This window comes from Dermochelys coriacea, chromosome 27 (genome assembly GCF_009764565.3).
Source record: "Dermochelys coriacea isolate rDerCor1 chromosome 27, rDerCor1.pri.v4, whole genome shotgun sequence".
Classification (NCBI taxonomy): domain Eukaryota; kingdom Metazoa; phylum Chordata; order Testudines; family Dermochelyidae; genus Dermochelys; species Dermochelys coriacea.
The window spans coordinates 10,851,955-10,973,434 of NC_050094.1; the positions used below are offsets into that span (position 1 = coordinate 10,851,955).

At 55.6% G+C, this 121,480-nt stretch overlaps 6 protein-coding genes across 13 annotated transcripts; 4 read left to right on the forward strand and 2 right to left on the reverse strand.

The window, feature by feature from the left end:
• The first annotated feature begins 7,441 nt into the window (after positions 1 to 7,441).
• SP6 (Sp6 transcription factor) lies at positions 7,442 to 17,269 on the forward strand. The gene is made up of 2 exons (XM_038385715.2): positions 7,442 to 7,669; positions 15,564 to 17,269. Exon 2 carries the CDS (start codon positions 15,601 to 15,603, stop codon positions 16,711 to 16,713), a length of 1,113 nt encoding a protein of 370 aa, XP_038241643.1. The 5' UTR covers positions 7,442 to 7,669; positions 15,564 to 15,600; the 3' UTR covers positions 16,714 to 17,269.
• A 10,249-nt stretch (positions 17,270 to 27,518) lies between these two features.
• SCRN2 (secernin 2) lies at positions 27,519 to 34,155 on the forward strand. 7 transcript variants are annotated; one of them, XM_043503373.1, is made up of 10 exons: positions 27,519 to 27,742; positions 28,536 to 28,657; positions 29,043 to 29,221; positions 29,383 to 29,564; positions 29,862 to 30,061; positions 30,671 to 30,886; positions 31,198 to 31,363; positions 32,050 to 32,230; positions 32,579 to 32,748; positions 33,437 to 34,155. In XM_043503373.1, the coding sequence occupies exons 3-9, from the start codon at positions 29,048 to 29,050 to the stop codon at positions 32,735 to 32,737; spliced, it is 1,278 nt and encodes a 425-aa protein (XP_043359308.1). In that variant the 5' UTR covers positions 27,519 to 27,742; positions 28,536 to 28,657; positions 29,043 to 29,047; the 3' UTR covers positions 32,738 to 32,748; positions 33,437 to 34,155. The 7 variants fall into 7 exon arrangements, with proteins under 7 accessions (XP_043359308.1, XP_043359309.1, XP_038241773.1 ...); XM_038385846.2 differs by having other exon boundaries at positions 27,599 to 27,742; positions 33,498 to 34,155; XM_043503376.1 differs by having other exon boundaries at positions 27,599 to 27,742; positions 32,579 to 32,744.
• On the reverse strand, positions 29,980 to 41,440 carry LRRC46 (leucine rich repeat containing 46; the record flags this gene model as incomplete). Its single annotated transcript, XM_043503378.1, has 8 exons — positions 29,980 to 34,617; positions 34,988 to 35,103; positions 36,367 to 36,436; positions 38,046 to 38,155; positions 38,693 to 38,739; positions 40,388 to 40,496; positions 40,977 to 41,079; positions 41,350 to 41,440. Coding segments are annotated over 8 exons (1,023 nt in total), but the record flags the coding sequence as incomplete, so codon positions are not given.
• Positions 41,441 to 42,257: 817 nt separating this feature from the next.
• Positions 42,258 to 51,196, forward strand: MRPL10 (mitochondrial ribosomal protein L10). Its single transcript, XM_038385987.2, has 5 exons — positions 42,258 to 42,369; positions 45,201 to 45,367; positions 46,493 to 46,657; positions 47,665 to 47,809; positions 49,000 to 51,196. Exons 1-5 carry the CDS (start codon positions 42,327 to 42,329, stop codon positions 49,269 to 49,271), a joined length of 792 nt encoding a protein of 263 aa, XP_038241915.1. The 5' UTR covers positions 42,258 to 42,326; the 3' UTR covers positions 49,272 to 51,196.
• A 5,453-nt stretch (positions 51,197 to 56,649) lies between these two features.
• On the forward strand, positions 56,650 to 79,084 carry OSBPL7 (oxysterol binding protein like 7). 2 transcript variants are annotated; one of them, XM_038385896.2, is made up of 23 exons: positions 56,650 to 56,867; positions 65,172 to 65,346; positions 65,921 to 66,043; positions 66,690 to 66,743; positions 67,078 to 67,191; positions 67,380 to 67,502; positions 67,700 to 67,826; positions 68,024 to 68,127; positions 68,725 to 68,817; positions 69,180 to 69,309; positions 69,750 to 69,874; positions 70,449 to 70,556; positions 70,886 to 71,017; positions 72,387 to 72,468; positions 72,974 to 73,290; positions 73,749 to 73,886; positions 74,289 to 74,352; positions 74,912 to 74,990; positions 75,100 to 75,244; positions 75,840 to 75,984; positions 76,864 to 76,990; positions 77,173 to 77,295; positions 77,758 to 79,084. In XM_038385896.2, exons 2-23 carry the CDS (start codon positions 65,248 to 65,250, stop codon positions 77,864 to 77,866), a joined length of 2,661 nt encoding a protein of 886 aa, XP_038241824.1. In that variant the 5' UTR covers positions 56,650 to 56,867; positions 65,172 to 65,247; the 3' UTR covers positions 77,867 to 79,084. The 2 variants fall into 2 exon arrangements, with proteins under 2 accessions (XP_038241824.1, XP_038241825.1); XM_038385897.2 differs by having other exon boundaries at positions 72,977 to 73,290.
• Positions 79,085 to 82,489: 3,405 nt separating this feature from the next.
• TBX21 (T-box transcription factor 21) lies at positions 82,490 to 115,652 on the reverse strand. Its single transcript, XM_038385655.2, has 6 exons — positions 114,981 to 115,652; positions 86,561 to 86,715; positions 85,307 to 85,428; positions 84,541 to 84,699; positions 84,058 to 84,119; positions 82,490 to 83,337 (listed from the first exon to the last, which is right to left on the reverse strand). Exons 1-6 carry the CDS (start codon positions 115,562 to 115,564, stop codon positions 82,689 to 82,691), a joined length of 1,731 nt encoding a protein of 576 aa, XP_038241583.1. The 5' UTR covers positions 115,565 to 115,652; the 3' UTR covers positions 82,490 to 82,688.
• Between the last annotated feature and the right edge of the window lie 5,828 nt (positions 115,653 to 121,480).

Genomic DNA, 121,480 nt, shown 5'->3' on the forward strand with positions numbered 1-121,480 from the left:
GTGGATCCCCCTTACTCAGGGTCAAGCTGGCTTTCAGGAGCAGAGCTGGCCATAAATCAGGCTCCGAGAGGCCCAGGGATAGCGAGTGGTGGGAGCATGGATGTCCTGGGTCCAAGAGAGTTGGGGATGCGGATAGGGAGAGCGGGGAGCAGGGACATCTGGGGATGATGAATGCAGGGATCAGGGACGTCCGAGGTCTGAGAGGGCCGGGTTTGGCGAGTGTGAAGAACAGAGACACTGCTACTCTGTGGAAAGATCCCACTTCAACTTGTCTTGTCTCTGCTGGTAGCTCCATGAATCTGGCTTTGCCTCTGACCCCGTCCTCCAGGTGAGCTGAAGAAGCCTTTGGGGCACCACCCTGACCCAGCGGGGCTCGCTCTCGGCCCTGCAGTGAACGGCAGGAAAGGAACCTGCTGCCTCAGCACATGGGAGAGATTAAAGGAATTTGCCTCTCGCCTTGTAATTTATGCAAATGGGCTCTGTAATTAGCTGTAATTTCAAGGCACTGCTCGATGTCTCGGCAAGGAAATGCCCCCACGTTGATTCTCCCTCATTAACATTATTTACTCCAGCTGGGTGGCCCTGGCAGGCTCTGAGTGCTAGGGATGGGAGAGCAACTCTGAACCCATCTCTTCCCAGTGACTCCTGAAAAAGCTCCCAGGCTGGGAGCAGGGGTATCCTCATGCTGATTGCTAGTCACTGGGCTGCACTGATCCCTGGTGCAGACCCTCTGGCTGCAAGGTTGGCATTTGCCTGTGGCGTGGAGTAGTAGTGAAAGCAAAAGACACCGGGTCTGCAAACCATCATCTCCCTGGTTCCAGTGTTGCCAAGGATGACTCAGCCATTCCTGCCTCTGAACTAGAGGAGCTGAATCCCTTGCTCTGAGCACTGGTTACGAGCCACTGCTCCGCCCCAGAGGTGGCTGCATTTCAGTAGCGCTGCATGGGCACAGTTCATGAAATGCTGTTTTATTTGGATTGGGGTGGCCCCTGGGGGAGTCTGTCAGGGGCCAGGATCCCACGGTGCTAAGTACTGGATAAACGCAGCGCAAAAAGACGGCCCCTGCCCCGGAGAGTTTACAATCTACGCAAGTTTCCAGAAGGCGATCGCCACTTGCTTCTCCACTGTCCGTGCAGCTCTCATTTGGGTGTCCCTGCACTGGAAGGCTGGCGGAACCAGGAATGCAGCCTTTCACATCCAAAAGTTCACTTCTCGTCATCCCACACCCGTATTACGATGCGATCCCATCAGTCAGTGCCTGTTCTTCGGGCCCAGAAGCAGCACTCCTCTGTCAGCAGCTGCTCTGTGAACTCCATCAACAACCTTGAATTGTTCTTCACTCTGTCCCTTAGCAAAGTTTCCTCAGATAAATCATCATGTTCCCCTCGCATTGGCGTGATGCGTCCTGCCAGGCCGCAAATACAGAATAGAGGGCGGACTCCTGTGCTCTGTTCACAGCTCCGGAAGGGGGTTCAAGCAATGGACTGGGGGGTTTAGGACTCCTGGGTTCTGTTTCCCACTTTGCCATAGATTCCTTGTGTGACCTTGAGCAAGCCCCTTTTTGGCTCTGTGCCTCAGTTTCCCCACCCGAAAAAGGTCATCATGACTAGAACCGGACAGGAACCCGGATTTTCCGTTTTGTGGAAAATTCCATGATTTCAAATATTTTGCTGTTCCAAAATGGATCGACCCCCTCCTCCAAATTTCCCACGCAATGAAATTCTGAAAAAAAAAAATAAAAAATCTCCTTTTGGATTGACGGAAATGTTTCGTTTCGGTCAAGCTGAAACATTTTGATCGGTTTCCAACCTTTTAAAATGATTTTAAATGTATGTTTATATGAACAACCCAGGCATTTCATTTCCCAAAGAGAACTGAGACCTCCCACAGTGCAAATGTTGAGGTGGGATTTTGCTTTGACTGGGGCGGGGGGGGCGGCTTTTTTAATGAAATTTTGTTGAAATCCACTCTCGTGGCTCAAAACGTTTTGATTGAGACTAAAAAGGCCTTTTTCATCAAAACAATGACAAACTTCCAGCCAGGTCTGCTCCTGAGCCTTCCCCCCGCAGTGATCCATTGTTATGGCGCGTCTACACGGCAATGGGAGGTGGAATTGTGGCACGGGAAGACGCCCCCATTCCAGCTTTGGTCTAGCTGGTAAGGCTGAAAATAGCAGTGGTGTGCACCACAAACCCACGCAGAACCCTGGCTACGTTCTGGCATTCCAAGCCCGTGCTGCCGTGTCTTCCCTGGTATTGGTACCTGAGTAAGCTAGGTCAAGGCAAGCGTGGGTCTGTGGGATTCCTCACACCTGTGCCCTGGCCCGTGCCAAGTGCCATGATGCTGCTGGCAGGGAGGGACTCATCTACCAGCACAGATTGGAGCCAGTTTCTGAGCCCTATTCCCCTCCGGCGAGAGGAAGACCTTCCCCCACTCCACCCCACCACCCTCTCCAGGGAGCGGAAGCCCCCACAGCTGCTCCCTCGAGGTGCAATCCTCTTTCCTGTGGGATTGCTGAGCTCCTTGGAGCTGTTCCCGGCCAGGCCAGAGCTTCCGGGATTAAACTAAAAGCTCCTCCTCAAAGGATTTGGCAAGCGCAGGGGCCTCTCCTCCTCCCTGAGACTGTCTCTCAACACCACAAGCTGGGATCCCGCACCTGGCCCACAACACTCTGCCCTGCACCTCCCCAGAGCAGCAAGTCCTGCATGGATGGGAAACTCTCTGGAGTCTCTATAGGGTGCTGCTCTAGATATAAACAATCCTGAGGGGAGGGCACGGATGGCATTAGGAATACCTATCCCTCTCTTGCTTTGGGGTCTCATGGGCTAAGCAGGGTTCAGTGTTTGGATGGGAGAGGCCTGTGGAACTCCCAGCTGCTGGACAGGATGAACCTACAGATGACACTCTTCTCACTGCTACTGAATGCAAAAATCTAGCCCAGGTTCCTGGGGTGCATATTTTGTGTGAGACCTAAAACTGAGCCCCTGCAAAAGCGGGGATATTCAATCCTGATGTGGGTATTTGCTTCTGCCTTTGTGCATTCCCCAGTTGGGCTCCATTGGAGCTGGGACCCTTCGGAGCCGCCCATCCGAAACTGCGACCGTGTGTTGCAAGTGCAGCTGTTACAGCTGGTGTGCGTCACTCCAGGAGGGGCTGCATTTCAGCGAGTGGGGAAGCGATTCTTGTACACTCCTTGAGATGAAAGGCATTTTAGAAACGCAAGGGATTAGGAGAAGGCGGCGAGTGCTCCTTTCCAGAGCCTGACTAATCCCTTCTACAGGCCATGTAATTTAGGGTCTGAAATTCAACCTTGATACCTTCACACACCTTCGCCACTGGACAGCCCCACACACCTTCAGCGATGCGTGACACATGGCCACGCCTAGTCCCCATCACATCCAGGGCACTTAATGAACGCTGTTCCCTTGCTTCAGCTACCCAGGTAGTCAAGAATTAAACTGGGGGCTGAAACTGAAACCAGGAGACAACATGCCAGATTGGGATCTGAGATCCATGTAAATCTGGGAAACTCCCAGGGGATTAACGTGGCATAAGAGTCAAAGCAGCCCTATATTTCCTACTTGCACTTGATGTTGTTATTTATATTATAGTAGGGCTTAAAGCCTCCAGCCAAGGCTGGGACCCAGTTGTGCTAGCAGGAGACATTCATTGCCCCAAAGAGTCCAAATAGACAAGGGATGGGAGTGGGAGAGAGTGACTTGCTCATGATTGTCCACTGGCAGAGCTGGGAAGAGAACCCAGGAGTCCTAAATCCCAGCCCAGTGGGCCATACAGCTAGAGGAGAATAGCCCCTAGCGAGGTATGGTAAACAAATTCCCCATTTTCAGCATCAGGAACAGCACAGTGAAAGGGTTAATCCTGAAATTCCCCTCCATGCAGGAACAGAGTGACCCCTGGGCCAGGTCCGAGTACCAGCCTGAGCCTTGCCTGGCTTTGGATGGGACAGTTGCCCGCTGCCTGTCCTTTCCCATTACTGACACATCTCAGGGGGTTCCACAGAGCGGCTGGGCCTCCTGGCTGCAGATCTGTCACCAGTTCACAGGAATCGACACTTTCATCTTCCCATGGCGTTCCCTGGGAACCATCTTTTTCATGTTAGAAGCCAGCGCTGGGTTACGTACGTGGGAGGAGAACACCAAGGTCTGGTGCTTCTGGGATGCATGAAAGGGCTTGATTCCTAGCTACAGATCCACACCAGAGCCTATCCCCGCAGCAGGGGGATTTCCAGAACATCAAGAGTTATTGATGCAGGAGTTTAGGATTTATTAGACTGCAAGATCTTTGGGGCAGGGGCTGTGTGCAGGGCTGACGAAAGGAGGGAATGGGGTGGACAATTGTACTGGGCCCCTGAGCTCAGAGCTCCCCCACCCCCAAATCTGTAGCGTCTGTGTAAATAAAGTGAAATGGGAGAGGATGGGGCCCCAGCAAACTGGATGTATTGGGGCCCCAAATTTCTCTCTACAGGCCTGGCTCTGTGTGTGTGTGTGTGAGAGAGAGAGAGAGAGAGAGAGAGACTGGAAGGGACCTTGAGAAGTCATCTAGTCTGGTCCCCTGCACTCATGGCAGAACTAAATGTTATCTAGACCAGAGGTGGGCAAACTATCCAGCCGGCGGGACCGTCCTGCCCGGCCCTTGAGCTCCCAGCTGGGGAGGCTAGCCTCCGGCCCCTCCCCTGCTGTCTCCTCTCCCCTCGCAGCCTCAGCCCACCACACTGCCAGTGCTCTGAGCAGCATGGTAAGGGGGTGGGGAGCAGGGGGGTTGGATAAGGGGCAGGGGGTCCCGGGAGGGAGCAGTCAGGGGACAAGGAGCAGGGGAGTTGGATGGGTTGGGGGTTCGGGAGGGCCGTAAGGGGACGGAGAACAGGGCAGGTTGGATAGGCGTGGGAGTCCCGGGGGGCCAGTCAGGGGGTGGATGGGGGCAGGGCAGTCAGGGGACAGGGAGCAGGCAGGTTGAATAGGGGGTGAGGTTCCGGGGGACGGTTAGGGGCGGGGGGTCCCAGGAGGGGGTGGTCAGGGGACAAGGAGAAGGGGCATTGGATGGGTCGGGGGTTCTGCAGGGGGGCTGTCAGGGGATGGAGAACAGGGGGGGTTGGATAGGCGTGGGAGTCCCAGGGGGCCAGTCGGGGGTTGGGGGGTGGTTAGGGGGCGGGGCTGTTAGGAGACAGGGAGCAGGAGGGATTGGATGGGGGTGGGGTCCCGGGGAGTGGTTAGGGGCGGGAAGTAGGAGGAGGCGGATAGGGGGCAGGGGCCAGGCTGTTTGGGGGGGCACAGCCTTCTCTACCCGGCCCTCCACACAGTTTTGCAACCCCAATGTGGCCCTCGGGCCAAAAAGTTTGCCTACCCCTGTTCTAGACTGAGCTTTTAGATGCTACTCAGCAGAAATATTAAAGATGAATTGGTGCTATCTGTCTCAGCGTGCTCGGCACTTCAGAGTACAAACAGAAGGCCATGGTGATGGTCCCTGCTACAAAGCGCCCCCAGTCTATTGGTCTAATGAGAGACACGCTCTGTTTGTATTCCATAAAGACAGGATGCTCTGGGCAGCTCGGAGGTAGGCTGGAGGAGTCAAGTCGACCCTCCATTAATAGGAAGTCATAAAAACATAAGAACGGCCGTAGTGGGTCAGACCAAAGGTCCATCTAGCCCAGTCTCCTGTCTGCAGACAGTGGCCAATGCCAGGTGCCCCAGAGGGAATGAACAGACCAGGGAATCATCAAGTGATCCATCCCCTGTCATCCATTCTAGCAAACAGAGGCTAGGGACACCATCCCGGGCACATCCTGGCAAATAGCCATTGATGGACCTGTCCTCCAGGAACTTATCTAGTTCTTTTTTAACCCTGTTATAGTCTGGTTACAGTCTGCTCTCTGCCCTCTAGTGCTCTTCCTCCCGAAGTGGATGGTCCCGGTGATCAAAGAGGTCTTTTCCAGCCCAGCTGCCAGTGCTCGCCATCCTTAAACAGGGACATGCGGAGAGGAAAGCAGGGACATGGCTGTTCATTCTATTGACGTGCACCTGCTGGTGGGCCCGGTCTGACAGATTCACAGAGTTTCAGGCCAGAAGGGACCATTAGGTCATTGAGTCTGATCTCGTGTATAGCACAGGCCAGACAACTTCACCCACTTACTCCTGCCTGGAGCCCTGTGAGTGTTTGACAAGCACTCAAGGAAGTCAATGGAAAGACCCCACTGACCTCCGTGAGCTTTGATCAGGGCCCAGGAACAGTCTTTGGAGGGGCAGGGTAGGGAATGGCCAATATTCCTGACCACAGAGACTTGTCCCTTCTAAATCAGGACACCTGATGTGCAGGTGCCTCTCACTGCTATGACCCACAAACAGCCAATACGGCCCCCTTGGTGAGATGTATCCCAACCAAGGGCAGCAGCTCTTTGCATTGCATCTACCGCCAGTGGGTTCTGCAGGAGATGGGAGGAGGGTTGGTGAAAGGACAGGGTGTGCGCCCTTGTATTCAAATGGAAACGTCCCTCTGTGTCAAACTCAATCAACAAAGTTCAGAGAGGGAAGAGGGCTCTCCAGTTCGCAGTGCCCTCCCGTGACCTCCAGGTGACCCAGAGCAGGGTTTGGAATGGGGTCAGCTGTGTTTTGCTTTGGGGCTTTCTCCAGAATCTGCCAGGAATGTCAGTAGCTGTCAGGCCTGCACCATCGGCCTAATCTAGCCATCTGATCTCACCTAGCTACCTCTTCTACTTGATCTCTCAGATCTCTTTCTGTTGTGTCTTACCTATCTATTCTCATGTACTCATTTATCTGTCTGGCCCCATGCACACCTATCTAGCTATCCATCCCCACGCACCCACATCTATCTAATCATCACCTAATCTATCTATCCTTTACACTGGTCCCTCTTCTTTGCATCCATCCATCCATCTATCTATCCCCATGCACCCACACCTATCTAGCCCCATGCAGAACTGCCTATCCATCCGCATCCACATCCATCCATCCATCTGTCCCTTCCCTGTCTCTCTTTTTACAGGTGTGCTGAGTAGGCTGCAGTGCCAACAGAAAGGGCTGGGTCCCTGCTACTAAGCACTAGCTGTCTACTAGACACAGAGGCATAGAGGGGCCCGGGGCATCCAGTGGCCACCCCTCCAGAGGTGCTAAGAATCAGGCCTGACTCTAGTTCCCACCCCAAGCGCCCTAGAGCCGGCGGGTTCCGCTGGGTCCGGCTGGGGTGTGTGGCCAGAGCAGGTGTTCGCCGCCCTGCCCGCGATCGGGCCCGTGGAGCGAGCTGGGAGCGAGCCCAGCGCTGGGGCCGGTCTCTCCCCTATAACCACCCTGCGTGTGGGCTGCCGGCCGGCCGGAGCCGGGTGTCAGCGGCGCCGGCCCTGCCGGGAAGGGTTAAAAGCCGCCGGGGCAGGTAGGTGGGCGGAGCCGGGCCGGGCCGGGCCGGGAGGGAAGCGGAGCAGAGCCGAGCCGAGCTGAGCAGAGCAGAGCGCGGCGGTGAGTCCGGGCGCCTCCGCTCCGCTCACCTGCGCTCGCTCGCTCCGCACGGGCTGCGGGGACCGGCTGTGGCCAGCGGCCGAGGGGCTCTGCCCGAGGGGCGGGCGAACGGACGGGCCGGGCGCCCCGATGAGGACGGCTCCGCGGGGAGATCGCGGCACCCCCGGGCCCCGCTGAACCCGCAGGTAGCTGGACTTCGTGGGTCGGCCCCGGGGCGCGCTCCCCACGGATGCTAACGCGGGTGGGCGGGGGGTGCAGCGGTCCGCGGCGCTGGCACTTGGGGGGCAGCGGCCCCTGGCGGGGAGCGATCCCGGCCCCCGAGCAGGCGTGGTCCAGGGGCGTTCAGCGCCCCCGGGAGCCGGGTGAGGAGAGGCCTCGGGACCGGCCCCTTCCTTCTCCTGTCGTGGGGCACCTGCTGCTGAAGCCCCGGTCCCGGGAGTTGCTGCTTTCCTGGCTCGCTCGAGCGGGGGGTGGGAGAAGGGGCTCGGGGCCCCCGGCTGAGCCCCCGCCCTGCACACGGAGGTAGCTACGCCAGGGCAGCCCCGCAATGCACAGGGGGCCGGGGTGCAACGTGGGGTTTGCTGGAGAGTGAGTCGCTCCTGGGGGGGGGGTGGATCTGGAGTTGTACAGCTGGAGTGGGACAAACTCCCCCAGGCCAGGCAGGGCCTCCGAGGGCCTCTCCTCTCCTCTCTGGAAGCTAAGGGGGCATTACTGGGGCTCAGGGTGTCCTGCTGGGGCTGGCTGGTATTAACTCAATCCAGCCTCCGGTGTGAGCTGGCAGGATTGGGCCCAATCCAGCCCCCCCACCACACACACACGCACACTGAAGATTGTGGTTGACTTCAGTGAGGGCTGGATCGGACCCCTGGCCTGGATGGATGGAAGGGGAGATGGTCGTGGCTCCCTGACACCCCCATCTTCAAAGCCGGTCACCTGCAGCTTGTTGTTGGTTTCTTGCCTCGTGCGAAGTGCTCTGCCCTCAGGACAGGCAGCCAAGAATTGCCCAGTTCCAGTCCCAGCCCAGGCGAGGCGCTGCTCTGTGCCTCAGTTTCCCCACTTGTATAATGGTGCTCGTGCCTCTTAGACTTTCCTCGGGGGGTGCAGGGGAGGAGGCTTGAGGGGTTTATTAGCAGAGCTGGTCAGGAATTTGTCAACACTTTTTTTTTTTTTTTCCCCCTTCTGGAAACTGTTGACCTGTCAAAGCCCAAAGTGCTCACCGGACCTGGCTGGTTTTGATGAATTTCCTGTGTTTGAAAACCGATTTGGAGGTTTAATTTTTGGAAATGCTGGTGTTTTCTGAATGAACCCGCTCCTGGCTTTGGCTCAAAGAGAGTTTATTTCAAAAATTTGTGCTAAGTTAGAGTCATCTATATAAAGCTGAAATTGAAACCAAACTTTCCAAAATGACTGACCTGCCGTGCGTGTTCACAAAAAGTGTCAAGATTTCAACGTTTTGTTCTGACTGGGGATGGGGGGGGAAAATGTTTCTAACTCTCCTGGGGTAAGAAGACTGGTCCCCTCCCTGCCCCACTGATTAGTCTGTACCGCGCACTGGGGACATGAAGCCAGGATCAGAGGCCATGTGTTAGTGACCTGGCCAGGAGCGGCTGCAGGGAGTGGGGGCTTTGCTTTGTTTACCAAGGGTAGAACTGGAAAGAGGGTCTGATTTCCCCGCAGTGTCAATCCGGAATGACTCCCGGGAAATCGGGGGGATTATTCCGCCTCTGCGTGTGTCACTGAGGTGACAAGTTGCCCCCAGGTGTGACATCCACCATCCTAGAGAGAGCTGGTACAGGAAGAGTCCTGGCTTTGCCTTATGCCTGCACTGGGTCCTTGGCATGGGAATTACACCGCTTCCCTGTGTCACCCAAACCCCCTTATGCTGAAACTGGCCACACCGAGTCCAACCTGGTCCTAAGTGAGATTGGGCCCTTTCGGGGCTTCTTAAGCAGTTTTACCATGCAGCACTCCACCTGGCTTTGATGGCCCCTGTGTTCAGTTCTCCCCCAGACGCTGCTACCCTTTGGCATTAACTGGAGCCCTGTGCTGGCAGGGCCTCTGGATCCCGGCAGGAGCCATCCCTGGGGGACGCAGCATTTGTTTCCTATTGATGGAGGCTGTATGTATGTTTGCAACTTACCAGGGAGTGGGAGGGGTGTAGGAGCCTGTCTGAGTCCTGCAGGAAAGAGCCATTGAATTGCACATTTTACCAGGGAGGGAGGCCAGGGTGGGTCCTGCAGGGCTGGGCACTGAGCCCTCCGAGGGGCTGCTTGGCCAAATCTGTTTATGCCATGTGGGAAGGGACCCTGGCCCATGACTCCAAGTGGAGAGGGCACCACATCTGTTCCTGCCCCCAACTGCTGGCCAGATGGCTGCTCTGGGGTTAAGTAGGCTTGGCAAGGGAGTCCAGCGGTTGTTTGTAGGCCTTCTCCTGAGAGACACCACATGCCCTCAAGCAGCTATTGATGTCAGAGAGACCTGAGGGCCCTCAGCACCACTCAGGATGGGGCTTGGGGCAACCCAGTGGTTGAAGTGTTCAGTGCTGGGGCGGCATCTTCTTTCTCTCCTGATTTCCCCCAACCATGATGTTAACCCTTTACGCCCCCTTCCCCATCAGCAGCTGGACCTGCTCAGTTCTGTGGAAGCCAGCCTAGATCATGTCAGCATCCTGGGCACCTTCCCAGCCGGCTCCTTGGTTGGTTCCTTCCCCCCACCTTTGCTTTTTCTAGGCATTGTTGCCTCCCCATCCCTCGTGGTGGAAGGTCCATGGAGCCTTTGTCCAGGAGATCAGCTTCACCCAAGCAAGCTAAACCCTGCTTTGTAGGACCCTGTCTGGCCTCAACCGTGCTGACTGCAGCTTCTGGGCCTGGCTGTAGTTAGCAGGGCTGTAGTGCAGTTTCCCTGTCCATGTTGGACTGGATGGGTGGGGTGGGAAGAGTTACTCTTTAAGCCACTCTGCAGGCAAGGATCATGTGCTGGGGCCCCACCCTCTCATGAGACCCGGTCAGAGGTTGGGGTTGTGATTTTTGTTGGGTGCGGACATACAGTCACCCTATGCTGTAAGTGTGTTTCAAACCTGGTCCAGAGCCCTAGCACGGTCAGCGTCATGGAGCCTTTGGGTAAGGAGCTAAAGATGGCATTGGAGCAATGCCCTCTGGGAGGGCATCCCACACCCAGCTCCAACTCCTCCCCAAAATGTGGGGGAAAGAATGTTCTTCGGGTTAAGGCTGATGGAGAATTGGACTCACTTCTGAACCTCTAGTCAGTTTCTGAAGCTGAAACAAAAATAACTTCAGGCTTTGGGCCTGTCCCCATCTCACTGTTTGTAAAATAATTGCTCTCCCCCTCTCCTGTTGGGATGAGAGAGACCCACACAAACTAAGAGGGGAAATTGACTAGCCAGGGGGAAGCCATGAAACTGACTCGACAGAAAGTTAAAAAGGCTGTAAACAAACAAGGGAAAAACCAGAGCAATGTATTTTCTCCTCTGATCTCTGTCACATCATCTGCTCCGATGGCCCTGATGGTCCCCCACCGGGGAGTGAGTGCTATAAATCCTTCTCTGTGCCAATCCCCAGACACTATCCAACTATTTCAGCCCCCTAGCTGTAGAGGCCTGTCTCTTTAGTTCTGGCTCTAGTAGATCCTGCTTCTAGCTCGGGAGGTCACTGGTTCAATCCCTAGTGTTTTGGCCAGCTCTCACATAAGCACATTTGCCCCCCCCCGGGCATTACTTATAAAAACGGGGGTGGGGGAAAGCTTTCCCATGGTGTGATTTGTTTGTTTTGTTGAGTTTGGGTGTCCCTATTAACACTACTGCGGGTCCTTTTGGTGAGAGGATCTGTGGGGGACAATGCATGAGACAGGGGATAGAAAACTCCCATCCTCTGTGCTGGTGATATGGGGAAAGTTCAGGACGCTAGTAGTGACCATTTCTGGAGCTGCACCGTTCTTGATCTCTTTACTTCTGGGGCTGGCGCACACATCCTCTTTCCAGGACACCTTCTCTTTGTGTGTCTGTGGATTTTTCTCCATGCTTTCCTGCTGTCAGGGCTGTCTTTGCCCTATTCCCTCACCCCCACCCCTACCCCTCCATGTCATCTTATGTGCAAATCAGCATGTATTTGTCCGCAACAATACAGGGCAGGGTAGGGGGAAGTGGGGAGAGCAGTGTGTTAGGCCGAGAAGGGGAGAGAGTAAGGTGAATGGACCTTTTGGTTTCCCTTGGTTCTGTCTAAATGGAGTCAGGATTTTTCCAGCATCCCATGGCCTGAGGGTGAGGAAGCAACTTTGCAGAAAGGAGTCTCCTGTGCAGTGCTGGACTGTCTGGATTGGCTCTCCAGCGAATGGTCATTAACTGGAAGATGAGGAAGGTTCTGGGGGGGCCCGGGAGTGTGCATGTGGGTGGGACGAATGGAGAGCTGCCAAGTGGGGGAGCGAGATGGGGTACAGGTTACCAAGACCAAGCAAGACTCCTGGGGGCAGGAGACAATTGGAGCAAAGCAAGGGCTGTGCCCCAAGGAAGAGGCTGGGTACTGCTCCTGGTGGAAACTTGGGGGTGGGGAGCTAGTCCTGGCAGGTGGATTTCGACATTGGGGTGGGGCGCCTCGCCCCAATGGGGTTTCTGCAGCTCGGCAGGGTGAGTCACCAGCTGGGATCCTGAGAAACAAATGGGGATCCCGTGGGACCCAACGCAGGCCCTGAACCCTGATCTCAGCTGCTGTGGAGCAGGGCAGGGCTGGCTGGTGCCTCCAGCCCCGGGACAGTCAGATAGGCCCTGAGCAAGCTGGTGAAAGGGGAGCTGACGTGGTTACAGGGAAGATGGGATTCCTGCCCCCCTATCATCTGGGGCAGTGGGAGCTGTAGGTTCTGTGTTGCAGTGGCTGCCCCGGGGCAGCGAATGGTGCTGTGTGGGCACTGGCTGCAGTTTAACAATCCTCTCGATTCCCAGTTGACTTTCCAGATCCTGATGAATTTCAGGGCACTGGCTGCCCAGAGATCTGCCCATGGGATGTTAAACTGACCCCTTAACTCCCTGGTGCCACCATCAGGAACCCAGGCTCCTGCTAGTTACCCTGGCACTGTTGTCCAGGTGGACCTCAGGCTGTCTTCTGCGTCACTGCTGCAGCCCCCACTCTGCTAGTGCAGTGGGGAAGAGAGAGGGAACTCACCCGGCGGGGAAGGGTGTTGGGTGAGGGGGGCGGAGTTCAGTGGTTTGGGGATGGTGACAAGCAGCAACCTCTGGTGAAGGGTTCTAAACCACTGCACAGATCTCTCCTGACCGGCACCCGGATGGCCCACGCCCACGGCTGTTGAGTGCTGAAGGACCGCTGGTGCCAGAGCAAAGGCCACCGGCCCGCCTCGTGTGAGAGGATGGACGGCCCAATGGTTAGGGCATTGGCCTAGAGGTTGGGAGACCCTGGTTCACTTCTCTGCTCTGGGGCAGGCTTCCTGTGCAGGCAAGTCACTAAATCTCTCTGTCCCGCAATTGCCCCTCACAGGGGTGTTCTCGGGATAAATGTGTTGGACTGTGAAATGCTCCCATCGTACAGTGGCCAGATAAGTATGTGAGATAGAGAGCTGAGGCCTGTGAAATGCCCATGGGCTTGATGCAGCGCTCATGCCAATATTGCTACGCTGGCGTAGGGCTGCATGGAGTTAGGTTGGTGCTGGAGAACAGCTGAGCTCCAGGTTGGACCAACCCAGTGGAACTGTCCCCTAGAAAAAAAGAAAAGGAGGACTTGTGGCACCTTAGAGACTCTCAAATGTATTTGAGCCTAAGCTTTCGTGAGCTACAGCTCACTTCATCGGATGCATTCGGTGGAAAATACACCGTATTTCCCATACATAGTTTCCCATACACTGTATTTTCCACTGAATGCATCCGATGAAGTGAGCTGTAGCTCACGAAAGCTTAGGCTCAAATAAATTTGTGAGTCTCTAAGGAGCTACAAGTCCTCCTGTTCTTTTTTGTGAATACAGCCTCACACGGCTGCTGCTCTGAAACCTGTCCCCTAGAAGGAGCTGGTGTCCCTCCCTCCCTGGGATGAGCTGTACGGAAGGGAAAGGGAGGAGGCCATGCCCCGAGATTAAAGTCACTGCCCTGTATATTCTGCAGCAAAGGGTAACCTACATTCTGGCAGCCTCCTTGTGAGTGATGCAATGCAGTGATGTTCTGTTCTGTGGGACAGCTGAGCTCCTTTTTACATCTACTGCTAACCCGGCATCATCCCAGTGCCTTTAGCACTTCCCCATCGCCCCTTTGCTGCACATCACAACCCGGCAGCAGGGGCAGCGCTCAGAAGCTTCAAAAGACAGAGCCAGGACCACTTGAGCTACGAAGACCCATGGCAGTATTGGGTCTATGGCACACGGCTGAGCAATTCTGATAGCCATCCAGCAGGGTCAATGGGCCAGGTGGTGATTGTTCACACTTCAGTCAGGGACTCGGCCCTCCCCCATAAGAGGGTGGGGGCCTCGTCTGCCTGGGGAGACCCCAGCATTTGTACCCTGAGTGATGGAGCCTCGCTGGCCGACGCTTGCCGTTTCAGGGCTAGTCACAAGGGTCAGTGAGGAATCCCCTCTGCTTTTCCTTGTGCACGGCACTGCACGACTTGCCAGCTGCCTTATGGAGGGCGGGGATGGGGGCAAGGTTTGGCTTGCTTTGGATTGGCTGCTGTCCCAGGCAGGATAACTCGATGGGCCAACTCCTAGGGATGATCCATACCTGACCGACCAGCTCCTGTGTTCTTAAGCGCCACTCCCGCGGGGATGGGCCCAACGACCCAAGCAGTGCCGCAGGCCTGTTCCGGGGCCCTCTATGGAGCCATGCGAACAAGGCTATAAATATCCCATCGGGTTTCCCCCACACCCCTGCCACCCCAGGCCCAGCTCAGAGGTGCTCCAGAACGCAGCCGGAGCCTCTTCCATCCAGCAGCGCAGACAATCAGACTGTAATTACTGTAATCCACCTTCCAGAAGCTGCCTATTAGAGGGGCCTGTCTCTGAGGGCCTTTCAGAAACAGACACTAAACTATACTTTAAATCTGCACACACACACCCCTTTTTAGGAGCCTCTAAAATACCTTCAAAAACACCCTGGCCATCTGGATGGTGCACAGAGCCACTAGGGGAAGATGCAGAGCTGAGATGCTGTTCAGGATCATACAGGGCTGGGCAGCTCGGGGGCTCTGTGGACAGAGGGGAGCTGTAAAGGGATGGGGAGCAGCATCTGATCTATCCTCCAGGGTGTCTGGCGCTTCCGGATCCTTAGCGCCACCTGCCGTGTGTTTCACAGCCAGAGCCCATTGAAATCAACCTGAGCCTTTCCACTGACTCCAACAGGATGATGAGGGTGAGGGTGAAAGGCTCATGTTCTGTCCTGTCCACCTCTCCTTCCCTGATTCAATGACCCAACTAGACAGCCTCCCAGCTGGAGGGCATCAGCCCTTGGGGCTAGGGTCGGGGGCAAGGGATGGGGACTCAGGAGATCTGGGTTCTATTCCTAGCTCTGCCACTGGCTTTCGGTAAGTCACTACCCTTCTCTTTGCCTCAGTTGCCCCATCTGTAAAATGGGGATAATGATACAGACCGTTGCGATCTACTGATTGAAAAGCTCTCTAGACAAGTGCCTTAGGCTGTAAGCTCCTTGGGATAAGAACCATCTTTTATGGTCTGTGTTTGTACCGTGCCTAGCGCCACACAGTCCGGAGCTCCTAGGGGCTATGGGAATACAAATAATGGTGTCCTCTGTCCGGTTGCTGGGAGGTTGGTGGCGCAGCCATATGAAAAAGGAGCAGTCTCTGGGCCAGATTCATCCTGGATGCAAATCCACTGAAATCAGTGGGGTTACATTTGGATGCATTTGGCATCCTGTGCCGAGCTCGGTGGAGAGAGGGGCTTAGCAGGATCCCAGCCCCTGGTGAAACAATGACCTGGCCCAGACCCATCTCTGGCTCCATGGTTGAAGGGAAACTAGGGCCAGTTTCTAGGGAAGGCAGCAAAGGGCTAATTGCGTGGGAGAGGAACTGTGACTCCTGTCTCAGACCCCTTCCTTTCCTTCTCTCTCTCCCACTCCAGGTCTGCCGGAGCTGCGGCCCCACTCTGGAGTCCGGCAATGCTCACGGCCGTCTGCGGCTCTCTTGCCAATCAGCGGTCAGAGACACCGCGCGCTGCTTCCCCGCACTTGGACCTGCAGCCCCTGCAGCCCTACCAGCCCCACGCCAGCTCCGAGGCGGGTGGCCACTTCCCCTCCCCTCTCCAGTCCACGGAGCTCCAGCACCTGCCCTTGGTGTGCCCCGGGGTGGAGTTCACGGCCGCCCCCAGCTACGATCTGCATGGCTCTTCGAGGCTAGACCTGGATGGTGACAGCCTGCTGGCCCCCGGCACGTACTCCAAGCTCCTGCAGCCGCCTCCCGAAATGGCCCACCCCTACGAGCCCTGGTTCAGGCCCTCGCACCCCGGCAACGCCGCCGAGGATGGCGGCGTGAATCCCTGGTGGGACCTCCATGCCGGATCCAGCTGGATGGAGCTGCCGCCGGGTCAAGGCGGCCTCCAAGCTCCTGGCCCCGCGGGCGGACTCCAGCCGGTGCTGGGGGGGTACGGCTCCGCTGAGCACCAGCTCTGTGGCCCACCACACCACCTCCTGCCCTCGGCCCAGCACCTGATGGGCCAGGAAGGGCCGAAGCTGCTCGCCTCGTCTCCGGAGCCGCACGTTCTCGAGCAGGCTGTGGACGGTACCGCCAGGGCAAAGAGCTCGAGGCGATCGGTGCCCCGGAGCGCCGGGCAGGCAGCGTGCCGCTGCCCGAACTGCCAGGAGGCCGAGAGGGTGGGGCCGTGCCCAGACGGGGCCAAGAAGAAGCATCTGCACAACTGCCACATCCCCGGCTGCGGCAAGGCCTACGCCAAGACCTCCCACCTGAAAGCCCACCTGCGCTGGCACAGCGGGGACCGGCCCTTCGTCTGCAACTGGCTCTTCTGCGGCAAGCGCTTCACCCGCTCCGACGAGCTGCAGCGGCACCTCCAGACCCACACGGGGACCAAGAGGTTCACCTGTCCCGTGTGCAGCCGGGTCTTCGTGAGGAGCGACCACCTCGGCAAGCACATGAAGACGCACGAGGGGGCCAAAGAGGGAGCAGAGGGGGAGGGCAAAGGTGGGGCAGACCCTCCGGGGAAAGGCAAGAGGGAGCCCGAGGCCAGCAGCTCCAGCCCCGTGACCCAGCCCAACTGAGCCTCTCCCCCTCCGAGACGCCCCCCCTCCACTCTCCATCACCACAGGATGGACGCTCCCTCCCTGACGCCGGGTCTCCCTTTGCAGGGCCGCGCTTTGGGCCGTGGCCCCTGAGCCGGGGCATACGTGGCGATGTCCTCTGAGCAAGAAGCTATTTATTCTGTAGGAGGGAAGTATGCAATCTCGGTGCGTGGGGCACAGGGCCTCTCCTCCCACGGGGGGCTGGGAGGGTCCGGGCCAGGGGTTGGTCTCCAAATCGGAAGAGGGACGACATTAAGGGGTTAAGGGCTGGGACCTTTTTTTGAAGGATCTGAGTTGAGGCATTGTGCCAAGGGGGTGGGGGTAGGGGGCAGGAGGAGGGGGTGCCCCCATGCAAAGCAGTGGGGGGAGAGATGTCTCTGGCAGAGGCTGAGACCTGGCCCCAAGCCCTGGGTCCAGACCCTCCCCGCTGAGCAGCAAAATCTGAATCTGGAGAACTGGGCTCTGGGCTCAGCTGGTAGAGCAGGCAGGCAAGATGCTGTAACCAAGGGTGGTTTTAGGTCTCTTCTCCCCCCCCCCCCCAGCAGACTCCCCCATCCACTGCCTTTCCCCTCCCCCACACAATCACCTCCTCCCCTTCCCCGCCCGAGCATTTTTTCCTCTTCTCCCCCCCACCCCCTCCCCCGAACTCCTCTTCCAGCCCCACCCCGCTGCACACTCTGCACTCCACCCTGCAAAATGACCCTCCTGGCCCGATCCCCTTTGCTCCCTGACGCCCTCCCTGGGAAGCTCCCAGAAGCCGGCTCCTACCCTGGGGGGGTTTCGCTCATCTGGGTGGTGGAAGCTTCCCCGCTTGCGCGGGGATCCTCCTGCCCTCCCCCTGGTTTGTGTTGCTACGACTTCTGGCACGAGGGAGGCTGTTTGGAAGGAACATCAAGCGGGACCCGGAGCAGCGAGGGCCCTTCTCTCTCGGCCGCAGCTGTCTAGACACTTCTGGGGCCAAAAGGGGACAGCGGGTTGGGAAAGGCTAGTTTTCAAACAGCTCACCCCAAAGGGAACCCCCTGGAGAGGGGGAGCAGAGGGGTTCACTGCTCTTCCTCCTCCCGTACACCCCCTTTGTCCCCCATTTCCCCCCCCCAGCAGAGGAACAGACCCCCGCCGTTACTCAGGACACGTATGAGCTGGGATCGGCCCTTAGAATCCCAGCCATGAAGCTGCAGTGGGGCAGAGCCATGGGTCTTTACTGACCCGGCGCAGTTTGTCCCTGCCCAGTGCTACCCCAAGGTGGGGGTGGGGGGAAGTGGAGCTGCCCCCCCCAGGTGTTCATGGGAGGTTGAGCAGCTACTGAGTTGTGGACTCGGGCGGCAGGCCCCTGAGTGGGGTTCAATTGAGCTGCCCAGCTCATGCAGTTTAGGGGATGAGGTGGTCCCGGGGGGGAACGCGTCAGCGTCAGGGGCATTGTGCTTGCTTGGCTCTAGGTGCAGGGGTGAATCCCCCCCACACCCATAGTAGCTCAGCCTCTTCTGTCTCACCGCCATCCATTAGAAGGCCCCATGTTTACCCATTACGGCCCCGCTCCCAGCTTTCCGTCCCTGCAGCCAGTGTTATGATCCTCCAAAGGGACAGGGGTTCCCACCCTGCGTCAGCCCAAGCAGTGGAGGCCCTGGACGTTCAGGCCCTCGTGAGTCTGCCCCAGGGGGTTCCCGGCTCTGCCACGTGACCTCTACCCCCTCCTGCTTTTGGCTGCACGGGGAGGACCCAGAGGACAATCTTCCCCGGGTGGGGTGCGTGAATCCAATCAAGGCTGATGCCCGGGGACAGGGGCCGAACCGCAGGGAAGAGATCCTTCTTGTGGTGGGAACCCACTTGCGCCACGGGGACTGGGGTGTGCGGGGGAGAAACCCCGCGATGAGCCACCCGGGCGTGGGGAGTGGCGCTCTGAGGCAGGGGGGAAGCCTCAGGGGGGGGCTGCGTCGAGGCTGCTGGGCGAGTTGTGCAACGTGCTGGCCTTTGTACGATTGCCAAACGTGTGCAGCTGCTCCTTTCCCACGCCCACCCCTCTCCCATCCGTCCGTCCGTCACCCACTCTTCCCCCGGGGGAGGTGAGCCTAGCCTTGGAAAGCCAGTGGAGCCGGCAGCAGCCAGATTCCGATCCTATGGCCCAATCGGGCCGGGCCAGGCAGGGAGGGAGGGGAACGTCAAACCACCCTCTCCCTGAGCAGCCGGGCTGGGTGGGTCTTGTTTTGCACTGGAAGCTGAATCCAGGCAGCTCGGAGCCTGATCCCATGCTCTGCATCCAGCTATATTTATTGAATGCCTAGATTATCAATTGGGCCGTGGAAGCTGATGGGTTGGGAAACATCCCTAGAAATCCCCCCCCCCTGCTTTTTCGTTAAACTGGTTTAAAAATCAACAGTTTATCTCGAAGGAAACTTTTTTTTCTCTCTCTCTCTCTCGATCCTACCCCCCCCCCTTTTTTTTTAAATGAAGTAGTTATTTCATCTAATTGTTTTCCTAAATGTCGGCAGAACCCTCAAGCAAGTAAGATGGGATCTTCTGCCAGTGTAAATGTAACTGGGCTTCTGTTGGTAGATTGGGGGAGAGGTTTTAAGCTACAGCTACCTCTACATCCAAAATTCTGGGGGCCAGATCCTCAGCTGGCGTCTTGCAGCTCCCCTCCATTGAGTGCACTGATTGACACCAAGAATCTGGCCTGGGGATTTTTCGCAGCTGATATCGTGGTTCGGCCCATTATTAAAATGTGGGGTAATTTGCCAGATTCAGAGTGGAGTTTGGAGACCAAGAAGCCTCTAACTTCCAGAGTGTTTGGAGTTTGGAGGAAGTTCAGGCCCATCTCCGGGTATGAGCCGAGCTCTTTATTTTAGACTGTTTTATTAATTATTATTTTATTAATATTATTATTAATAAGGTGAAACCAGGCTTTGCCAGTTGGGGAGGATGGAAGCTTAGAGGCTAAGCTTGTTTAATGTCAGGTTTCAGAGTAGCAGCCATGTTAGTCTGTATTCGCAAAAAGAAAAGGAGTACTTGTGGCACCTTAGAGACTAACAAATGTATTTGAGCGTAAGCTTTCATGAGCTACAGATGCATCCGATGAAGTGAGCTGTAGCTCACGAAAGCTTATGCTCAAATAAATTTGTTAGTCTCTAAGGTGCCACAAGTCCTCCTTTTCTTCTTGTTTAATGTGCATCTTTGGTGGGCCAGTTGGCTGGCTGTCCCCAGTACTGGTCTCAAAAGCCAGTTGCTCGTCTCTGGTCCTATCTGGGCTGGGATCTGAACTGTGCTTGCTGCAGACAGGTTTTGTTAAAGGGTTGAGGAGTTCTGAGACCTCTCATGGGTAGCTGAGGGCAAAGAGCCTAAATATGTTTCAAGTTTGAGTCTTGTTGGGATGACTCGTGAGTAAAGGCTGCAGGACTGGACCTCCATTCTCTAGCACAGTTTCCTTGACTGGTGTCAAGGACCTTTTCCCTCTCTGACGTCTGTCCATGTGGCTGGCTTCGTCGGAGTCCCAGTGCACCCACTGTCTCTTTCAAAGGATAATATTGTTTTTTTCAGATTCTTCTCCATTTGCATTTTTACCCTCTCAGGAAACTGATGACAAAAACAACTGGGACACCAAACTAATTCAGACCAAATGTCACAAGTGTAGAAATCAAGATTCATCTGCCACAAATAAAATTCTCCTATTAATTGACTGATTACCAGATACAATAGAGAGCGGAAAAGATGGACAGCTGCCTCCCTGTGTGAAAAAACAGGCCTGGTTTATCCCTGGTTTAACTTCAGAGATACAGCTGGCTCCTGATGTATTTAAATTTCCCTCCTTGTAAATTTCAGTGGGAGATTTTTTTTTTTAAATCACTTTCTAGATGGAGGAAGAAATTGACAGCTAGTTATATTCATCACTGAAAATCCAAAACCTTCTAACCTTAACTAGAGTCTATCCCTGTCCATGCTGGTAACAAGGAGACTGTGCTAGATTCTTGCTAATAACTAGGCAAATTAGGTTGGTTATTTATGCAGCTAAACCAGTGTGGGTTTAGATCCAGACTCAGTGTATCCTATCCCCAGTATCAGGAGTTGGAGCTGGGAGAAGTAGGGTTTGCATCAATGATTCTAGTTTGGTCCATCTCTGGTAAACCAAAGCCCTGCTGAACTTTGAGCAAGTCTGTATGTGGATCCAAACTTTGCCTCTTAGGTCATGTCTATAAAAGGACATTCAGGAAAGTAGTTAATTTGGATTAACGAAAGGTGTGAATTTAAAGTGCATCAGTTAAACATGAATGAAGCTCAATCAAATTAATTCTGAATAAGGCCATCCACACAGAGGTTTAATGCAGTTGAACTAATCCACTTTAAAAGTTAATTCAGATTAGTTTTCCTGAATGTCCCAGTGAAGACAAATCCTCAGGCCCCTGGTCTCTGGGCTTGATCCATCTTCCAGTGAAGCTGATGGGAGTTGGGCTGGGTGACCTGACCACTTTGTTAGCAGTGACCACAGTTTAAACATGCTTATGGCTACAGGTTTCCATCCTGGAGCAGATGTGGGGCATCCCCTGGGAGCTCTGAAGCAGTGCTGTCTGATCTCTCCCTCCTGCGCCCCACAAATAGGTCCTGAGAACACAAGGATCATTGGGAGTTGGGGTAGATTCCTTGGCATCTGGGCTCAACTCGTCACATCTGGCCTGCCTCCTCCATAGATATTGGGCAAAATCACTGTTCCCCTAATAGAAGTGCTCCTGCCTGGTTTCTGCAGGTGAAGGCACTGGAGTGGCTGGGGGTGATCCCGCTTTTTAAAGTAGAGATCTGAATTGGTTCCTGGATCCAAAGAGCCACGTATAGGATAGGTCTGTGCCAGCCTTCTGCTGTTCCAGAGTGGCTGAACAGTTTGGAAGGGAAACCAGTGGAAGCAGGGGATTTAGGCAGCCACCCCGCCACCTCGTTCCCTGCAGCTAGGATGGCTCGGAACCCAGCTCCTCCCATCAGGCCTTTGATTTATCGGGCAATGAAGGCTGTAAAACTGGTTGGGGAGAGACTGCTCGCTAGGTTCCCCACCCGCCCCAGCCAACCCGGCCTGCTGCATGGCGGGAATTTCAGGAGGGGCTTGCCGGTGCTCTGCTCCAAAATTAGCTAGTCCAAGCGTCTCCTAGCCCACTGTCTCCCTGCAAGGGGACTGCCCAGGTGAGGAACATACAGGCCTGAAATACCAAGCCAGCTGGGGTGGTGCTGTTGAACCTTGTGTGTCAGGGCATAAGCTGATCCCCAGCTGGGTGGTCGTGGGGGAATTACTCTTCCCCTGGGGAGCAGAATCACATAGGTAGATACAGCACAGGAGCATGTGACAGCAGACATGGCTGGAGGTGGGGTAACAGAACAGACGGGCTTGCTGATCTGAACCACTGGGGGCAGGATGCTGGGCTGGGTGAGCATGTTGGTTTGATCCAGGGGATACCAGGCTACAGAGACTATTTGGCTTGATTCAGGGAGTGGGGATACCAGGCTAGATGGGCCACTAGTTAGATCTGAAGTGGTAATGAGGTGGGGATACTGTATTGCAGGGATAGTCAATAGCTGGACTGCAGGTCAAATCCAGCCTCCGTCCAGATGCTTTTTGAATGGACCCCTGTTATTTACTTATCATTATCATTACTGTTTTGTTTGGTTATTGTCTCTGGAGTCTAGACCTTGACTAGACCTTGACCAAGAAATTTGGACCTTAACAAAAAAGAATTGACTACCCCTTTCTTTTGGATGGGTCCATTGGTCTGATCAGCGAGGCAGGGAGACTCGGATAGATGAGCTGTTGCAGATGGAGTTGGCTAGGAGATCCGGTGTGGCAGGGATACCGGGATAGATGGGCTATTGGCTAGATGTGATGTGGTCGAAAGATGGGGATGCTGTACTAGCTGGTTCCATTGGTCTGATCAGGGAGATGGGGCCCCTGGGCTAGATAGGCCATTAGCCAGGTCCTGTGTGGGAGGAGATGAGACACCAGACCAGCTGGCTCATTGGTTCATTCCCGTGTGGAGGTCCACACATAGGATACAAGGATGGAATTGGCGACAAATGACACTCCGCTGCCTTGAACCGGCTCCTGGGAGGTGGCAGGAAGGTTTTGCTGACTTCCAGTGTCTGATGTGGGGCATGGGAGACAGGAGAGGCTGCTGCCCAGCCACCCATGGTCGGTTTGGCTAGGGGAGCAGTTGGCTGCTAGTGACCCTGGGTACTGGGCTGCTTTCCTGTCCTCCGCCCCCAAGCTGTTACCGTAGGAGCCCCACAGAGGAAACCATGTAGGATCCTTCGCTGCTATGAATTGACCTGGGGTGATGGCTTGTGGGTTTGTGTTTTGTACCATGTCAGGGTTCCCACCCCACTCTGAACTCTAGGGACAGATGTCGGGACCCACATGAAAGACCCCCCCCCAAGTTTATTTCTACCAGCTTAGGTTAAAAACTTCCCCCAAGGCACAAATCCTTCCTTGTCCTTGGATGGGTACTGCTGCCAGCACCAAGTGAGTTAGACAAAGATTCAGGAAAAGGACCACTTGGAGTTCCTGGTTCCCTAAAATATCCCCAAGTCCCTTCACCCTCTTTCCTGGGGAGGCTTGAGAATTATATTCCAACCAAATAGGTAAACCAGATTCTTAAACAGAACTTTATTATAGAGGGGAAAAAAGTAAAAGAAGCACCTCTGTAAAATCAGGATACAAGGTAACTTTACAGGGTAATCCAATTCAAAACACAGAGGATTCCCCTCTAGGCAAAACTTTAAAGTTACAAATAACGGGGATAAAGCTCCCTCTTAGCACAGGGAAAATTCAAAAGCTAAAGCAAAAGATAATCTAACACTTTTCCTGCTTTACTTACAATTTTTTGTAATCCTAGATCTTATTTCAGGCAAGGTTTTAAGAGATGGTTTTTCCTGCCCCTGGTCCCTCTCTGGCTCCGAGAGAACCCACACAAAGAGAAAAAGCAAAAATCTTCCCCCACAGATTTGAAAGTATCTTCTCCCCTTATTGGTCCTTTTGGTCAGGTGCCAACCAGGTTATTTGAGCTTCTTAACCCTTTAGAGGTAAAGGAGGGATTTTATGCTACCCTTAACTGAATGTTTATGACATACCATAATAAAGTTGTGTTTTCCACATGCTGAGCTGTGGTCTCTATCTCTGCTGAGTTTGATACGCCCGCTGTGTCCAGCTTAAAGCACCTGCAACAAAGAGGGGGCTCCGACCACCCAAATACTGCCTGCCCCCCAAGTAACTATTGTTCTGATCCCCTCACCCGTATTGTATTTTTAGGCCATGAGCCATGTTTGTCTGTCCCCCCCCACTCCTCCCAAGGAATGTCATTGACTTCAGTGTGCCTTCCCGTGTGGATCTGCAAAAATACAATGACAATGCCAACACGCTGCAGGAGGGGGAAAAGGGGAGCCCTTCTATTGCATATCCCTTGGGCCTGCTGTTAGAGGAGCAGGACTGGGGCCACTAAGCCAGAGGGTCTTCTCCAAATGCCCCCCCTGCTGTCTCCAGTGCTGTCCGCAGCCAGTAGGAGCCACAGGCTATCCCGCCCTTGCCCTTCATCCCCTTTCAAGAAGGGACATGTCAGATGAGCGCTCAGCCTTTTCCCACAACTATTCCACACAGTTTGTCATCTGGCAGTGGTAGGAGGGATTGCTCACCGTTGCCAAACAGGACTTGGCTTCATAGCCTGGGACGAGCATGATGAAAGGGGACGTTTCACATCCAAACGTCAGCCACCGAAATACTCCTTCGCTGCCATCAGCCACGCCGGGCAAATTGACTCAAGCTGCTCCCTGCAGGCTGATTGGCTTTGATAGGCTCCCACTCCTGTGGGTCAGCTTCTAGGCCTTACAGCTATTTGTCTGATGTTCTTATCCATGTTACCTTAGCATCCCCAGGCACTAACCAAAATTGGGATCCCACTGCGCTGGGTCCTGTGCAGTCACACAGATGCAGTCTCTGCCCTAGAGAGCAGACAGAGGAAGGGGAGGGAGGGAAACTGAGGCACAAAGGAAGGGACTAGCCCAAGGTCACACAGCAGTCAGTGGCGGAGCTGGGAACAGAGCCCAGGTTCTGTGCCCTAGCCCTTTTACACCTTTCTTTGGCAGAGAGCAACCTGGTCAGTTTGTCTTGGCTGTTTCCTAAAAGCCTATTAAAAAAATTATCCACCAACTAGGTTTTAGCCCTAGCTGATGTTAAGAGACTCGCTTTCAGATACATCCAAGGGGTGCCAGTCAAACCCATGGCCACTTCTTGGTATGTTCTATCCCTGGTACCTGCCCTTGCTGTTTCTGCCTCCTTCAGACAATAAGCTCAGAGACTGTTTTTTCCCTATAGGTTTGTACAGCACCGCACAGAATGGGACCCCAGTCATCTTAGTAGTTGTATTACAGTAACACCTAGTGGCCCCAGCTGAGCTCAAGGCCCCATGGTGCTGGGCACTGTACAAAGACGTAGTAGAGACAGTTCTTGCCCCAAAGAGTTTACAATCCACATAGACAAGAAGTGAGAAGCTTTATTATCCCCATTTCACAGGCAGTAAACTGAGACACGGAACAAGTAAGTCTCAGATCCTCAAAGGTACTGAAGATCCTAACGTACTTTTGAGGAGATGGGCCTAAGTGGCTGGGCCATTCTGTGTCAGAGCCTAGTACTGAACCAAGGTCTCCTGGGCCCATAGCCCTGAGCGACCCTTTCTCTCAATAATCTGGATTGGAGCCTCCTATCAGTGATAATCATCGTGTCTCTAGAAGAATAAATCAGCCTCGCAAAGTTCAGTTTACCTTGGGCAAGTCCTGTCTGACAGCCACACAAAGTCTCTTTAGTGACCTGTCCCACTTTTGGCACCCTCATGCCGAGTCAATTTTGTGCATGGGCTGGCAAATTTTGGTGATGGTTTTGCCAGCCTGGAATAAATATTATTTTTGCTGAGCCCTAGTAACAATCTTGATTTTCATCCTGAAGGATCTCAATGTGCTTTAGACACAGGGTTCATTTTACCCACCATGCAGCCGCTTCTGGGGTGGAATGCTGCAGCTGGTTTAACAGCACACAGCAACACCATACTGCAATAACCAATTGAAATAGCAGGGGAGAATTTAAAGAGGTAGAATGTAATTACCCTGGGTGTAATTTGGCAAGGACAATGGGGTTACAATGCCCCACCTCCTGTAAAAATGACAACGATTAGTGAAGTCCTTTGCTTTACGTATGCTCCAAGAGAGACAGTTCCATGCGCAGCCAGAGACAGAAGCTATTGTACAATGTAATTCTGGAAACATTTTTTCCCCCTCCTAGCCGAAGATTTCCAAATGCGAGCAGGGAGGAGGAAGGGGGAGTCTGCACATGGAACGGCCTGTCTGGGCATGGCTCAGGCATTTCCTCGCTAGATCCCACTATTTCTACAGCTGAGTCTTCTTTCCCTTGACTCTTCAGATGGGGGCTCCAGCCAGGACAGCTGGCCTCACCAACCCCAGCAGCCGCAGCCCAGCCAAAGCCTGGGTGACTCCCAGAGTGTCCCTAGTCCCCATAAGATTGGGGAGGGGGGTAGCAGGAAGCAGGTCGCCCACCCCCAGATCCCCTTTGACCTGGCAGGTCATGGACCCCCAGGGCAGATCTGGCTGACTCCTACATCTCTCTATTGGCCCATTGCAACATTAAAGATGCTTTGGATAAATCAAGACTGACCAACGTGTTGTGACCCCCAGAGAGTGGGGAGGTGGGAGCCTGGGGCCGTGTCCCTGAACTGTAGATTGCAGCCCCCTTTCCCTCATTACCCACAAGATGGGTCTAGAGGAGGCCTGAGCAGAGATTGTGCCATCTCTCCCTCACACACCCCTTCCCCAAGGCAGAACCACTCGGCGATTCCACAGCTGGGCCCTGCGTGGGGCTAGGCCTGCTGCATTGACCTCAAAGGGGGCCAGCAATCAGGGAGCAGCCTTGTCTCCCGCTGCAGCCCTGGCTGGCGTTTCCGGCCTAGGACGCAGAGCTGATGCCGGAGGGAACCCAAGCCTGGCAGAACCGGTCCACGAGCTGGGGACCCTGGGATGAAGCCACAGGAGCACGTGCAGGGAGTCGGCCAGGGAGCAAGTGACTCCAACTCTCCGGGGAGTGTCTCTCTCACTTTCTCCACCCTCTCTCCTCCTCGCCCTCTTGTTTGTCATCCTCTGGCCACTTTCCTGCCTTCCCTGGGCCCCGGTCAGGCCTGCCGTAGGAGGGCGCCGTTCCCATCCGGTCTCCAAGCGGATCCGGGAGGGATTTCACCCAGGGTGTGTGTTACAAAGCAGGTGTCAGCCAGCTAGGAAGTGGGTGTGACAAGCGAGTGTAACTTGCACGCACCGATCTGGGGCATGCATGACGCGTGCGACCGACCCCGGAGAGGTGGTGGGGGGGAGCGAAAGGGGTGGGACAGGAAAAGCGAATGACACAAGGGAGTAAGAGAAAACAGATCTCTCTGGCAGGTGCAACTGCCCTGACCTCGCAAAGGCAAAAGGAGGAGTTGGTTGGAAAATAGATTTAAGCTAAGAGAGGCCATCCCTGCCCTGTTAGCTGGGGACCCCCATTCAGTTCATGAGGGTGTTAGCTAGGGGACCCCATTCAGTCCTAAATGGGAATATTAGCGCGGGGACCCCCATTCAGTCCATGAGGATGTTAGCTAGGGGACCCTGCATTCAGTCCATGGGGGGGGGATGTTAGGGGAATCCCAGCCAGTCCAGAGGCGGGAGCGGCTGATCCGGACCAGGAGGAGCAGAGCTGGCTCGGGTGCACAAACGCCTCCTAGCAGTGCGGTTAGTTCCAGCTCCGGGCCGGGCCGGCCCAGCCCGGGGTGACTCCTGGTGTGTCCCTGGTTCAAGTCCCGCACGGGGAGAGCAGGAAACGGCGCCGCTCCCCCAGCTCCGTCCCGCTCCTGCCTTAGCAGCCTCCGGCCACAGGGCGCCGCCGCTGCCAGCTCCGAGCCGCGGAAGGTCCCGGCGGCGGGGGGCGCAGACCCCGGAGCGGAGGCAGGCCGGACAGGTGCGGAGACCCCCACCCCAGCCCCGTGCAATGCGGGCGTGGGGGGGGGGGTGCGGGGAGACCCACCCCCCAGGCCCGTGCAATGCGGGCGTGGGGGAGGGGGTGCGGGGAGACCCACCCCCCAGGCCCGTGCAATGCGGGCGTCGGGGAGGGGGTGCGGGGAGACCCACCCCCCAGGCCCGTGCAATGCGGGCGTCGGGGAGGGGGTGCGGGGAGACCTCTAGGTCTGTCACCGTGCATGTGGGGGGGGTGCGGGGAGCCCCCTTAGGCCCGTGCAATGCGGGCCTGGGGGGTCGGGGGTAAGAGAGAAAAGGAGCAGGGGGGGAGGGCTGCAGAGAGGGAGACACGGCTGAGCGATGGGCATGCTGGGGCCAGTGGGCCCTGCTGTCCCTGGGCTTGGATCTGGCTGGGGGGGGAGGCCCCCAGTGCATCTCTGCTCTGACGGTTTAATCTGAAATGTCTTTAATCCCAGTCAAAATAGCCTTTGTTTTTTGGTCCCGGCCGGCCTGGATTCAGCCAGTCTGCCTGAGGGCCTCTCCCCTCCAGCCCCCGTTGGCAAAGGGCGGCCGGGGGTGGGGGGGGTCCCAGCAGGGCTGTGATGGGGGCAGCTCCACGCAGGGGATCAAATCCCCTTTCGCAGCTGAGCGTGGGAGAAGCTCGCTCGTCCGCAGGCCTGTTGGGCTGAGCTCCTGGACCCCCGTCCCTGGGAGCTGGGATGTTTTGTGCCTCCCTCATGTCTGCAACAGGGACCCCGAACTTTCCTTCTAATCCTCAGCCGGTGTTTCCTTTCCAGAGCCGTGGAGGAATAAACCGCCCAGGCCTCTCCGCTGGGTTCAGCTCCTCTAACCACAGGACCCCCTGGCCCAAGGTCCCGGGGGGGGGGGGGTGTTGGCCGGACTCGGGGTCCAGTTGCGAGTGAGTTCTGCAGCTGGGGGTGTCTTACAGTCGGCTGTTGTGGCGCCCGCGGGGCTGGAGGGGGTGACCCAGCTCATGGGGACATGACGTCATCCGGGGCAGGAGAAGTCCCCAGCCGCCCTGAGCGCGGCTGGCCTGTTCACGGGCGCTCGCCCGCCCTGGGCCAGCGCATCGCAGGGGAATTCCCGGCCGGAGCAGGTGGCTTTGGAATCAGTGCGAGGCGGCTGGGTGGGTGAGCAGGGTAGGGGATGCCCCGGGACTCCCCCGTGACGGGTGCCAATGGCTCCCAGCCGCTGGCCGGCTCCAGCGTGGGGCAAGGGAGACCCGCTTGAGAAGCGGGTGAGACTGGGTGACCCCGACTCGTCTTGTCTCTTCCTCTTCCCAGCTAGGATGGCTGAGCAGAACCGCCCTGCGCCCTCCTCCTGCGATTGCTTCGTCGCTCTCCCTCCCGCCACCGCCTCCCGGGCCGTGATCTTTGGCAAAAATTCAGACCGGCCTAGAGATGAGGTCCAGGAAGTCATCTATCTCCCTGCTGCAACCTATGCAAGGGGGGCAAAGCTCAAGGTGAGCGGACCATATGCCAGAGTGTGGGGGGGTGGAGCTTGGGACCCAGTTTGGGGCAGAAAAGACGGGGATCTGAGCCCCTGTATTAAGGAGAGGAGCCCCCTTTCTTGACGGTCCACAACCCAGTCACCTGTGCTTTCTTCCCCCTGCCCTGCTTCTAGTGTACGTACGTCGAGGTCGAGCAGGCAGAGAGGACCCACGCAGTGATCCTGAGCCGCCCGGCCTGGCTGTGGGGCGCTGAGATGGGAGCCAATGAGCACGGCGTCTGCATTGGGAATGAAGGGGTGTGGACCAAGGAGCCTGTTGGGGAGGAGGAGGCCCTGCTGGGCATGGACTTGGTCAGGTGAGAGTTGCTGGGCGGGCGCGGGAGACCGGTGTTATGTGGTGTCGCCGCCCCCCGATTAGCTGGATGTGTTGAGTCCAACCCCCTCTGTTGGGCTGTGATCTGATATTTTGAGCTGCCCGGCTCAGTCCTGGGGCAGCCACCTGCTGCCCACACTTGTTTGCCTCCCTCTCACACCCCGGCAGTTCTCTGGATGTGCTGGGGCGATCCTCTGGGCTTGTGCCTGGAAAGGGGCAGAGCGCAGATCCATGGCTCCCCCCACAAACTCCCTCTTCAAAGCTGCTTTGTTTGCCGCAGGCTGGGTTTGGAGAGGGGCAGCTCGGCTCATGAAGCCCTGCAGGCCATCACGGCTTTGCTGGAGCGCTACGGCCAGGGCGGCAGCTGCAAGGAAGAGCCGACCCCTTTCGTTTATCACAACACCTTCCTGCTGGCGGACCGGAGCGAAGCCTGGGTGCTGGAGACAGCCGGCCGGTACTGGGCAGCCCAGAGGATCCGAGGTGAGCAGTGTGCATATCCGGGGTGGCAGAAGTCCTGGACATCCTGGAAGTGGGGGTGTCAGGGAGCTCTGTTATTGCAGTCCCAGCTGGAGGGGCTGTGGGGGAGCAGCTAGTCCAGCCTCAGCAGGGATAGTGTCTGCACAGGGATGGATGGAAGGAAAGTTCTACTGGGAGACGATCTGGGGTGTAGGGGCCTGGACAGCTCAGATAAATGTGGGGCCTTTCACCTCTTGCTGACCAGTCCTCGTCCAGCCGAGGCTGCTGGTTACCAAACTTTGTTCCCATCTGCTGCTGCTTTGGCGGCCTGTGTGATGAGTTTGGTGGGTCTCAACCCAGTTCGCCTCACAGCTACCCCCAGCCCCCTTGTTTGTGACGCCAGCAAAAAGGTCAAGGATTGAGTGGGCCACGGCGACATGACTCTTGTTTTATTCTCATGCCTCGAGAGGTGTCTCTCTGGGTCGGGCGGTTTCCTGGACGCTTGCCCTACTCCTGCCTGTGCTGATGGGTGGATAGAGGTGTCAGGTCTTGGGAAGGGCCCGGGCTGGGAGCCCTCATGGCTACTATCCCACCAATACAGTCCCTCTTCACCAAAGCCACGTCTTGTTGCAGAAGGGACCCGGAATATCTCCAACCAGCTGAGCATCGGCACGGATATCACCGCCGAGCACACGGGGCTGAGGCGCCATGCCCAGAGCCAGGGCTGGTGGAGCGGGGATGGGGAGTTCAGCTTCAGCAAGGTCTTCTCTCTGACCCACCAGCCCGTGCGGATGGAGGCGGCCAAGGCCCGATTCTGCGCTGGCAAGGAGCTACTGCAGCAGCATGCAGGTGGGTGCGGGGGATGAGGCTGTGCCAGCGTGGTGCCTCATCCCATTACCATCCATGGGAAGGATCAAAGCCAGTCTCCTGGTGCTCAGTGTCATCCCATCAATGGGATGGGAGCAGTTGGTTGGCAGTGGCAGCATCTAGCAATCAGGAGAGGCGTCTCTCTGGGTCATCCAGCAACCACTTGGTCTCATCTCATTGGCCACAGATATGGTGACCTAACCTGCTGCTGGTCGATGGAAAGCATGAACCAGTCCCCCACCCAGTGGTTACTTGCCCATTGATCTTCCATCTCTTCCCCCCGGTGTTGCTAGGCTGCATCACGGTGGAGACCATCATGGACATCCTGCGGGACAAGGCCAGTGGGATCTGTGTGGACTCGGAGGGCTTCCGCACCACGGGGAGCATGGTGTCCATCCTCCCCCAGGACTCCACCTTGCCCTGCGTGCATTTCTTCACAGCCACGCCCGACCCCTCCAGGTTAGTACCAGTGCTGCCCAAGGGGCCCGCTGTGCTTGGAAAGCCCCTGGCTCCGGGCTGTCGGAGGAGGCTGGGAGAAGACTGTGTGAAAATTAAACAGACCTGTTGTTTCTAAGGTGCTGAGGGTCCTCAGCCACCAGCAACTTCCCCAAGGATGCTTGGCCCGTGGCAGGATCAGGATCTTTGTTTGCACATTAACATCATGAGAGCCTTTGAACCAGGAGCCCTTTCCGTCCTGTTTAGCCCTTTGCCCGGCAGCAGCGAAACCATCTGCCGATGTCCGAGAGGGATCCCGGGCAGAGACTGACCTGGGATTGGTTCAGTGAGAAGCCAGGGCTCCACCCTGAGAGTGCTCAGAGCACGGGAAGTCACTTGGAGCTCAGGGATCGAGACTTAAATGGGGAACCCGACAGCGTCCCAGCCGAGTCATCTACGCTATCCTAATAGCATCCGGCCCCATTGCCCTGGGGCGCCCCCAGCTTAGCTGCAGAGCAGACTTTTGGGTCGAACCCTGGCAGTGCTACAATCCTGCTGTTCGCTTCCCCTGTGGGCATGAGCTGGTCAGGAGGCAGATCCCTGGCAACCTCTGGCCGAAACCCACTTTGCCAGGGTACGTCTCAGCAAGGATGTTGTGGGGCTGCAGAGACACCCCTAACAGTCTCTGCCCCCATCTCCTGCCTGGGCAGGTCCATATTCAAGCCCTTCATCTTCGTCGCCAATGTGACTCCGGTCCCAAAGGCAATGTCTCCGAGCTTTGGTGACAAGGACCCCGTCCAGAAGGTCCCTCGATTCCAGAGCAGAGTTGATCGGAGACATGAGCTCTACCAGGCACATCAAGCAGCACTGGATCGCATGGAAACTAGCCAGGTAACTGAATGCCCTGGGCTCGTACCCTGGGGTTCTGCTTCCCTCTCAAATGCTGAGCGGGGCTCCTGATGGCCTCGCCTGGCGCTAACTGCCCATCACCCCAGCCCTGGGAGTGTTCCCGGGAGCTCTAGGGTTTTCTCCTGGGAGCCAGCTGGGCTGCAGAGCTCCCAGCTGTACAGTGGGAGGATTGCGGTTGGCCTGTCTGAGATTAGCGGGGTGTTTCTGGGAGGTGGAGTGGATGGAGTTAGACTCTGGACTCACTCAGGATCGAGACCATCCCCATGAGCAGTGGCTTAGGCTGTACGTGTCCCTTACATCTCTCTCTTCTCCACTGACCCTGTTCCGCAGGAGCAAGGCCAGAAGCTCCAGCAGACCATGCAGGATCTGGAGAGGCAGGGCCTGGAGGCCATGAAGGAAATCCTGGCCGGCGGTATCACCCTTGACCCGGAGGAGCTGGCTGACCTCTTGTTTGATTGTGTGGACACGGAAATCAAGTTCTACAAATAAGCCTGAGGCTGGTGGGTTTCAGGGTGGGTGGGCAGGGGAAGGAGAAAGATGCTGCAGAGTTCATAGATTGTGGGCTGCACCCCTCTGGGCTTTGTTGGGGGGACCCCTCTATTTTGCCTTGTGCTCCCTGACTGCATGTCCGTTTTGGGGTATAGTCTGCACTGGCTGCCCCCCTTGCCTCTGTGCTCATTAACATCCCTGTCAAAGGCAGAGCCGCTCTGGGCCGCAGCCTGGAATGAAAAGGAGCAAAGGCTCCTGGGAAACAGTGTGGCATTGCCCCATGGCCCAGTATCCACATGAAAGGCACAACGTTGTGGTCTAATACCTGTCCCTAAGGGCAGGGTCTGCGTGCCACGGACTGGGAGAGTGTCAGCCTGGAACAGCCCCATTTATGGGATCGGGGAAGCACGTCACAGAGGGGTTACATTGATCAGTCACTGGGATCTCGTTGGCCTCCTCTTGGGAACCTGAAGCTCCTTCATCCTTAACAGAGATATATGGCCAATAGAGATTACAGGGTCCACCATGCAACATAACTGGGTTGTTCAAAGCAAGGCAGAGCATTGCATTCTGGGACTTGGGATCTTCTTATGCTGCACCATCATAAAAAAGGAGAATAGGCGTGGCTGAGCCATGGTCCACCTTGTGGCCACCCCCGGCCGCTGGTGAAAGGACACCCTCCCTCTTGGATTGTTTCAGAGCCCTGCCTGGCTTACCGTGTCTGGAGATTGCTTGCTTCTTTCCCCTGCTTTCCTTTCAGCATGGAGCATTTCAAAGGAACAGAAGAACCTTAATTCCTGCTGCTGCTGCCCCGTCTGCTCCAATTCTGATTCTTAACCTCACATCCGATCGCTGACATTCTCTCCAGCTGCGTTAACTGGACTGGAAGTGGCTTTTCACCACCGGGATTATTGCTCTGGCATGGTGCCCTTTCTGGACCCTCCGCCTGGCATTTCCCAGCCTGTAGCTGTGGACAGCCCTCCCCTGGAATGGACGCCTGCCACTCCTTTCAACTTGCATGAGTTGTCACTCCCATGAAGAGTCCAGAACTTCAGCGGAGGGTTCAGTAGCTTGAACAGGCCAGGTGTCCTGAGCCAGACTCCGTGGGACTGGGAGGGGGAGAGCCTCAGCTAGCTAGATGGAGCTGAATTTTGGTGGCTGGGTTACCAGGGCCCACCTTGCTTCTTCCTAAGAGGAAACACTGCCTAATGGTTAGAGCACAGGACAGCTGGGTTCTCTCAGACTCACCTAGGGACCTCGTTCGGGTCACTTTCCATAGCAAGGGGATGATCCCCACCTACCTGGCCTGTACAGAGCTGGGATGCTGTGCAGGGCTAACCCCACCCCCGCCAGGGAGCGCAGGACAGAAGCCCACAGGCAGACAGACTGAGGTGGAATAAAGAGGTTTTACGTTTCAATCGCAAACGCCACTGTGCTGTTTTGTCGGGGCCGGCCCAGTCAGTCCCCTGTGCGCCTTTGCAGCGGGGGCTGGCTGGGCGTCAGTCATTTTTTTGCTGCTCTGGCTGCAGTTTTAACTGTGGTGGAAGCTTCCCCTTTCAGGGGCTTGAGGCGGGCCCCGCTCCCGCGCTTGCTCTGCCCGCCAGTGCGTGGGGTGCCAGACCTCGTAGAGCCTCCTGACTTGGGTTTGGGGTGCGGCTCAAGCAGCCCAGGGGCTGGTGATCTCCCTCCTGCAGCTCCCTCCTCTGCTGGGCTAGGTGCCAGGTGGCCCTCCCAGCTTCCTGGGCACAGATGTCCTGGCAGCTGCATCAGTCTCTGGCGCTCTGTGAGCTCCTCCAGCCGGGCCTGGTGTTCGCTCAGCGCCTCCTGCATCCTCCTCTGTGAGCGGCCAGCCAGCTCCTGGTGGAGACCTGTAAAGAACTCTGCGTGGGGGAGAGGCGGAAAAGTTAGAGCAAATCCCCCTCTGCAGCCAGCGGACCAGCACATGGGGCAGGGTCATTAAACTGGCTCCTGTATGTTACTGCACAGCGGTGTGGTGGTGATAGGGGACCATGGTGTGTCTAGCCCTCAGCTAGGATCCTGCAAAGTGCTGCAGAGTGGAGGGGTTTTCCCCATCTTTGGAAGGTGAGGACTGTCAGATCAGCCCCTTTCACCAGCACCGATATTCATGCACACAGCCCAACCCTGTTGTCATACCCGTGCAAATCCAGGGGCAGGTGACTTCATCTAGATTTACCCATGTGTACCAAGAGCAGAATCCGGTCATATGGCTGACAGCAGCAGCTTGATCACCTTTGTCTGCACAGAAAGGACCAGTCAGCTCAGGGACATCATCATCTTCCTCAGCGTCACTGTCATCAGAAGCTCCCTCCTCTTCCTCCTCCTCCACTGGGTCAGGGTCCCTCCAGCTGGGGATAAGCTGGGTGTCCAATTTTATGAGACTGGGCAAGGCCCTGAGCAACAACTCTCTGGAAAGGCCAAAACAATATTGTGCCTTCCATCCCCGAGGATGCCACAGTGCTTTGACCACACCCACACACTGGCTCATGTGAAGCGTTGCTGCAATGCAGCTACCTCTGGGGTGGAACACAGCAGCGAACAGGGATAACTCCATATAAAAGGTTTGGGCAGAAAGTGACAATTCTGCTATCCAGTTGAAATTGCAGATGGGGGAAGAATTTAGGGAGGCCAAAGGGAATGACTTCAAGTTGGCATTTAGGGAGGACACCTGTTTAACATCCTGGGCTCTTGCAAAATATGCCAAGGGGTCTTTAGTGACCTGGAGAGGGTAAGATGGAGATTTATCGCCCCGTCCCCCCCAGCACCACTGTAAGGCACTGGGTCAGAACTCACAGGGGAAATAATGTGCCACCACCTCCCCCAGCTCTGACAGGGGAGCTGCTACAGGGGGCAGGCCTCACTAGCTGACCACCACTGGGTGCGGGGAAGCCTTTAAAGATCTCAACTTGCTGGAAGGCAGAGCAGCCAACGAGTGCACAGTGGCACAAACCAAACAAAAGGGAGGAGCGTTAACTCAGACAAGCATAACCTGGGGCTGTAAATATAAATGCAGGGCAGGGTGAGGCAAGGGTCAAACGACCTCAGAGCCCAGGGCAGGAAGAGACTATTTGCATTTTGATAGAAACACAAAAATGACACAACAATAAGCCAACAGAAAACAACTCATGGAAGGAAGGAGCCGCTCGCCAACTGTCGCCACTCAATCCCTGGGCTTGTTCGCTATCTCCCTTGCCCCTGCATCTCAGTATAGGGGGAGCCCTTTGGGGGCACAGTCCTGCCCTCAACTCGGAGCACTGTGGCCCACATGCTTCAAGTATTTAGGCTCCAGACTTCCACTGATTTCAGTGGCAGTTTGGAGCCTAAATAGCTTAGTGGATCTGGGCCTATCTAAATAACCCCACTCCTTGCGATGCTTAAGTGTATTCTTAGAGGGTCTCCCGTTGAAGGTATACAGCTAGCCTGACCCTGTTTAGCAACCCCCAGCTTGCACTGGAGACAGTTGTATAAGAGAAGCAGGATTAGGTGTTTGGGTCCAGATCCTCAAAGGTATTTAGGTGCCTAACTCCCACTGGGTTTATCTTTGAGGAGCTGGGCTTTAGTTCTCACCCATGAGACTCAAAGGAAGGGAGATTTCGTGCACTCGCTCTCACCTGTAGCCATTTTGGCTGGTGCATCTGTTTCCTGAAAAGTTCAGGATGCGGAGGCTCCAGGGCAGCTCATCTGCACAGACCAAAGGGAAGAAAGAAGGTGAGGTAGCAAATCTGAGCTCTGGCTGCTAAGTAAGCGGATGAGCTGTTAGGTTGCAGGTCCAATGAAACTCTCCACCCCTCTCTGCTCTGGAGGTCTCTGAACCCTCACAATACCCCTTGGAGGTAGGGGAGTATCAATCCCCTTTCACCACGGGGGAAACTGGGGCACACCGGTGACTTTCTCAAAAATCACACAGCCATTGTGTAATAGAACCCAGGAGTCCTGATTCCCAGTATCCTGCTGCTACATTGTTAAGCTTTAAAAACCCAGGTTCCCTTGCTCATTTCTCCCTGCCACAAACTAGAGGCCAATCTGCACGTGCTTTTCCCACATTGGTGCATATTACTAGAGGCCTGCTCTGGACGGCAGAGATACATTGTAGGAGAACATTTCTGCCCAGAGAGTGTTTCGTTCCACACTTTGCCCTGGGAACACCCTGATGGATTTGTCATTAATCTGCGTGTTGCTTTGTTTTTGAAAAGCGGAGCGCATGGGAAATGACTATTGTGCCTAAGAGTTAGATAGACACACTCCCGGCCATGGCCGTCTCTTCTCTGCTTCCTGCCCAAATGAAACTGAAAAGAAACTTTAAGCTCGCTCAGATTCAGCAAAGTATGTGCTCAGGTTCGTTGAAGTCGACGGGACTGAAAAACACATGCCTTGGTGCTCTGCTGCGTCAGACCTTTAACGAGGCCACAAAACGTAAACGAGGCCCTGGAGTTCATGGGAAAAGGTGACAGCCCTATTGGGCTGTAGCTTAGAAACCCGGCCAAGGTTAGGCGACGTCATAGGACTGTTGGAGCGTGATGTGGCATGTTAGCTGGATTCACAACAGCATAAAGAACTCCTTCCCTCGAACAGACACTTCTTGCTTTTTAAAGAAGCTGCTCTTTCGGCAGGAGACACGTGCGGCATGTGCTATTCCCGCGTCAGGGTGGTATCACTGCTCTTGTTGTTGTCATGTGTGGTGCACAAAAGAGGGAGTCAACCGAAGGCAAGAGAATGGCTGCTGCTCTCACAGAGGAGGCAAATATTCATCAAACGGAAAAGAGACTCGTTAGGGAAAGAAATGGGAGCGTGGTCTAGTGATTAAAGCAGGGCACTTGAGACCGGAACTCCTGGGTCCTATTCTCAAGTCAGGGAAGGACAGTAGTCTAGTGGTTAGTGTAGGGCACTGGTAAGCAGAACTCCTGGATCCTATTCCCAAGTCTGGAAGGGAGAGTGCATTAGTGGTTAGAGCAGGGCAGCAGTAATCAGGACTCCTGGGTCCGATACCCCGATCTGCCATGGACTCACTGTGTGACCTCAAGAAAGTGGCTTTCAGTGCCTTGTAAATGGTGATATGATCTGACTGTTCCAGCACACAGGGTGGGAGTCGTAGTTTATTCCTGCTTTGGCATCCTTGGCTGGACAAGGCTAGGGACGTGCCCAGTTATCAATAATGGCAACATTCCACGAGGGGTCCACCCTCAAAGCATGTTAAAAGCAATGAGGAATAAGCAGGAGGAGGCATGGAAGAGCAGCCAACTGCGTTTTTCCGAGCCTGTCCAACGGAGGCTGCTGCCTGCACCACTCCTACCAGGGTCCAGTGTCTCGATCCAGTTCTGCGACAGGTCCAGGAACTGCAGGTGCTGCAGGTCCTGGAGGTTCTCCACTGCACGGATGCGGTTTCCAGCCAGCGAGAGGAACCTGCAGGGCAGGAGGAGTGGGGGTGGAAGGAGCTGTGTCAGTGAATGCAAAGGGGAACCACAGAGGCTGGGGACTTCCGCAGCAGGGACTTTATCTGATCAAACCTGCATTGTGCTCTTGTGCGAAGCGAGATAGAGCTTGTGCTGATCTCAAAGGACCTGCTCCAATTCCCGCTGAGTCAATGGCAAAACCGCCATTGCCTTCAGTGGGAATGAAAGGAGGTCAAAGGGCAGACACAGTCGTGTCTCTAAAGAAGAAGCATTTAGTTTGGATTTGTGCCTGAAAATTTAAAACCAAAGGGCAAAGTCCTGTGTGCCAGAGAACCAGGGCCAAGTTCTTAGGGTTAAACTGCCATGAGGCTGCTGATGTCACTAACTACACCCAATCCTCACTCCCCCCTGAGGAAAAGCCTGTGTTATCGTCTGATTGCCACGCCCGAGTTTGGGAAATTCACCCCCCACTAAAGCTGCAGTGCAACAGCTGCTGTTTACACATGCTCTCTGTACAGCTTATCATGTCATTAAGAGCCCTACTTACCGGAGGTTGGGAAGGCAGCTGAGATTCTCAATGGTCTCAATTTGGTTCTGAAAAATGAAAGGATTTCTTGACTAAATGAAGACGAACAATGGCACTTCAAGTGTTCACAACGCTGAACAAATATTAACTAGGCCTCGGGGCTCCCCGGGCAGTTAGCTGGGCAAGTATTATTTTGCAGATGAGGGAAACAGAGGTAGTGAGAGACTTGTCCAAGGTCACAAAACAAATAAGGGGCAAGGCTGAGATTATAACACAGAACTCCCCGAATCTTAGTCCTGCGCTGGCTGTTCCACAGGGAACAGTTCCAAAAGCATCTTAGATTTATAAGGGTCGGGATGGGGGGAAAGAATAACTTGCCAAAAATCAGACCATGGGAGCAGACTCTCCAATCAGGACGATGAGGCGTGAAACACACACGTGGGGTGGCTGAGCGTTAATCGGGTTAGATTTGCCCAGCTTCCCAAACAAGGAACCTTTACATAGGGATCACTCAGCCCCTGCAAGCCTTTACGCACATGTGCAGCTTTCCTCAGGGAGGTAGCTCAGCTGAGTTCCATAAGACACATGTAAGAGTTTCAGGTGCCAATTTGCAGGATCAGAGTCTAAGGGTATGTCTACACCTAAACTGCCACAGCAGCTGATCGTTGTAGTGTTTCAGTGTAGACACTGCCACACTCCACCACCCTGAGAGGAAGCTAAGTTGATAGAAGAATTCTTCCGTCGACCTAGCACTGTCTACACCAGGGATTAGGTCGGCATAGCTACATCTCACAAGGGGTTGATTTCTCACATCTCTGAGAGACGAAGCTATAGCGATGTAAGTTACCAGTGCAAACCAGCCCCAAGACCCCAATCCTGCAATCAGAGCTGCACAAATGGACCCCAAAATCAATGGGCTCTGTAACGGGGCAGCACGCAGGGATCCCATTGCAGGCATGGGGCCTATACATGTACATGACCTTAGCCAGATTTGCCAGATGGCTGAAGGCAGAGCACCACTCTGTTATTTATTAATCCAAAGGGAGCTCTTTTAAAGGTCAAAGATTGTAAGATTTTTAAAACCTGAAATGTTCTTGTTATCGGGGTAACTTAGATGGTTAAATTCCTGATTCTTCTTCTGTAGCTTAGATCATCGAAAGGAAAATAATTAAAGATCAGATTTGCTTTTCCTTGGTTTTAAGTCATTTGTTTATTTTTTGTGTCTCACTTGTCTCTCAGAGTGGAAGGCCCCTAGTCATTGTGACTTTTGTTAATTGTGTCTGTCTGGATATATTCACTTCTGGCTTTCAAGCCCTGACACAAGGCTGTGATGGTTAGGTGGCTGTTGCTATAGGGAAATGTTTAAATCAAAACACAAAACCATGTTCAGTGATTTTTTTTTTATTATTTCATAAACTTTTCTATTAATAGTACATATTTAAAAAAATAAAATCTGGGCCTAACACACCTGCCATTGTCTCTGTTTCTCACCCTCGGGGTGTCCCTCCCCAACACACAGCATTCTCAAGCAATTGCTTGCCAAAGGAAAGAGTCTGATCTTATTTCAAAGCCAAACTATGATCTTGCTTACAGTGGAATTTACTGTGATGTGCAAAGAGAGTTTGGCTGCTGTGAAAAACCAGAGCTGATCTCCAGGGGGTGCTATCTCCCAGCCTAAGAGACAGATCAGGTTAAAGAGCATGCTAAGTGCTTTACCTGTTGCAGGTAGAGATTGCGGACCTCTCTCAGACCCTGCAGGTTGCTGATAGCGCAAATGTTCTCCCTGTCCAAGCGGATGGTGAGCAGAGACGCCAAGGCTTTGGATCTACAGAGAAAGGCGTTCAGAATAATTTTGTGTAGCCAAATTGCGGGTGTTGCTGGAATCCAAGAGCAAAGGCGATCCTTCCGAGAGCCCCTTCACAATGAAGGATCGCAGACTGCTGGGAGAGCAATGTTCAGTTCCCTATAATAAAGCTACAACTTTATTTTAACCTGCTGGGTCGTGGCAGGAGCAAAGCAACCAGATGCGCTTAGTAATTAGGGTGATCTCCCATTACTGTGTGTGTCTCAAGTCACTACCTCTGTGCCTCCGTTTCCCCATCTGTAAAATGGGGATAATAATGCTGACATCCTTCGAAAAATCCTTTCCGACCTACTGATGAAAAGTGCTATGTAAAAGCTAGGGAGTATCATTCCATCTCCCTTCCCATCTGCTAGGTACTAGGGTGCCCACCCATCCCTCATTTTAAGGGACTCCCCTTCTTTGATCCCTCATATCCCATTTCAGCAGCGATCAGACACTCACATGCTCTCTGGGGTCTCTTTTTCTGCGGGGCAGGACAGGTTCCTCCCAGCGATGAGAGAGTTGGTGATGCTCCTCCCTTCCCCTGCTGGGCTCTGCTGAAGGTCTGGAAGCAAACACAGGGATTCACATTCACTTGGGGCCCCTGATCCTGCTCTCAGCAATGTCAATGGGAGTTTGGCCTTGGACTGCATTGGGAGCAGCCCTTGGTTAAACATGGTGAAAAACTCCTGACCATGCTATATATGGCAGGGGGGGTTCCACCCTGACACCCCCCCCCATCTGCACCCCTGCATGCAACCTCCTCTCACCCACAACCCCTCCAGGGCAACGGTGCTCTACTGCAATGGGAGATCCCATTGCACGGACCACTCACCCCTGGGTCTGGCCTCCGGTGGGTTCGCCAGCCTGGAGAGGGAGGGGACACGAGGCCCCTGTACCCCAGTCCCCACCTCAGCAGGCCACAGTCATAGAAATGGGGATGGTGGGGAGGCACTGCTCAGGGTCACTCTGCCGCTCTCTGTGATGGCAGAGCTGTGGGGACAGGGCCTGAGACAGGAGCCACCAGGAAGGGGCTGGGGAGTATAGCCTGGGCCGGGGGGGATCCCCGGGACGGGCCTGGGGGGGATCCCCAGGAAGGGGCGGGGGGGGCAGAGCCTGGGTCGGGGGATCCCCAGGAAGGGGCTGGGGGGGCAGAGCCTGGGCTGGGGGGGATCCCCGGGACGGGGCTGGGGGGCAGAGCCTGGGCCGGGGGGGGATCCCCGGGACGGGGCGGGGTAGAGCCTAGGCCAGAGGGGGGGATCCCTGGGAAGGGGCGGGGGGTGGGCAGAGCCTCGGCCGGGGGAGATCCCCAGGACGGGCCTGGGGGGGCAGAGCCTGGGCTGGGGGGGGGATCCCAGGGAAGGGGCTGGAGGGATGCCCGGGAAGGGGGGGGGCAGAGCCTGGGCCGGGGGGGCAGAGTTGGGGGCTCCCCGGGAAGGGGTGGGGGGGCAGAGCCTGGGCCGGGGGGGCAGAGTTGGGGGCTCCCCGGGAAGGGCGGGGGGGGCAGAGCCTGGCCCGGGGGGGCAGAGTTGGGGGCTCCCCGGGAAGGGCGGGGGGGGCAGAGCCTGGCCCGGGGGGGCAGAGTTGGGGGCTCCCCGGGAAGGGCCGGGCAGGTGGCGGGGGATGCGCGCAGCGCGTGCCCGTTGCTAGGAGACAGGCGCTTCCGGGGGCCCCCAGGGGCGGGCGGGCTCCCCCTGCCGGCCTGGGGGGCGCTGGCAGCCTCGCGCGCCGGGCCCCTTGAACTCCCCCCGCCCAGCGCGTGGGGCGGTCCTCCAGCTTCCCACAACCCCCCTCGGCTTCTTCCCGGCTAAGATGGCGGCGGCGGCTTTGTGCTGCCGGGGGCCCTGCAGGACGGGTAAGGACCCTCCCCTCGGGCCCGCCGACCCCAGCAACTGCCCCCGGCCACAGAGACCCGCCCACCCCTCTGACAGCCCCTGTCCTAGTAGGGTCCCCCCACGTCTGAACCCTCCCCCAGAGATCTCCCACCCCGACACCCCCAGCAGGGCCCCCTCCCCCTTTGAACCCCCCCAGAGATCTGACACCCCCAGAGACCCCCAACAGGGCCCCCCTCCCCCTCTGAACCCCCCAGAGATCCGACACCCCCAGAGACCCCCCAGCAGGGCCCCCCTCCCCCTCTGAACCCCCCATAGATCCGACACCCCCAGAGGCCCCCCAGCAGGGCCCCCCTCCCCCTCTGAACCCCCCAGAGATCTGATACCCCCAGCAGGGCCCCCCTCCCCCTCTGAACCCCCCATAGATCCGACACCCCCAGAGACCCCTAGCAGGGCCCCCCTCCCCCTCTGAACCCCCCATAGATCCGACACCCCCAGAGACCCCCCAGCAGGGCCCCCCTCCCCCTCTGAACCCCCCAGAGATCTGATACCCCCAGCAGGGCCCCCCTCCCCCTCTGAACCCCCCATAGATCCGACACCCCCAGAGACCCCCCAGCAGGGCCCCCCTCCCCCTCTGACCCCCCCATAGATCCGACACCCCCAGAGACCCCCAGCAGGGCCCCCTCCCCCTCTGAACCCCCCAGAGATCTGACACCCCCAGAGACCCCCCAGCAGGGCCCCCCTCCCCCTCTGAACCCCCCATAGATCCGACACCCCCAGCAGGGCCCCCCTCCCCCTCTGAACCCCCCAGAGATCTGACACCCCCAGCAGGGGTCCTCTCCCCCTCTGAACCCCCCATAGATCCGACACCCCCAGAGACCCCTAGCAGGGCCCCCCTCCCCCTCTGAACCCCCCATAGATCCGACACCCCCAGAGACCCCCAGCAGGGCCCCCCTCCCCCTCTGACCCCCCCATAGATCCGACACCCCCAGAGACCCCCAGCAGGGCCCCCTCCCCCTCTGAACCCCCCAGAGATCTGACACCCCCAGCAGGGGCCCTCTCCCCCTCTGAACCCCCCATAGATCCGACACCCCCAGAGACCCCTAGCAGGGCCCCCCTCCCCCTCTGAACCCCCCATAGATCCGACACCCCCAGAGACCCCCAGCAGGGGCCCCCTCCCCCCTCTGAAGCCCCCCATAGATCCGAGATCCCCAGCAGGGCCCCCCTCTGAACCCCCCCATAGATCCGACACCCTCAGAGACCCCCAGCAGGGTCCCCCTCCCCCTCTGAGCCCCCCCAGAGATCTGACACCCCCAGAAGGGCTCCCCTCCCCCCTCTGAACCCCCCAGAGATCTGACACCCCCAGAGACCCCCAGCAGGGCTCCCCTCCCCCTCTCAACCCCCCCATAGATCCGACACTCCCAGAGACCCTCAGCAGGGCTCCCTTCCCCCCTCTGAACCCCCCCATAGATCTGACACCCCCAGAGACCCCCAGCAGGGCTCCTCTCCCCCCTCTGAACTCCCCAGAGATCTGACACCCCCAGAGACCACCAGCAGGGGCCCCCTCCCCCCTCTGAACCCCCCAGAGTTCCAAGACCCCCAGCAGGGCCCCTCCCCCCTGAACCCTCCAGAGATTCCCCCACCCCTAGCATGGCCCCCCTCCCTCCTCTGAACCCCCCCAGACATCCGACACCCCCAGAGACTCCCAGCAGGGCCCCTCTCCCCCCTCTGAAGCCCCCCAGAGATTCTCACACCCTGACAACCCCAGAGACCCCCAACAGGGCCCTCCACCCCCCTCTGTGCCTCCCCAGAGATTCTCCCACCCCTGACACCCCCAACAGGCCCCCACTTTTCTCTGAACCTCCCCCAGAGATTCCCCCATCCCTGATGCCCCACAGCAGGGCCCCCCTCCCCTCTGAACCCCTCAGAGATCCCCACCCCTTGACCCCCACAGCATCACCCCACCTCTCTGAAGCCCTATCCCTAGTATTGCCCCCCCACCCTGTTGAACAGCCCCTCCTGCCCGAGAGATTCCCCCATCTCTCTGGACCCCCCCCAGCTTTGCTCCTCACCCTTTTGACAGCCCCAGAGACCCCCAGCATCACCTCTATCTTTCTGAACCCCCATCCCTAGCATTTCCCCAGTAACTCCCCTCACTCCTCTGACAACCCCCTCCCCACAAGCTCCAGTGACTGTTCCCACCTATGGGGGACTCTCTGTATCCCAGTAGCCCTCATGCAGTTACAGCCTTGTAGATTTGGGGAGAGCCTGCACCTGATGAGTTGCTGGGATAGAGATGAGTCTGAGCTGATCTCTTTGCCCGCCCCCCTCCTCCTTTCCTCCCCCCTGTAAAATCCAGGTTTCAGAGTAGCAGCCGTGTTAGTCTGTATTTGCAAAAAGAAAAGGAGGACTTGTGGCACCTTAGAGACTAACAAATTTATTTGAGCATAAGCTTTCGTGAGCTTCCGATGAAGTGAGCTGTAGCTCACGAAAGCTTATGCTCAAATAAATTTGTTAGTCTCTAAGGTGCCACAAGTCCTCCTTTTCTTTCTGTAAATCCAAACACACCAAACTTGGCATTTCACAGTTATTGCTGCAGTAGGTCCTGATCTTCCAAACCTCATATGACCCCTGCACACTTCCCTGCCCCAAATTTCTGACCTGGGTCAGAACTTTGCATCTTGGGCTGGTCAGTCACTGAAACGCCCCTGCAGTCTGTAGTGGCAGGGCCAGGCTGAACTTATCCCTTATGGGGGTCCTATTAAACATCCCAGGTCACGGTCCAACTTGGGATCAAAGGCCCAGGAGCTGAGGTGCATTTAACTACATCGTTCTTTTTTCTTCCCTGCACCAGGCTGGCTGCCCACCCTGCAGATTGTCCGCCATGCCAAGTCAGTCACTCGTCACTGGAAAGCGATGCACTTTGAGCGGCAGAAACTGATGGCGGTGACGGAATACATGGCTCCCAAACCGGCCATCCCAGAGAAGTGCACCACTCCCTACGTCAAAGCAATCAAGGAGGTAAGCGCTGAGCACGGGGCTGAAGCACTTGTACTGCGAGCAGTTCTGGTCTTGCACAGAAACCTTGTAGATTTAGCCTGTGTCTACGCTGTGCCTGGGAGCAAGTCTCTCAGCTCAGGCTGAGACACTAGGTCGTTGGGCCCACCTGGGCGTGCTAAAAATAGATGCGTAGATGATGCTTTGACATTGCGTCTCAAGTCCACAGTGCCCCCAGGCTTGAGACCCCAAGCCCCAGCCTTCGTAGCTTTTTAGCATCCTAGCTTGAACCCTGCTAACCCAAGTCTCTGGCCCCGGGCTGGGAGGCTTGCTCCCAGATGCAGGGTAGACGCACCCTTACAGGTGCTGGGGGATTCGTGACTCTAGGAAACCTTCTCAGGTTATGGTTGGATTTCCCTTTCTTATCCTTGCTGCTGTTGGGTCTGGACTTTCCTTTTGTTGCTCTGTTGTTGTTTTTCCATCAGCCTCTTGAGTGATAGGTCTCACTCAAAGCCTCTATCTCCCATATTTCTCAGCATTTCTAGATCCCTTTGGCTTTAAGGTCTGATCGGTCCTTCCACTCGCTGCGTGCCTGATTCATCAGTGGTGCTGGGTATCCCAATCACATCTGCTGAAGCATGTATGAGCCGGAGATGTTTGGCATCTGTCAGATCAGGCCTATGCCCATGCTGTGTCTCCGGAGCTGGCCTCTTCAGCCTTTGTATTCTGCTCTTTCCCGTCTTGGCTCTTCATTTGTGAAGGACCCAATCCAGCTCCTCGCTAAGTTAACGGCCTGTTGATGTCAGTGGCTGCAGGATTAGACCCCTAATTCACGTGGTACTATGGGGCTAGTAGCTAAAATAGGGAGTCAGGATTCCTTGGTTCTATTCCTGGCCCTGCCAATCGCTCTGTGTGTGACCACGGGCCAGTCCCTGAATCTCTGTCTCTCAGTTCTCCCATTTGTAAACTGGGGATGGTGCCCACATCTGTGAAGCACTTTGAGGTTCTTGGATGACTGGAGCTCTCTAAAGGCAGAGTTCTTCTGCTTAACTGCTCTCTCTGTGCAGGCTTCAGGTGGCCCCCAGGTTTCCCCCGATCTAGGCTTTGACAGTTGTGCATAAAAAAGACGGCTCTCTCTCTCTCTCCCAGGAGAATGGCTACGCAAAGCTGTTACACCGGCAAGTGACGGAGACGTTCCAGGACAGTAAAATGATCGCTGTGTGTCAGTACAACTTTACGCCCAGCGAGGAAATGCTGCTCATGAAACACCGACTCAGGAAGCATAACATTCATGTCAAATTCTTCCCTAATGAGGTACAGTTGGAGCTGCCTGGCAGCTAAATCCAACGTGGCAGGCTGCTCCTATTGGAGCAAGGTTTAGTTCTTAAAGGGTTGTGGCAAAGCCAGTGCGTGATTGTGCTCCTAGACTGCCAAAAAAGGGGGGGAGTGAAGGTTATTGTGCGCCCTTTGTTGTGTTTTCTGGATTTGTTACATGTATTAAAAAAAGACCCTCATCTGGAGTTAAGTGCTGTCTACATCAAAGCACCAGATGGGCTAAGATAGTGGAGGTTGGCTTCTAGGGCAAATGAATGGTTGGCCAAAAAAAGAACCTTGCATTGTCCTGACAATCGGTGTGCTCTGGCACACCACTAGAAGGAGCGTGTTCCACAGGGACCTTGCACCAGAATGCCTTGCCCACAGCTCAACATCTAGCTTGGCTCTCTTGATGTTTCATAGGGAGTGGGGAGATCTGAGGCAGCTGGGTCCCAAACCATGGAGGGCTTTGGACTGGTTCCCACCTGCTTTTGAATGCAGTTGTTTTCAAGTGCAGTGCACTGCACACAAGTATAACATGCTCATTCTGGCCTTCCCCACTAAATAGTCTTCTGCATTTCAGCGCTAGGTGAGGCTTCTAAGCAGCCATCAGCACACGATCTCTTCATTCACTTGCTGGAGGATGTAAGCTTTCCCTCCTCGGCCTCTTTCTGGAACACCGGGTGCGTTAAACACACTGCCATGTAAGGGACTATGAGCACTGCAGAGGGAATGTCAGAAAAACATCTGGCTACTGGGGAACTGATGGTGCTGGCCACTTGGTCTAAATGAATCCAATTTCAAGGTGGTTTTGTGCTGAAAATTCTGGTTAAAGGGTGTCTGGAATCTGCTGGTCGCAGATCTCGAAGATGGCCCAGGTCTGTTCTCATCTGGGCAGATAAATGGCCTAATTTGAATATGGAGCTCCTGAAACGACTGTCCCTGTGGTGCTTTGAAGATGGCTTCAGCCTTTTTGTGATAAATTAACTGAGATCTCTCTCTTTCAGATCATGAGAGCCTACCTTTCAGTATCCAAATACAAGAACCTCCTTCCTCTCTTTGTGGGCTGCAGTCTCATGTTAGTGAGCCCAGAAATCAAGGTGAAGGAAATGTTGCGAATCCTGAAGTACGTGCCACAGATAAACCTCCTAGGTAAGGAGTCTCCCTCAATCAGGCCAATCTGTTGGATCAACCTGCTTGGAGAGCATCAGATATTGTTACTTATATTACAGGGGTGTCTTAAGGTGCTAACTGATGTTAGGGCCCTTTTGCGGCAGGTGCTGTACATACACTTAGTGAGAGGCAGCTCCTGCCTCAGAGTTTATGATCAAAAGAGAAAAGGTGGGTGGAGTAAACAGACCGAAGGAAAACCATGGCATCACTCTGAGTAAACTACTACTGCCAGGGCTGGCAATAAACCCTGTGTCCCGCCTGGTAGTTCAGTGCCCTGTCCAGTGGCCCACACGACCTCTCGATGCATCTGCGAGGGGAAAGTTTCTGTCTCTAGGTGGTTGGCCTGGGTATCTTTGGCACAGTTGCTTTGCCCTCTGTCCCCAGCAGGTGCAAGAGGGGTTTGTGTTAACTCAGTCCACTGGCGGCCCGGTTGGTGCAGCTCCCTGATGGCAGAAGGCTGGAGGGAATTGCTCCTTGGGTCTCATGGACCCATGACTGTACAAAGAGGTCTCTGCAGAAGAGAACAACTTTGAACCAGGTTTGCAAACAGCGACACTGAAATATGCTTAGCTGGGCATGTGGGGCTGTTTACTGGACAGCTGAAGAGGCTGGAGGGCTTTAGGTCACTGGTTGAAATTCAGTCCAGGATGGGAGCGATCCAAAGCCCTGACCATCTCATGACTGCAAGGGGGATGAATTGGTCTGAGTGCAGGTGCTCACATCACATTAGCATGCCCCCTCCCGCCTTTGTTGGCAGAGTTGGAGACCAGGATCACGCTCCCCTTGAAGTGACCCCCTTCAAGTCAGGTCTGAGTCACTTTGGCAGGGAAGCTCGCACTACTGCTACCTGTTCTTTTCTAGGTCCTGTCTACTGAAATGAGCATAGGGCTAGGAGCCAGGAACTCCCTGGTTCTTTTCCTGACTTTGTCACTGATTTGCTGCCAGACCTCAAGCAAATCATATCGCCTTTTCCTTTCCCCCTCTGCAAAGAAGGCAACACGGTCTCCAGGGTTGTAAATCCAGCAGCTGTCACCAGCATTAAACTCCCATAACCAAGCACCTTCATCACACACCCATGGAAAATAAAAGATCCCTGGCTCTCTTTCCAGCTTTTGCATTGTAGCCTGTATCTTGCACTCAGCTGTGTTTGCTCCTCTCTTGTCTTTCAGGTGCCTGTATTGACAACACCATTCTAAGCAACCAGGGGGTCATAAACTACTCCAAGCTGCCTGATATGGAAATCATCCAGGGGCAAATGGTGGGCACTCTTTCTCTCCTGGCATCCCAGACATGTGCTCTCCTGCATCACAGCCCTGTGCACCTCACGGCTTTGCTGGACCAGTACATCAAAGAGCAAAGTGGTGGAGCTGGGGAGACTGATGGGAAGGCCGGGGAAAGCCAGGCTGAGTTGGGACCTGCCAAGAATTCTGCGGGCCTTTGATGCCAGCTCCTTGGCACCCTGTGTATTAACCACATCCTGTACATAGAGGCTTATAGCAGGGAGCCTGTTCCTGCCAGATTTCATCTCAGGTGGGAGGGGATTAGTGGGGGAGGCCAATTGCCTGTCTAAGCCAACAACAGAATTAGCAGGAAAAAGATCCTAGAGGACTAACCTATCAGACTGGTGCTAATGCAATGTGCTACTGTTTGGGGGAGGAGTCTGCTGTGTTTGGGGGTGGAGTCTGCAAGGTGGGTCCAGTCCCCACCTTTCTCAGCCTGGACATGCGAAGCTATTCTTCCCTCCACTTTCTGTAACGCCCCCTCTCGTCAGTTGGTAATGCCACTGATGGATCATCCCGAGTCTTCCTCAGTGGGAAGGATTGTTCTTTGATGTGGGGAGTGGACACTGTTTGTAGTAGCGCATGCTTTCCAACCATCACCAATTCAGCTTTGAGAATCACTTGCTTCGGGGGACCAGAAAGCACATGGGGAAATTCAGAGTCCCTCTCTCAATTAGGGGAACAGAAAGGCAGCCACCTCTAGGGTGGAAGGCACCAACTGTTTAACAACACACAGTAACACTCCTCTACAGTTTTAAGACAGGAAGTGAAGAAGACACTCAAACAGCAGGACACAGAATGGAGGGATATGCCTTCACTGCTGGAAAGTGTAATTCCCAGTGCAGGCAGATGTACACATGTTAGCTCTGCTTAAACTCCCCCCTAAAAATAGCACTGGGTCCGCTGTGGCTCGAGCTAGGCACATGTGTATAGTCTCACCCAACTCCCTTGGTTGTACTCAAGTGGCTAGTCTGTGCAGCTGTGGCCACACTGCTATTTTTAGGTGCTAGTTTGAGCAGAGCTCGTGAACGTATGTCTGCCCCATCAGGGTATTGTATCTCCCAGCTGCTGTGTCGACGTCCCCTTCGTGGTTAACCCTAGAGCAGGATGGACATTTTCTATGGAGACATTTTTGCTGATGGAAAATGGCTTTTATTTTTTTTTTTTTTGCAAAACAGAATTTCTCAGGGGAGGAAGGGGGCATCTGTTCTTGTTAAACTGTGAAAGATTTTGGAGTCTTCAGTTAAATCCTGAAAATATTTTAAGACCAATCTTATTTGTGTTGGAAACATTTTACTGAGGAGGAAAAAAATGGAAAGGAAAGGTGCTCGGCTTTAGCTAACAGCTCTGTTCTTTCAGATGGGGCCCAACGATAGAGAGCTTGACTATCATGGTTATTTTCCTCTGATGGGCTGCCCCTGTCTGTCCTCCCCCGGGGTGAACCTCGTGCTTCTCTCTCAGCTGTGCTTCAGTCCAGCACAGAAGTGCTACAGCCCAATGCCTTCCTAAGAGCAATGGCAGGCGCCCTGCCCCACATGCCCGCGGGATGTTAGCAAAATAGCGTTCATAGTGTAGTCAAGTGGCAGCCAATCTATCCTTTTCGCTGCTGTTTGCAGGGTCTGGGTAGCAATGGGGAATTGAAGATGTGGAGGCAGATTGTAGCCCTGATGTAAATGGAACTAACACCACTGACGTGAGTGGACTTGTGCCTAGCTTAAGCAGGGCTGCAGATGGCATAAATCTACAGGCTTGCTGTGGAAAAGGCTTTGTCCTAACATTGTCAACGCTGCCAATTAAATTGTTATTGGCGTGGGCACCCGATTTTTTTTTTTTTTTCCCTGATAGCTTTGGCCGCAAAGTTGTGTGGACTGGAGCCAGGCAGTAGCAGTGACAATACTGCCTGTGCCACCTCCAAAGATGGAAAAACTCTCTGAAAGCAGGTTTCGGCTTGAGCGTTAACAGGAGCCTGTAGACAGCTTCTTCGTCTGTTGTATTGAACTGAGCTTTGCAAAGCATCAAGGCCTGGCCCCAGCCTGGCTGTGGGAGTGAAATGGGAGGACTCATTAATAAACACTGTTTTCTAGAATGTCTGGGCTGCGGGAGTCTTTGTCTGAGGCTTTGCTCTTAGGATTTTTACAAAGCTGTTCCCCTTCCTCTCCCTTTGACTCTTTTGCTGGCTTCCCTTCCAGCTGCAGTATGACCCACTTGGTGTTGGTGCCACAGGACGCTGGTCTGAAGCCTTCTTTAGGCAGAGCACAGAGACCTCCCTGATACTCAGCCCAGCCCAGCGCAGGTAGGGAGGAGGAAGTCCAGTTTCTTTACCAACTCAGTCAGCCTCTGCTGAGTCTCCAGGCACAGGGAATCCTTCTCCTGGCAGATGAAGCCTGGATGGCAGAGCATCTCATAGGTCTCCTGGGAGATTAAAGAGCAACATCTGGTCTTAACCTGAGCTTTTCCTGCGCTCTGAGATGCACTAAACTCTCTGGATGTCAGGTGGTGATCTCAGTGATTACATAGATTCATAGATACTAAGGTCAGAAGGGACCATTCTGAGCATCTAGTCCGACCTCCTGCACAGCGCAGGCCACAGAATCTCACCCACCCGCTCCTACGAAAAACCTCACCTATGTCTGAGCTATTGAAATCCTTAAATCATGGTTCAAAGACTTCAAGGAGCAGAGAAGCCTCCCTCAAGTCAACCATGCCCCATGCTACAGAGGAAGGCGAAAAACCTCCAGGGCCTCTCCAATCTGCCCTGGAGGAAAATTCCTTCCTGACCCCAAATATGGCAATCAGCTAAACCCTGAGCATATGGGCAAGATTCACCAGCCAGATACTACAGAAAATTCTTTCCTGGGTAACTCAGATCCCATCCATCTAATATCCCATCTCAGGGGATTAGTCCTATTTACCCTGAATATTTAAAGATCAATTACTTACCAAAATCCCATTATCCCATCATACCATCTCCTCCATAAACTCATCAAGTAGAATCTTAAAACCAGATAGATCTTTTGACTCCACTGCTTCCCTTGGGAGGCTATTCCAAAACTTCACTCCTCTGATGGTTAAAAACCTTCATCTGATTTCAAGTCTAAACTTCCTGGTGGCCAGTTTATACCCATTTGTTCTTGTGTCCACATTGGTGCTGAGTTTAAATAATTCCTCTCCTGTATTTATCCCTCTGATATATTTATAGAGAGCAATCATATCTCCCCTCAACCTTCTTTTAGTTAGGCTAAACAAGCCAAGCTCCTTAAGTCTCCTTTCATAAGACAAGTTTTCCATTCCTCGGATCATCCTAGTAGCCCTTCTCTGTACCTGCTCCAGTCTGAATTCATCCTTTTTAAACATGGGAGACCAGAACTGCACACAGTATTCTAGGTGAGGTCTCACCAGTGCCTTGTATAATGGTACTAATACCTCCTTATCCCTACTGGAAATGCCTCTCCTGATGCATCCCAAAACCGCATTAGCTTTTTTCACAGCCATATCACATTGGCAGCTCATAGTCATCCTATGATCAACCAATACTCCAAGGTCCTTCTCCTCTTCCATTACTTCTAATTGATGCGTCCCCAACTTATAACTAAAATTCTTGTTATTAATCCCTAAATGCATAACCTTACACTTCACTATTAAATTTCATCCTATTACTATTACTCCAGTTTACAAGGTCATCCAGATCCTCCTGTATAATATCCCGATCCTTCTCTGAATTGGCAATACCTCCCAGCTTTGTATCATCTGCAAACTTTATTAGCACACTCCCACTTTTTGTGCCAAGGTCAGTAATAAAAAGATTAAATAAGATTGGTCCCAAAACCGATCCCTGAGGAACGCCACTGGTAACCTCCCTCCAACCTGACAGTTCTCCTTTCAGTAGGACCCGTTGCAGTCTCCCCTTTAACCAATTCCTTATCCACTTTTTGATGTTCATATTGATCCCCATCTTCTCCAATTTAACTAATTCCCCATGTGGCACAGTATCAAATGCCTTACTGAAATCTAGGTAAATTAGATCCACTGCATTTCCTTTATCTAAAAAATCTGTTACTTTTTCAAAAAAGGAGATTAGGTTGGTTTGGCACGATCTACCTTTTGTAAAACCATGTTGTATTTTGTCCCATTTACCATTGACTTCAATGTCCTTAACTAATTTCTCCTTCAAAATTTTTTCCAGGACCTTGCATACTACAGATGTCAAACTAACTGGCCTGTAGTTACCCGAATCACTTTTTTTCCTTTCTTAAAAATAGGACCTATATTAGCAATTCTTCATGCATCAGTGCCTCTTGCAATCTGTCCAGTAAATGGGTTCAGTTCTAGCTTTAGTGAGTGAAGGAGGGTAGTAGTCTTTGGACTTCTCCAGCACCTTCCATCCAAGGATCTCAAGCCCCTTTACCACTATGAAAGATGGCAGGAGATTGTTGTCTGCTGGGGAAACAGAGGCACAGCTGGGGCGTGACCTGCTCCCAGACACGGGGATTTCTACTCAGCAGTGGCCTGTGCATGTGGAGTGTTGTCTTTCTGCTTCCCACCAACACTGATGTCAGAGTTATACTTAGGGTAACAGGATGTGGCAGAGCCTGGAACAGAACCCAGCTCTCTGCCTCCACTTCCTGCCTGACAACCGCACGGCCATCCTTTTGCCTGAAAGGGAGCTGCTACATCTTCTCACAGGGGTACCTGAATATGCTCTCTGGGGCCTGTAGACCTGTGCGTCTCCCAGGCTGCTTCAGGCTCACTCCCTTTGTTATCGCTTGTAGCATAAATCACTTGATATCCCTGAGCCTCAGCATTGCTGTAGGAGTCTGGGAGGGCCGATTCCTTCGCGACTCACGGCTCTGGGTCCCGGATACGGGACCCAAGTCCAAGCAAGTGTGATGCTCTCCTGATTAGCAATAGGGAGCCTGATTGCCCCTGGTGACCTTGGCAGGGTAGGGAAATGCTGCTGCTGGGACAGGAGATCAAAGGGGGCTGGCAGTGACAGCTCTGTCCCAAGCACAGTGAACTCATGAGGCAGCCCGGTCCCCTTCTCAAGGTGGGCGAATGTCTGTTTCATGCCTTTGCTCTGCTTGGCAGCCAGGAAAGAACAGTGTGTGCTGCTAATGACCCTTTTGGTTGATTGTAGAACACACTGTAGACCATTTCCCACCCCCTCTCCCACTCATCTGATATAGCCATGAAAGATCCTACTGGATGGCATGTGATCGGTAAACATCAGCAGTGGCATTGCATTTTCAGATTGTTCAGTGGGTGCCCCACTGCTACAACTGTGTGTGGGGGAGAGAAAGAAAATACTTGTCACAAGGCACCGAAGTGGAAATTCTTCCACCATTGGGCTTAGCACATGGTGTTTTCTGCTGATGCTCCCATTGCAAATGGACTGGATTTTTTCCTCCGCAATACCTGAGTGATAACAGCTCTGAAATCTGCACTGGGGGGCGGGGGGGGGGAAGGTTTTGTTCTTAAAAGGGTGTTTTGTTTATAAAAAAAAAAGGTCAATTTATGTTTATTTTGATGAAAACAGGGAACAGAGAGAGCTGCTGGAAGCAGGGGTTGGTTTTAGCCATTGGATCAGCAACATTCCTCATTCTCCATCCTCCTTTATGCCCCTGCAATTTAGTTCCTTCCGGTGGCTTTTTGGACTCTGTATCTCTACACTTGCAGCTGTGTCCCTGCTGTGCTTTCCTACTCCCTTCCGGAGACAGCTGACGATATTAACTCTGATCTCCGAAATGCAGCGGGCTTGGGTCCTGTCTCCCTGGAGGAACCAATCTTCTCTCCACTTTACTTTGTGCTGCTCTAGCATTTGAGATAAGGGTGAACATTTTCCGAGCTTTTTGGCAGAAAAGTGGGGTTTCAGCTCCATAAAAAGCGTTTTTTTTCCTTCCCATGGAAAAGTTTGTTTTTTGGCACAAGATTGAAATCTGAAATATTTTGGGCAAAATCCAAAATATTTAAATTATGAAAAGCTGCCCCCATGCCTCATGGGAGTTGTAGTTCAAGTGCCTCACACTCCCATTCTCTGTCAGTTGAGCTTCCTGGCTGGATTGCATCTCCCATGATGCACTCCCACGAGGGGAGATAGTGATGCATCATGGGAGACCCAGCCTATAGAGGTGAATGAGAAACTACAACTCCCATGAGGCACTGCAGCACCATTTCAAAAGAGAAACATTTTGGTTTTTGGTCAGCCTATGTCAGTTTGATTTTTGGCCCCAAACTTGAAATTATTGGCTGTCTTTGAGGTCAGCAGGGGGCTCTCCAGCCAGGAGTCCCTAGAGTTAAACAGCTGAGCATTGTCAGCGTGCAGGACTTTGACTCTGGAACTATTGTGTCAGTGGGAGAAGCAAGAGGGTGCAGGACTATGTGGTTAAAGCACTAAAGTGGAAGTCGATGCCTGTCTCTGCCATGGTTTTCTGTGGCCTTGGGGAAGTCACTTGACATCTGAGCCTCAATTCCCACTGTGTAAAATTGACAGAGGTTTGAGAGAGAGAGAGAGAGAGAGAGTGTGTTATCCTTCCCAATTCCTACCCCACGGGGGTATTAGGAGGCTATGTTAATCGAGGGACAATCTGAAACTGTGATGAGGGTGACCAGCATGACAAGTCCAAAAGGGACACAGCCTCTGTGCAGATAGAGTGCCAGCCTGGCTCACCTCTAGCGAGGTCCTTCTCATGATCTGGCCAACTCTTCTGTGGCTATGTCCCTTGCTGGTGATCTTAAGCCACTGAAGCTTGTGGTGCCCATGTGGTCACCAGCCCTGCAGTGGCCTTCCTTGGCAAATGCCCTTTGTTCTTGCATGCTAATAACACGTCTCTATCAAGGCAGCCACTCAAACTGAACCAGTGTTGATGGAGGTGGTTGGTGGGGTCAGCCACAACGATCCTGTTTGCTGATCTTGTCCTGCCAATTAATATGGAGCAACCGACAAGGCCTTCTGTTCATCCCTTGTGACGCCTTAGAGACTAACGCATTAATTTGGGCTTCAGAGTAGCAGCCGTGTTAGTCTGTATTCGCAAAAAGAAAAGGAGGACTTGTGGCACTTTAGAGACGAACACATTTATTTGAGCATAAGCTTTGGTGAGCTACAGCTCACTTCATCGGCTGCCTTCCTAAAACCCACTTCACCAGATGCCCAAATAAATGTGTTCGTCTCTAAGGTGCCACAAGGCCTCCTCTTTCTTTTTGCTGATACAGACTAACACGGCTGCCCCTCTGAAACCCAGGTGACAGCCTGGTTTGGGGTCCAGGCTGTTGAGCTGGTACTGCCCCGAGCGGCGGCGAGTGTGGGTCCGCCCTGGTGAGCTGGTCCTGGCCCAGAGGTGACGGGGTTTGGGTGGGCTCCCCCTTGACCCCACGTTGCCCCAGGTGCGGGTTTGGGCCGGGTCTGGTGGCGTCTCTGCAGCGGTCCCCGCTCCTGCAGGGGCGCTCAGCCGAGAGACCTCCCCGCCCGGCCCGGGCAGCGGCGGCTCAGAGGACAGGACCCTGCCCGGGCAGGCTGCACCGGGCGGGGGCTGGGCCGAGCCCGTTCCGCCCCAACGCCTCTCTCCCGAGTCCTCCACGGAGCAGGGGGGCAGAGCCGAGCCGAGCCGCGCCAGGAGCCAGCGGGGATTAGGGGCGAGGGACCCGCGGCCGCTTTCTTCCGTGTTCCGGCTTCCTGCCGCCAGCCGCGGCGGTGCGGGGCAGGGATGCGGCCGGGCGCAGGCGGCGGGGCCGGTGCGGGGCTGGGGATGGCCCCGCACGTCTAGGTAAGGGGCCGGCCGCGCCGCCCCCCCCCCCGGCTGGGGTTCAGCAGCTGCCCAGGCTCGGGGCTGGGGGGCTGGGCACCGGGGGGGGGGTCTGTCTGTCTGTCTTTGTCCGTCCCACCGCCTGGCCGCTCCAGGGAGGGGCTCTGGGGGTCTGGTCCCGGCTCTGGGGGTGCAATAGGCTAGGTGCGGGTAGCGCCTGGCCGCCCCCGTCCCGGAGCAGGGACCCCGGTGTGCTGGGCGCTGTCCCCGGTGAGGGCAGCCGGGGACCGGCAGCCAGGACGCCTGGGTTCAGTTCCTGGTTCTGCCACTCACTGGCTGAATGCTCGTGGGAAAGTCACTTCTACCCCCCCCCCCTCGCCGCCTCATTTCCCCCATCTGTAAACTGGGGTAGTGACACTGGCTGAAGTGCCCTAAAGGAGGATTAGACGGTGCTTTGAAAATGCAAAGGGTCATTGCTTAGCCGTTTTAGTGGGCCGGGGCGTTGCCCTGCTGGCCAGCCCAAGTGTAATTGTGATTGCATTCTGCCTCCTTACATTCCTGCCCCAGTTTCACTTGGGTACAGCCTTCTCCTTCCCTTCCTGTCCTAAAACTGGTTTCAGACTAGCAGCCCTGTTAGTCTGTATTCGCAAAAAGAAAAGGAGGACTTGTGGCACCTTAGAGACTAACAAATTTATTTGAGCATAAGCTTTCGTGAGCTAATGCATCCGATGAAGTGAGCTGTAGCTCACGAAAGCTTATGCTCAAATAAATTTGTTAGTCTCTAAGGTGCCACAAGTACTCCTTTTCTTTTTGGCCTAAAACTGTGGCTCAGTGTGGCAGTAGAGCAGCCGCTGCGTTCCACCCCAGAAGCTGCTGCATTTCAGAGTGCCTGGGTGAAGCGACGCTCAGACGCTTCCTTTGGGCGCATTCGCAAAGCCCTCTGGGATGAAAAGCACCGTAGACATCTCGGGTATTTTTAGCAGCGGCGGTGGGTGACACCCGAGCGGGTACGCAGATCTGATAGGTAGCGTTGAGGCGGCAGGCATGGCGGATATTTACAGTGAGTGGAGGGAGATGGGGCCTCCCCGTGGAGCACGCCTCGTCAAGTTTATTCACACATGCCTTTGTGGCTGTTTGTGTGACTGTAGCACCCAGAGCCGCGTTGTGCTGGGTGCTGTCCAAACCCAGGCTAAGAGACAGTCCTGGCCTTGAGGGGCTGATAGATTGGAACGACAAGGCAGCATGGGGGGCCAGATTTTCAGAATAGCTCAGGGCCAGCGCTCAGCACTCGCAATCCGGGCCTTCAGCACCCACTTGGCAAATCTGATCTGTGCCTAATCCCGGAACCAAAGTCCTAGGTCTAGTCTCGAGTTGTCAGGTTCAGACTCATTTTGGTGGGTCTCTATATAAAGCAACTCCTAAGGGACCTTTCCATGCCCCCGCTGCCCTTAAACCCTTTCCAGCTCCTCCCTCATCTTTGCCCACCCCCAATACAGCACCTGTTTCCTGACTCCAGCACCCCTTCCCTCCACCTGTACAGAGCCAGACACTCCGGGCTTTGTGGCCTGTGGTAACCACTCCCCCATAAACCGAGAGACAGTAAAATCAATGGGGCACATCTTCAATGGGGGAGGGCAGTTGGGTTCAGGCTGGCGTTTGGGGGTGGCTGTCAGATCAGGTGGCATCATGGCTGGCACAGGCCTTAAGGCTATCACTGGGGTGCTTGCTGCGTAATCCTGCCTTCACACACCGTAGCTGTGCCAGTCTCTAGGGCTCCATTCACAGATTATCAGGTCACCCAAGGTAGGAGGGTAAAGAAGGGGATCTGCCCTCATGAGCTGCCTGCATAGGAAGTGGGTCGCTGCTGGCCACGGGCAGGAAATGCTGAGGAAGCAGAATGGGTTGGGGTAGTTGGGAGGATGGAGGTTGCACTCTGAACCCGGCTGCCTGGCAGCTCCCAGATAATTAGCTGTCAAGGGGAAGTTGCACTTGTCGTTGGAAGAGAAGCCAAAATAACTCTTAGCGGGTTTTTGTCCACCCGGCGTAAGAGTGACGCTGGGCCCTTCTCCAGCATTTTCTACTCGGGGATCTCAAAGTGCTTCATGTGTGTTGGGGAGTTAAGACTCAAAATCCCATCTGAGGTGGGTCAGTATCGTTATCCCGATGGGGGAAACTGAGGCATAGGGGGATGGGAGTGACTTGCCTGGGGTGAGACAGTTGGGTTAGTGGCAAAGCTGGGAGTAGCACCTAATAGTCGTGGTTCCAAGACACCCCTGCTCTAATCACTAAACACACTCTCCTTCCAGAGATGGGATTAGAACCCAGGAGTTCCTTGGGCCCTCTGCTCTAAGCACTAGACCCCAGTGCTTCCCAGAGCCAGGACTGGCACCCAGGAGTCTTGGATCCCAGTCTCCTGCTCTAACCATTAGACTCACTGCCTGAGACTTCTGAACTTTTTAGCCTCTCATCTGAATTTAGACAATGGGTGGGTGTTTGTCTATATAATTATTATTTGCATTATCAAAACACCAAAGAGCCCTAGTCAGGGACCAGGACCCTGCTGAGCCAGTCGCTGTGCTATATATGTATTTACTCTCCTTTTGATGTTTCACATGGTAGATCACATTTAAAAAAAGTAATTTAGTGAAAAGAAATTTGCTCAGAAAATGTCAGTTTCCCTCCAGTTTGAGTTGCATCTGGGTTTGTGATCAGAGTGTGCTGGATCTGGGTGACTGAGATTTCAGCTGGTATAAAAGCTGGAGAAAATGAGAATGTTGTCAGGAGATATTTTGGGGTGTGTGTGTGGGGGAAGGTAGGTGTTGGCCCCCCTGATGCCCCTACCCTCTGTTTGGGAGACTCAGCTGTTGACTTCAATGGGAGTCAGGGACTGCTGGGCTCTGTTCCCAGCTCTGCCACTGACTTGCTATGGGACCCTGGGGAAGTCACAGCCCTGCTCCATGCCTCAGTTTCCCTTCCCACCCTTGTCTATTCAGCCCATGAGCTCTGTGGGGCAGGGACTGCTTCTTATTATGTGCAGGTGCTGCAAACAGACCCTGACCCACGTCTTGGGCTGCTTCCCAGCATTGAACTGAAAGTGGCGAGAGGAGGTTGTGCGGAGTGGAGGAGTGAAGAGTGGTGGGCCAGGAGAGATGGCAAGGAGGGGTGGAGGTCTGGGGCCATGGCAGCTCTCTGTGTGAGGCGGAGGGGGCAGCAGGCAATCGCGGGGGGCTGGGCTGTGCCTGGCATTCCAGCTGGTGCTTCCCAGGGCTGGGAGGTGGAGGGGGTTGGCTGATGTGGGTGTCAAGGATGATCGGAGGGGAACGGTCAGAGGAGGTAGAACGCAGTGTCCTGGAGAGATGGCTGAGAGGCCCTGGCCTGGGCTTGGAGCTGCTGGAGGAGGCAGGATCCCAGGGTGGGTGGAGAGTTTGGCCCTAGGTCCTCAGAAGTGTTGGAGGGACCTGTTCAGTCCATCCAGCAAGTCCCCGTCCCCATCCTCCCCAAGGGGGCGTTTGTGGCACCCACCGTGTGGTCCGGGGCACGCACTTGCTGCCTTTGTTTCCTTCCTACTCCCCATTGTGGGCTTATTCTGGGGGAGATTTGGAACCCTGTCTTCAGCTTTCCTCGAGGGCAGCGCACGCTGCAGGGGTTGCAGCAGGGGGCTTTGAGTTAGGACTCCTGGGTTACTTTCCCGACTTTGGGAGGGGACAGCGGTAGAGCTGGGAGTCAGGACACCTGGGTTCTGTTTCAGCTCTGGGAAGGACGTATTGTGTGTAGTGGCTCATGCCGGGGGACAAGAATCAGGACCCTGGATTCTGTTTCTAACTCCCCCACCGCCCACTTGCTCTGTGATCTTGGGCAGGTCGCTTCCCGGCTCTGTGCCTCAGTTTCCTTCCCCCCCATCTATAGTATATTCCCCAGATCGCTGCGTGCAAACGGTATAAACACAGAGGCCTATGAGCTGATGGGGAAGCTGGGAAAGGCCCAGTGCTGAAAGAGTTAAACCTTCCTGAGGCTTGTGAATGACCCGGTTGTCATAGCATCAGGAACAGGCAAGGTGTAGAACCCTGTTAAGCTCCCGCCCACGCAACCCCCCTCGGCAGAAATACAAAGTTTTGTTTGCCAAGGGAGGGTGCAAAGGAGAAGGACAGGGAGGGCCAGGTGCTGAGATTCCCCTCCCCCACCACATTCCCTCAATGTCACCGCACCTGCTTCCTTCTCAGGTCCCCGCTTGGCTTCCCCGGGGTTGTTAGCAGGGATCCTGCCAGCTGCCGGGAGCCCTGGGTCATGGCTTCCTGGGGAGCGGGAGCATGATGGGGAGAAGCAGATGGCAGATTCCTAGCTCTCCGGTGAGTGGAGACACCTGCCGTCCTCTTCTGAGGATGAGGGGTGAGGAGGCAGAGACATGGGGAACGGGGGATGTCAGTGATGGATGGACAGTCAACCTATGGAACTCGCTGCCAGGGGATGTTGTGAAGGCCAAAACTAGAACGGGGCTCAAAAAAGAATGAGATCTGTTCATGGAGGATGAGTCCATCAGTGGCCATTAGTCAAGATGGGTAGGGGACGCAACCCCATGCTCTGGGAGTCCCATAGCCTCTGACTGCCAGAAGCTGGGACTGGACGACGGGGTGGATCGCTCGATAATTGCCCTGTTCTGTGTGCTCCCTCTGAAGCACCTGGCATTGGCCACTGTCGGAAGTGGGCTCAATGGCCGTTCCTACGGACCTGTACGCTCGTGCGCGGCATCGCACCCTGTCATTTCATACGGCCAGAAGGGGCTATTCCATCGTCTAGTCTTACCCTCCGTACAGCTACAGGCCATTAATGTTCCTCCTGTATTAAATCCAAAGACTTCAGCTTGAGGAAAGCATTTCAATCCTCAGGAGACTAACCTGGCTAGGCAGAGATTGCGGGGCCTCTACAGGGTTGGTCGCAGGGTTTGTGCTGGCTGTGCCCAAGGCCCCTGCCGTGGCAGGGAGTTGATCAGGTGTGATATGCCGAGATGATCCCAGCAGGAGCCCAGTGCCCTGTGCTGCAGAGGAAGGAGAATTCACCCAATGAGGTCCCTGCCAATCTGCTCGGGCTGGGGGTGTGTGCGGGAAATCCCATACAAACCCCAAATCTGGCAACCAGTCTGACCCTGAGCAAGTCAGCGGGACACGCCAGCCGGGCAGCGAAGACAGGGTCACTGGCCACCTCTGATCCTCCTTCAGAGGCAGGCTCTTAATCAATCTGGATGCTTTTCCTCTGTTGTTAACCCATTGTAGACCACCTGGTCAGTCTATCTTGCTGTGAGAATTATGTATCGAAGGAGGAAATGAAGCCACGAATTCCCACAGCCATGGCTCTTTTGGGTAATGTTAATTTGGCTCCTGAACCCCTGAGGTCTGAGTATCGCTGCTCTAGACACTTGTGTCCTGCCTCGTGGGGAGGGGAGAGGCAGAGGAGACGAAAGCTCTTGGCCTGAAAAGGGGGGTGGGAGGGGAGAGAGACAATGCCCAGATCGGACCCGCACTGGGGCGTCCTCTCCCGCTTGCCCACAAACCCCTCTTGTCTTCTGCTTGCTCCCTGGGCTCGTCCACCGTCTGCACAAGCCCCTCTCCTGTTCAGCCCTGAAGTGTGTGTGTGGGAGAGAGTTCGCCCTCTAGTTGCCAGGCCCATGGCTTGGGGGGGAAGGAACTTGTGACTGCTCTCCCTATGGCGGGCTATTGCAAGGGGACGTCCAGGGTTCAAATCCTGGCTCTCCAAGGTGGCCATATATTGTTACGTGATCCTTGGTCCCTCTACCAGCTGACGACTCCTGACGGGCTGTGGATGAGCTGGGACGAGTGGATGCTTTGCAAGCGGTGCAGAGTCCCTCCTACCACGGGCAGGTCGGGACGGGGGATGATAGAATCCACGTTTCTCCCCAGTCTGGCCAATCCCTAGTGCCTAGGATTGGAGTTTGCCTGCCTAGCGCCCCCAGCAGTGGATGAGGGCACCTAGTTTGCTTATGAGAATGTGCTATGGGATTGTGTCAAAAGCCCTATTAAAACCAGGCTATATCAGATCTACTGCTTCACCCATGCCTAACCCAGTAACCTTGTCAAAGAAGGAAATTAGGTTGGTTTGGCATGATTTGTTCTTGACAAATCCATGCTGGCTAGTCCTTATTACCCTGTTATCCTCAAGATGCTCACAAACTGATTTGTTTGCTCCAGTATCAAGTTGGACTGATGGGTCTATAATTCCCCAGGTCCTCTTTATTACCCCTTTTAACGATAGGTCCTGTGTTTGCCCTCTCTAATCCTCTGGGACCTTACCTGTCCTCCTCGAGTTCGCAAAGATATTTGCTCACACTTCCAAGCTTGTTTCAGCTAGTTCCTTAAGTAGCGTGGTGTGAATTTCATCAGGCTCTGCTGACTCAAATACATCTAATTTACCTAAATCTTCTTTAACCTGTTCTTTCCTTCTTCTGGCTTGAGTTCCTTCCCCCTTGTTAATGTTAATTGTGTTAAGCATCTGGTCAGAATTAATCTTTGTAGTGAAGACTGAAGTAAAATAGGTATTAAACACCTCCTCCTTCTTGATGTCAACATCCATTATTAGCTTCCCTTCCCTGCTAAGGAGAGGACCTACACTTTCTTTTGTCTTTCTCTTGCTCCTAATGTATTTATAGAACTTCTTCTTCTTGTCTTTTATGCTTCTAGCTAAGTGTAACTCACCTTGTGCCTTTGCACCTGGGCCATTCCTTTATATTCATCCTTAGCAATGTGTCCACATCCTACTAGGCTGTAGATCCTACTAAAGAGGAGGGGATAGAAGCTGATCCTACTCTTTGTAGGATTCCCTTTTTGATTTTCAGGTCATTAAAGAGTTCCAGATGGATTCCTACTGGCCTCTCACTATTCTGACTCTCTTTCCTTTGCACCAGGATATTTGCAGAGCTTTGTGCATCCCGGGGCCTGCTGGGTATTCTCCACAGTGGTCTCCACTAGTTAGAAGAGCCTCCAGTGATGGCACTTCCACTCCATGCCTCCTACCATGGAGACACTTCCATAAGCTAACAGCATCTCCCTGAGGCAGCTACCCCTAGCCCTGGTGCTCCTTTGCTATGCTGCAGCTTACAGATGGTGTGCCAAGCAGATGCAGCTTCTCAAGAGCCTTCTGTATCGCGGTGAGATCTCTTAGGGCTGTGGAATAGTCTGCCAAGGGAAGTGGGGGAAGCTTTGTCCCCAGGGACCCTTAAAGCTAGACAGGACAGAGGGACAGGAAAATGTGTTATCAGGAACAAGCCTGCCGGGACCGAAAGGGTCTCTTCTTTGTCCAACTCCAGTGATTCGACGTCCCAACGGAGAGCGAAGCCCCCGGAGCTCTCGCTTGCGTTTCTGAGCAAAAAAGAAAAGCCGAAGGGCCGGAACCTCAGCAACTGTAAATCTGCCTCTGTGGCACTGTTTTGATTTACTCCAGCTGGGGATCTGGCCCCACGAATGCAGTCAGGTGACACTGCACGTACCCCTGAGCTGAGCGGATCAGAGCTGGCTTGGCCACACAGCCCATATCAAGTACTGTCTGGATCTGGTGGTCTCCATGGGAATAAGCTGGCTTTTAGCCCAAAGCCAGCCTTGGAAAGGCTCCTGCTTGCAAAATAAAAGTCCTGGGGGGCTGTAGGGGCGATCGTTGTTCATGCGGGACGTGCGAGGTAAAGATCTGTGTACAGTGGGGTACGTGCTTCCCTGGCCAGAGGTCCAGAGTTCTCACTTCTTAGCAAGATGAGACTGAGGCAGAAGGGAAGGCGCCGGGGTCTGCCCCTGACTGGCTAAACTCTGAAGGCGAGATCCTGCATCTGTTTTAGCTTCCATTCTACGGAGCCCTATGCGATCGGGATGAGAAATTTGCAAATAGCCCCTTGTCCGTGGAGGTGTTAGAGATCCTGTTTTTCATAGGAGTGGGTGGGTGACATTCTGTGGCCTGCGCTGTGCAGGAGGTCGGACTAGATGATCAGAGTGGTCCCTTCTGACCTTAGAATCTATGAATCTATGAATCCTGTGGCCCTTCTTGTAATTGCCAGGGTGTTTGCTCCAGCGTCCAGGCCAAATTCCAGAACTGGACTGGAACAGAAGGGGGCTGCGGGCCGGGAGCGAGGAGCATCGGTAGAGCTGAGCTGAGTTCGAGGGCTGGATTAGCAGGGGGGGCTGCGAGTTGGGATCGAGATGTCTGCTCCCCCACCCCGAACCTGCTGTCATTCTCATGGGAGCCGCAGCTCCAGGAAGCGGGTCACAATGTCGCCGCAGCGCCACCGCTCCCAGGCCATAACAAGCTGGGGTTTGGTTTCTCTCCCCGCAGGAGGGCTCCGAGCTGGAGATGAAGGTGGTGGCCTGACCCTGAGGGCCGTCCTGTTGATGAGAGGGAGCCCCCAGCCATGGGCAGCCACGAGAAAGAGCCGGCCTCCCCCCGGAGGGCGCCGGCGCCGTCCAGGTCCAACAGCATCGTGTCTTCCAAGCATAGCAACGCTCACCAGGTCCGGCATCTCCCCTCCCTCTCGCCAATGCTCCCAACAGACCCTCCCCTGCCCCCGGGACCAGAGCTAAGCCGGGGGAGCCTCCTCTCCAGAAATCCCTGGCAGGGGGGACGGGCAAGAGGAGGGCTGGAGACCTCACCCCAGAACCGGCTACCTGGCCCCCAAAAAGCGGGGCCAGCCAGAGAGGAGGCCTGTTTGCACCAGGGGTCTGACGCCACCCATCAGTGACTTGGGAGCCAGGGATGTTCTCCTGGGCCCATGTTGCATTAAGCTGGAGCAAAGGCAGGGACCAGGAAGAGGTCCGACGGGGAACCCAGCCCCCTGCTGTCCCCACCCGCAGTACGGCACGGCCCTTTCCTAGTGCCGAATGGCGCTGGTGCCCCCACAGCCCTGGGCAGTGTGTGTGCGAGACAGAGAGAGATCATGGTCCATCACGCCAAGGAACGCGCGTCCCAGGGCACTAAGGGAGTAGCGCAAGGGTTGCTATAAGACTTGTTACCTCCCTCGGCGCCCGGGGGTGGGCAGCGTTGGGGCCTGTCCGTTCCCAATCAGACCCACCACCCGTGTGCTGCAGGGCTCCGAGTGCTGGGAGGTGGTGGACGAGCCCCGGGGCAGGATCGGGCCCAGCCAGGAGCTGGAGCGGCACGAGGGCTACCTGCTGAAGAAGAGGAAGTGGCCCCTGAAGGGCTGGCACAAGGTGAGAAGGCAAAGGGGCAGGGATAGAAAACCACCCCCCTTCCACAACCCGGCACCCCGCTGTCACATCACTGTCTCCTTGCAGTGCAGCTGGGGGACTGAAGGGAAACTCGGGGCATTGCCCCAGCAGGGGGCGCTCTTCCCCACGCCGGCGCTGATCGAATGCCCCAGCGAGGCCCTGCCTGCGTCATGACAGAGCCCAGGGATGGGGGGTATCTGGCTAACGCTGGGGCGTTTGTTGACTCTGACTTCCTTGGTCAACTCCCAGCTTGGGTGGTTACATTCTGCCTCCAGGGGATTTCCCCCTGCAGCTTCACGATCCTCCTTCACTTCCTGTCCTAAACTGCCAAGCCTTGTTAAATAGCTTCCAGCCCAGGCCTGGCTGCCTTTCGCGGCTCTGTAAGCCATCCGTGTGCAGTGTGGCTGTTAATTGGGTCCTGCACTCCACCCCAGAGGTGGCTGCATTTCAGTGCTGGTGGAAGCGATTCCTGGATGTCATTTGGAAGGTGTTTTGGCATCCTCTAGGTGCCTTGAATCCAGCGCGTGAGCGGGGCTCCTGGGGGCAGATCATGCTGCCCTCTGCCCCCGGCGTCCCCGCCCTCTCCTCCCTCCTTCAGCCTCGTTTCCTTCTCCTCTTCCTCCTGCAGAGATACTTCGTGCTGGAAGAGGGGATCCTGAAATACGCCACCACGCGCCAGGATGTGAGTACGGCACAGGTCTGGGTGCCTGTCCTGGCCTCTGGGCAATCACGGGGCTGGCCGGGGGCCAGGATCAGTCTGCCTGGGGGAGGGGTGCTGGAGCCGGCTTGCTAGGACCCTATGGATCGCACCCCCATTTCACCACCATCCTCCTGCCTCAAGTGGGACTGGTTAGGAAGGGGTCTGTCACTGGGGATCTTTCTTCCCCTGATGCAGGTGGGGTGAGGTGGGCGGGGCGGTGCACTGAGACGCGGGGGTGGAATCCCACGTGCCCGGGCACTGTCCGGTGCCCACTCGTGCCCCAGCTGACCCGGGCCTGCAACCCTGCCCCTTCCAGGTCCTCAAGGGAAAGCTGCACGGCTCCATCGACGTCTGTCTGTCCGTCATGTCCATCAACAAGAAAGCGCAGCGCGTGGACCTGGACACGGAGGAGAACATTTACCACCTCAAGGTCCCGGAGCTCAGCCTGGGCACAGGGAGAGCAGGAGGGGGAGAGAGGAGTCGGGATGGGGAGAGCGGGAGGGGGTGGTGGGTCGGGGGAGGCCGGGGCTATGGAGTGGGGAGGTCTATGCGGGGTGGGTTGTGACACACTGTCCCATCTGCCTCCCCCCAACTCTCTGGGATCTCCCCCTCCTGCAGATCAAATCCCAAGAGCTCTTTAACAGCTGGGTGGACAAGCTGTGTTCCCACCGCCGCACGGAGAAGCCCAAGTGCCCTGCACCCGTGGGGGCCCCGGCCGGGCGAGTCCTGCCCCCCGCCCAGGTGAGTGCTGCCCATCCGCTTTGGGAACATGGGATGGGACTGGGGGCTCCCATCTGTGGGGTGCGTATGAGGGTGGGGTGGTCATGGGAGACTCTGCCCCTTTGGGAGATGGAACCCAGGTGTCCGGGCCTCGCCCTTCCCCTATGGACAGAGTCTTCCCTTGGGGGCTCCCCAATCCCTACCCCTGTCTCCCCCAGGGCTACGGCTCCTGGAACCACGTCCTGCCGTCGGACACCGCCCCGGCCCTGTCCGCGCTGAGCAGCCCCCAGGACAAGGTGAACGCCTGGCTGAAAGACAGCGAGGGACTGGATCGGTGCTCGGCAGGTGAGAGGGGCGGGAAGGCTGTGGCTGGGGTGTGGAATTGGGGGGCTGTGACACCCGACCTGAAGGGCCCTTTAGGTGCCCCGTCCCCCTTCCCCGAGCGATGGGGGCGGGGAGTGTGGCACTCACCTGTTCTCGTTCACTGTGGCTGCTTCCCTGTTTCTCTCTGTACCTGGCCCCCGTCTTCCCACTCATCTCAGAGCTCTCCGAGTGCCAGGGGAAGCTGCAGGAGCTGAACAAGATGCTCCAGAGCCTGGAGACCCTGCACCGCATCCCGTCCGCGCCCCTCATCTCCAACAGCCAGGTGACTGGGGGTGGTGTGAGGGCTGGAATGGGGGGGTGGGCGGAGGATGGATCCTTCCTATGGGGTGGTGCTGGCTCTCTAGGGATACCCTGCAGGGCAGCCGGGGGCAGTGCTGAGATCAGTGTCCGTATTGCTGAGAGTGGAGAAGACCCCAGATCACAAAGGGGAGCCCAGGGGAGGGATCGTGCCCTGAATCCATGGTGATGGGCTCTACGCAGGGTCCGAGGTGCAAAGCCATCCACATGGATGGCATGAGTCTGAGCTTCCCATGGGCTGTTGGCAGCGAGTGGGGCACGGCAGGGCAGTGGGGACGCCGATTCACTAGCCAGGTGCAGCATGGTTGTTAATTGGGCCCTGTGCTTCACCCTAGAGGTGGCTGCATTTCACACTCAGCGAGCGATCCCTGCGTGCTGCTGGCTGTTAACTGGGCCCCGTGCTTCACCCCAGAGGTGGCTGCATTTCACACTCAGTGAGCAATCTCAGTGCACCATTGGCTATGGCATACAGCCCCGTCACCTGAGTCTGCCCCTCGGCCCCCCCATCCATAGTTCCTTTCCCTCTTGCCAGGGGGGGTCTCACGCTCTCTCTTGGTTACAGACCTCAGCAGCTGCAGAGAGACCCAAAAAGGGGAAGCGAACCACCAGGATCTGGTGCACCCAGAGCTTTGCCAAAGACGACACCATCGGCAGGGTGAGCGGGGCTGTGCTTTGTGGGAGGGAGGGCCTTACTGATTCGACTTTCCCCAGACCCATGCCATGCTGGGTTCGAAGGGTAGAGGGAGGCTGGAGCTGATCATAGGAGAGGGAGGCCCCTGGCAAATGAGGGGGCTGGAGGAGGCCACAGCATAAGACCCCCAAGGTGTGACCTCGAGAGCCCAGATCTCATGCGGAGCAGAGTCGGGGCTTTCAGGGAGATCCCCACGCAAGCCAGATTCCCCGCAGAAGCGCGGCCTAGTGGCTGGAGTGGGAGGGGGGGTGTCTCTGAGAACGGCACAAAGCCCCTTGCGAGCGGTCAGAAATCAGGCTGACGTATGAAAGGGGGTGCGCCCACAGGTGGGCCGCCTGCACGGCTCCGTCCCCAACCTCTCGCGCTACCTGGAGTCGAGCCAGAGCCAGCCAGCCTTCAGCCTCCCCCCGGAGTACAGCCAGCTGCAGCGGAGCTTCTGGATCCTGGCCCAGAAAGGTGGGATGGGTTGGGAGTGGGGAGCAGGGTCAGCCGTGGGGACAGGACATGGGGCCTGCTGCTCTGAGGGCACAAGCTGCTTTGCTTGTGAGCAAAAGGACCCAGCCCGTCGGATCGCCGCTGTCCGGGGACAAGCGCAAAGCGCTTTACCTGGTCCAGCCACTGGGGGGAGACAAAGCTCCCTCCACGGGGGAGGGGAGGGATAGCTCAGTGGTTTGCGCACTGGCCTGCTAAACCCAGGGTTGTGAGTTCAGTCCTTGAGGGAGCCATTTAGGGATCTGGGGCAAAAATTGGGGATTGGTCCTGCTTTGAGCAGGGGGTGGGACTAGATGACCTTCTGAGGTCCCTTCCAACCCTGATATTCTATGATTCTATGAAAGCTCAGCGCTGGGTGAATGTGGGGGACAGCCTGACCTTGTCCCCCCCGCCCCTGTCTCTAGTGCACGGGTCCCTCAGCAGCGTGGTGGCCGTGCTGACCGTGGAGAGGAATCGCCTCCAGGAGATGCGGCGGGCGCTGGATTTGCAACGCCGGGCGGGCAGCGCCAGGAACGCAGCCGTGGCTGGGGTAAGGCCCCAGGTGCGCGTGGCCAGGGAGCCGTGGGCCGATCCCAGCTTTGCCCGCGGGCTGCCGGCATCCTGGCCCCCTGGATGGGTCATGAGCGGGGAACTGAACCCAGCCGCTCTGCTTGAGCTGACGGACGAGGCCCGGGGAAACAGCAGCCTCGCCTTGCCCGCTGCAGCCACTAGAGGGAGACAAGACTGGAGTGGGAGTCCCCGGGAGGGGCGATCCTGCGCTCCCGCTCCACCTCCCCCAGGCACCTGTCAGCATGGATGTCCCGCTAGCTAGTGAGACGGAGAAGCTCCGAGTCCTGGGTTCGAATCCCGCCCGGGGCTGTAGCGATTGGAAGTATGGACCATTGGGTGGCTCTCTGCAAGGCCTGGATGGGTTATGGAGTGTCGGCAGGGCGGCCCTGGGGGGGGAAGGCTACACTGTGCCACCCGTGATCAGCAGAGCCCTGCAGGGCAAGTAGGAGGCGCCCCGGAGGCCAGGCCATCGCGAATGGGGGGAGAGAGGAAGGAAGGGACGTGCTCCCAGGAGCAGCCCCCCCACAGCGTTCCCTTGTCTCCTCCCGGCCCAGGCTCCCTCGCAAAACCCGGACCATGCGGAGCATCTGCAGCGTTTCCACTCCCTCTCCATCTCCTCTGACATCATGCTGGACTCGTTCACCTCGCTCCACCCAGACGAGGTCAGGAGCCCTTGGGGACGGGGAGGGAGGGGAGTGAACAAGAGGCGGGAGGGGCCGTGCCTGTGGGTCGCTGCTGGGGGCCATCGATGGAGGCGTGCAGCACTGAATCGACCTGCAGATGGCTGTCCAGTCCCCGGGGTGGGGGTCTCTCCCAGTCGGGCCTGGGTCCAGCGCTGCCCCTTCTAGCTTGTCCTGCTGCTCCTGGCTCCCTGGGGGAGGTCAAACCTGCCCCTGCCGTGGGGGGCCTAGGCCCCCCAGGTGCCCCCTGGCATAGCCCCTGCCCTGTCAGTGAAGGGTTACAGTGACCGTCCCCTTCTGCCCCCTCACAGCCTGACGCCCACCTGGCCAAGGGGCAGGAGCAGCAGCTGTCCAACCGCAGCATCGTCTCGCTCTCCGACTCGCACACCGAGTTCTTCGACGCCTGCGAGGTCTTCCTGTCCGCCAGCTCCTCCGAGAATGAGGTGAGGGGTGGGGCTGGGGGGGATCCCCGCTGCAGGGCTGTCCTGCGCCTGATCCCAGGCCCAGGTTGTGTCAGGTGTCTTATCGGTTCCCTCGGGGGTCCTGTCAGTAGGTCCAGGGGTTTCAGCGGGGTCGACACACCAACGCTGATGTGGGGGGGCTGGCTGACAGAGGTGGTCCTGGATCAGTTATACGTGGCACAGGTCTGAGCAGTGAGACACCCACATCTGTCCATGCAAACGCACACACATGTACCTGTGTGCACAGACCTGCCCCACCACGTCACTTGTGCGCACAGCCGTGCCCACCTCCGCACACGCACAGACACACAACAGCCATCGTGGACGCGGGCACACACAGCTCTCCCCACACGTGCATAGGTGTCTCCTGACAACAGCCACACAAGGACACACGTCCACACATGCGTGCACACACAAGGTGCCAGCGTGGCCGTCAGCGTCACAAAGTTTAGACATCCCGAATGGCCCTGGGGGCGGGGCTAAGAGAAGGGGGAGGGACTAGGGAAAGTGGGTGGGGCTAGAGGAAGCAATCCCATGCAAACGCCCTGGGCCGGCTTTGTTTGCCGCTTTCCTTTCCTTGGCTGGGTTTGGGTTTTGTCGCACTCATTTGGCCTCTCTCTGTTCTCTCTCTTCCGTCCTCCTTTCTGCCCTGGCCAGCCGCTGGCTGAGAAGCCCCTTCCCCCCCAGCCCCCCAAATCATCCTCATGAGCTTTTATTTGTGTCTCGTGTAGACGCGACCTTGGTGCATTAGAACCATTATCCCTAGAAACCACCCTCCAGCTCCCACTCTCTGCCTCTCCCCCACCCCCCACTTCTCCCCCTTTAAAACTCCTCTCTGCTACCCCCCCCGAAACCCCCACCCAGATCCTGGGTCTTCCGCGACTGAACCCCCAGCTCCCAGATAAGCCCCCTTCCTAGATTCTAGCCACCTCCCTGCCTGCGTCTAGTGGGGGGGGCGCAGGGCCCAGAGCCTAGACAGCCCCCTCCTGCCCTGTCTGTGCTTTGGGGCAGGGGGATTCTGGCTCCCAGGGGCTTAAGTTGAACCAGGCTCCCAAATTTGGAGTCGGGTAGCAGCCACATGCAGCCGGGGGCCAGTACACGGCCCTCTTTTTCCCCCCCCCAATTCCCCGGAGCCTGGGGGCTGCTCCCCAGCCGGCTCCGAGGGTGGGGGATTTTGCCCCACCGGCTCTAGGGGGAGCGGGGGTGTTTGTGCTTTAACCCTCCCTCCCATCCACACAGCCCTTGGCCTCCCCACACCCCCCCAAGGCTCCCCACCCCCACCCCAGCTCCCTGCACCAGTTCCAGTCCCGTCATTGCCAACCCGGCCTCTGTGACCTTTCTGCCCCTCCAGGCCTCGGACGACGAGTCCTGCCTCAGCGAGGCCACCAACAGCCTCTCCGACGAGGCCGGGGGGGACGGGCGCTTCCAGAGAGGTATGGGGGGGGGGCGGATCACCAGGGGTTGGGAGAGGTGCTGGATGATGTGAGGGGCATTGGGGAGGGGGAGATGTTGGAGGGGCTGGTGGCTGGGGGGAGGTTAGGGGATGATGGCTGGGGGGAGGGGGACAGGCTGGGGGCCGATGGCTGGGGGGAAGGGAAGGGGACAGGCTGGGGGGGCCGATGGCTGGGGGCAGGTTAGGGGGTGATGGCTGGGGGGAGGGAGACAAGCGGGGGGCCGATGGTTGGGGGGGTGTTGGCTGGGGGAAGGTTCGGGGGAGCGGGAGAAGCTGGGGGCAACAGCTGAGGGAGGGGGACGGGCTGGGGGGGACACATGGCTGCGAGGAGGGGGCCAGGCTGGGGGCCTGACGGCTAGGGGGACAAGCTGGGGGTGGTGGCTGGGGGGAGGGGAAGGGGACAGGCTGGGGGGGCTGATGGCTGTGGGGAGGGGGGCCGATGGCGGGGGGGGAGGGCCCAGGTGACTGTCCCCCTCCGCCCCCAGCAGGCCGAAGCCTGGCGGACGGCGGGCCTGCGCCCCGCACGTCCGAGATGGGCGGGGGGGCCCTGCCGGCGCCCCCGCCCGTGCTGGCGCCCACGAGGCTCCCGCGCCGGAGCTGCCTGCCGGCCCCCAGCGTCCCCGCCGGCGACGTCAGCCTGTGGAACATCCTGCGTAACAACGTGGGCAAGGACCTGTCCAAGGTGTCCATGCCGGTGCAGCTCAACGAGCCGCTCAACACCCTGCAGCGGCTCTGCGAGGAGCTGGAGTACAGCGGGCTGCTGGACGCCGCCAGCCGCTGCGCCGACCCCTGCGAGCGCCTGGTACGGCCCCCCCCCCCGCCTCTCATCTTCCCCCCAAGCCCTCTGCCCCACTCTCACCGGAACAGACCCGTTCTCGGGGGTCCCTTCTTCGGGCCTAGCCTGTCGCTGGGGGGTTCCTGGGAAGAGGGAAAAGCCGCACAGTGCTGGCCGGTTGGCCACGTTCCTTCCTGTCCCCTCCGGCTTGGGCCCTGAAGCATGAGGGTCGAAGGCCCCGGGCGGCTCCTTCCGCAGCCATTTGTCCTCATTCCTAGAAAGGTCTAATCCATTCGCCCTGCAGCGGGGAGTTCCACCCATTCATAGCCCTTACCGCATGGTCCCACCTCCACTACGTGAGTGGAACACGTCTCTCCCCGTAGCTGCCCCTCCACCCTCAGCCCTGCTCACAGCACCACCTGCCCTGGAGCATGGGCGTTACGGCCAGATATGGACCAAGCCCCAGTGACTCTCTTCCCCCCCAGGTCTGCATCGCTGCCTTTGCTGTCTCTGCCTACGCCTCCACCTATTACCGTGCGGGCAGCAAACCCTTTAACCCCGTCCTGGGCGAGACGTACGAGTGCGTTCGGCTGGACAAAGGCTTCCGCTTCATCAGCGAGCAAGTACGAAGCCGGCTGGCCAGGCTGGGGCGGGCGGGACACAAGGACATGAGTCAGCCACTGTAACAACCTGACTGTGGATGTGACACTCCTGCCCTCTCCTGGGCGGAATCCAAACTGCCTGCTGCGTGTGTCGTGAGCACCGTACTGCTCGCAGCTGGTGGGGATTCGCCTGGCGCTAGTTTGTCTCTCTCCCCCAAGAAGAACACCTGGGGCACAGAGGACAGGTGTCCGTAGCTGAGAACGGAGATGGGGGGTGGGGGCTATAGAGGAGAGAGAGCTCTCATGCAGCAGGTGGGGGGCTTGCATCTTCCCCCAGCCCCAGCTCTCCAGGCAGAGGACACAGAAGTGTGACGCTGGCCTGGGTGGGGCATGGCTCTTCCTTTCTCTCCCCAATGCCTGCAGGTTTGCCACCACCCGCCCATCTCCGCCTGCCATGCAGAGTCAGAGAACTTCATCTTCTGGCAAGGTGAGAACCCGGGGATCAGAGCTGGGTCAGAACCACCCCGGCAGCGGGATTCCCTGCCCTCTGTGCTCAGGGACGCGGGACCAGGGGCTGGGTCAGAACAGTCTGGAAAGCGGGATTCCCTGCCCTCTGTGCTCAGGGCTTGGGACTAGGGGCTGGGTCAGAACCGCTCCAGTAACGGGATTCCCTGCCCTCTGTGCTCAGGGACTCAGGACCAGGGGCTGGGTCGGGACCAAGGGCTGGGTCAGAACCGCCCGGACAGCGGGATTCCCTGCCCTCTGTGCTCAGGGATGCGGGTCCAGGGACTGGGTCGGGACCAGGGGGTGGGTCAGAACCGCCCCAGCAGCGGGATTCCCTGCCCTCTGTGCTAGGGACACGGGACCCGTGGCTGGATCAGAACCGCCCGGACAGCGGGATTCCCTGCCCTGTGTGCTAGGGACGCGGGACCAGGGGCTGGGAGTGGGTCAGAGCCAGGTGGGAGGAGTGCTCCTCTGTGCTCAGGAGCACGGGGTTGGGTCAGCACCGCCCTGAGCGCGCTCCCGTCTCTCTCTGCTCCCTCCAGACATGAAATGGAAAAATAAATTCTGGGGCAAGTCCCTGGAGATCATCCCCATGGGGACCGTGAACGTCAAGCTGCCCAGGTGAGTGACTCCCGGGGCTGGCGAGCCCCTTCCCTGGGCCCCTGCCCACCCCCACAGTGCCGGGCCCCTGCCCCCCAGCGCCCTGTAACTGTCTCTCTCGCTGGCCAAGGTTCGGGGACCACTTCGAGTGGAACAAGGTGACGTCCTGTATCCACAACATCCTGAGCGGCCAGCGCTGGATTGAGCACTACGGCGAGGTCCTGATCCGCAACACCAGGGACAGCACCTGTCACTGCAAGATCACCTTTGGCAAGGTGGGGGGGCCGGCCCCACAGCCCCCCTCGGCCTCCAGCCCCCTGCCCCATAGAGCGGGGCTGCCCCCTCGGCCCCCGGCCTTCCCTCCAGCCTCCTGCTCCATAGGGCGGAGCTGGCCCCCACGTCCTCCCTCTGCCCCCATGTCCTCCCTCGGCCCCCACAGCCTCCCTCAGCCCCCCGCCTTCCCTCCAGCCTCCCACCCCACAGAGCGGGGCCAGGCTCCACATCCTCCCTCTGCCCCCCGCCTTCCCTCCAGCCTCCCACCCGATAGAGCGGGGCCAGCCCCCACATCCTCCCTCTGCTCCCCACCTTCCCTCCAACCTCCCACCCCACAGAGCGGGGGCCGGGCCCCATAGCCTCCCTCGGCCCCCACACCTTTAGGGGTGGGTCAGACCCCCCTTCCCTCCACCACTCACCCCCTTTTAGCTCCTGCCCCATCTTTTCTTTGCTCTCAGCCTCCCCGTTTCCTTCCCTCCCCGCCCTGTTCACTCCTTCTTTCCCCCCGCCTGGCATTTCTTCCCCTCCTCCCTTCTCTCTCCCCCTCGTCCCCCAACCCATGTCTCTCCCCCCCTAACCCCTCCCCTCCTCCGGCAGGCCCGCTACTGGGGCTCCAGCGTCAACGAGGTGCAGGGAGCGGTGCTGAGCCATGGGGGGCAGGTCATCCACCGGCTCTTCGGCAAGTGGCACGAGGGGCTGTACCGCGGCACGCCCCCGGCTGGCCAGTGCCTCTGGAAACCCAGTAAGAACCGGGGGCTTCTTCCTGGAGGGATCGGCCTTCTATAGGGGACGGGATAACCGCCCCCTGAAGGGACAGACCTCCCATCCCATAGGGTCTGGCCCTCCATAGGGGACTGGGAAACCACCCCCCACAGACCTCCCACCCCATAGGGGCTGTCCCTCCATAGCGGACTGGATAACCACCCCCTGCAGCAACAGACCTCCCCACTCCATAGAAATCGGCCCTCCATAGGAGATGAGATAACTGCCCCCTACAGCGACAACCTCCCATCCCATAGGAATTGGCCCTCCATTGGGGACTGGATAACCACCCCCTCCAGGGAGAGTCGCCCCCCACCCCATAGGGATCGGCCTTCTCTAAGGGATTGGGACATCACACCTAGAAAAGGAGTACTTGTGGCACCTTAGAGACTAACAAATTTATTAGAGCATAAGCTTTCGTGAGCTACAGCTCATGAGCTGTAGCTCACGAAAGCTTATGCTCTAATAAATTTGTTAGTCTCTAAGGTGCCACAAGTACTCCTTTTCTTTTTGCGAATACAGACTAACACGGCTGCTACTCTGAAACCGGACATCACACCTATAGCTTTGGCCTCCTTTGGGGGACGGGTGGCAGAGGTGCTGGCCCCTGCAGGGTCAGCACCTCCAAGGGGACCTGTGGGCAATAGCCCTGCACCCCATTACCCTTGTTGCACATGAGATTTGGGGGGCCCAGGCAGGAACCCCAGTCTGGGCTGTGAGTGAAGCGTCCCGGCTCCCAGCCTCACACCCCATCCTGATCTGCCGGTCTATCCTCGGCGGGGGGAGAGGTGCTATCTGAGGATAGGGGGTTGGAGTGGGAGGGGTGCTCAAGGCGGCTCTGTGTCACCCCCCCGCGCAGACCCCATGCCCCGAGAGCACGAGAAGAACTACGGCTTCACGCAGTTCGCCCTGGAGCTGAACGAGCTGACGCCAGAGCTCAAGCGTTCCCTGCCCTCCACGGACACGCGGCTGCGTCCCGACCAGCGGTGAGTGCGCCGGGGGTGGGGTCCCCCCCTCTCTAAGGCAGCCCCATCTTCTGACCCGGTGGGGTCTCGCTGGCTCAGTCCTTGCACATCTCCTAGGGGAGGGGGGACATGGTAGAGGGGATGGAGCTGAGACCCCACAGCTCATTGCAGGTGTGATTTCCCCCCTCCCCACCCACACACAGGTACCTGGAGGAAGGCAACGTGCAGGCGGCAGAATCCCAGAAGCGCCGGATCGAGCAGCTGCAGAGAGACCGGCGCAGGGTGATGGAGGAGAACAGCATCTCCCACCAGGCCCGTTTCTTCAGGTACCGGCTCCCTGCCCGGCCGCGCATGTGAGCCACCTGCCTGCCCCGCTCGGAGGAGGGGACCCCAGGGCCCGCGTGTGGGTCCCCAGGGGGCTAGGCGCTGCTCTGGGGTGTTGTGGGACCACCCACCCCCCCGGGTCCTGGCTCATGCCAAAGCCACAATGTGGTTGCAGGAAACTGGAGCAGGAGAGGGGGCTCCGGTTTGGGAGGGGCCTTGGGACTCAGAAATGGTGTATGGGGGGGGAAGCAGAGGAGCCCCTGGGATATTTTGGGATATTTGCGGGGGGGGCGGGGAGCGAGTTGGGGTTCGGGCCTGGACACTGGGCCCAGGTTAGTCGCAAGGCCTGGTCCGCAGTTGTCTGCCCGGCTCTCTGGGGTGCCCCCGGGGGCTGAGTCCTGCCCCGGTGCGGCCAGGACCCCCTACACCTGACCACGTCCTTCCCCCTCCCCTCTCCTTGGCAGGCGGCAAACGGACCCCGGCGGCAAGGAGTCTTGGGCCAGCAACGACACCTATTGGAAGCTGCGGACGGAGCCCGGCTACGCCAGCCTAGACAGTGCCGTGCTGTGGTAGCAGCGGGCGTCCCGGGGGCCACCCTGCCCAGCTCTCTGTGCCCCTGCGCCCCCACCCCCCCGCTGGACAGGTACAAGGAGGGCAGGGCACTGGATCCCGGCTGCCCCCTCTGGGCTCCGCTGGGACGTTCACCCGAGTGCCTCAGCAGTGCCCCCCGGTGGACAGGGTGAAGATGCCGCGTGTGAAAGATGTCCTGGCCCTTCCCGGGTCCGCCCAGCGCCCAGCCCAGCCCCATCGCTGCTGTCTGCTGGCCGGACAGCCTGCACCCCGCCGGCACCTCATGGACGGTGGGGGGTGCCAACCCCATGCACTTAGTTCTGCCTTCCCCCCCCCACGGGGGGCACCATGATGGGGGGGGTTGGGGGGAAGCTTTTATTTTTCAAATTCTTTGTATTAATTTAAACATACCTGTACACAGAGGGGCCTGAATTCGGATCCCAGCTCAGCCCCGGGGTGGGGTGAACAGCGGCAGATGGGAGTGTCTGCACAGGAGATGGGAGAATCCAGGAGAGGAACTGAGCCAGCTGTGTTACCTGATGGTTGGCCCCAGGACTCCTGGGTTCCATTCCCAGCTCCAGGATGGGAGTGGAGGCTGGTGGTTAGAGCAGAGGAGCTTTGGGAGCCAGGACTCCTGGGTTCAGTTCCTGGCTCGCCCAGGGCCTGTACGGATGGGTGAGGGGCGTCCCCAGCTGGGAGCGAGGCGGGATGCGGGCGTTAATGACTGTAGGGCCCTCAGAGCCCCCCTCTATTCCGAGGATGGCGTGTTTGCCGCAGGGGAGATGGGAGTTGTTCCCCTTGGGGCCCCCAAATCTGCTCAGGGCCTAAGCCAGCCCTTTTCTCTCCCTTTTTTGGGGGGCTAGGGGGTGCAGGGTCAGAAAGCACCCCGTGGGCTCCGATGCTTGTGGGGAGGCGGTCCTGGGCTGGAGCGCTCCGGTCAGTTACCCGCAGGGGGCACCGTGGAGCACCACCTTCCCACACCCTCACCCGCCAGCATGGGAGGCAGGAATCCCCCATGTGGCTTGGGGTCGGCCTGCAGGTGGGCAGACCCCGCCCCCTCCCTCTAGGCACGGTCATGCTGGGTTTGGCCTTTTGTTGGATCAAACCTTCCATGCCTCTAATAAAGGATCCCGAAGAGCTTGAGTGCAGTGTCTCCTTCACCATCACTCCCCCACCCCCACCTTTCCTCTCTCCCAACTTGTTGGGGGAGGGTCTTCCTCTCTGCAAACCAGGTCCCCTCCAGCCCACCCATGGGCTCCTACAGGCTTCTTTCCTTCCTGCGACACAGTGGTTTCAGACACTCCTTATCTAGGGCAGGAGGCTTCATTCATTCATGTGGCCTAGGGGTTAGAGCTGACAGTCAGGACTCCTGGGTTCTGGTCCCAGCTGTGAGAGGAGAGTGGGGGCCAGGGGTTAGTTGTGGGCAGGGGTGGTAGTCAAAGTGAGGTCTCCTGGGTTCTGTTCCCCATTTTGCTTCTGGATGCAAGTCGCTTGTCTCTGCCTCAGTTTCCTCACCAGGCTGGCTAGAGCTAATTCACTGGTGTAAAGTGCTTGGAAAGCCCCAGCTGGAAGGTGCTGGAGCCAGGCAGGGCTCCTGGTGCACACGCAGCAGGGAATGGCGTGTTGCACGGCCCCCGTCAGTGAATGAGCACAAGGGTTTGGGGACAGGTGAGTTGCTGGCACCCTGAGGATGGGGCCAGGCCTGCTGAACAGCTTGGTGCTGTGTGGGGTGTGCCTCCCCCCAAGGCTGCTGCCTGTAACCACAATGGAGCCTGTCCATCCTGGGAGGGGTGCAGGCTCCCTGCCCGGCTCTGAGCAGTGATCAGCTTGCTCCACACAGGTGGGTGCCTCCTAAAGCGCTGGGCTCGCTCCCCGTCCCGCCGTCACATCCCTCGATTCACTCGCTCACCTGCACATCGCACGCTCGCACCCGCTCAGCGGCAGGCCCTGAACAGCCAGCCCCACCCACAGGTGCTCAGGGATCGACACCTATGCTCAGCTACCTACATTCGTACCAACCCTCCACACACACTAGTGCAGGTGCTCACCCCCTCACATGATGCAGGTGCCTGCTCAGGGCATCCCTAGGCATCCATGTGCCCATCTCAAGCACGGCTGGGGTTGCACATGGTCACAGCCAGCCAGGCAGTTGCACCCCGCCCCCCCCCCCCACCGTCATACACATGAACCCCCCCGTGCACGCGCACACACAGAGATGGCTGTGTGTGTCTCTCCCACGTGCTCCCTACACATCAGCTGCACAGTGAACTACATGCTCTGTGCACACGCTTGTGCGTGCACGCGCACACACACACACACACACACACACAGCCTCTGTATGCAGTCAGGTACTCAGCAGACTTACGGCTGGCGTGGCACCTGGTCCCATCTATCCAGGTGCACCCCCCCCCATCCGGCTCTGTACAAAGGCCCCCCTCCTGAGAGCAAGGTGTGTCTGTGTCACTGCGACTCACACACACACACACAGTGCGGTAGCCACAGCTTTACAGTTTATTTAAAGAAATTCTTAAGCCAAAAAACAAAAAAAAAACCCACGGAGAACCGGTAGAACCTGTACATGTTTCAATAAATATGTTCAAAAGTAAAGATTTTTCTTAAAAAAAAACCAAACCACTCCCCCAGCCACAACCCTCCTCCCCCCCCGCTTCCCCCTAGCACAGATCCGCACTTGGCAGAGTGTAAACAGGTTGGGTGAGCGAGGCAGGGCTGGTGCTGGCCCATGCCCGCAATGGGGGGCAGCCCAGAGCGGCAGGCTGTGCCCGCTTCTAACAGGCTGGCACCTGCCTCTGATTGTCTGGCTGAATAAATCCACCTCCAGTGTTCCCAGGCTCGAGGCTTCAAATATTACCTGTCCAGGGGCATGCCCCAACGGGGGTGGGGGGGCAAGAAAACCAACATTTAACGTGTACCTAAAACCCCCCCCAAATCGTTAGGTGCGCAGCCGAGTGGTGGAGGGTTTCGTGGGACAGGATCACTGCTGAGTGCGCACTGGAGAGCAGAGCCCCCTCCAGGCGCTGGGGTGCAAAGGGGGGCTGGTTTGTGCCTGGCAGAGCCCAGCGGCTGCGGGAATTGCCTGGCTGCACTCGTGCGCTGGACACGGGGATGAGCCGCGTGGAGGGAGCATCATTCTGCCCTGTCCCCCGCATGCTCTGAACTGCTGCAAGAGCTATGAATATTTCCGGCTGGCGCCCGCCCCCCCACCATGGCTTTGCACAGCAAGGCTGTAGTTGGCCATGCGGGGTAGGGTGGGCTGCAGCACCCATCTGCCCCCTGCAGGCCCAACAGTTTGGGTGGAGTGAGGGGTAGGGGAGCCAGCGGCGCTCGGAGCTGAACAACCCAGGCTGGCGCCCTGCTTTCTGACCTGGCTAACCTGCTCGAGGCCATGACACTTTACTTGAATGGGGCACCTTTACTGCCAACTACCGCCCCCCCGGCTCCCCCAAGGAGCCGCTCAGACAGTCCCCAAAACTGCCCCTGGCAGGCCCCCGTCCAAGGAGCACCACGGTCAGGGCACCAGCAGTGGGCCTGATGGGCAGAGACATAAGTCCAGGACTTTTGTAGCTGCCACAAACCCAAACCCATAAGCACAGGGGCTGGCTACAGCCGAGGGATGGGACAGGGATTGGGTGGGGGGGGGGGGTGTGAAAGGCAACACCCCTCCCCTCCCCGCAGTGCATGGCAGCAGTGGGACAGGCCCGTGATGCCAGGTTGGTGCTGAGAGGAGGGGGTGAGTTGCCCCCAGCAGGGCTCAGGGGGTCTCAGCAGGTGTGTGTGTGTGTGGGGTGGGGCTGCCCTCCACCTGTCAGCTGGGAATGCCCCTGGGTGCCTCATCCAGTTGGCTACATTGCCAGGGGCATTGAAGGCCTGCCCCCCACCTTGCATGGCTGGGTCGGGGCGCCCGTGGGGCCCTGCCTGCTCTGCCCCGTGAGCCCAGCGATGAGGTGAAGACACAAAGACCCAGGTCAGACGGGGAGGGGGCTGAGGGCTCTTATGTTAGGGGCAGCCTGACAAATCGCGGGGGGGGGGGGGGGGGAAGGAAGGGGGGCAGAGCCTACCAGGCTCCAGGGCCCGTCAGGCAGGGCCCCCACTTTGCTTTAGCTGCTCCCCTGAGCTGAGGACCGGGGAGCGGGGAGGGGCGGGTGTCGGGGGGGGGGGGAATGTGCCCCTGTGCCCAGCCCACCAGGGCCTGGGGAGGGCAAGACAGGTGCTCATCAGTGATACGCAGGGTCCGGCCAGAGCTGCAGCCTCGGCTGGTCTCCGGCTAGCGGCAGCTTTTGCAGCTTCCTGCTCCTTGCTGGCTGCAGGGTCGCTGCATTATTGGTGCATTGGCTGGGGGGGGAAGGCTGCAGGGGTATGGGGTGGGGGGTGCCCTTGTGCATGACTGGGGCATGGGTCTGTGTGTAAACGCCCATGGGTGTGAGCACCCCTGTGGCCGCCCCCTCGCCCCGCGTGTGCGCCAGCCCGCGCGTGCCAGAGGGCGTTTGCACGCGTTCCGATGCACGAACGCGGGCCAGCCGGGACCCAGCCTGGCACACTCACCATGTTCGTGCACACACTCGCCCCCCCCGCCAACAACCTGTAACATTTGTGGGGGCAGGGCTTGAACGGGGCAACTGTGCGGGGGGGGGGGGGTTAAGAGACGCTTCACCCCCCCCCACCTTCACCTCCTCCGCTGCGCCTGTCTGCACACTCACCCCCGCCCTCGTCACACCCTTTCCCTGGGGACACCCGATATGATTTGGGGGGGGGGGCGCGGAACCTCTAGCCCCACAGCACCAGGAAAACGCTCCCTCCCCACCCCCCCTCAGTTGCCGTAGAAGCCGTAGTAGCCGGGGTCGGCGCCCCCCTCCTTGTCGTACAGGTCCCCGTTGCGGGCGGGGGGCGAGCTCTCGGCGCTCGAGGCGTAGGGCGACACCCGGCGCCGCTTGCACTCCGCCTCGAACAGGCCCGAGTCCGAGGAGTCCACCGACTTGACCGAGGCCGGCTCGGGCCAGCCCTCCGCGTCCTTCCCCTTCTCCTCGCCGCCGGGCGGGGGCCTGACATCCCGCACGGGCCGGAACCAGCCGAGCGCCCCGGGGCCGGGCTTGGCGGGCGGCTGCCAGGCGGCGGGGGGCGAGCCGAAGGGGTGGGGCTCCTGGTAGTAGGGCAGCGTGGCATGGGGCGAGGCCGGCAGGGGGAAGGCCTTCACGCCGAAGGGCATGTACTTGTTCCCGCTGTAGGTGCCCTCGTAGGCGCCGTAATCCAGGGGGGCGGCGGGGGGCTGCTGGGAGGCAAAGTACCAGCGGGGCGGTTCCTTGGGTTGCAGGGGCTCCCCGTTGTAGTAGCGGCTCTGGGGCAGTGGGTACTGCTCGTGCAGGAAGGACGGGAAGCGGCTGCCGGGCAGGAGCTGCTGGCAACTGGTGGTGTCGGGCGGGGACGGGGTCACGCGGTCGCCCTCTGCCGTCGTGTACATCCTGGGGGGGGGACAAACACAAGGGGGGGGGTCAGACGGGGTAGAGAGGGAGCTGGACAGCTGGCACGGTGGGGGGCCCCTGATGCCTCAGGTTGGACTCCGGCCCCGGCTGGCTTCAGCTGTGCTCCGGTAACTGAGCTGAGTTGGGGGGGGGGGGGGGGGGTCTCAGCCCCGCTCCTGGCCGGGCATCCCTGCCCGTCGCCATCCCTTCCCCCGGCTGGCAGAGACACCCGGCCTCGGCGGGTGAGCGACAACGGTCCCTCTAATTTTTTCCACCCATGCGCGGAATAAATGTCCCTACGTGCACCACTGTCGCCGTCCTGCGGGGATGTGCGCCACCCCGAGAAACAAAAAAAACCCAGACAGAATCTGTTGAAAAAGTTCCCGGAGGGATCATTACTCCGGCCAGGACACGTTAGGCATTTTCGAACTCACTACTCAAAGAATCAAAGTTCAGTGTAAGAGAGAAATAAAAACTACGAAGTGCACAGCCCGGTCAAAACACTAACATTGCACTTTGAAAGAATAAAATTTCAGAGAACATACGTGCATTGCAGGAAGTCCCAAGAAGAAACAACAAAAACACATGCGTTGGGAGGTGACGCCTGGCAGTGACCCATTGACAGATGGTGCATCAAGGCACCCCTGCCCTCTGGCTGGGCCAGCCCGGCGGGGCGATGGGGAGCAAGCCAGTGGGCGGGCAGGACGGGGGGATACTCACGAGTCAAAGTTGTCCCGGAAGCCCTTGGCAAAGGGGTTGTGGTCGATTTTCAGCTGCGTGATCTAGGACAACACAGGAGAGAGTCTGGGTACGCAGTTGCACTGCGTGAGTGGGGCGGCACGGGGCGGGGGGGGCAGAGGGGAAGGAGGGAGAGTCGGGGGGGGGAAGAAGCCGGGATTCAGGGCAGCCCCCATCTTCCTAGTGCTCCCCCATCTGTCCCCCCAACCCTATGACACCCCCCACCCCATTGCTCCCACCACGGGTACTGATCCACCTTTTCCCAGACACCCGCCCTCTGCTCTTCCCAGCATGAGGCAGGAGCCGGGCCATGGGGTGCGGCTGTGACGGTCCAGTCCCCACCCAACTGCACCGTGGGCGGCCTCAGACCTATCCTTCTCCTTGGCACAGCACCCCCTAGTGGCTGCCCCCGGATGTCCAAGGGGGTTGCCGTGGCCCAGGGAGGCGTGGGGGCCCCGTACTCACGTCGGCGTTCTGGTAGGCCGTGACGGCGATGAACTGCGTCTCCGGGAAGATGAAGGTCTGGGTGTTGCTGGAGGGGTAGGCCTCGTCCCCTTCCCCCTCCTTCACCTCCGTCACGTGCAGCCGTGGTTGGTACTTGTGCAGTGACTGCAGCACGATCATCTGCAGAGAGCAGGGCACGGGAGTGTCACGGGAGAGGCGCTTGGAGCAGGGGGCGCGGTGCCCATAAGGGCTGCTCTGCAGCTGGGAGGGGGGCACATTGGGGCAATCCGTGTTAGGGTGATCCCCACTGTTCTGCGGGTCAATCTATGGGGGAGACCATGGCAGGCTTATCCTGACTGAAGGTACCATGGCCCTGGGGATAAGCCAGTGAGGGAACATCCATGGGATTCATAGCTTTAGATCAATATCATGTGGCAGGCAGTTCCACAGGCTAACTATTGGGCAAAAGGCAGTTCCTTCAGCTGGAAGGAAGGCGACAGAAAGAATGGAACAGAGAATGCACCAGGGGACTTGGGAGTGAGCCCCACGCCACGGAGACGTGGATGGTGAGGAATAGGTAGTGTCTGGAGGGTCCAGAAGCTGGAGGGCAGCGCTCGTGCCAGAGACAATGCAGATAGGCTGGTGGGTCTCTATGTAGTACACTGTAGGAGGGCAGGGTGGGTATATGGGTGACGGGGACGGGCGTCTGGTCTGTGCCCTGCAATGGGGGACGTTACCCAGGTGAGGGGGACAGGCTTCTGGCCTGTGCCATGGGGGGGGGGGTTACCTGTGTGATGTTATTGGATGCCCCCTTGTTATTGGTGAGCTTGAGTTTTCCAAACGAGACCTCCTGGCGCATCCAGTGGGCCCCGGTGTTGGGCGAGTCGGGGTGGATGTACAGCCGGTTACCTGCCAGAACAGCCCCCTGCTGAGTGCCGGGCCACTGCCACGGGCCTACCAGCCGCTCCCTGCACCCACGGCCTCTGGGCCAGCCCTCCCCCCCGCCACCAGCCAGCGCCCCCTCCCGGCTCAGGGCTTGGAGAAGCACCTGGGACCAGCTTCTCCACCCAGCCAGCCACAGGGCGGGGGGTAAGTCCCCCCTCATCCAGCCCAGGCCGGGAAGTGCCGGCTGGGTAGGCAGGGGGCAGAGAGGTGAAATAACACATCGGTTATTTGGGGTGCTGTGCCGGCCAGGGAGCCACTGCACCATCCCGGCTGCCCACAAGAGGGCGATCTGGCTCCTGGGAATGCCGCGAGCGCTGGGGAGGGGAGCGGAGGGGAAGGGGGGCAGCCGGTGCTGGAGGGATGGGGTGGGGACAAGAAAGGAAGGGGAGGGGTTGCCTGCTGCTCCGGGATCCAGCAACGGGGAGAGATCGGCTGGTGGGCTGCTCCCGGACCCTGCGGCGCCAGGGGAGTTTGGGGTTGGGGTGAATTGCAGACCCTGGCTCCCCACTCCCGTTTGGAGAAACACAGATCCAGCTCCGCCCCGCCCCCCCCCCGGGGGGAAAAGGCAGCCCTGAGATGCTGGCCATTGCTGCTTGAAATCTTAACCCTCACCCCCCAATCAGGAACCAGCTGTCAGGTCACAGCGAGTCCCCTCCCCTTCTGCCCCCCAACACAGCTTCCATAGCAGGTGCCACTCTTGAGAATGGTTTCAGAGTAGCAGCCGTGTTAGTCTGTATTCGCAAAAAGAAAAGGAGGACTTGTGGCACCTTAGAGACTAACACATTTATTAGAGCATAAGCTTTCGTGAGCTACAGCTCTGAGCTGTACACAAGTACTCCTTTTCTTTCTACTCTTGAGAATGGGGCAGAAGCTCCTGGCTACCCTGTCCCAGCCTCTCCCAGCAGGGGGCGCGGTCGGTGAGGGTGCAGAAGCAGTGGCTGGGGCGGGCACCTGGCTCTCCCAGCAGGGGGCGCTGCAGGGGAGGGTGCAGGAGAACCCTAGAGACAGTGGCAAGCCCCGACCACTCCCCTGTACCCAACGCCCTGGTTCCTCAGCCCCATGAATGAGATAACTGGCCTGGATCGCTCCTTCCTACCTGGCATGTTCCCCTCGGCCTTGCCGCACTGGACCCACTTCCCGCCTTGGTACCTCCAGTGGTGTTGATCCACTAGGACGATGTCCACACAGACCCTGTAGTGAGCCACGGGGTCCAGCCCGGAGAGGTTGAAGCTGAGAAATGGGAACATCCGCCTGGAGAGGGGACACAAACACAACCCAGCGTGTTACACTGGAGGGGACGCCCCCTGGGTCCCCAAATCACACAGCAACACCCCCCCTCCCCCACTTCCCCATGGCAGAGTATCCTTCTGCCATTGAAATCCCGTAGAGTCTGGCCACGCAGCGGGGAAAGATCCCCCGAGGAGGGAGCTGGCTCGCGGAGGTGAGCTGGGACCCAGGTGGGATCCCAGCCCGAAGCAGGACGGAGTTGCCCTGAGGATGTATCCGTGGGATATGGGCTGGAGGAATGTGATGGCAACAAGGGGGATCGACGTGCAGTGGCCTGGATTGTCCTCATGCTATTATTTATTATGGTAGCGCTGAGAGGCCCCAACAGAGACTAGGGCCCTGTTGTGCCAGGCGCTGTACAAAGACACAGCGAGGCAGTCCCCGCCCCAAAGAGATCACTGATTAGACAAGACACATACAGGGTGGGAGGGGAAACTGAGGCACAGTGAGACGTGACCAGCCCCAGGTCAGTGGTAGAGCTAGGAGTAGAATCCAGGTCTCCCAATTCCCAGCTCAGCATGGAGCAGGTGCCTTGGTTACCCTTCAGCCAGCCCCATTAGGTTACCCTGTAACTACACGCCCCTAGACAAGGCCAACGTCCGGCTGGTTTCCCTGCCCAGGCAGCTGGAATGCCCCATTAATTCCTGAGCACTGGGGGGCCCCCAGGGGTATCAAACTGGAGAGATTGGGAGAGGGTTGGGGGCAGAGATTGCAGGAGAGCCTGAGGGAGAAGAGGAGCTGATGGCCATTAACCATTCCTGGTATTGCAGCAGAGACCAGTCAGGATCAGGATCCACGTGTGAACATACAAAGATGCGTTCCCTGCCTCGGAGAGGTGGGCACAGGGAGGGATTGAGGGAAATGGGGGGACTGGAGGAGAGAGGGGAAGCTGTGGGGTGGCTATAAAAAGCAGGGGGAAGAAGCAGTAGAGAACGGAGACGGGAGGGGAGACAATGGGGTGGGGGGTGAGGGTTGAAGCAACCCGCCCCCCCCCCCAGCACTGAGCTGGATTATTTCCCAGCTCTTCCAATTCTGGTTCCAAAGCCAGCCCAGCCAGCTGGTTCTGATCCCAGCCCCTGCCCCCCCACCCCAGCCCCATGCCTCCTATCAGGGCAGATTTAGCCACTTGGCCCTGTTTAGAACCCAGCAACTTGTCAGCTGACTGTGACAGGTGGCAGCTCGGTTCTGAATCCCATGCCCAAGCCCTGGCCCCCCCTTCCCTTTGCCCCTCCTCCTCACTTTTCCGGTTCAGAAACTGACACCGTTTCTATTCTCAGCCCATCGCCAGGCCAGGGAAGGGCGGAGGAGCAGGAGAGAGGGAGGCAGGGAGCGAAAAGGGGAATGGAGAGCAATGGCAGAGGACAGCCGGGAGGGGGGGAAGAGGAAAGAGGCAGGATCGGGTGGGGCTCACACGTCAATTGCAAATCCCTATTTCAACCCCTCTGGTTAGTGGCCTCCCCCTTCGTCAGAGCAAGAAGTGGGGGTCCGAGAAAGGCAGCTGGGAAATAGGGGACACTGTCTCCCCACTGCACGGAGGGCCCTGGCCTGGTAGGATCTGGGGAGACCAATGCAACAAACCACATCCACACACGCCTAACAGCCGCCAGCGAGGATCGAACTCAGGACCTTCAAACATCCCGGCCTCTACTGTTGAAGCCCGGGGTTAGGGAGCAGGTGGTTGTAGACACCAGGGCTGGCCACAAGAGGGAGACATGACCACACATGTAAGGGATGCCTTGAGGGAGTGTGAGCATGGCCCCCTCTAGTGGCCAGCTTTAGGGACTGCAACAGGCTGCTATTCCCTGCTGAGACCCAAGTCCTCTTGAACCGCCGTGGCGGCTTTGGTTCTCAAGGCTGCAGGTTCGCTCCAGGCGGACGTAGGAACAGCCCTACTGGGTCAGAGCAAGGGTCCATCTAGCCCAGTGGCCTGTCTTCCCACAGCGGCCAGTGCCAGGTGCTTCAGAGGGACGACACGTGGCTCAGGCCCCTTATCCCAAGGGCGGCAGCCAGGACCAGAGAGGAAACACAAAAGCCGCTGCAAAGGTTGTACTGTTTTGCAGCCCCCTTTAGGAGATGCTGCCCAGTGACTTTGTGCTTTCTAACCCCCCTCTCCCCGCAACTCTTGCTTCAAACACATTTCAATGAAAAGAGGTTTTGTTTGGCACTTTCAGCGAGTTCAGTGCAGGGTGCGAACTGCAGAGGCAGCTGGGGGACGACACTGACAGGAGGAAGAAAACGAAACTGGCCAGGCTCCCAAAACGGAGCCAAGGAGCACCCAGCACCAGCAGGTTTTAGAGGCCTGATCCTCAGTGGGCATACACTGGCATAGCGTCATCCAAATCCGTGGTGGATTAATTATTGGTAATTATGATGCATGCCCAGATCCTGCTGTCACCCACCCTGGTGTATAGCTGGAGTGTTGCATTTATGCCAGATTTACACTGGTGTAAATAAGAGCATCAGAGTTAGCTTGACAGCGGCTAGTTAAAGATGCATGTTCGTGCCAGGCCCCTCTCGGGCTTACGCTGGATTTACACACTGACACATGCCGGATTAGCACGAGAGTAGGCAGGCTCAGAATCAGGCCCACTCATGCTGATGTAAATTGGGAGCAGCAATGCAGCCCTTCTGACCCGATTCCAGCCTTGCCAATGCCAACCATTCAAAAGTCGTCACGCAGCCCCCCTCCTCCCACAATCACGTAAAAATCTTGAAATTAATTTTTTAAAAAAATAGATGGTCTTTCTATTTGCCTTCTGGATTTTGAGCCTGGGGGGAGGGAGGGGCCTTTACGACTTCAAGCTTCTCTCTGCCACCACGATGGCTGGAAACTTACTGTTCTTTTGTTTTAAATGGAAGCCAAGAGTCTCACATCATCACTAGACTCCCGGAGCTGGGACTTTCAGAACAACCAAAATCAGGAGCAAATTGCCAGAGCAAAAATGCCTGAGCTGCCAAGCCTGGGATTCTGATCTGAATCCCCCTGGGAGGACTCAGGAGTGAGTCTGCTGCTGTAAGGGGGAGCGAAGTAAGCTCTTGGGGCCAGAGACCATTATTCTATTCTGTTCGTAGCTAGCGTCATGGGGGCCTGGTCCATAGTTCCTATGTGCTACCACAGTATAGAACTAATCATAAGACTAAGAGCAGAATTTAATCCCCCTCCAGTCCTGCTCATATTCCTGGTGAAGCCAGGAGCGGAGGACCACGGGACGCAAGCTGTTGTCAGTTACACCAGTGTAAAATCTCCTCCCCTGCTGGTTTAACTGGGCAATGGACTGGGCTACCCAGAGAAGACCTGGCTGGGGCAAGGCTGGCCCAGGTTCTCTCACCAAAGCTCCCACGATCTGTCAATCACGTACGACACCCTCCGTACCCCCAGTCCCGAACATGGAGGGGACGGTGTAGGAGACAGCAGAGAGGAGAGCGTGTGAATATTTCACTAGCTAGTGAATAAAAGACGGGCCAAGAGCGGGGAGCCAGTAGGGTCCTGGCCACAGCCCTGGGTAAAATGCCTGCCCGTGCTGAACTGGCTGACCCGATGGCTTGCAAAGCGCCAGGCTCCAGGGACAGGGTGAAGCAGACGTCACCAGAGCCCAGGCTGGCAAGGACGCTGGGCCTCACGGCAGCTCCCCACAGCCCAGCCTACTGGGTCTTGGGGCCCCACGCAGACGCGGTGCAGCCGTGGTGTGCATGGACAGACAGACCCCCCCCACAGGAGAGTGACACACTCAGCTGCACCTCTGTTGTGTAAGACAGACAAGATGAGGGAGGGAACAGCTTTTAGAGGACCTCTGGGGAGCCTGAAAGCTCGTCTCTCTCACCAACAGAAGCTGGCCCAGTAAAGATACCACCTCACCCACCTTGTCTCGCTACTATCCTGGGGCCAGCCCAGCAGACACCCTGTGGTATGCACACAAACACACACACACGCTCTGACCCCCTCCCATACAATCAAACACGCACAATTGTAACCCATTCAGCACCTATAGCTTCTATGCACAAGCACACACACGGCATAGTGACACACACTGAGAGCCCCCCTGGAGGGTGTATGCACAATCTGGCACGCACATATACACGTCCACGGATATGCACACCTGTGACACTCACACAACGCCCCGACTGTGCACGCACACAGATTCACACGTGCGCCGTTCCCTGGGCACACTCACGGATGCGCACAATCGGTCACTGCCACAGTCCCCGGTAATCGGCTGCATGAGCACATGAAGACACACGCGCTGAGCCACATTCAGGCAGATGCGCGGTCCCCATGGGGCGCCGCTCTTGAAACATTAACGGCCCCCTTGAAATAGTCATCCCCGACGCTCTCTACCGGAGGCCGCGCGCAGGGCCAGGGGGCACTTTGGGACCCAGTGCCGGGCTCCCTGAATCCTGGCTGAGAGCTGGGAGGGGGGCAGGGAATCAGGGGATGGGGGGGCGCAATGTGGATTCAGTGGGAGCCCTGAGGTGGGGGCAGAGGGAGCCCTGCCAGAACCAGACCCGCTGGAACCGCTCTGTTCGCAGGGGGAGGCCAGGGCAGCTCCCTCCTGCCCTGCAGGCTCCATTCCACCTGCCAAGCCCGGCTTTCTCCCCATCATTTCAGGGATCTCCTCCCTCTCTGCGTTCCCCTCTTCCTCCCCCTCCCGCCACTGCTCTCTCTTCCTTTCTCTCTCTCTTTCCTCTGCTTCTCTCGGTCTTTCTCACTTCCTTCCTTCCTCCCCTCCCCTCCCCACGCTTGCTACAGCACATGATGCTCAAAGCCGACAGGCCAAGTCATCGCGGCGCGGCCCCCATCCCTGGCGTGGGAGGGGGATGCCGGGCGGAACCAGGAGGGGCTTTGAGCCTTCGGGCTCTGGGTTTCCTTGAAGCGCCGGCGTTTCTGATAAAGCAGGGCCCGGGGCGGAGTGATCTCAGGGCCGGGGGCGACCTGGCAGGAGCAGGGCCCCGCTTCTCAGAAACGACTTTGGAAAGCCCAGCCCAGGCTGGGCTCCTAGGGCCAGGCTGGACCTGGCGGGGGGCCAGGACCCTCCCCTCCTTCTGCATGGAAATTCTCCTCCCCACTGTTCAAAGACCGGCCCTGGGGTGTCCCAGGGAGTCGTGGGAAGCAAATATCTTTCAGAGGACACTTCTGCCTGCTTTCACCCTTGGTTACCTCCCGGAGACCCTCATCCCAGGTTTCCTCTTCTGTACTACTGACTAGTGGGGGCACCTCTGAGCACCCTGCCTGCCCCGTGCCTTGTCTAATCTGCCCCATCCCCCTAGCCTGCCCCATGCCCAATGTCTAACCTGCCCCCAGCTTGCCTCATGCCCCCAGCCTGTGCCCAAGCCCAGCCGTGGGTTGGCACCAAGGCTCAGCAGCAGAGCTGGGGGTATGGGGAGCCCAGGGCTGGGATAGCGGGGGTTCAGGGTGGTGGAGCATCTGCAAAGGGGAGAAGGAAGTTGGTACAGCCCCCCTGCCCACCGCACATGGGCATCTGTAATGCTCCTCATCTGGGTCCAGACCATGTTCCCTCTCCCCTGCCAACCCTTCTGCGGCCAAGATCTTCACAGCTTGAACTAAAACCCTGGATCCAAAGCATCCTGAAAATCTGGGGCTGTTCAAATGCTGACCCCTGATCTGGGCCGGGAGGCTGCAACCAGCCCCAATCCAGAATTGCCCCAAACCAGACCCACTGCCCCGCTTTCAGCCAGGCATCTCCCGCGACACATCCATTCTCCTCCTGCAGCTGAGTCTGCCCCACGCAGCAGGAGGTTCCTTCCCCATGGGAGCGTAGGTTTTATTTCAGCTCCGAGGTATCGGAGAGCGAGAAGAGGGCTGGGTTGGTGGCATCCCTCCTGCACTGGGATATTTATACTGCGTGGTGCCGACTCCTTGCCATGGTGACTTGCTGCAGACCAGGGCGGTTGGGGGCTGGGGTAGGTGCAGGCGGGGAGGGATACACTCAGCTGAGCGGCTGCCTCGGGTCTTAAGATCTTTGGTGCCCCCAACTTTCACAGACCCGAGCAGGCTGGATCCTGAGCAGAGTTCAATGGAGCTCCCCCCAGCTGGGAATCCATTCGCAGGAGCTCAGCGAGGCATTAGGAGGTTATGCCGGTTTCCTGCCAGCTTTCCTTGCTCGATTAGGCAAACGAATTTCCCAAACGTTTGCCCTGAGCTCCCCTGGGCCTGGAGAGCATGAGAGGTTTGCTGCTCTCCAGGAAGGTCTGCTCCCAGAGCGCCGGGATCTCCCCCGAATAATTGCATCAGAGACGTGATCTTCGTGCCGAGGGAACAAGCCCTCACCGGGTGTGGTTTCTGCCTCCCGATGCCGCTGGATTTGTGGTGGCACAGAGGAGCCTGAGGATGCCGTTTACATGGCTGCGTCAGCAACGTATTGCCCCATATGCTTATGGGGCAGGTGGGGCTGGGGTGTCTCAGGCCTGGTCTTGGTGCCACTAAACTGGTCACGTCCCATGGAAGCCGGAGCAGGCCCCGAGTTGAATCCAACGTGGAGTCAAAAGCAGCACCTATGCATTGAAATGAAGCCACTTCTGGAGTGGAGCATGTCAGTGGCCAAACAGCTCGCAGCAGCGGGGAGACCCCTGCCTCAGAGAAAGCCCCCCCTGGAGTGGAATTTCACGCCAGCATCTTTGTGCTCCGTCGCTCCTGATTGACAGCAGGGAGAGGGGAATCAGGCCCCCAGTTTTAATCCAGTGCTTAGGGTTAGGCCCTCTCTCTCTCTCTGTGTCCCAGGCTTTTGGGTCCCAGGGCATTTAAGTGCCTCTGTAAGTTTATATAACCTCCCCACACATAGTATCTGAACACCCAAGGATAGGGTGGTGGGAGGGAAATCAAGCCCCTTAATTATACACCCTCCCATTAAGGCTCCTGAAACCCATTAATGAAGCCTCACAAAGTCCTGCCCCAAGAGGTGGGTATCATTTTACCCATGGGGAAACTGAGGCAAGGAGGCCTGGCTATGGCAAAGCTGGGAGTAGAATCCAGGCATCCTGCCCGCTCAGTCCCTATGTGCTAACCACTGGGCTACAGCAGACTTGGGGCTTTTGGAAGGCCAATGCTGCCCTCATTTCGGGGGGTGAGGGGGGAGAATTTCTTGCCCCCCACTGGCGCATCGCTATGATCCCCGACGGGCATCTCCGCTGCCTCTCAAATCACATTAACGGCAGCCCCTAATTGATGGGCTGGGCCCCCCGTATCGTCCCCAGTCGATTTGGGACAGAGATAATCATCTCTGTTTGGCTTTCACATGCGAGGGTAAGAGCCTTGGATGGAGCACGGGGTGGAGACAGACAGGGGAACTCTTTGGACTGGATCAGTTAGGGCTTAGCCGCTCGACTACATGTCCAGGATCTTCTCAGAGAGCTAGCTCACAACGCCACCCTCATTTCTGCCGGTACATCTACATGTACTGCAATCACATCTCTGACTGCAGTGTACCCAGACCTCCTTTGAATAGCCCAGGCTTCCAGCAACATAGAAATGAAGGGCCGGATCCTCCGAAGACTTCAATGGAGTGACGCCAACGAACCCCAGCTGAGCTTTGACGGGAGACATCAGCATTCCTGGCTCCATGATCATTTCGACGTCTGACTTTCACAGTCACCGGTTTGCACCAGCCAGGGATCTGACCCGTTAGATTACAGGCAAACCGGTTCATTGCTCTTTTGTTGCACAGTCAACGGATGTCCAATCAGTGCAAGCTACACTGCTTTGAAACTTACACCAGTTTCCCAGCCCCTATACACAGGGGGCCTGATCTTGGTTGCATGGGTGACAGTAAGGAGTTATGACAGGTTTCAGAGTAGCAGCTGTGTTAGTCTGTATCCGCAAAAAGAACAGGAGTACTTGTGGTACCTTAGAGACTAACAAATTTATTTGAGCATAAGCTTTCGTAAGCTACAGCTCACTTCATCGGATGCATGCAGTAAGGAGTAAGTATCAGAGGGGTAGCCGTGTTAGTCTGGATCTGTAAAAATAAGGAGTAACTCCACTTTGTATTTGTACAGGGCCTAGGGCAATGGGGTCCTGATCTTGCCTGGATTTTCTAGGCGCTACTTTAATACAAATAAATCATAATACTGTAATGATAGAAGTTAATAAAGTACAGGTAGGAGCTGAAGAGAAACAGTCAAGCAAAAGTGTCCCATTCAATTACATCACATGAAGGCAGACAACTAAATATTGACAATTTTGATAAGTGCTTGTCTATAAATGCAAGAAGTTTAAATACTAAAGATGGGTGAACTTGAGTGCCTGGTATTAAATAGGAGATTGATAGAATAGGCATCCACAGAAACTTGGTGGACTGATGATAATCAGTGGGTAATACCAGGGTACAAAATGTGTAGGAATGACAAAGTAGGTCATGCTGGTAGAAGAGTGGCACTATATGTGAAAGAAAAAAAAGAGTCAAATATAGCAAAAGTCTTAAATGAATCAAACTACATCATAGAATCGCTATGGATATAAATTCCATGCTCAGATAATATGAATATAGCAGTAGGGATATACCACTGGCCACCTGACCAGGATGGCGATAGTGACTGTGAAATGCTCCGGGAGATTAGAGAGGCTAAAAAAACAGAAACCCCAATAATGATGGGGGATTACAACTATCCGCATACTGACTGGGAACATGTCATCTCAGGAAGAAATGCAGAAATAAAAATCTCTAGACACATTAATGGCTGCTTCTTGGAGTAGCTAGTCCTTGCACCCATAGGGGGAGAGACAATTCTTGATTTAGTCCTAACTGGTCCAAGAAGTGACTATAGCTGAACTGCTCAGTAATAGCGACCGCCATGTAATTAAATTTAACATCCTTAGGGGGAGGGGAAGTACCAGAGAAAATCACCACAGCAGCATTTAACTTCAAAAAGGGGAACTACACAAAAATGAGGAGCTCAGTTAAACAGAAATTGCAAGGTACAGTCACAAGGGTGAAATGCCTGCAAATTGCATGGAAACTTTTTTAAAAACACCATAAGAGATGCTCAAACTATATATGCCCCAAATATATAATAAAATAATAATAATAATAACAATCATGAAAGGGACCAAAAATATGCCACCATGGTAAACCGAATTAAAGAGATGCTTAGAGATAAAAAGACATGTTTTAAAAATTGGAAGTCAAATCCTACTGAGGAAAACAGAAAAGAACATACTCTGGCAAGTCAAGTGTAAAAATATAATTAGGCAGGCCAGAAAAGAATTTGAAGAGCAACTAGCAAAAGACACACAAAAATTTTGCTGTTAGTTTTAAAGTATATCAGAAGCAGGACACCTGCCAAAGAATCAATGGGGTCCACTGGTTGATTGAGGTGCTACAGGATCACTCTAGTTAGACAAGACCATTCCGGAGAAATTAAATGAACTTTTTGCATCGGTCTTCACTGCAGAGGATGTGAGGGAAATTCCCACACCAGAGACATTCTTTTTACGCAACAAATCTGAGAAACGGTTCCAGAATGAGGTGTCAATAGAGGAGGTTTTGGAACAAATTGATAAATTAAATGGTAATAAGTCACCAGGACTAGATGACATTCATCCAACAGTTCTGAAGGAACTCAAATATGAAACTGCAGAACTACTAACTGTGGTATGTTTCAGAGTAGCAGCCGTGTTAGTCTGTATTCACAAAAAGAAAAGGAGGACTTGTGGCACCTTAGAGACTAACAAATTTATTTGAGCATAAGCTTTCGTGAGCTACAGCTCATCCGAGTAGATCACAAAAGCTTATGCTCTAATAAATTTGTTAGTCTCTAAGGTGCAACAAGTACTCCTTTTCTTTTAACTGTGGTATGTAACTTATCACGTAAATCAACCTCAGTACCAGATGACTGGTATTCAGCAAATGTAACGTCCATTTTTTAAAAAGGGTCCAGAGGTAATCCTGGCAATTACAGACTAGTAAGCCTGACTTCAGTACCAGGAAAATTGATGGAAACTATAGTAAAGAACAGAATGATCATACATATAGATAAACATGATATGTTAGGGAAGGGAAAACATACCTCACCAATCTATTAGAATTCTTTGAGGGTATCAATTAACATGTGGACAAGGATGATCCAGTGGATATAGTGTACTTGGACTTTCAGAAAGCTTTTGACAAGGCCCCTCAGCAAAGGCTCTTAAGCGAAGTAGGCAATCATGGGATAAGAGGGAAGATCCTCTTCTAGATCAGTAACCGGTTAAAAGATAGGAAACAAAGAGCAGGAACAAACGGGTTTCACAGTGGAGAGAGGTAAATAGCAGGGTCCCCCAAGGATCTGTATTGGAACTAGTGCTGTTCAACACATTCATAAGTGGTCTGGAAAAAGGGGTATGGAATGAGATGGCCAAATTTCAGATGATACAAAAGTACTCAAGACAGCTAAGTCGAAAGCTGACTGCAAAGAGTTACAACAGGATCTCACAAAACTGGGTGACTGGGCAACAAAATGGCAAATGAAATTCGGTGTTGATAAACACAAAATAATGCACATTGAAAACATAATCCCAACTATGCATGCAAAATGATGGGGTCTAAATTAGTTGTTACCATTCAAGAAAGAGATCTTGGAGTCACTGTGGATCGTTCTCTGAAAACATCTGCTCAATGAGCAGCAGCAGTCCAAAAAGCAAACAGAATGTTAGGAACCATTAGGAAAGGGATAGATACTAAGACAGAAAATATCATGATGTCACTATACAGATCTATGGTACACCCACACCTTGAGTACTGCGTGCAGCTCTGGTCACTTCATCTCACAAAAGATGTATTAGAATTGGAAAAAGTACAGAGGCGGGCAACAAAAATGATGAGGGGGATGGAAGAGCTTCCGTATGAGGATAGACTAAAACCACTGGGACTGTTCAGCTTTGAAAAGGGACGACTAAGGAGGGATATGATAGAGATATATAAAATCATGACTGGGCTGGAGAAAGGGAATAGGGAAGTTTTATTTACCTCTTTACATAACACAAGAACCAGGGGTCACCCTATAAAATTAATAGGCAGCAGGTTTAACACAAACATAGAGAAGTATTTCTTCACACAACGCACAGTCAACCTGTGGAACTCATTGCCAGGGGATGTGGTGAAGTCCAAGACAATAACTGGGTTCAAAAAAAAAAAAAAAAGTTAGATAAGTTCCTGGAGGACAGGTCCATCAATGGCGATTAGCCAGGATGATCAGGGACACAGCCCCATGCTCTGGGTGTCCCTAATCCTCTGAGTGCCAGAAGCTAGGACTGGATGACAGGGATGGATCACTCGATCATTGCCCTCTTCTGTTTGTTTCCTTTGAAGCGTCTGGCACCGGCCACTGTCAGAATGCAGGACAGTAGGCTAGATGGACCATTGGTCTGACCCAGCATGGCCATTCTTCTGTTCTAATAGTCAGTGGGTTACAGGGCTCAATTCTCCTCCCACTTAACCCAGGTTCACACTGGTGTAACTCAGCTGACCTCATTGGCTTTACTCTGGATGAACACCAGTGGGAGTGCACAGAGCATCAGGCCCCTCAGCATGCAAATTGGTGTGAGATCACAGTTGCTTCCCCCGTTGCTTAGGTCATGGTTGACTCTAGCCCACTGGGGCTGGCGGAAATGTGTCCCAGCTGCAGGCTGTTTCCATGGGCACGTGGAATCGTTCCCCATGACCACACCCCCAGGTACAACCCTCCTCACTCATTCCACCTCACGCCGACAGCAGTAGTGCAGTGTCAGGGAGTCGCTCCCCGTGGGCCCTGCAGCTTTTCAAACTTCCTCCTGGGGCTGATGGTTTGGTTGTTTTTCCACTGAGCTTCTCTTTTGCTTTTTTAATTGCACATCGGGGCGGCAGCAAACAGAGCGTAACAGACCACACACACACACACACACAAACTACCACCTCCCATTGGCACTGACCGACGATGCCGCCGAACAATTTGGTGAAACTGACACAAGCTGTGAACGGTTCTCACTTGCGCGTTTTGGCCCCGAGACTTTCAGCTGAAAATTTTCGCCCACCTCTAATGAAAACCCTCTTCCGGCCGGATCCTCAGCTGGTGTCTATCGACCTAATGCTACTGACGTCAGAGGGGCTTCGCTGATTTACAGCAGCTGGGGAGCCGGGCTGCGGAAGGAAGACGCTGGGCCGGATTCTGCGCCACATCACGGCGGCGGAACAGAGAGCCAGCCCAGTCGGCTCGATCGTTCAACGTGCTTCTCCTAACCCAGATACCGCAGGTGAAGCAACATCGGGGATTGTCCCCAGCTACAGAGCGCTGGCTGGCCAATCTAAGGCACATGGATTGGTGTGACCAAGCTGTTCTTAAAGGTTGTGTTCTTTTAAACAACTGTGCGGAATTTCCTGAACACACTGATTTCAGCAGGTTTCCACCCCTTCCCCTTATCTTTCCTTTGAGGATCTTAAAGCACTTTGCAAAAACCAATGTATGAAAGCTCACAATCTCCCCCCAGGAGGTGGGCCATCCCCATTTAAAGATGGAGAAACTGAAGCGTGGTGTCTTGGCCCCAAGATCACAGAGAAAGAGCTGGGGATAGAACCCAGGAGTCCTGCCTCAGGCCTCTCACGCCGACCACAGCCGGAAATAGAATCCGCCCTCCGGCCTGTCTGTGACCACCAGCCCCCCCAGCCCAAGGAATAGAAGCCAGGAGTCCCATGTTGTGGGTCTCCCCTGCTCTCACCACTAGACCACATGAGCATGTCCACAAACAAAAATTCCTTCTTCCCTTCACAGAAGGGTGACCACCCGGAGGGGATCACATGGAACACCGGTGGAGGCAGGGGATACACACGCAGAGCTGTGCCAGGCAGAGAACATCTGCAAAGCTCTCGCCAAACCAGTGCGGCACCAGGACCCACCCTCTGGCTGAGGGTTCAAATGTAACACACGTCTCCCAGCCGAGCCACAGTCTGAGCGGCCGACCTCAGCCTGGCTTGGTCAGTAACAGCTCAGGGAGGGGGGGGAGGAGCTGGAGTGCTGTGGCAGGGAGTTTACAAGGGCATAGATTCTGTTCAGACCAGACCACCTGTTTCCTCCCTTGTAAGGAACGCCAGCGACAGCCCTGGAGTCCCACTGAGTTACCTCAGTTGAGTTCCTGGATCCCTTGGAGTTTAAGAAGCCCTAGCAGGATCTGTCTAGTATCTGCTCGTTGCTACGCATTACAGGGCCTGATATCGCTGGTAACCTCCCCACATGCACACGCTTCACTGATTTCAGTGGGAGGTTTGGCCCTGATGGATTTATTGGTAGTAAAGTAATAAGGCATTGTGGGCATGAGCGATAAAATCCAATCCCAGGGTAGGATCCAAATGTGTCCAAGGCTGGTTGGGATTAAAGGGGAGAAATCTGGGGGGGGGATCTCTAAAAACAACTCAAGAATGTTCTCAAATTGGGCAGCCCAAACTGGAGTCAATCCATAGTCGATGCCACAGCATCCAGCACGGATCCCTGAGCCCTTTACAGACTGATAGAAAAAGATTCCCCTTACCCACCATTGGAATGCAACCACCTCTGCGGGGGGAGCTCAGCAGCTGTGTAAGGGTTTGATCCAAAGCCAATGGAAATAGTTCAACAGGCCATAATAGCACCCAATAATGCTGCACAGTGGTTTCGGATAGGAAGCGAAGTGCCACAGAGCTTGAAGAAATGTTTGCTCATACAGCCAGATGGGCCGTTTTTAAATTCTGGAGCAGAGCAGAGGGGAGATTTTAGGTGGTTTTAGACCATTTTTTTTTAAGCACTAGTTAAAAATAATCCGCTGGTCTGGTGACATTGTGGGAGATGTTAGAGGCAGGTTTTCTCCCCACAGGGTTGGCTGGGGCCTTATGCAAACGTGTGCGCTTGAAAGCAGAAACTCGGTCTCTGATTTTTAAACTCAATGGTCCAGACTCTCATCTGGTGGAAACGAACGCAACTCCACTGGTTTCAAAGAAGCCACAGCGATTTACACGCAGTGAGAACTTGGCTCCTGTTTGATAGCGTTTTCTATCCACTTTCCGCTGGTGTAAATGGAGGGCTGGGGGAACCTGCCCCACACTCCCTACTGAAGTCAATAGAGTTAGGATAAATCTGGAGTATTGCCGTAGTGAGCCAGGATGGCTATTTTAACCTAGGCCTTTCCTATTTATATGTCTCCTCCTGCATGTGGCTGCATCTAGACTGCTGGATTGCCCCATCCCTGTGCACTGTGTCAGCAGGGGACGCGGCAGGATCAGGCCCCCCCCCCCCCACGGATTGACTCAGCAGGAGACACGACGGTTGCCTGATGGTGCGAGACTCTGAGTTCTTCGCCTGCCTAGCGCAAAGTCAGATTCTTAGGTGACAGCCGTCCCGCCTCAGGGCACGACTCCAGTACCAGCCCTTGGGGACCGGGCTGTGATGAGCTACCGAAAGCAACAGGAAGCAATTGCTGAAGTTAAATCTAAACATTCCTGACAGCCACGTGGCCCTGCCCTGCATGTAACGCAATGAGCTAGTGCAGAGGTGGGCGAACTACGACTCGCGGGCCACATCCGGACCGCGGGACCACCCTGCCCAGCCCCTGAGCTCCCGGCCGGGGAGGCTAGCTCCCCGGCCCCTCCCTCAGCAGCTACGCCGCCGCGCACGACTTGTGCCTGCCCACCTCCCACGCTTTCCAATAAGATAAGGGGCAGAAGGTCCCGGGGGGGTGGTCAGGGAACAGGGTGGTTGGATGGGGCGGAGGTTCTGGGAGGGGGGGCAGTCAGGGAACAGGGAGTGGGGGGTTGGATGGGTCAGGGGCTCGGGGGGGGGGCTGTCAGGGGGCAAGGGTGTGGATAGGGGTCGGGGTAGTCAGGGGACAAGGAGCGGGGCAGGGGTTGGATGGGGGGTGGTCCCAGGAGGGGTGGTTAGGAAAGGGAGGTCCCGGGAGGGGGCTGTCAGGGGACAAGGAGCAGGGGGGTTGGATGGGACAGGAGTTCTGAGGGGGGCAGGAAGTGGGAGGGGGCGGATAGGGGGCGGGGGCCAGCCTGTTTGGGGAGGCACAGCCTTCCCTACGCAGCCCTCCATACAGTTTTGCAACCCCAACGTGGCCCTCCGGCCAAAAAGTTTGCCCACCCCGATCTAATGGCTAAAGCGCTACCTGGCGATTCTGCAGATGTGGGTTCTAATCCCCTTCCTGGCAACAAGGCTTGGGCAAACCATTATTCTGAGGCTTTATTTCCCCTCTTGTCTATTTATGCTCCATGCTCTTTTAGGGCTGAGCACAAGGAGGCCTCTTTGGAGCGAGGCTGGCACGAGAACGTCTCATCTATGTTTCAGGCTCTCTTCTAGCAAGGGAGATTCTCCTTTAGCTCAGAACCACTGGCGGATCTGCCAGGCCACTCCACATGGCCATAGGACGCAGCGCGGCCTTGCCTGTGAAATCCTACTTGACCTCCTGTTTGTTACACTAGAATACAGGTTCCGGGCCCTTGTTTGCTGCATATGAATGTAACCCAACCAAGCACGTCGCTCTCTGCCCCATATAGCGGGACTGAACCCCATGGTGGTCCAGGAGGCACCTGCAAACGGCTGGTGGCCTAAGTCGGACAACAGAGACTCGGGCTTTTCTATCGAGGGGGTCGATCCCAGCTGCTGAAAAACCTTCCAGGGGTATGGGAGGGTAAAATACCCCGTGTCCTCACCAGGGCCCCACCCAGAGAGAATTCCCTTGTTTTCCCGCAGCATGGCCGCAGGGGTGTGGAGAAGCCTGACCCCTAGTGGGTGCCCTTGAGGGATGCAACCTAACAGTGTCTCCTCCCAGCCCCTATTGAGAGCAGTTCCTATTTATTTGCGGCCGGTCCCTATGGCAATGGATGAACTGCATCAGTGAGGACCGGCCTGGAGAAAGAAGAAGAGCTAAAGGAAATCTCCGGAGAGATGAGAACTTCTCACAGAGACCCTGGGAGCTGGGCGGGGGTCGGATCTTGCCCCAGCTCCAGCTGCCTCTGTGGCCCAATTCCGATCTCATGGCACCGGCTGGCCCCAATTCAGTGCAGCACGTGCTTCACGTTAAACACACACCTTGTCATTACGCTCTCTTCCGGCCTGGCTCCATTTGGAGGAGGGGGCTCTTCCCCTCACCTGCCATGGGGTGATTCCGGCTCCTGAAAACTTTCTGGTCAGAGACTCCTCTGGAGAAACTCCTCTCCTGTTCTTGGACCTTCTTCCCAGCCTTCACCCACCCCCTCCCATCCCTGGTGCCTCCTCTTCCTCCCAAAACACAGTTGTCTGCCCCTCCCCGTCTGCACCCCAGTCTGGGGAGCTAGGAGCCAACTCCCTGAATCCGCAGGCTTTTCACACCCCACAAGGGCAGACCTTGTGGTCACAAGGCTTTTAATCCCAGAGGTGTCAGAAGATCAGGCCAAATCCAGATCCCAGAGCACATGAGCAGGGGGAGGGGGCCTGGGAGCCATTCACCCCTCATTAAACATGTCTTTCACCTTGCTCCTGAACCTCTTCCTTCATCAGCTCCGTCTCCACCTCAGCTCATCTGAGCGGGAACCTTCCTTCCCTTGTGGCCACTTGGCCCTGACCCTCTTGGAAATGGATTCCCAACTCAGGACTGGTCTCCGCTGCATTACCCCAGAGCACAGTCCCACCCTACATGGCTGTAGGACCTCCACCTCCCCCAGCGGTGGTAGCATGGTCGACAGAAGCATCCCTCCCAAGCCCAGCCATATCTACACCAGAGGCTAGGTCAGCTGAGCTCTCGGGGGTGTGAATTTTTCACACCCAAGAGCCATGGCTATGTTGATGGAGATTTTTAGGGTCGTCCAGACTGCCGCTGCCCCAGTGGAAATCGGGTATGGCCCCCCCATCTTCAATGGATGCAGAGTTCCAATCTCCTCCCTCCAAGATCGGGAACAGCGCCACTGATTTTGAAAGACTAAATTTCCCACCCCCTCACTTATCCACTGGCTCCGGATTTAGGCCGGTGTCGCTGAGATCAGACTCTGGCCCTTCAATGCAGTGATGTCCACTGCCACTCTCAGAGTTGGGGTTGATTCCCCCCCGGCTCCAAATCCCTCCACCCCTGACTTCTCTCTCTCTCCATGCAAGACCCCAGCCCTGGCCAAACCCCAACACCTGCTTCCTCCACTCCTGCCCTGGTGCCTCTGGCAGAAACTCCGTGATCGTGTGGACCTTCCTCCACCACGATGCCATCCTCTCCTCCCTCATGCCCTCTCCCTACCAAGCAACCTTGCCTCTCCAACCCAGCCGATTCCCATGCCCCCAATCCCAGCTGTTTGGACTCCCTCCTCAAACCATCCCCCTGTCCTAACCCTTCCACTTCTCCCGCTTCATAGGATCTCCCCATTTTCTCCCTGCCAGCCAGGCCCCAAAACACAGCCCTCTTTCCAGACCCTCCCATCCAGGCTAGGTCTAAATCTTGCCAATTCTTTCAGCAGAACCTCTCTAAGGGCTAGTCTATGCTGGAAGTGCTGCAGAGCTCTCCCGCCGGCATCATAAAACCAGCCTCCGCGAGAGGCAGCAGCTCTGTTGTCGGGAGACGCTTTCCTGCCGGCACAGCGCTGTTCACACCCATGCAACTTACGTCGCACAAGGGGATGGCTTATTCACGGACCCCTGAGCAGCGTAAGTTACAGCGCCATAAGTGGTAGTGTACACCCGGCCTGGTTTACACCACATAACCACGTCAATCAGGGGTGTGAAAAATCCACACCCCGAGTGAGGCAGTTATACCGACCTAATCCCCCGTGTAGACGGCGCTGGGTTGACGGGAGGGCTTCTCCCCCGACTCTCAGGGAGGTGGATTGACAACGCTGACAGGAGAAGCCACGGCCTGGCCTCTCCATCCGTGCAGCTAAAACTCTCACCATCTCGTGGTCCCGACCAATGCAGTCTTGCCCTGTGCCGCCCCATTCAGACTGCTGCTGCTAAGAACATCATTGGTCACCCCACCACTCTCTCTGGATCTCTCCCCTGGCTCCCCCTTTCTCCAGCACTTCAAACGCGAGCGATTTGCCTTCACTTTCAATGCTTATCAACTCCCCGCAGGGGGTGCCAGCCCCACTTGTTACATTTTCAACAAGCCCCTCTGTGCTCTCTCCCCTCTAAACATCCCCAATCCCACCTCCATGGCCATCTTCCTGGTGGCCTTTACTCTGCTAATGAAGTGGAATTTTGTTCTCCTGCAATTCCCTCAACTCTCTCCTTTGCCTTGATCCTACAAAAAAACGGCGTGGCAGCTGGTGCCGGTCCCGGCCCCAGCCCATTGTTCCCTCATACCCCCCCATCTGCATCCAGCCGCTGTCTCTTGGACCATCTTTTTGTTCTGTGTTGGTGAAGCACCTGGCACAATGGGGCTCTGATCCTCCGTGGGGGCTCTGCCACCTCCCATCCCCCGGAGGCTATCGTCCTACAAACACCATCCAGCCCTCGTCTCAGCTGAGGCCTCTGGACGCTACAACCACTGGTGTAAATCAAAGCAGCTTCATTGATTTCCACAGAGCTAGGCCGATTTACACCAGCTGGGGATCTGGCCCAGATGACAATAGATTCCCTAAACCAGAATGAACCAGAGTGGATTAAAGGGACTGGACCGGGTTTAAATTATTGGCAGCACTTCGGGGCTGGGTTTGGGGATGTGCCACCCGGCGCTGATTTGGATCATGTACTGGGCGGGGGGGAGAATGAGGGGGTTGGGGAAGGAGCATGTGCGCTGGAGATAAAAGTCCCACTGCGCTGTAATGTTGCATTAGCATCAGCAGGAGCTATGAGCGTGCAGGGACCGGCCCCCCGTTCTCAGCGTCTTCTGCTTTTCCCTAAGGGGATCGGAGCAGGGTCAGGGGGAAAAAAAAATTAACTGGCCCTGAGAACTGAGCATCTTCTGGCAACTGAGTCACAGCTCAGCCCACCTTCCGCCTTGCTGGGAGGCGGGGGCGGGTTAGTGTGCAGGAGGGACCCCATGTGGACGCGCCTCGGGGAAGAGGCAGAGAGATTGTCATGCAGCGGACACCTCCGAGAGAAGCCCCCCTGGATCCAGCTCATGAGAATGTCCCGACACCTCAAAAGGACGGACAGGCCGGCTCATAGAGCACAAGAGGGGGAGTTTGGAACGTGGCCTCTCTTCTTGTGGATCCCAATCTCACCCCAACTTCAGTGGGAATTCTGGGGGCAGGAGGAGGCTCAGCCAGGTGATAAGGCTCATTCTCCTCCTTAGATCTCATCCATGTTATAACTAACATGCTAAGGGCCAGATCCTCAGCTGGTGTAAATCCACTGACTTCAGAGCAAGGCTTATTTACACCTCACCCACTGGGGAGCTGGCCTTCAGGCCATGTGGTTCCCTCCCCCCATACCAGTCTGCTACTGAAAAAGAAAATCATCCGTCATGCTGGGGCGCCAGCCAGCCATGTGATTTCTGCTTGGTCAGAGCAGCCCACGGGTCCTGGGCCAGAGCTATGTCCTTGCCCCCCATGTTCACGCAAGACCATACTGCTGTCAAGCTTCTGGGAACAGGGGTCCATCCCCTCCTCTGATCAGAGACCACCTTCGAGATCCAGATTACCAGCACTGGGGCTTCCCTTTTCTTTTAGCTTCTTTCCTCCCGTGGAAGGAGAATTTTTGTTTGTTTTCCAGCTAGGTCTGAGCCCAAACCTTCCTCTCCGAAGAGTCCCAAGCTTTGGGGCAGACCAGATCCCATCCCCCGTATATAGTTTAAATGCTTGCTTGCCAGGACATCACTGTGTTCATTCACTATTCGTCATGTAGCAGCAACTAGGCACCCTAGTGATGGACCAGGACCCCCTCACTGCTAGGCGCTGTACAAACACAGACCCAAAAGATGGTCCCTGCCTCCTACAGCTTACGATTGATGGGCTCATACTCATTTTAAAGTCATTGTCCTAAAAATTCTCCAGTGGGCCCCAGAGGGAGGGCTCCATAAAACAAATATAATAAATAAAAACCTATCTGTGAAACAAAGGCAGGATCCAGCTCATGTTCTGTTCCACCAGTTCTCATGGGTAGGGTGGGTTGGCTTCTTTGTGGGAAGAGGAGTTGCCCGAAGTTCAGTGTAAATAAAAAATTTTAATACAAGAATGAGAGGACTCAAAAATGGTTCTTTTGTGACTGAAGGGACACAATGCTGGGAGGCCTCAATTCAGCAAAGCACTTGAGCACCTGCTTAAAGTTAAGCGGCCGCTTTGAAGTCGCCTTGAGCTGAAGATCTCTGCTGAATCAAAGCCCTCACCAGGACAACACATAGTGCAGTAAAGGCAGGCACAATCAGCACTGTAAGAAACTGGCATCACCAGAGCAGACCAGACCCCGGATCCAATTCGTCAGGCTCAGAGACCCAATCTACACGGCCATCAGAGGTGTGATTGCAGCGCATGACCACACCCGAGTTCACTTGGATCTTAGGCAGCAACAGCAGTGAAGCTGCACAGACTAGCCACCCAAGGGTCCCGAGGGAGTTTGTACAGCCCGCACTGCTCCGATCTCAAAGATAGCTGGATTAAAGCTAACTCAGGTGTGTCTCCATATGCTGTTATCACACCTCTGACCGCTGAATGGCCAATGAAGATGCAAGAAACCCACACAATAATTTAGGCAGGGCTCTGCTAATATGGTGATGGGTGCTATGGGGAAAGAGTGAAGAAGAAATTGAGCAGGTTATTCAATATCTATTTCCAGTGTTTAATGAGCCCTTAAATACGAAGAATTTAAAGCACTTACACTACGTTTAGCCTACCTAACAAACTGTAGGCATTCGCCGGGTTGTTAGTTTTGCCGTTATTGCATTGATCTCACCACGCTTCGCTGTCTGTACGACAAGCAACTACAGAAACATTCCCATAAACGGGCCAGGTTATCTGCTGAGCATAAGTGGCACAGCTGCATGGACCGCCATGGAGAGAAGTCAATTTACGCCAGCTCAGAATCTCGCCCAGCTGTACCGGCCCCCGAAACATTTATAAATATATTTCAGATTTAAGCAAGTTTCGGGCGCGTGGGGGTTTTGATGTGGTTGGAATTTTAATCTGTTACTGTGCAGGGGACCGTTTTATCTCTGGCGGCAAATATCATGTAGAACATCGAAAGAGGAATGCTTTAAGACCCTACATTCTAGCATCTGCCTGAGGATTGATATATAGAAAAAACCCTGGTTTAAGCAACCAGCAAGGACCGGCCACCTCTTGGAAGCCAGGGCCATATTGTCTCAGTATCAAGGTAGTGCCTTGGGGATGCACTACACAGATTTTGTACTGATACCACTATGTCAGTTACGGGGCTGGTTTTTTTTAATTGATCAAGTTATACCAGTACATGCCCTGACCTCTGCCCCCCACCCCCGACACTGGCATCCCATATGGAACTTGTTATACTGGTATAAAGCACCTTTCTATTGGTATAACTGCATCTGCACTAGGGGGCTTGTATGTATTTAACTACACTGCTTTTGCGTTTAGACTGCCCTTGAGGTGTCAAACAGATCTGTGCTCCATTGTGCTAGGCACTATACAAACGCATACAGTCCCTTCCCCAAAGAGCTTGGTTTTCAGAAGGGGTGAAATCCTGGCCTTACTGCTGTCAATGAGTGTTCTGCCGTTGATTTCAATTGAGACAAGCTGTCACCTCATCAATTTTAAAATGTCACATTTGATTTCAAGTGTTGCTGCAGCCGTGGTGGGCTCTCTAATATCCTTGGACAAGGTAGGTGAGGTAGTATCTTTGATCAGACCAGCTTCTGGTGGTGAGAAGGACAAGCTTTCAAGATTCGTAGAGCTGAAGAAGAGCTGTGTGTCTGTGGAGCTGAAAAGTGTGTCTCTTTCACCAATGGAAGTTGGTCCAATAAAAGATATTACCCTCCCTCACCATGTCTCTCTAACATCTGATTTAAAAACAAACTAATATTGTTACAAGCAACCTCTAAGGTTGATGAGGTTAATGAGCGGAAGTGGAGAGAGGGGAAAAAAACAAAACATTTTTCTATACGTTTTTCCACATTGTTTACTTTGTACATTTGATAGCACTCTGTGTCTTGTCAGTTTCACCATTTCCTCTGTTATAGTCAATTTCATAGTTTTCCCCTATAGAGTCAATTTCCCCTGATTGTTGGTGTGAGTCTTTACACACATTACAGGGGAAAGAAAATCTCTCTCTCCCCATCCCTCTCTACCTATACACAAGAAAACACGATTGTAAAATACGGTAGGGGGACTCCAGGGTAGGGGTAGGATCTGAAACCACTTTTAAATTATTTTATTTAATTGGACTGGTTTGAGTTGATGGGGGTCTCTCTAAGCAGAACATTCCTGCTTTGATTTTGGTAGGGAATTCTGCTTAAAAATTGACAGCACAACACCATGGGGGTGACGGAGCTACTCTGAGGGCTTGTCTACACTTAAAACGCCTCAGCTATGCCGGACAGGAGATGGGAGGGATTCTCCCAGAGGTGTGGGTAATCCACCTCCCCGAGAGGCAGTAGCTAAGTCAACTGAAGAATTCTTTCATTGATCTAGTGCTGTCTACATGGACACTTCGATTGACTCAGCATGGTACAAGGCTAGGGAATATATGAGCAAGTAACAATGTATTGCAACCTAGACCCAGCTCCCTGAGCAGCTTAGCTGAGTTGATCTAATTTGTAGGCCAGACCTGACATACAGATGAGGACCTGATGCATAGCTTTTACTAAAGGTCAAGCTAAATTGTACTGGGAAGTTTGGGTTTACTTTAAAAGTGCTTGCTTAGGAAAGGAGGTGGCTTATCGCCGCTACTTCTGTAATAAACATGATTCCTCAAGGGGGCGGGGGGGGGGCTCTGTCTAGGTTGCAATATATTGTTACTTGCTCATACATTCCCTAGCCTTGCACCACGCTATCATACCGCTATGCTAAGCACAGGGTGGAGACCACAGGAGTGTGGTTCTGACACAGAAGTGGGAGGAGTGGGCTGGGGTGAGGGCCATGGCTCGCTGCTAAGGATAGAAGATGGAAGGATCCGGGGCGGTGATGAGTCGTGAAGCAGTGACACAGGGAACACGGTGGTAAGTGGGTGCGAGTGGAAGATTATGTAGGTGCTCTGGTGGAAGGATATTTCGGGCCAACTTCAGAAGTGAGTAAGTCTGTCCAGAGGGAGTTGGAGTCCTCTAGCCTGCCTTGCATATCAGTCAGTCAGTCAGTCTAAGGGAATCTAAGAGCACCTAAGCCACCCACGCATAGGCCTTGCATCTGAATCTGCCCTGTTACCAGGAATGTCCTAGTGATTTGGGTGGAAGGGTCCAGGATAGAGGGGTGGGTGCAAGCGTGTGGAAATCAGTAGCATGGTGCTGAGGTGGGGCTCCCATGGGGGGCCTTATTTACAAACACAGAGCCACAAAGCCTTGTGGCGGGTGTGTATGTGTTTCAGGTTCACAGTGGGGTCAGCACTTAATGCGCGTAAAATTTGCACCAGCTGACGATCTGATTTTCCCACTCCGCAAAGCATCCTCCCGCCATCTTGCCTGCTGGAGGAATGAGCTTTAGAAGGGGATAGTCCAGGGTTCTAACCCTAGGTCTGCCGAGTCCCTGTCTGGTTGGGACAGCACCAACTTCCTGGTCTGTAAAATGGGGATGAGTCTACAGTCCCCACCGCACTGCTATGAGGACTTCTCTCATAATGGACCAGCTTCACAACAGCTAAGTTTGATCGTTAATGGGTTTGCTGAACCCCAACCTCCCGCCCCCCAAGCCCCTTTTCCATCTCCTGAGCACACCACAGAACACAGCCCCCCTTGCTCCCTCTGGTTAAAAAACCCCCGCCGTGGAGGGGCGGCGGGTGGGCTGCTGATTTCCTGAGTCGACTTGTCTCCCAATGAAAAGCCTGCCGCTGAGTCTGAGCTGATGAAAGGGCGCAGAGCCACAATAACCACGGCCATGCAAGAGTCAGGGAGGGATCGTCAAAACGAGATGCTGCTGCTCACCTCCCCCAACCCCAGCTCGCTAACACCAACAAGGGAAAGAAAAGCTCTTTGCAGAGTAACATTGCACCAGGCAAGCCCGGCTGACTTCAGTGGCGTGTGCGCCCCATTTTACACTGGGGGAGTGAATCAGGTCTATTGATTCCAAGGAGAGTTTAGCCTCAGGGCCAGTCTATCTTTGGATTTACTTTGCACCGGGCCTGTGCATCCATGCAAGTTGGTGCTTACTCCAGTGCAACCCACCCTGGTAAACTGTACTAGTGTAAGTGCAGTTTTGCACCATCACATTAGGAGGGTTGCACTGGTGCCCCTGCCTCCGGGGAGTTACGTCAACATAAGTTTTTCCAGTTTAGACAAGCCCACAGCAAATAAAACTAAGGAAGGGGTCTCCAGCTTTGGCTGTCAGATTGCAGTTGTGTTCTCATGCGGTAGAGCACACTGTAGAAGTAACAGGGACTGTCTCACGCCCTGTGGAAGGATGGGTCTGGCACCAGATTTGTCCCAGACGCCTGTTGAAAAGAAAATTACTGCAGCGATGGGTCAACCCATGCTGGCAACACTCCAAGGAGCCGGGTTTGGGACAGAGGCCAGGTTCCCTCAAAGGTATTTAGGCACCTAACTCTCGCTGATTTCAACAGGCATCTAAACATCGAGGCCTGATCCATGTTCAATGAAACCATGGCTCCAGCAGATGCCAGATCAGCCCCTTGAACTGTAGTGTGTGTGAGCAAGAGACAGATGGGTCCAAATGATTTCCCAGAGCACCTGCTGCCAGTGGGGTGCAGCTGCTCCAGCACTTTCACCTTCCAACACACACAGTTCCTGTGGGCCATTCGGAGATGATTTAAGTATCTTCCAAAAGTGAAGGAGATAACTGGTAAGCACCCCAATTCAGGGTGAGCGCACACACACTCTCTGCAGGAGTTACCCCAAATTCAGCGGTCTTAGTCAATGTAAGACCATGAGTGCAGAATACTGTAGCGCTTTCTCATAAGGGCATGACCTGCCTCGGCAGAAGTCTGCATTCAAAGACAGCCACACTCCATGCCCAGCCTGACTTGTTTCATGGTTGTATTTGGGCAACAGCTGATTTCAAGGAGCAGCCCGTGGGACACTCAGGTTGGATCCACGGGGAACCCCACAAATTCAAGCCTAGCTGAGTGACTGTCATGAAACACCAAGCAGATCCCTCTCTTCCTCCCCAAAATTCGTAGCGCTGGGGAGGTAATGGGCTTCCCTTCACTCTAAAACCCCAGTGGAACCTGATTCTTTGCTATTCAGATTGCAATCAGCCCAATGGTGGGTGGATCTCAATTTGGCAGTATCCAGATGAAAGGGGCCTGACTTTCAGTCAGCACAGAGCCAACCCCAGCTCCAAGAGAATGAAGCCCCCTTTCAAGGGTCGCAAGTGAGGCACACAAAATCTTTAGCCGCTTTCGAAAATCCTGGTCTACCCATTCACACAGCACTGTTACAGAAGAAGGATTTCAAAGCACTATCAAAACCAACCAGCTTCACAGACTAGGTGCTGTGATCCTGCTCCCACTGAAGTCAATGGCAATCTAGTGCCAGGGCAGCAGGACTGGGCCCTCTCTACATGTGAATCATTTTAAGCCCCTCTGGAATGCAGCCACCTCTGGGCAGCATTTGTTTAAACACCCCACAGCAACAGATTAATTTAACTCATCATACTCGATTTAGTGAAAGGCTCAGAGGAGCGGAATTAACTACGTGAATGCATCCAATGTGCAATTAAAACTCATTTGGAAGGGGTTTACTTCTGGGTTCAGGGGAAAGAGGAAGCTATTTCTTCTGGTGATATTTTAGTAGGTTTCTATATGACCCCAGCAGTGGAAAAAAAAATCTCAGATGCTGAAAACCTATCATCAATTATGTTCCACCCCCAATCTGAATTTAAATTTCCAGAGGAACCGAGTTACTGGGGTTTGCAGGCAGAGAAAGGAATTGAGAGAGTACTAGCCAGGGTTTTTCTAGCTCCAGGTGCTTTTGGATATATCGGGTTGGTATTTTTATTTTTTTTCCTTCCCCTTCCCTTGATAGTGATGGTATGCAACTGAATCGCCCTGAGTGCTTCACAGAGGGCATGCTCCACAGGATCGTAGGCCTGGAAGCCTGCGCGTGGGAAATGAACCGGCCTTAACACGTTTAGACTTTCAACACATTAAGCAGGTTGGTTTCGGCATCAAAGTGACACCGTCTGTCTGGGCCAAAGAAAGAAAGAAAAAACTGATTGGTGCAGAGACTTCCTGGGTGCAAAGCCAAATCCACCAAATCAGGTCTGCGTTTTAGCCATTTCCAAAGCTCTGTTTTGCACTGATTTGCAGGGGCAGCTCCAGCTTTTAAGAAGTTATTGAAAAGCATCTTATAAAATGCATTAACCCCAGCAGAGGACGTGAAGTAAAAGGGGCCAGATCCCCCGCTGGTGCAAATCAGCACGGCCAGAGGGTAGTCGATGGAGCTCGGCTGATTTACACCAGCTGGGGGGGAATCTGGTCCAGCGTGTGTGTGTCCGCCTGTTAAACTGACACTGAAATATGACTGTCTGCTAAGAAGCAGACTGCCGCTTAAAGAACAAATACAACACCGCTCCCAGGCCCCCAACCTGAAGGCGCTGAACACCTTCCAGGACTAGGCCCTGATTTGTAGCACCTCTTCCCTGCAGAAGTAACACAGGCAGACTGTGATCTGTGATGGCATTGTAAGCACACACAGCCCGAGGTGAAACATGCCCGACACCTTACAGACCCTACACAGAACATTAGGACTGGAAGGGACCTCCAGAGGCCATCTAGTCCCGTCCCCTGCACACATGGCAGGGTTGTATTATATGAAATCAGAGGCTCTCTTGCCACTGGGCTTCAGAGGCAGGCAGATGGGGCAAAGCGTCCCCATCTGCAGCGTGGGGGAGCCTATGACATGGTGGAGGCTGCTGAGGTGGGATGTTTGTCCAGGGCTTAGTGACGACTGGGCCAAAGGCAGGCATTCATTAGGCCACTTCCTGGCATTTCAGGGTTCAGATTCCCTGCTGGCCCGAGGCCATTGAAGTCAGTGGAGTTACACCACCAGAGCTTTGGGCCCTAGGTGGTCATCATCGTGATCATTAAAGATCCATTTTGAGCTGACAAGGCTGGGTAAGGAGGACATGGTTTTACTGTCCACTAAAAGCCTGGATTCCCGTGCCCCTCACCACGTACTGCCTGGGGACCCCCTGGCACCGATTCAAATGGTTTCTCTCGGCTTGTTGAACTAGCTGGCACACTATCTCAGCGAGCCTGACACAGCCCAGAGGCTCAGACCCTGCCCAGCCATTCTTGGGCAGACTTGGCACCAGGCCCCCAAAGACCCTGAGAGTACCTAGCCCAAGAGAGTGTCCAGCGGGCACCAGAGGCTGAGACCTGCTGGGCACCCAAGCAGAAACACAGGATGTGAGCTGGGAGACCCGCTCAGATGGCCAGCAGTTGGCTTGGAGCCCTCACTGGCGAAAAGACAAGAGATTAGGGAGAGAAAGCCAGTGTGTGTGGAAGATCAAAGTAACTCTACACACCCTTGGCCTTGTCAGGGCCAGATTTTGGTCTCAGTTACACCAGTGAAAACACAGAGCAACCCCCAGGCACTTCGCTTATTACTCGTGTTACTCTAGTAGCTATGAGACTTGGAGCTCAGAAGGCCATCCTGCCCGGCGCTGTACAAACACAGCGCAAGACCCAGGCTTTGCACGGAGGGGCTGAGATCCGGCCCTGGGGCCCGGCTGCTGTCCCTGCGGGGGCGGGTTACGCCCTAGCCGCCGGACCGCTTTGGCATTTCAGTCACCCTGAAGGAATTACCGACCCGGCCGGTGTCAAAGAGCCGAGAGCGCCGAAGACAACTCCCGGCACTCGTCTTTCGCAGACCCCCAGCGAGCCCGCCCCCGCGCCCTACAACCCCTTAGCCCGGTGTCCCACTCAGGCAGGTAGGTGCGGGGCGCACGGGCGGGGATCGGGGAGATCTGGCTCTCTTCAGGGAAGTTTTAGGACTTGGATGGGGGAAGCTAGAAATGGGATCGCGTTAGGGGGAGGCGATGCGGGGGCTCCAGGTCTCCCCCCCCCCCGACCCACACACACAGTAGATTTGGGGGAGTCCCAATCTCCCCATCACCACTACTTCATCAGACTCCCCCCCCCCGCCCTTGTAGGGAAGTACCCGTCCCCCTCCGTCTGTACCAAGCCCAGTTCCCCCCCCCATACACACACACAATCCGGAGGGGCCCAGAGCCCCCCCCCCCCTTCCCCAGCCTCACCTGCCCTGCTTGGTGATGATCATCTCGGTCTGGTGCTTGTGGAACTTGGCCCAGAGCGGGTAGTTGTTGAGCATCACCTGGACCTTGCCGGAGAGCTGGTAGCCCGGCACCGGGTAGAGCGGGCCCCGGGGGAACACGTGCTGCACCGCGCCCGGGTAGCAGCCTTCCCCCGCCGCCGGGCTCGGGTAGAGCTCGCCGCCGCCGGGGTAGAGCTCGCCGGGAGGCAGCGCGAAGCCGTGACTGCCCGGCTGGGCGGCGGCGGGCGGCGGCTGGGGTCCGTAGGCGGCGCAGCTGTTCAGGGCCGGGCTCAGGAAGCGGCCGGTGGCCGTTCGGCCGGTGGCCGGGCTGCTCACCCCGAAGCCCGCGGGGACCATCGGGGCGCTGAAGGGCAGGCTCAGCGGGCAGCTCTCCGGAGCCGGGGCGTCGGGGAAGTAGAAGCGCTCCTGCAAGCCCATCTTCAGCTCGCCGGGCTCCTTGGCCCCCTGCAGATCCAGCGGCTCCTTGGCAAAACTTTGGCTCTCGGTCCCATTCAGCATGGTGAGCGCGGGGCTGCTGGCTCCGGAGGCTGGGTCCAGGGCTCCCATCGACTTGCCAAGCGAGGCGGGGTGGGAGTTGGCAGGGGAGGTAGGTGGGTGGGTGGGTGGGTGTGGGGGGGGAATCAGCCCCCCTCCCCTCCCTCAGCAACTCATCAGGGTTGCGCAAAGAGGGGAAAACCAAACCAAAAAAAAAAAAAAAAGAGCGACCCCCCCCTTCCCCCTCCGCGCACCAAAAATCTTGGCAGCGCTCGCCCCACAAGTCTCAGCCCCACTTCAGGGGCGGCTGAGTCGGTTTCACACGCAGCCCCGGGGCTCCATCGCCGGGCCGGACACGCCAGGAGCAAAGGTAGAAGAAACACCCCCCCCCCGCCCCCAGGTCGGTTTGTACAAAATCCTACTAACTAAAGACCCCAGACAGAGCCCGCTCGCTTCCAGGGGGGCGGGGGGAGTGTCCCCCTCACACCTCCCCTCTTTCCAAGGCTTACGCGCAGGGGAGGGGGGGGGATTTCCCCCCACTCCTGGGAGCTGCCTGGTCTGCCCCACTCCGTCACTCCACCTGCCCCATCCTCTGCCTCTGAGAGCAGCTCAAAGCTCCCTCTTATAAAAAGCAGCCTCGGGACTGGGGCTGCGAAGCTCCGCCTCCTGCTGCCTGCCGGCCACGCCCCCTTGGAGGGGGAGGGGGGTGCCAGAGAGTCGTTCCCTCCCCTCTTTAAAGCGACAGGCACCTCCCATTCTGAAGAGGGAGTTGAGATGGGGGCGGGGGGGGGGGAGGAGGAAAGGACACTGTCCAGCCAGGGTGGGGAGGGATAGCTCAGTGATTGGAGCATTGGCCTGCTAAACCCAGCGTTTTGTGAGTTCAATCCTTGAGGGGGGCCATCTGGGGAGTTGGGGATTGGCCCTGCTTTGAGCAGGGGGTGAGACTAGATGACCTCCTGAGGTCCCTTCCAACCCTGATAGTCTATGAAAGGGGGAACTTAGGGCCCCGATCCTGCCAGCACGGATGCATGTGCTTCACTTTAAGTAGCACAGAAGATCAGGGTTGGAAGGGACCTCAGGAGGTCATCTAGTTCAACCCTTCCCCCCCCCCCCAAGCAGGACCAATCCCCAACTAAATCAGCCCAGCCAGGGCTTTGGAAGGAGGTTCACCACCTCCCTAGGCAGCGTTGTTGTAGCTGGGATGGTCTCAGGATGTCGGCAAGGCCTCACCCCCCTTGTCATGTGCGCCAACTAGGCAGCTGCCTAAGGCTGCAGATTTGGCCCAGCTGCCCCCCCTCCCCCATCATGGCAGGGCAGCTAGGCTAATCACTAAAATTTGGCCCATCCCCCCCTCCATCATGAGGAGTGGGCGGCTGGGGCCAATCTCCAGCCTTAGTCCTGCGGGGAGGTGGAGTTTTGCCCAGGGCAGCAGATTGTCTTGAGCAGCCTCTGGTTCCCATGAAGCCAGTGGAATCACGCTCATGGTTGCAGGGTCAGACGTCACCTAGTAAGGGGTCAGTCCACTGCAGTTGCACCAGATTTGGGTTTGATTCTGTAATCAGGGCTATGCTGTTTAGCCATTGTTATTTCACTTGCTTCAGAATGAGATGGGCACGTCCCAGACTTTATAATCATCAGTTTGCTCCCCCCATTTCCCCTCTTTTGGTTTTCCGATCTCCCCACCCCCAAAAGGCCCTGCCCATTAATGCTTAGAATGTCCTCTGAAATTTTGCAAATGATTGGCTGCAGCATTCAAAAGTTAGCATGTCACAGAGGGATGGAGAAATGCCTTCCTGTTGATTGGAAACCCCTTGCAAGCTCGGCCAGAGGGATATCTTGCCTAACATAGCTATGCTGTCTGTAGTGCAGACAGTCTAACAGAGGTAGGCCCCCAAATCTCATTGGAATTGGGCACCTCATTTTGGAAATCCCAGCCCCTGGCTCCAACCCTGCAAACACTTACCCACGCGCTTTACTTTATGCAGGCAGGTCGATGTCAGTGGCGCCGTCCCTGTGCGCAAAGTTAAGCAACTACAGAAGTATTTGTCAGATCAGGGTCTTGTTTGCTTACTCCAGGATGCAGAGCACCTGTGCTGAGCTCTCGCTGCTTCACAGACCCTACATTTGCATGGATCTGATTGCAGGATCAGGACCCATTCGTTTCCCTAGGATAATCACCCCCAGTCTGTGGGGCTGAGCTGGGGGAGGGGAAAGGTATCTTCCAAGCTCCTCCCCAAAAATAAGCTGGACCCAGGAGTCATCAAAATGAGACACTGCTCACAGTAGAGGTTTGAAATATGATGGGGCAGCACTTTTGGGTTGTTGAGTTTGGTTCATGGAATCATAGAATCTCAGGGTTAGAAGGGACCTCAGGAGGTTCACCTAGTCCAACCCCCTGCTCAAAGCAGGACCCCAATTTTTGTCCCAGATCCCTAAATGGTCCCCTCAAGGATTGAACTCACAACCCTGGGTTTAGCAGACCAATGCTCAAACCATTGAGCTCTTCCTCCCCCCAAGGGTTCCTTCCTGAGTGGGGGGTATCCCCAAATGTCACCGCTTGAGACCTCAAAATCCCACCCAGCAGATTGCACTGTTCTGTGACCCTCCCTCTCCTTTTCCACGAAATAGGTAACATTGCTAATGATTGAAATGATCACCCCAGTTAACTCCTCCTTGAGATGAATGGGGGTGTTAGCATCTCTCCAAGCTACTGGCCCTGGCTCTCTGCAGGCTTGCATGGATGACTTTGCAGCAGTTATTCATGGGTCACAGCTGAGGTTTCCATTGCAACTATGACAGCTAGAGACTTTTTTTTTTTTAAAGTGAAAGATGAGATTCTGGGGAAGAAGACAGTATCTTCAAAGAGGTGCCAAGATGTTGTATGGCCAAATACTAGCCCTGTATCATGGTCAGTGGAACTGGAGTCAGAGGATCCAGTTTCCCTGGAGGAATCATCATTGAGGGGAGTCCAGGGGAAAGAGGAAATGGGGGATGTGGGCAATGGAGACAACTAAGCCATGTGGATGGAGCAGTATTCAGAGTCTCAACTTGTTCAACTGAACCTGCATTCAGCTTCACCCTTTGCAAAGGAAACAGCTCAATCTAAGCCCTGCATCAAGAGAACAGCAAAAATAAATCTCACTAAATAGTAATACCCCCTGTAATAAAGATGATGGTCATAATAAAGATGTGAGGGAGGGTATTGGATTTTCCAGGGATTTTAGGGGCATGGGATCCAAACTTAAGACACTGAAAACATGTATTATATATTTGTTATGTCATACTGCTAAGGAACCCCAGTTATGGATCTGGACCATGCGGTGCCAGGCACTGTACAAACACAAAGCAAAAAGATTGTCCCTGCTCCGACGAACTTACAATCAAAGTATTAGACAAGAGACAACAGGTGGTTACGGACCCACGGGGGAGTATAAGGAGACAATATCCGTCAGCGAAATAAGCCCATTTTACGCATGCAAGTAAATCAACACACTTCACTGACTTCAGTGGGCTTATTGGCATGAATAAAGCTACTCACAACACATTTGTAGTGTTTGTGAGACCATGCTCTAGAGTTGCAGGGTAATTTGCATCCAATAAAAGTTTTGTTACTTTGCACGATCTTTAAATAGCATTTTTCCAAGGAGGGGGTAAAAAATGCCAGGATGGAAAAAGAACTTGCTTTAAAAAGGATGGGCAGGGGGAGAATTGCTTGTTTTACAATTTCAGAGTAGCAGTCGTGTTAGTCTGTATTCGCAAAAAGAAAAGGAAGACTTGTGGCACCTTAGAGACTAACAAATTTATTTGAGCATAAGCTTTCGTGAATGCATCTGATGAAGTGAGCTGTAGCTCATGAAAGCTTATGCTCAAATAAATTTGTTAGTCTCTAAGGTGCCACAAGTCCTCCTTTTCTTTTTGTTTTACAATATTTTCAGTTCTTTTATTTTTGTTTCCGCTTTTCCCCCCATAAATCTGTGGTCTGGGGCCATGATCCTGTAGTCCTTGAGCTAGGACTACCTGTATGAATAAGGTCATGCATAAGGGTATGAGCTAGGTCTACCTGTGTGGGAAGATTTGTGTTGCTGGAATCACAGGGATAGTCCCATTGATTTAATTTATACTGCTGGTTTGAGGAACAAAGAGTTAATTAGGTGAGTCAGGGTTCAGGGCATCCAGTACTCCTTTGATGAAAGCCATACAAGGATGGATGGATGGATAGATAGATAGGTAGATAGATAGAAAGAACGGGGCTATTAAAAGGACACTTTGAACATAAACCTCATACAATCAAAAAGCAAATTTTAGCCCTATGGTACTTTCAAATATTGCAACTGAAATAATTGTACAAATAAAATTTCCTTTCCACCATTTGACTTTTACATTTCCCTCAATTTGGATATTGAACCTCATCTAGTCACTTTAATTTTTTTCTTGTCACTTTCACCTTCCAGTTGTAAAGCATTATGCTAGGTACCGCTCGACACTAATTATTAATCCATTATTATTATTCCTCACGACACCTACCCCCACTAGCAAAAAGGTATAAACATTAACATCAACATAACAATGACACCGCAGGGAAATATGTCGAGTGAAACAGCAAAAAATATGCACCCCGTTCTTAGTGAAATTTTAAAAATAAAACTCAGAAGCATTTTCAGAATCAAAAAATAAAAAATCAGAATCAGACGCATTTTCTATTTATATCAGGGTTTGTAACTGCAGCAAGATTGAAATGTCGAGCCTAAAATTTCTTGACAGCACCTTTTCAAAATGTTCATTTGGAAGGTAGAAGAAAAAAAACTTCCGCTACTGTTGAAAAAAAACCACTGTGAGATTTAATACAAGGGGCAGAAAAATTAGCTCCACACAAATCCGTGGGCCTGATTCGGTTCTCCTTTACACTGGTGTAAGCAGGAGCGACTCCACTGAAGGACATTTGAATGACAGTGGGAATCAGAGGCACAGGGCTTCAAAGAAAGTGCTGAAAGCTAGAGGAGCCCCCCACTTCTGAACAGAAAATCCAACTCATTTCAGGTTCAAGCGAATGTGACCTGGTAGGAAGTTTGCTCTGACACGAAAAGAGGGGTGAGACTGGGGGGAGCATCCTGGGAGAAATGTCTGAGGTCAACATGATGTTTAGTTTTTGTTTATCTCCAGGCAGAAGTTCCTGGAGTGCCCGTCCAAGCTCTTTGCCACGCGTACTGGGATCCATTAAGTGCAGCTGCAGGCCATGCAGAGATGATGTTTCTTTTAACACTTTTATATGTTCAGGTTTTCTCCTCTGCTGTGGTGGGGTTTTTTTTAGAATGCTCAAGAAACCTGAAAAATCCAGTCCTGCCTCAGGGACATCCACCCTCTGCCCTCCAAATCATTCACCCTAGTCCATGCCCACCTCCTACACTCATCCCAGTGCCAGCCATGCCCACCCTATCCATTCCTCCCCGTGCCAGGCCACGTCCACCCCAAATAAGCTTGCAATCAAGAGACTGGTTTCAGAGCAGCAATCAAGAGACTGTCCTTCAATATAATGACGGGTTTCAGAGTAGCAGCCATGTTAGTCTATATTTGCAAAAAGAAAAAGGAGGACTTGTGGCACCTTAGAGACTAACAAATTTATTTGAGCATTAGCTTTCGTGAGCTACATCACATGCATCTGATGAAGTGAGCTGTAGCTCACGAAAGCTTATGCTCAAATAAATTTGTTAGTCTCTAAGGTGTCACAAGTCCTCCTTCAATATAAAGTTTCCCAGTGGCAGAGCTGTACCACCTGTAAAGGAAATCCCTGTATCTTTCCCTACAGTGACCACTATTGTTGTGGCCATATTGAGACCCAGGATATTAGCAAGACAAGGTGGACCAACATCGGCTGGTGAAAGAGACAAGCTTTCAAGCTACACAGAGCTCTTCTTCCTTGGCAGTTATCCCAGAGAAGTGTCTGTCAATATTTTCCATTCCCAGCGGGAACAGAGTATGCAGGGGACGGTG

Excerpts from the sequence above, each read along its gene's own strand:
- SP6 (XM_038385715.2), top strand. The coding sequence starts at position 15,601 with ATGCTCACGGCCGTCTGCGGCTCTCTTGCCAATCAGCGGTCAGAGACA.
- SCRN2 (XM_043503373.1), top strand. The coding sequence starts at position 29,048 with ATGGCTGAGCAGAACCGCCCTGCGCCCTCCTCCTGCGATTGCTTCGTC. Across the intron at positions 30,062-30,670 it reads GGCAGCCCAGAGGATCCGAG|AAGGGACCCGGAATATCTCC; the intron begins GTGAGCAGTGTG and ends GTCTTGTTGCAG. Across the intron at positions 32,231-32,578 it reads ATCGCATGGAAACTAGCCAG|GAGCAAGGCCAGAAGCTCCA; the intron begins GTAACTGAATGC and ends CCTGTTCCGCAG.
- TBX21 (XM_038385655.2), bottom strand. The coding sequence starts at position 115,564 with ATGGGAGCCCTGGACCCAGCCTCCGGAGCCAGCAGCCCCGCGCTCACC. Across the intron at positions 84,700-85,306 it reads CATCCAATAACATCACACAG|ATGATCGTGCTGCAGTCACT; the intron begins GTAACCCCCCCC and ends TGCTCTCTGCAG. Across the intron at positions 84,120-84,540 it reads CGGCCTACCAGAACGCCGAC|ATCACGCAGCTGAAAATCGA; the intron begins GTGAGTACGGGG and ends GTGTTGTCCTAG.
- MRPL10 (XM_038385987.2), top strand. The coding sequence starts at position 42,327 with ATGGCGGCGGCGGCTTTGTGCTGCCGGGGGCCCTGCAGGACGG. Across the intron at positions 42,370-45,200 it reads CCGGGGGCCCTGCAGGACGG|GCTGGCTGCCCACCCTGCAG; the intron begins GTAAGGACCCTC and ends TCCCTGCACCAG. Across the intron at positions 45,368-46,492 it reads ACGTCAAAGCAATCAAGGAG|GAGAATGGCTACGCAAAGCT; the intron begins GTAAGCGCTGAG and ends TCTCTCTCCCAG.
- OSBPL7 (XM_038385896.2), top strand. The coding sequence starts at position 65,248 with ATGGGCAGCCACGAGAAAGAGCCGGCCTCCCCCCGGAGGGCGCCGGCG. Across the intron at positions 65,347-65,920 it reads AGCATAGCAACGCTCACCAG|GGCTCCGAGTGCTGGGAGGT; the intron begins GTCCGGCATCTC and ends CGTGTGCTGCAG. Across the intron at positions 73,887-74,288 it reads TCCGCTTCATCAGCGAGCAA|GTTTGCCACCACCCGCCCAT; the intron begins GTACGAAGCCGG and ends CAATGCCTGCAG.